Below are 109589 nucleotides of genomic sequence, written 5' to 3'. Positions count from 1 at the left end.
CTGTTTGCTGAGGCTGTCCTCAAACCTACAATCTTCCTGTCTCACTCTCCCTAGTACCGGGATTACAAGTGTGCTCCACCATGCCTGGCTCCAAATTTCTAATGCCCCTTCTAGGGTGATTCCCAGGGGTTCTGGGGGGCCAATGGTAGTTTTAAGTAGCTGTGGCCTGCTGCAAGCCCGCCATCTGGTGGACAGTTTTGAAGCTGTCAGTTGGAAATTCTGCAAGCTCCTCAAAGATCAATATTGCTCAAACTTTGGGGCTCTGGTAAAAAATGCATTCTGGGATTCAGTGAGACTGAAGGGGGTCCGAGATCAACATCATTGACAAGTACTCATTTGAGGCCCATTTACTCTTTAGGCCAAACTTAGAGAACCATGGGAGAGAAGTGTGGAAGTCTCCCAGTCTCCCACTGTGTGCCAAGCCCCCAGGCCTCAGCAAATCACCCAGCTTGACAAATGCCCTCAAAATGCTTTTAGATCTCTAGATTCCAGGTTTCACTTAGTTCTGGGCCTTTGGGTATTCCTTACTTTCTAGGAAATCCATCCACACGTCTTTCAAAGATGGTCTGCGTTTTATTCAGCATATATAATTGCAGGTATTGTTGAGATGATAAAACTTCTGACAGAAACTTCAGAGAGGTTAAGGGAGAAATCATGACTATCAGCTGGTCCTCTGTTTCTCCCGAGTGAAGATGTTCTAGAAGCTGTGAGGCCAGGGAGACCGGCCTGCAACAGAGCACCACCATGGAGGCTCCGCAGCCCCCGCAGCGTAGAAAAGTGGTCCAGGGCTGGGAATGGAGCTCAGGGGTAGAGCGCTCTCCTAGCACGCCCAAGGCCCTGGCTCCGACCCCCAGAAATGCAATCAATAAATAAAGATGGAGCATCCAGAATTCCTGAGCCCCTTTGTAGAGATACAGGAGTGGATGGATATATTTTGTAATATTTATCCTTAAGTCACCATGGTGAGCAAGGAAAGGATACCATATTTCATGGCTATCATATGGAACAGCCAAGATTTGGAACAAGTGAGAATCTTAGCTTATCTTCAGGGAAGGTCAAAGCAGGTTCAGACCAGCTGGGGAGGGATAGTTCTGGAACAACTAGATATCCATACAAGGACCAAAAAAATATTAACCTTCTCCTTTTATACATCACACAAAATGTCACTTGAAATGGATCATTGATTGAAATTCTTAAGCTAGAACTATGAGAACTATAACATAAGAAATAGAAAAATAATATTGTGACCTTAGAACAGGGAACTTTCCTAAAATGCAAAAAAGAATATTAAATTGGATTTAATATTCAATATTTAAAAGTTTGGCTTCCCAGAAAACACCATTAAGAAGATGAATGGACAAGCATCAGACTGGGAGAAAATGCTCATAATGCCTATCTCTGATAAAAAAAAATTTGTCCCTATAATATAGAAAGAGCTCTATAATGCCATAAGAAGTAGTTTCCCAAAATGGAGGATTTTAACAGATCTTTTACAAAAGCGTTTTGCAAAAGATTTACAAACGACCAACAGCCACATGAAAAATGTTCATTGTTAGTCATTATGGAAATTCACAATAAAACCGCAGTGAGACTCTACTACCTACTCATTAGAGTGTCTGAAACTTAAAACACTGAAAATACCAAGTATTAGGGAAGGTGGGCAGCAACTAGAACTCTCCTGCATCCTTGACGGGACTGTAAGCTGATACAACCCTTTGGAAAACAGTGGCTAGTTTCTTATAAACACATGCTTCTTTATGACTCAGTAATTCCCTTTCTGGGTTGTTTTCTTTTCTTAGATTCTGGGTTTGTCTATTTGGCATCCATTAATTACAGGGCCAAACTAATAGCCAAAGTTGTTTATATCTCCCCTGAGATCTAGAGCCCACGCTGGACAATCTCCTTATCTAACTCTCACATACCAAGCCAAGATTTCCCTTGCCCGCAGTCACCCGCCCTAGATCCCACAGCCCACCAACATTCACTAACCAATCCCAGTGCGTTATTCCGCCTGCCTTGCCTTCCCGCGAAAACCCTAATGAAGGCTCCAGCCTAGCCGTCCCCTCCCTCCCGCTTCTGCCTCCTGAGCAAACCTTCGTGCTTCCCCAGGTGGCTTCCTAGATGGTTTCTCCTCTTGAGAAACGTAAGTAATGACTTTTTTTTTTCTTTCAATGGCATTGGCCCTTGTATGTTGTTAGTCAGTTATCTCCATAAATTAAAATTGCCCAGGTAGGCCAGTGAGGTGGTACACACCTGTAATCTCAGTACTAGGGAGGCTGAGCTAAGAGGATTGCAGGTTTAAGACCAGCCTCAGCAACTTAGCAAGACTCTCAACAACCTAGCGAGACCCTGCTTCAAAACCAAAATAAAAGGGGCTGGGGGTGTAGCTTGGAGGTAGAGTGCCCCTGGGTTCAATCCCTAGTGCCACAAAACAAAACAAAATTTAAAAGCCTCAAGTACATTTTGAGGTGTGTTTACCCAATGAAAACGAAAATATATATACTCACAAAGATATGTATACAAGCCAGGAGTGGTGGTGCACGCTTGTTACCCCAGTACTTGGGAGGCTGAGACAGAAGGATCACATGTTCGTGGCCAGTCTTTGCTACTTAGTGAGGCCCTCCGAAACTTAGTGAGACCCTATTTCAAAATAAAATTTAGAGCTGGGGTTATAGCTCAGAGGTAGAATACTCCTGGGTTCAATCCTCAGTACCTAAGGAAATAAAAGAGATGTATACAAATATTCAAAGAATCTTTATTTATAATAGCCACAAACTGAAAATAACTCAAATGTCCATCATTAAAAGATACACAATTTGTGGTATATACATATAATGGAACACTATCCAGCAATATAACAAGCTACCAAAAAATGCTATAATATGAGATTCCCTCAAAAACATGCTAAGTGAAAGATGTCAGACACCAAAGAGAGCACGGTACATGGATGGAGTTCTAGAAAACAAAAGTTAGTATACAGCAATAGAAGCATATCAGCTGTTGCCTAGAACCAGGGGGGGATATGGGGTTGGTTGCAGGGGAACAAGGAAGCTTTGGGGTATAGTGGAAAAGTTTTATATCTTGATTTTGTAATGTAATGATACAAGTATACACATTTCTTGAGTCTCATAGAATTATACTTTAGAGTAGGTATATTTTATTGCATGTAAATTACATCTCAAAGTTTATTTAAAATAAATAAGCAACTGTCTTTTCTTTCTTCTTTCTTTCTTTCTTTTTTTTTTTTTTTTTTTTTTTGAGACAGGTTCTCACTATGTCTATGCTGGTCTCAAACTTGAAGGCTCAAGTAATATTACTGCCTCAGCTTCCCAAATAGCTGGGATGGCAGACACATACCCCCACACCCAGTTTCTCATTTCTTACCTGAATTTTATGTCTAAAAATTTATCTGACAAAACTAGTTAATTTCCTTTAAAAACTAAGTTTGACCCTGCTCCTATCCCAATTCGCATCTCGAATACTTAAAAACTGCAGCTAAGTGCAAATAGATATTAAAATATAGTTGAATGCAAATGTGGCATAAATATACCAAAGAAAGAAATACATGCCAATTTTGTAGAAAACACAATTATGATATTTCAGAAAACTAATATGAAGCCAGAAGTGGTGGTTCATGCCTGTAATCCTAGTACTTGGGAAGCTGAGACAGGAGGAGCTCAGGTTTGAGGACAGCCTCAGCAAGTAATGAGACTCTCATCAACCTAGCAAGACTCTATTTCAAAATAAAAATAGAGTGGGTGTGTCATTTGAAGGTAGAATGCCTTTGAGTTCAGTCCCCAGTACAAAAAGAAAGGAAGAAAGGAAGGAAGGAAGGAAGGAGGGAGGGAAGGAGGGAAAGAGGGAGGGAGGGAGGGAAAAAAGGAAGAAAGGAAAAGAAAACTAATATAAGCTTAGAAATGTAGGAAAAGTTGGAAGATAAAAAAAAAGCTCCCCCAAAATCAATTGCATGCACAGACATGACATATTGAGTTAAGAGAAAAGTCATTTTTAGACTGTTATAGGAGCATAAAGGAAGGCAGTTATTGGCCAAGGGTTTGGGAGGAGAAAAGTACAGTAAAAATGACCCTAATTCCTAAAAGGAAATGCTCTAAACTGTAATAAGCAAAAGAACTTCTTAACTATGCATATTTCTGGGCTGCATCCCCAAATATTTGAATTCCACTGTCTTAACTAGGACTGGTAGAAAATCTGGGCTTATAAACATAGTTATGTGACTTTTTTTTTTTTCTTGGGTGGTACTGGGGGTGAAACCCAGAAGTTTTCTACCTCCGGGATACACTCCCAGACCTATCTTTTTATATTTTTTATTTGGAAACAGGGTCTCACTAAGTTGCTGAGAGCCTCACTAAGTAGCTGAGGCTGGCCTCGAACCCCTGCAATCCTCCTGTGTCAGCCTCCCAAGCGCGGGGATTACAAGCGTGCGCCACCACGCCCGGCCATTATGTGGCATTTAAAATCACCCAAAAGACTACTGAACTACATAAATGGCTAGTGAAGAATAATTTGACAACACAAGGATCTTGTGAAGGCAACAATGTTAGATTCTTCCCACTAAATTTGAATTTTATTTCCAGAGCCGCGATTACTGAAGCATTGGTATTCAAGTTTTATACAATCAATAGTATCAGTGATACTAGAAAATAAATTCAAACTGTAAGAATTTAACACATATATAGAATATAAAAATTAATAGCATGAAGAGAAATCACTTTTGAATAAACAGTAGAATGGTGACAACGTTCCATTGATTGAAGGCTCGCCTTTGATCCACACAGCACAGCACATGCTGCCATAAACTTCAGATGACTTAGAGCTAACCGTAAAATGCCACGTGATTACAAAACGCGGAGGCAAAAACACGACATATTTATGCCAGCTGTGGGAGATAGTGTGATTCATTGTTTTGGATGAGAAAGAGGATATCAGAATTAAATAGATAGGTTCAAGCACACTTTGTACAAAGCGCTTATATAACATGGTCTAATTTAGATAAGAATCAATCCTTTCCCAAATGGAAGTTTGTCAGGTTCCAGTAGTATTCCATTGTATTTGTATATGTGTGTGTGTGTGTGTGTGTGTGTGTGTCTATATATATACATTCGCATATATGTATTTATACACTTATATCCTAAATAATATTTAGTATCTATTAAGATAATGGACATATGCAAACTTTTTACATTCTGGATTTCACCATCACACAAGCAGGTGTGCTATCAAATTGACTGACTTTTAGAGGAAACTTGGAATAAAACTTTTCCTGTCAACTTTGGGGATTTCTTTTATCTTTGATGTGTTTTTTTATTAGAAAAACCCAGCCTACCTGGGTGTAGTGGTGCGCACCTACAATCCCAGTACTTGAGAGGCTGAGACGAGAATTGCAGGTTCAAGGCCAGCCTCAGAAACTTAGTGAAACCCTCAGCAACTTAGCAAGACCCTGATTCAAAATTTAAAAAAGAAAGAAAAAGGGCTGGGGTGTAACTCACAGATAGAATAAGTTAAATTCGAAAATGAGAGAGCGAGAGCAAGAAAGATAGTCCAAGCCTATGCACATCACACACACAAAATTATGCAGGGGAGCACACACGTGTGCTGTTATCAATTAAGTGTTGCGTAAGGCTCAGAATCATGTGCTCCGTGCATATTCTCCTTATGCTGTCAGAGCCGATTGCACAACAAATGAACATGTCACTGGTTGCATAGAAATAATATCACATTATAAATAGTATCAGATGAACCATAAGTCTTGATTGCTACTTCTCTTATTTTATATCTATGATTTTAAATCCTGATAAGGAATTTGTGGTAGTTATCAAATCTTATTACTGCATCAGGATTTTTTTTTCTCATTTTAATGCTTAACTGATTTCTTTTAAGAACTGCAATTCTTTTTATTAAAAAAATTAATAAACTTTATTTTTAGGGAAGTTTTAGGTTTACAGCAAAATTGAGCAGAAAGTTTGGAGAGTTTCCATACATCCCACGTCCCACATATGTGAAACCTCCCCACGATCGGCAGCCTATATCAGAGCTGTACATTTGTTACAGCTGAGGAGCCACAGTGACACATCACTAACACCCAGAGCCCATAGTTTACAGTCGGGTTTACTGTTGTATACGCTGGAGGCCTTGACAAATGTATACTAATAATTACCTGCATCCGCCATTGTAGAATCCTACAGAACAGTTTCACTACCCTAAAAATCCTCCTCTGGGCTGTGCCCACATATCCACCCCTTTCTCTCAGGGCTGGGGGTATAGCTCAGAGGTAGAATGCCCCTGAGTTTAATTCCTAGTACAAAAAAAAAAAAAAAAAGAAGAAGCAGAAGAGGGAAAACGACTAAAAAAAATAGACTCAACGACCAATATAACTACATCTAACTGGGATCCTAGAAGAAGAGATCAGGGGAGAGAGAAGAAAAATTATCAAAATTAATAGCCAGAAGTTTTCCAAATATAGTGAGGATACAAACAGCAAGCCCTAGGATATCAACAAACCCAAGTAGAATGGGCCAAAAAGAATGAAAGAAAGAAAAGAAAAAAGTCACACCGGAGCACAGAGCAAGTTGCGAAAAGCAAGTGGTTTACAAACAGTAACAAACTTTAAAGTAGACAGAGGAAAAACTAAACTCAAACATACTACCAGAAGCCGGGAGTGGTGGCGCATGCTTGTAATCCCAGCATTCGGGAGGCTAAGACACGGAGGATCGTGGTTCGCGGACAGCCTCAGCTACTTAGTGAGGCCCTCTGCAACTCAGTGAGACCCTGTTTCAAAATAAAGAATAAAAAATTGGGCAGAGGGTATAGCTTGGAGGTCGAATGCCTCTGGGTTCCATCTCCAGACCCGAAAAAAAAAAAATACTACCAGAAGAGTGAAGAGGAGAATGGCAGAAAGCTTTTTGTCTGATATTATGAAAGCCAGATGACAAATGAATGACATATTTAAGCTGAAAGGGGAAAAGATGTCAAACTCTATTTTATATTTTAATCTTAGAGCTGGGGATGTGGCTCGGTGATTGAGTGCTTCCCTAGTTCAAATCCCTAGCACTGAAAGAAAAAAAAAAAACTTTTAAAAGTGAGGATGAAACAAAGGCTTTCTCAGACAAAATCTGAGATAACTTATTGCCAGTATACGTGCCTTGTAATAAAGAAAGGCTTCAGTCAGCAGAAACCCATACCAGACAGAAAACGGAATCTACGCAGAAGAATGAAGAGTACTAGAAATGGTTAACATGTGGTACGTATAACATAAATTATTTCTCATTTTATTATCTCTCTATATATTTTATTTGTTTATTTGTTTATTATTTATTTTGCAGTACTGGGGATTGAACCCAGGGGAATTCTACCTCCAATCTACACCCCCTGCCCTATTTTATTCTTTATTTTGAAACAGGGTCTCACTAAGTTGTGAGAACCTCACTAGGTAGCTGAGGCTGTCCTCAAACCTGTGATCCTCCTGTCTCAGCCTCCCAGGTACTGGGATTACAAGTGTGTGCCAACGCCATGTCCAGTTTTATTATCTATTCAAAAATAATTGGTTGTTTAGCTGGATGCAGTGTGCATGACTATGATACCAGTATTTGAGAGCCTGGGTCAGGAGGATTGCAGGTTTGAGGCCAGTCTTAGCAATGCAGGCAGACCCTCAGCAATTTAGTGAGACCCTGTTTTAAAATTAAGAAACTGGGCATGATGGTGTATGCCTGTAATACCAGTACTTGGGAGGCTGAGATAGGAGGCTCACAGGTTCAAGGCTAGTCTCAGCAAGCAGTGAGACTCTTATCAACCTAGCAAGATCCTGTTTCAAAAAAAAAGCTCCTGTAGTTCAGAGGTTGAATGTTGTAGGTTAAATCCCCAGTGTCACAAAGAAGGAGGAGGAGGAGGAAGAGGAGGAGGAGGAGGAAGAGGAGGAGGAGGAGGAGGAAGAGGAGGAGGAGGAGGAGGGAGAGGAGGAGGAGGAGGAGAAGGAGGAGGAGGAGGAAGAGGAGGAGGAGGAGGAGGAGAAGGAAGAGGAGAAGGAGGAGGAGGAGGAGGAGGAGGAGGAGGGAGAGGAGGAGGAGGAGGAGGAGAAGGAGGAGGAGGAGGAGGAGGAGGAGGAGGAAGAGGAGGAGGAGGAGGAGGAGAAGGAAGAGGAGAAGGAGGAGGAGGAGGAGGAGGAGGAGGAAGAGGAGGAGGAGGAGGAGGAAGAGGAGGAGGAGGAGGAGGAGGAGGAGGAGGAGGAAGAGGAGGAGGAGAAGGAGGAGGAGGAGGAGGAGGAGGAGGAAGAGGAGGAAGAGGAGGAAGAGGAGGAGGAGGAGGAGGAGGAGGAGGAGGAGGAAGAGGAGGAGGAGGAAGAGGAGGAGGAGGAAGAGGAGGAGGAGGAGGAGGAGGAGGAGGAGGAAGAGGAAGAGGAAGAGGAGGAGGAAGAGGAGGAGGAGGAGGAGGAGGAGAAGGAGGAGGAGGAGGAGGAGGAGGAGGAGGAAGAGGAGGAGGAGGAGGAGGAGGAAGAGGAGGAGGAAGAGGAGGAGGAGGAGGAGGAGGAGAAGCCAGGAGTGGTGGCACACACTTGTAATCCCAGCATTTGGGAGGCTGAGACAGGAGGATTTCGGTTTGCGGCCAGCCTCAGCTACAGCCCTTTTGCAACTCAGTGAGACCCTGTTTCAAAATAAAGAATAATAAAATAAATAAAGAATAAAGAATAAAAAATAAAAAATGGGGCTGGGGTTGTAGCTCAGCGGTAGAATGCCTCTGGGTTCCATCCCCAGTACCACACACACCAAAAAATAGTAATAAATACAAAATAAAAATGGCAAAGGTAAAGCCAGGCATGGTGGCGCACGCTTGTAATCTCAGCATTCGGGAGGCTGAGACCGGAGGATCGTGGTTTGCAGACAATCTCAGCTACTTAGTGAGGCCCTCTGCAACTCAGTGAGACCCGGTTTCAAAATAAAGAATAAAAAATAGTGCAGGGGGTGTAGCTCAGAGGTCGAATGTCCCTGGGTTCCATGCCCAGACCCGAAAAGAAAAAAAAAAAAAATGGCAAAGGTAGAATACCCTGTAGGTCATTCCACACTACCACACACACAGAAGTAATTGACTGATTAAAGCCAAACACTAATATGTGGAAGCAAAATGTATGACTACATTAGCACTAAAGCTGGGGAAGGGGAAATGGAATTATAGTGTTGCCATGTGCTTACATTTTTTTCATAAAATGATCATTATTATTGGAAGGTAGACTGATATAAAATATATATTACAAATTGTAGAACAACTACTAAAAAATAAAGAGGGAGAGCTAATATGCCAATAGTGGAGATAAAATGAAATTGTAAAAGCAATGTTATGCCAAGAGAAGGCAGGAAAGTGAAAAAATTGGGAAAAATAAACCCAAAAGAAAAACAGGAAAAAAAAAACCTGGCAAGATAATAGTTTCAAGCCCAATCATATCAATAATCACATTAAATCCTAATGGCCTAAATACTCCAATTAAAAGATTACAATTATCTGACTAAATTAAAAAGAAAAATAAGACCAAATTATGTGTTTTTTTAATTAGGAATCCACTTTAAAACACAAGTTAATAGGAAAATCATGGGGAAATATATCACATAACCAATCTTAAAAAAAGATTTAATAAGCCATTTAATGAGTTTGATTTATCTAAAATACACAGATTATTTGAGGGCTCAGAACAAAATCATTTTTAAAGTGCCATAGTGATCTCTAAACATTAATCTTTTTAAAAAATGAAAGCAATTCTATGAACATCATAGAATAAAAATATGTGAGCCACCAAAGAAATCACAGATAAAACTTTGTTTTCTAAAAGTTGCATTCAAAGAAAGTTAAAAGGAATAATGGTAGATGCATATCATTATACATTGGTCAAAGTCCACAGAATGTTTGACACCAGGAGTGAATCTGACATGCACATAGCCTTTGCTTGACGACGTGTTGGTGTAGCCTCAGGGGTTACAACAGATGCACTTCTCTGGTGCAGGATATTGATCAGTCAGGAGACTATGCATTTGAGGGACGGAATAAATGCCTTCTCTACTTTCTATCCAATCTTTCTGTGAACCTAAAACTTCTAAAATTTTTAAGTAAAAATAATTTTTAATGTTGTTTAATGTAGTTTACATTTTTGTTTCCATACTAAGCCTTTAAAATCTGGTCTCAGCACGTTTCCATTTGGATTAACTACATTCCAAGTCCTCGAGAGCAGCACATCACCACCAGCTAGCAGACTAACGGTCGGGACTCTTGGACTCTTCTCTGGAGGAGGAATGGGGAGCAACGAGTCCAGCCGGTTGGTCTCATGGCCTAAGTGGGAGATCTCTCATTACAGACTGAAAGTGTTGGTCTTAATCATTCTGTCCAGTGCTGTGTTAGACTGGGGGTAGGGGGGTTGAACCCCAGGAGTTCTATCTTTGGGCTACACCCCTGACCATGTTTTAGTTTTTAAACAGAGACTCACTAGATTTCCATGTGCTGGCTTCTAATCTGTGATCCTCTTGTCTCAGCCTCCCAAATACTGGGATTATAGGCATGCACTACTACACCAGCCTAAAATATTTTAATACATGTTCTTTTAATCTTCTCAAAAGGCCCCCCAAAAAGTAAGGAAAGGAACCAAGACTCAAAGAAGTTTAATTGCTTTGCCTGTGGTTATAGAGATAGTTGGGGGCAGGTGCAATTTGAAGTCGGGAATGGATTAAACTCCCACTCTTTCTGCTATATTACATTGCTGCTCTCCTTCCCATGGGAAACTGCTTCTAGTGGTCTCAATAGAGGGAAACTGGAAAAAAACTTTTGGCCTCATCTATGAAAAGCAAGGTGATTCCAGAATGGATGCGATATTTGTTCAGAGTGGAGGTGGGGAGAGACCTATGCAATGATTGTGTGTGTGTGTGTGTGTGTGTGTGTGTGTGTGTGTGTGTGTGTTTGAATAGGGATTGAACCCAAGGGCATTCTACCTTTGAGCTACACTCTCAGTCCTTTTTTTTTTTTTTTTTTTTTTCGGGTCTGGGGATGGAACCCGGGAGCATTTGACCTCGGAGCTACACCCTCTGCCCTAGTTTTTTTATTCTTTAATTTGAAACCGGGTCTCACTAAGTTGCGGAGGTCCTCACTAAGTAGCTGAGGCTGTAGGTGAACCGCGATTCTCCAATCTCAGCCTCCCGAATGCGGGGATTACAAGCGTGCGCCACCACGCCTGGACAGTCCTATTTTTAAATTCATTTTGAAATAGGTTCTCACTAAATTGCAGAGGGTCTCACTAAATAGCCGTGGCTGGCCATGAACCTGTGATCCTCCTTTCTCAGCCTCCCAAGTGCTGGATTACAAGCATGCACCACCACACCCGGCTCCAGCGAATTAATTTTGATAACTCTCGAACATTCTCCACGGTAGCTGCTGAGGTAAGGAGTGCAGCATCTTCAAGTTGTCTCTTTCCTTCCTCCCCTCCACCTTTACCATCCCTCGGGTGCCAGCATGCTCGGCACGCTCTCTACCACCGACCTACACGGAGCCCGAGCAAATGGTCTCTTGATCAATGTCTGAACGTCTCAGCATGACATTCAAGGCACTCCATGTCTAGTTGCACAAGTATCAACCCCCACCCCGCCCATTCATCCCCACGCCCATTCTTTCTAGAGCAATAGGTGTTCGTAGTAGACGAAAGGTGCATTGAAGCCACAGGTGCCAAAGGGCCTTGGTGATGGATCTGTGCCGGGCCGTGTCAGCAAGCTGAGCTTTGGGAACGGCTCGGGTGACACGCCTTCTTTGGGCTTGAGGCCACACTTTGGCAGAAAGGAAACCGGGAGCACCACAGAGGGTACTAGAAGGGGAGACGCCCCCGTGGTTCAGCCTGACTTGGCCCTTGGTCCTCAGGCGAGCTTGCAGTGTGGTCCTGGCAGGCCAGTCTCCCCTCTGGCCTCAGTGGCCCCACGTGCAAACCTCGGGAGAGTCACCCAAGGACCCCTCGAGCTCTGACAGCTCCCGATCGCTCTGGGCGAACCCTGTCTGGTTGGCTGCGACTGAAGCCGACGCACAGCTGGGCCTTAACAAAGAGCCGGGGTCCCGGCGCGTGGCCGCCCCCTGGAGGTTTGGGAAGCCCGGCCGGGCCGGGGCGGGGCTGGCGCGCGCCACAGCCAATCAGCGAGAGCCGGGCGGCGGGGGCGGGGCCTGGGCGGGTGCGGCGGCCAGGCTGGGTCCGAGCATCCCGCGGCTCGGGACCGTCCGGCCCGGACATGGCGACCGGCCGGGCCTCGCTGCGCGGTGCGCCGCTGCCGCTGCTGCTGCTGCTGCTGGCCGCGGCGGGGGTCGCGGAGGTGGCGGGCGGCCTGGCCCCGGGCAGCGCGGGTGAGTAGCGCTGGAGCCGCGGTTCGGGGCGGTCCCGAGCGGCTGCCGCAGCCCGGCTCCAAGATGGCGCGGGCGGGGGGCGGGGGTGAGGCGACCCCAGACCCGCCGGCAGCCCCCAGGCGGCGCCGAGGCGGGCGGGCGAGGCCCTCCGCGCTGGCGCCCTCTGCGCCCTGGAGGGCTCCCCACTGGCGCGGGGACCGGGGTTCGAGGCCTTGCTCAGTCACCCCCTCCCCGGACACGGTCCCGGCTCGGCCCAGACCCCCTGGCCTGGCTCCGGCCGCTGTCACCGAACCGTGGAAAGCTTTCGCTGTGGATCCGGGCGAGGGTTGGGTGGGACTTGAGGTGTGCAGCCGGCCCCCATACCGCGCCCCCGCCCGGGCCAGTTATTGTTTCTTGTTACTTGACCCGCAATTGGTTCCGAGGGGCCGGAGCGGAGGCGTCTGCCTGGAGGGTGTCAGCAAGGCGCCGGGCGGGGGTCCTTCAGAGTCCGGCTGGAGGAGAGTCGTGTTCTTGCTCTGGAAGAATTAAACCAAAGGATGGAGAGGAAACTGTTCAGTGCTTAAAATTGTCTCCTACTCTTTGGACTTTTCGGATTCGATGCTTGACTTGTGCCTTCACGTTAGGACGTGAGATAGGCAGGAGCCTGAAGTAGCTCGAATTCGAGGGAGGAGTGTGCAGAGCAGACGCAGAGCTGTGGGCGCTCGGAGGGAGAGGTGACCATCACCCGGGAGGAGAGCAAATTTGAGTGAAAGCCTTCTCACTGTACTACCCATCAAAAGTTGGCTGGGATTTGCACTACAAGCGTGGTGAAGGAGTGCACTGCTTACAGGAGGAGATACGTAGAAAAGTTAATCCCAGCAAGGTTTTAAGGGGGTCTGCAGTGCTAAAAATAAAGATTTTTTAAGGCATTTAAAGAAGAGAGAGAATTGTGTTAGGACCTTGGGATTAGTCACTTTCAATTAGGTTCTAAATTTAGTTGCAGATTAGCCCAGAAACCAAGGGGGGAAAAGAGAGAATGCTGTGTTTTCTTTGCAAACGCAGTTTATCTTTCTCACTAAGTTAAAAGAGATTGAACTAGCCGGATGTGATGGTGCAAGCCTGTAATCCCAGTCACTGGGAGTCTAAGACAGAAGGATCACAGGTTTAAAGACAGCTTCAGCAAGTAGTGAGACTCATCAGTTTAGCAATACTCTGTTTCAAAATAAAAATAACATAGGGCTGGGGATGTAGAGCAGAAGTAGGATGTCTCTGCGTTCAATCCCTAATATAAAGAGAGAGATGATTGAACTAAGTCACTTACAAAGACATGATCCATAAAATAATTTTTTGTCCATTCTTATCCCACAAGTAGCCAATCCTGTGGGAAATAGTAGAGTGGAGCAGTTAAGAACACTTGAACAAGTTACTTAGCCTTAATATTTTTGTGCTTTAATATCCACATTTATTATTTATGGTGTATTCTAGGTTTTATTATGAGATTGAGGAAATGAACCTCTACATTTAGTATAGTAAAACACTGAAATGTTAGCTACTAGATTCATTTGGGAAGCACTTCACATGGTACCCCATCTTATAAATTTGCATATTTGATTCATGATAAAGGATCCAAAGATTCCTATGGTAAAGACACTTGTTTGATGAGGGAATAGAGAATGACTGCTAAGAAATGTGGGGTTTCTCTTGGTTTCTTTTGGAGTGGTGACAGTTTTTTAAAATTAATAGTGGCAGTGGTTGTGCAACTCTAAATATATTGAAACAACTGAATTATATACTTTAAAAAGGAAAACTGCATGCTATATAAATTATACCTCTGTAAAATTGTTATAGAAAGAAAAAACTGCCCCATATGGCGATACACACCTATAATCCTAGTCCTTGAGAGGCTGAGTTAGGAGGATTGCAGGTTTGCGGCTAGCTCAGAGGTAAGAATGCCCCTGGATTCAATCCTTAGTACAAATAAAAAAGTGAAAGACCTTGTTTGCTCACAAACTCTTTTTTTCTTAATAACACATAAAATACACATTAGAAAATGCTGAGCTAGTTGATTGCTAACAGCCCTTACAGCTCTAAAAGTCTATGACCTCATATAGTTTGTGTTGTTTGATTAAGAAAAAAATTCCAAGTTTGATCTTAAAGTAAGCCTGTTCCTTCTACTAAATTCTAGGAAGCACATATTGTCTGGTTCCTACATAAAGGACATTGAGTAATATAGTAGACAAAGGCTTCTACTGTGCATGTGTAGAAAGTGCAGAAAATGTTCTTTAATTCTAAACAGAAATTGAGAACACAATTATTAAATTGTATTTCAGTGAAGGCCTGGCTTGTATTCCTGTTCAGCCTTCTTTCCTCTCTCATTACCGGCACCCAATGCTATGCACTTCTGTACTCTTTCCTGTAAAGCTTTAAAGTCACTCACCCTCTCTGCTATATCTGCACTGACTATTCCTATATTTGAGGAATGAATGGAGGCAAGGGGTTGATACAAATTGTTCATTGCTTATCTTTTTGAAGAATGCAATAGGGCCCTGTGCTGCAGTCTGGAAATCTGAGTCTCTGGGTACCTGAGAATAGCTCTGTTTCTATTTAAGTTGTTTTTGTAAGAGAAAGATGTAACACTCAGGGCAGAATTGCAACAAGTTGACATTTAAGGAATTATGTAATAGCCCAGAATCCTGAAAAGGAATGTGATGGATTTTAAATTAGTAAAAGAAAATGCCTATCTGGTTGAAAGTAATAAGAAGCAGATTCTTTTCCCACTGAAGTGTCTTGGATCACACTTTAGAAAGATTGAGGACTAGCGATATACCAGATATGACAGTTTATTATCGTATATTGCTGAAAGTTCCTATCTTGCATCCAAGATTTAAGCAATAGTACTTTTTTTCCCCCCTCCTGTGGTTCTGGGAAATGGAACTATACCCCCAGCCCTATTTAATCTTTTATTCTGAAACAAGGTCTCACTAAGTTGCTAATGGGCTCACTAAGTTGCTGAGGCTGGCTGCAAACCTGTAATCTTGTTATAGCCTCCCCAACTACTGGGATTACAGGCGTGAGTCACCATGCCAGGCTGTTAACCATACATTTTATTGTATGACACTCAAGAAAGTGGGAAGACATCAAGGAGGTGGCTTTTAAAAAAGCAAAGAAGATATGAGGTTTGTTTATCAAAAAACTGATTATTGTATGCCAAGCACTATTCTTTTTGCAGAGCTGCTCCCCTCAAAGAGTTTACATCCTAGGTGAGGGGAAATAGGTAATAAGTAGATAAATAAAGTTGTTTCTGGGTGTGATGAGTAGGCTATGGAGAAACTAAACCAAATGGTAGTGGAGGAAGAACGGTTCTTTTCAGAGTTGACAGGAGCAGGCCCTTTGAAAAGATGAAATCTAAGTTAAGATTGGGCCGGGCGTGGTGACGCACGCTTGTAATCCCAGCAGTCGGGAGGCTGAGACCGGAGGATCGCGGTTTGCGGACAGCCTCAGCTACTACTTGGTGAGGCCCTCTGCAACTCAGTGAGATCCTGTTTCAAAATAAGGAATAAAAAAATAGGGCAGGGGGTATAGCTCAGAGGTCAAATGCCACTGGATTCCATCCCCAGACCTGCAAAACAAAATAAAAATAAAAATAAGTTAAGATTGGAAGGCTGAGAAGATGCTATCTTCATGAAAGATAGAGGCCTTAAAGGCCTAAGGACCAGAAGGTCTACATTATTGGAACTAGTGGTCAAGAAGCACCCTAAGGGCTAGATGGCAGTGAGCTTTGCAAGAAGCCACACCAGGATGATGGATTTTATTCTGAGTGTAGATAGAAGATATGATTTGATCTATATTTTAGATCAGCCTTGCTGCCACATGGATGAAATTATTATTGCAGTGGGGTGAGAGTAAAAAGAACAGCGACTAGAAGGCCATTGCAGTAGTCCAAGCAAAAGATAATGAGTGGTGACTCAGAGGAAAGTAATGGTGGAGGTGGGAGAGATTCAAGGGACTGTTGATGAGCTGGACATGGGAAGCAAGGGAAGGAAGGATTAGGGTTACTCAGGGTTGTTTTGTTTATCTAATACAGATGAGTAAGAGTTGATATTGTTTACCAAGGTAGGAATACAAAAAGGAGAAGGTTGGAGAATTGGCAGATGAGGCAGGAATAGAATAAAAACTCCCAATTTGGCGGGGGCGGGGGGCGTTGAAGAATATAGCTCAAGGGTGGGGCACTTGTTCAAGGCCCCGGATTCAATCCCCAGTACCACAACAATCTTCTTTTTATGTTTAAGGTGGGTATTAGCAATAATTGCCCTATGTCCATTGCTTATTAAGCTAAATTTCATACCTGTCAGGAATCTATTCAGTAAATATTTGTTAACCTGTTAATAGTGCCAGATACTGTGATAGGCACAAGGTATAAAGTGGTAAGCAAGAACAGACATGGTCCCTGCTTTCATGGGGCTTACATTTTAGTGGGAAATTTAGACATTAACCATCACCAAAAATGTATATATCCACATCATTAATATGTACTTTATATTAGCACATACGTATTTATAGTCTAAGTATGAAGAATATATTTGAGGAAAATCTTGTGTTTTCATTATTAGAGTACACTATATGAGGGATGCTGTAAAGCACATGAGACACACAAATACTACAAGAAAAGTATAGTACTAAGAAACACATCCTGACCAAGGGACCATTCCGACCTTTGGAGCTGGATTCTGTACTTTTAGATCCATTGTTTCCGAGTGGAATCCCTGCGGCGCAGACTGAGGAGGGGATTATCTAAAAGAGCTGGCTATTAGCACATGTGAGAGGACTTCAGAAGAATCCTTTGCTTTAGTTGTTTCCTGAGGATGAATGTCAGGGTTTAGGCCATTTTGATTCCAGCGAGCAGAATCAAGGTAGCTCAGGTAAAGGAGTTGGTTATGCAATCTCTAACAGAAACCTCCTAAGAAACCCAGGGTGGGAAAGTCAGCACACCTCTCCCTAACTGCTGAAACAGGAAAGTTGCCAGGAGGCAGGCCTGCTGTTTGACAGCGTCTCTCCCACTGCCTCCTCTGCATACCTTGCACTTCCCCTCCACGAACCAGCTTCCTCTTTTTGACTCATGGTTTCTGTACTCCCAGAAAACTTCAGCTTCCCCATTTCCAACTCTTCTTGACCTTATATGGATGGCCTGAGTACTTGATTGACTCTAACTCATGTTTTCACCTGAGCCTAAAGAACAGTAATCATGTTTGCTAAATAACAAGTGGACCACTATATGACATGTGGCACTGAGATGGTACAATGAGAGAAAACATCCTGTGCTTTTTTTTTTTTTTCTGTTAAAAAGGTATTCTGTAAGTCGGGCACAGTGGTTAACAGTTGTAATCCCAGTTCTTGAGAGGCTGAGACAGGAGGATTGCAGATTCTAAGACAGCCTTTGCAACTTAGCAAGGCTCTCAGCAATCTATTGAGACTCTGTTTCTGAATAAGAAATAAAATCAGGCTGGGTGGGTAGCTTAGAGAAGAACGCCCTAAGTTCTATCTTTAGTGCCCCGTCTCAAAAAAAGGTATTCTGTAGCAAGGGTAGTATTACTTTTTTTTTCTTTTTTTTTTTTTTAACCCAGGGGCATTCTACCTCCTAGCTACACCCCCAGCCCTATTTTTTTATTTTTTGTTTTGAAACACGGTTTCATTAACGTGTGGAGGGCCTCACAAAGTAGGTCAGTCTGGCCACAAACCTGCGATCCTCCTGTCTCACCCTCCCAAGGACTAGAATTACTAGTGTGGGCCACTAAGCCCAGCTTTATTTTGTAATCACTGAATAAAATACATTTGAGCTGAGCACCATGCTCATTACCAAGAAGCTCACAGTCAATTTGTGGGTTACAGAAGAGCCCAAGTGAAATGATTAGAGAAGAGTCAAATGTTAAAGGTGCCAGTTCTATCTAGAATAATAGGATCTTGCAGGGCATGGTGGCACATACCCCATTATTCCAGAAAGAACTGGTGCCTTTAACATTGAGGAAGATCTCAAGTCCTTCTGAGCAACTGGTCAACATAAGGAGACTTCATCTTAAATATAAAAAGGGCTGAGGATATAGCACCGTGGTATAATGTCCTCGGATCAATCCCTAATATTCAAAACCAAAACAAAAGTAGAATCTTAACCAAAAAAAAATCAGTGTGTGCTGAAGTTATTGAACAAAAGCTAAGAACTGAGATCAGATTTAAGTCTTGAAAGGTGTTTCAAATTTAGATCAGCAGGAAAGGACACCAAATATTTTAATCAGAAGGCTGTATTGCAGGTAACTGTAGATTTTCCTCATTAAGAAGTAATTGAAGTTTGGGAAGGGAAGGCTAAAAAAAAGACTTGGAAGACCGGGCGGGGCCTGGTGGAGCACCTTGTAATCCCAGCGTTTGGAAGGCAGCAGAGACTGGAGGATGAATGGCGGTTCACGGACAGCCTCAGCTATTTAGCAAGGCCCTTTGCAACTCCGTGAGACCCTGTTTCACAAAATAAAGATACTAAAAATCTAGGGCTGAAGGTGTAGCTCGGAGGTACAATGCCCCTAGGTTCCATCCCCAGTACCAGGAAAAAAAAAAAAAAAAGAAAAAGAAAAGAAAGACTTGGAAACATTATAGTTGGAATAGAAGGAAACCATTAGGCCCTTAAGAGTAGCATCACAAAGGTCTGTTAAAAATGAACCTGGCAGTCATATTGGCACTACAACAAAATGAATACAATTGGTGCTTCAGAGCATTGCAGTGTGAGACACAATAGAGAAGGATATCTGTAACTTATAAGTGATTTTAAAAAACACACCAAGCCGGGCGTGGTGGCGCACGTTTGTAATCCCCCCGCTTGGGAGGCGGAGACAGGAGGATGGCGCTGGTTCGAAGCCAGCCTTGCTGGCTTAAGAGACCCTGTCTCCAAAAAAAAAAAAAAAAAAAATATATATATATATATATATATATATATATATATATATATATATATATATATAAAATAGGTCTGGAAGTGTAACCCAGAGGTAGAAGGGTTTCCAGGAACCCCAGTACCACCAGAAAAGAAGAAGAAGGAGGAGGAGAAGGAGGAGAAAACAATTGGGCAGAAGGTGTAGTTCGGAGGTCGAATGCCTCTGGGTTCCATCCTCAGACCCGCAAAAATAAATAAATAAATAAATAAAATAAAAAACACACCAAAATAGGTATCTGTTTATACCTATATACATACGTGTGTGTGTGTGTGTGTGTGTGTGTGTGTGTGTGTGTGTGTGTACAGAGAGAGAGGTAGACAGACAAATGAAGCTGTATGACAAGATGTTAGCAATGCTGAATGTTTGGTAGAAATATAGTTATTCATTTTGCTTTGATTATTAGCTGACAGTATATCTTATATAGATATATACACATCTATTTTTTAAGGAATGTGACAATTACATGAACATATTTATAGATGAAAGTTGCAATTGCTATTTAAACATTCTTAGAGGGATTGCCATTTTCCAAATTGTTTTGAAAATAGAAATTTGATCAAAAATAAGATTTCAGCTGGGCATGGTGGTGCATGCCTGTAATCCCAGTACTTGGGAGACTGAGACAGGAGGATCACAGCTCAGCGACTTAGTGAGATTGTTTCAGAATAAAAAATAAAATGTCATCAGGCTTAGTGGTGCATGCCTGTAATCTCAGCCACTCGTTCATGAGGCTAAGGCAGGAAGGTTGCAGGTTTGAATCCATCCTAGGCAATGTAGGGAGGTTCTATCTCAAAATAAGATTTTAAAAGGGCTAGATTGTAGCTCAGTGATAAATTGCTTATTTAGCAAGCACAAAGCCCTGGGTTCAATCCCTAGTACAATAAATAAATAAATAAATAATAAAATAATATCAGATTTTATTTCGAGTGATCTTTTCCCCCTTAATAATATGGGATAGACGTGTGTGTACATGTGTGTTTTTAAATATATATCTTCTTTTAGTAATTCTTTAGGAAACCATTAATTAGAGGAAATTGTTTTCTTTAGAAAGGAATATAAGAATGGCTTTGTGTTAACAAAATCAAATTATAGCTTTCGGCAGGCTTCTATGACAAATCCCTTTTAACCTACAAAAGTCCTCTAATTCTCTGGGTAGTCTTTATTTTAGATTAGGGTGTGTATTTGTTTTTAAATGCTGGTTGGTATTAGAAGCTGCGTTTTAACATGTGGCTGGAGCATGGGCTTCCTGCTTATTTGCTTCTCTGTAGTATTCATGTGGTCTAAACCAGCAGTCAGGCCTTGATGTTTCAAATTATTGGATAATTCTACTTGCATATATCTAGACTACACTGATTCCTTCTTAAAGCCAAAACACATGGTCTTTAGAAATCAGTTTTTATATTTATAATTTTATAATCACAGACTCTTGGAATGAGGAATACACAGCATGGTATTTGTGTATCTTAAATGAGGATAACACCTGTGCTTTTTATTTTCATACGTCAGTTAATCAGGTTTTATGTTGGACTGTTTTTTACCTTTGTTCAGTTCCATTTTATGAGAATAAGCAGAGTTTTAAACTATTTTTTCTTGAAGAACAAATTAGAATCAAATTATAAGAACAAAACTTTTCTAGAACTCATTGCCTTAGGCATTAGACCTTGGAGATTTTCTCTCTGTTCTTTTTCTCAGTAATAGTTGAATGACCCAGTTAATCCGCTTTAATTGCTCTAAAAAGATAAAGACCTTTAATTGCCACATTAATTGCATTTGAATTCCTCCCCCAGTCTTTAATGAAAGCATATCAATCGGTGTCTTTTGTGGGCATTTATTTCTTGAAAAATATGCAGTGTTAAAGACTCTAGTAAGTTTTCATTATTTCAAAGAAAGAAAAGTGTGTACTAATACAGAAATGGCTAAGGTTAAGGGTACATTTTGGAAAATGTGATGGAGCAGAGGCTCCCCAGCCTGTTCGTGGAGGGTGGCAGTCCTCTCCGAGGGAGGAAATGTACTATTACAGAGGAATGTTTGGTTGAAAGCGGGAGAGCACTTATTACCAGAAAACTTCAAGCTGCCCTCTTTCATCCGATTGGCAGAAGTATAAAAAAAGGCTTTTGGGAAAACCAGAAGGAAATATGCCAGAATGTCAAAAGAGGTTATGGCAGGACAGTGGGAGTATAGATCATTTTTTTTTCTCTATACTCTCCAAATTTTGTAATTTTCTAATAAACAAAGTTTTAAAAATTTAACTTCGGAGGTCATTCTACTCTAAGTTTGACCTTGACCATTAAATAGGAAAAATGCTTATATATTTTAAGTAAAACCATTGGTTGTTATTGGAGTTTTAATTATAACACACTTTGTGTTTCTGTTTTAAATAAACCTTTGCTCCAAAAAACTGTTTTTCAAAAGTCCCTAGGCCCAAATCAGACTCCTGTCTGCCTGATTGTTTACTTTTTGCTAAGCCTGTGTTTATTGGGACCATATGTTATTTTGAGTTATCTTTGCTCAAGATCAGCTGGATTTTCTGCCCTCATATGACCTTTGTGTTAGAGGATAGCAGATAGTGCCAACTTCTGGAGCACTTCAAAAGAGCACACCAGCATCACGCAGGGCAGCCTCTTTTCCTGCCCCCTCTCATTCTTCTGCAGCAGGAGGCCTACCAGTCTTTAAAGAGATGGGGTTAGCTTGGTGTGGCTTTGCAGGGGAGACGGGGCTCTTGTGAAGAAGTCTCATGAGTGCTTGGGCCATTCCTAGAATTAGAGCTTCTAAGTAAGAACTTGTTATACAAGACACTTTCCACTTAGAATCAGGGCACTTTCCCCCGCCTGAGACAGTGAAGTGTTTGTGTGTTCTTCAGAATATTGTAAGTCAAATGTTTAGAACATCACAAAACCTTTTCCCATAAAATTAGTATTAAAGTCAGCCCACAATAGGCTTTTATGAAACCTAACTACAGTGATATGCCAGTAATGTTATAGACCAGTCATTGTTTTGGGGGAAAACAATTTCCAGTTTCAAACTTAGAAGCCTTGTTTGTAAGATCTAAAGAGGCTTTTTTCATTTATTTGTTCATTCATTCATTTCTCCTCAATACCAATCCTACTTTCAGTCAAAGAGTTCTGCTTTTTTCTAGTTTGTATACTGATATTGTCTAGATTTTATTTAAATAGAGGATTATGTTATATATACACATATAGGTTTATATGTAATATGAAATATATATTTTAGCTATTGTATCAGATCTAGTTGCCTAAGATGTAGGTTGTTGTTTTTTTTTTCCAGCACTGGGGTTTGAACCTAGTGGCATTCTACCTCTGAGCTACACTCCCAGCCCTTTTTTATTTTATTTTTATTTTAAAACAGGGTTTCACTAGGTTGATGGGAATCTCACAGTTTGCTGAAGCTGTTCTCAAACCTGTGACGTCCTCCGAAATACTGGGATTACAAGCCTCCGATATACTAGGATTACTCAGCCTCCAAAATACTGGGATTACAAGCATGTGTCACCACACCTGGCTAAAATGTAGTATTTTCATTTACTTGTCTCCTTTGATTTACCAATTCTAGATAGCCCATGATCAATTATATCCTCTTTCCAGCCTTTTATACTCTAGAACAAATATGTGCCCCTTCTGATTATCTCTATAGATAATTTGTGAATTCCTCTGGGTGCATAACTTGGCAATCCTTTTTGTTCTCTCTCACTCTCTAGTTTGATGTTTCTCAAACTGGCATTCCAAGATTTAAAAAAGTATCATAAAAAATATTCTATGCTTTGACAAATCTGTGTAGTAAAGTCCTATTAGCAGAGCAATAGTGCACATTAATGTACGAAAGGTTTCATGAGGCCCTGTAGTAAAAAGTATGTTTAAGTTGTGTAATACTTTGTCTCTGAGTGTGCTTGAACATAAAACATTTTCTCTTAACGTATAGATATAAGCAACTAAAAAAATTATGTTCTTTTAAATACAAGTTTGAAAAGCATATCTATTGTATTCTCCTTTTGAAGTTCTCCAAAGTGGTTGTTTCAGACCTTGACATTTTTACCTCAAGCCCCTGACTGTACCTATCTTATATCTATTTACATTTTTGTTTAGGATTTTCATTTCAAATTTTTTTGTTTACTTTATTCCCCAGGCTGGCTTCAAACTGAGATCTTCTTACCTCCGCCTCCCAATTACAGGCATGTGCCACCATGCCCTCTCAGCTCTGTTTTCAGACGCAAGCTCTGTTTCACTGAGGAAGGAGATCTCGCCAGTGTCCCTGTTCGTTTATCAGTGCCCACAGGTCCTTTCCCCGTGTCCATGTCCTTTCTCAGTCTTGAGTCTAACTCAGCTCTGTGGCACTTGACACCAACTACTGCCCCGGTCCTGCCGATCTCGTGGCTGCTCCGTTCCAGTGTTTCCCTGTTTCTCCCTGTGTCTCACATGTTGTCGTTCTGTAGACTTCGGTATATTTACTTCTCAGAAACTCTTCCTAGGAAGTGACTTTGTGCCGATGACTCAATTTTGGATCTCCAGGCTTGGCTTTTCCTGTGCTCCAGGTTTCAGGCCTCAACTTCTGATTTCACTGGAATTTCTATCTAGATGTCCTATAGGCACCTCAAATTCAACATGTCCCTAACCAAAATTCACTATATTTTTTATCATTTGACTTTGTATTATAGCTATAACAATAGGGTCTACTCCATAGGGTAATTGTAAGAATTAAATATGATAATGCTTAAAACAAATAGTGTAGCCGGGCATGGTAGCGCATGCTTGTAATCCCAGTACTTGGGAGGCTGAAACAGGAGGATCCCACAGGTTCAGAGCCAGCCTCAGCTACTTAGTGAGGCTCTCAGCAACTTAATGAGACCTTGTTTCCAAATAAAATATAAAGTAAGTCTGGGAGTGTAGCCCAGAGGTAGAAGGGTTCCATCCCCAGTACCACCAATAAATAAACAAACACACACACACACACACACACACACACACACACACACACACACAGTAACATTCTGGTACATAGAAACCACAACTAATACTATTACTATACAACTGTCTCCCCTAATAGACTGCAAGGTTCTTGAGGGCAAGAACCATGTCCTCATACTTAGCACCATCCTTTACTTGCAGTAAGGGGTCATTAAAGATTGAGTTAAAGTAGTTGCTGGGCATGGTGGTGCACGCTTGTAATCCCCGCGCTTGGGAGGCGGAGACAGGAGGATCGCGCAGGTTCAAAGCCAGCCACACTGGCTTAAGAGACCCTGTTTCCAAAATAAAAAAGTATGAAAATAGGTCTGGGAGTGTAGCCCAGAGATAGAAGAGTTTCCAGGAGCCCCAGTACCACACACACACACACAAAAGTAGTAATAATAATCTATTGAATAATGGTCTTTGTAGCCCTCTGATGGCACACTCATCTTGTTTATTCAACAGTAGGACATTAGATGTTTATTTTTTCTCCCTAGGTGCATTATGTTGTAGTCATTCAAAGGATAACCAAATGTGCCGTGATGTATGTGAACAGGTAAGCTTGATAATAATTATAGAGACTACTCATTATGTAACTGCTTATTAAGTTTAATTGTTTGGGGGAAATCTGTTAGCACCTTAACCATGTGATCAGAGTAAGATTACCAGTAATGGAACAAATTGATTTGTGTCTGCTGATATGATGCTCTGAGAAGGAACATGGTCTCTTTTAAAGGAATCCTGTGGCTGGGCATGGTAGCACAGGCCTGTAGTCTTGGTACTCTAGAGGCTGAGACAGGAGAATTGCAGGTTTGAGACTAGCCTCGGTAAGGAGATTCTCAGCAACTTAGTGAGACCCTGTTTCAAAAAAAAAAAAAAAAAAAATAGAGCTGGGTGTGGTAGTGAACACTTGTAATCCCAGTACTTGGGAGGTTGAGACAGGAGGATCTCAGGTTTGCATTCAACCTCAGCTACTTTGTGAGGCCCTCTACAACTTAGTGAGCCCCTATTTCAAAATTAAAAATAAAAAAAATAGGGCTGTGGATGTAGCTTGGAGCTAGAATGCCCCTGGGTTCAATCCCTGGTACATAAATAAATAAATAAATAAATAAATAAATAAATAAATAAATAAATAATAGATCTGGGCATGGTAGCACATGCTTGTCATCCAAATACTTGGGAGGCTGAAACAGGAAGATTGTAGGTTCATGGCGAGTCTCAGTAACTTAGGCTCTCAGCAACTTAGACCCCGTTTTCAAATAAAAAATAAAATCCACCTGCGGTTGTAGCCCAGAGGTAGAAGGTTCCTGGGTTTCATCCCCCAGTACCACAAGAAAATTAAATAAATAAAAAATAACGGGGCTAAGAGTGTAGCTCAAAGGTAAAATGCTCCTGGGTTTAAAAAAAAAGAATGATTTCTGTTGAAACTCTATAACCTGAATCAGGAGGAAACAATCAGGCAAACATAGATTGATAGACATTCCTCAAAACAGCAGCCTATACTCTTCAGAAATATGTTATTACAAAAACAAAGAGTAGCTAAGAAACTTGTCTAGATTGAAGGAAATTAATGGGACATGACAACTGAGTGGATCCTGGAACGAAAGAAAATTGCCATAAAGGACGTCATTGAGATAAATTGGTGATATTTGAATATAGACTGGATAGTAACTAATATTGTATCAGCATTGTGATCCTGAATGTGGTCATTGTATTGTGGTTAATATGACTGTCCTTATTATTTATTTATTTATTTATTCATTCATTCATGGTGGTACTGGGGGTGGAACCCAGTGGCTCTTTTACTTCTGGGCTATATTTCCAGGCCTATTTTATACTTTATTTGGAAACAGGGTCTCACTAAGTTGCTGAGAGCCTCACTCAGTAGCTGAGACTGGCTTTGAACCTGTATGATCCTCCTGTCTCAGCCTCCCAAGTGCTAGGATTACAAGCGTGCTGCCACCATGCCTGGTTTGACTGTCCTTATTCTAAAGAGACACATGCTAGGATTTTTTTTTCCGGGTCTGGGGATGCAACCCAGGGGCAGTTGACCTCGGAACTACATCCCCTGCCCTATTTTTTATTCTTTATTTTGAAACAGGGTCTCACCAAGTTGCAGAGGACCTCACTAAGTAGCTGAGGCTGTCTGAGAACTGTGATCCTCCAGTCTCCGCCTCCCGAATGCTGGGATTACAAGCATGCGCCACCACGCCCGGCTCACATGCTAGGATCTAGGAATGAATGTTTATAATAAATTCTAAAATGTTTCATCAACCACATATGTCCAGGCGTGGTGGCGCACATTTGTAATCCCAGCATTTGGGAGGTGGAGACCAGAGGATCGTGGTTCACGAACAGCCTCAGCTACTTAGCGAGGCTCCTCGCAACTCAGTGAGACCCTGTTTCAAAAATAAAAAGACTTGCTGGGCGTGGTGGTGCATGCTTGTAATCCCTGCACTTGGGAGGCAGAGACAGGAGGATCGCGCAGTTTTGAAGCCAACTGCGCTGGCTTAAGAGACCCTGTTTCCAAATAAAAAAATATAAAATAGGTCTGGGAGTGTAGCCCGGAGGTAGAAGGGCTTCCAGGAACCCCAGTACCACCAAAAAAATAATAAATAAGCCGGGCGTGGTGGCGCACGCTTGTAATCCCCGCGCTTGGGAGGCAGAGACAGAAGGATCGCGCAGGTTCGAATCCAGCCGCCCGCGCTGGCTTAGGAGACCCTGTTTCCAAATAAAAAAATGTAAAAAATAGGTCTGGGAGTGTAGCCCGGAGGTAGAAGGGCTTCCAGGAACCCCAGTACCACCAAATAATAATAATAATAATAATAATAATAATAATAATAATAATAATAATAAATAAAATAAACAATAAAAATAAATAAAAATGACTAAGCCGGGTGCGGTGGCCATGCTTGTAATCTCAGTGCTTGGGAGGCTGGTACAGGAGGATCACGCAGGTTCAAAGCCAGCCTCAGCTACTTAGTGAGGCTCTCAACACCTTAGTGAGACCCTGTTCCCAAATAAAGTATAAAATAGGTCAGGGAGTATATAGCCCAGAGGTAGAAAAGCCCCTGGGTTCCACCACCCCTAGTACCACCAAAATAAGTAAAATAAATAAAAAATAAAAAAGACTAAAAAGTAGGGCTGGGGGTGTAGCTCAGAGATACAGTGCCCCTGGGTCCTGGGTTCCATCCCCAGTACTCGGGGATATATATATATATATATATATATATATATATATATATATATATATATATATATATTATATTTAACTCTCTCCAGATATCCAGATATATAGAAAGAATTAAAGCAAATGTTGCAGAATGTTAATAATGGATGAACCTTGGTAAATACTATGGGTGTTCATTGTATTATTCTTGTTTGTAAGTTTGAATTTTTCTGGTTGAGCCTTTTTATGCATGGTCTCTTGAAGCAATGCCTATTAATAAATCCTACCTTTCTTTCATCATTTAGCCTTACACTTGAGGAATAATGATCTCAGTCATCTTCTGAAGTTTTCTAGTAATAACCTGGATTTTGTCACTTTCTTAAACAGAAAGCTATCTTTTGTTCTCTCAAACAACATTGTGGCCTTAGATTTTGCAGGATACTCTGGTTATAAGACATGAGAATGCCTGAGCTTATTTAAAAAGCTAGTAGATTCAGTGACGTCAGGTCAAGGTTTTCGGCAATTTCAGTTCCAGAGCAGTAGCTTTTTAAAGTAAAAATGGCCCCCTGACGGCATCGCCATAAGAAGCTTTAAAGAAGCTCTGCTACCTTTGGAAGCACTGCTCTTCCGACTTTTCACTTTGTTCTTGTTCTTTTCCCCTGACATTCAGTAGGGTACATGATTCTGGAGAGGTCTTTGAATGAGATACCTGCAGCAGGCAAGGTCTGATTGCTTAAAATCTGGAATGGTAGAAATTCTGTGACTTAGCAAATTAATTAAATACTGCAGTCCCCCCAATTAAAAAAAAAAACCTCCCTGGCCAACTTCTTAATTGAGAAATAAGGCAGATAGGTCTTAAAATAAAACTTTTTGACTAGTTACACAGATGTTAAATGTGGCTTTTATCTCTCAGAACACACTAAGTGACACAGCATTAGACTTCAGAGGAAGAGGTAAGGGCTATGTTACATGTGTTTACTTTCTCCTACTACATACAGCAGTGTGCAGAGCCAGTCGTCCAGATCATGGGAGTGAAGGAAGAAAGGCAAGAGTGTAGGCAGTTACAGCTGGTAGGGAATGAAGAAAGAATGGAATCCTAATAACTCTACCTGAGATGGACAGTAATACATACCCCTGATGGCTGTGGAAGATTGGCGAAAGGATTTGATTAGGTCGGGACGGGGCAGAGCTCACCTTCCCGGTGAGTTGGTGAATTAACAGTGAAAACCACTGTGCAAAGACAGTTGGAGATTTGGAGTTAAAATTTTTGGAATTAGATTTTAGGTAAAAAGTTAGGGCTGGCGGTTTATAATAGTCAACAAAATAAGTATGATGTTTTACAGTGAGACTGTCAACAGTGTCATATGCTAAAGAGAAGTTAAGAAATATGAGATCTGAGAAAAGGTACTTAATTTTTTTTTTTTTTTTTTTTTGTGGTACTGGGGTTCCTGGAAGCCCTTCTACCTCCGGGCTACGCTCCCAGACCTATTTTATATTTTTGAAACAGGGTCTCTTACGCCAGCGCAGCTGGCTTCGAACCTGCGCGATCCTCCTGTCTCCGCCTCCCAAGCGCGGGGATTACAAGCGTGCGCCACCACGCCCGGCGTTAATTTTTTAAAAATGAAAAATGTTCACAATATAAAGTGGGGACTTTGTTTTGTGTTTGCTTTGTGTTTGTTTTGCTGAAACGAACAGTGCTTAGAGCAGTGCCCAATACTCAGCACTCTCAATAAATACTTTGATAGTGATGAAGATGGTGGAGCTAAAAGTTAGTGCAGGGTTTAAATGTTTTTAATACATTTTTAAAAATTTATTATTGTTCACAGCATTAAGACTAATATAACATTTATTTTAAATTCTTTAATGCGTTAGTTACAGCTATGTTTAAAAGCTTGGAAAAATGTTTTACATGTCATACATATGTGCAATTATGCTCAATTTCAGTGTATTGTAAGAGTTTCACATAGGTTTAGATTTAGGATTACAGTTAGTGTTAGGATTAATATAACATTTACTTTAATTTCTTAAATGCGTTAGTTACAGCTATGTTTAAAAGCTCGGAGAAGTGTTTTGCATACCATATATATGTGCAATTATGTTCAGTTTCAGTGTAGCGTAAGAGTTTCACATAGGTTTAGAATTAAGATTATAGTTAGCATTAGAACTAATATAACATTTAGTTTAATTTCTTAAATGTGTTAGTTATAACTATGTTTAAAAGCTCGGAAAACTGTTTTACATGTCATATATATGTGCAATTATGTTCAATTTCAGTGTATTGTAAGAGTTTCACATACGATTAGAATTGAGATTACAGTTAGCCTAGTTAGGACTAATATAACATTTAGTTTAATTTTTTATATGCGTTTGTTACAGCAATGTTTAAAACCTTGGACAACTGTTTTACATGTCCTATATATGTGCAATTATGTTCAATTTCAGTGTTTTGTAAGAGTTTCACATACGTTTAGAATTAGGATTACAGTTAGCGTTAGGACTAATATAATATTTAGTTCAATTTCTTTTTTTTTTTTTGCGGGTCTGGAGATGGAACCCAGGGCATTTTACCTCTGAGCTACACCCCCTGCCCTATTTTTTATTCTTTATTTTGAAACCGAGTCTCACTGAGTTGCAGAGGGCCTCACTAAGTAGCTGAGGCTGTCCGCGAACTGCGATCCTCCGGTCTCAGCCTCCCGAATGCTGGGATTACAAGCGTGCGCCACCACGGCCGGCTAGTTCAATTTCTTAAATGCGTTAGTTACAGCTATGTATAAAAGCTCGGAAAAGTGTTTTACATGTCATAGATATGTGCAATTATGTTCAATTTCAGTGTATTGTAAGAGTTTCACATAGGTTTAGAATTAGGATTACCGTTAGCATTAGGACTAATATAACATTTAGTTTAATTTCTTAAATGTGTTAGTTACAGCTTTGTTTAAAAGCTCAGAAAAGTGTTTTACATGTCATATATATGTGCAATTATGTTAAAAAAATAAAATATATATTAAAAAATTTATTATTGTAATTTCTCAAACTTACAAAAATATCTTTTTTATGCCAACTCTATTTACTTTTCAGCTTTAAATTTATTTTTTCAGATTTTTCCAAATCCTAAGTATAGTTTTATTTTTTTATTTTTTTAATTGGTGTATTATATTCATACATCCTATTGGGGTAAAAAGCTTGTGTGTACATACATGTATACATCACCAATTTAACCCCTACCCAATTCCCACCCCATTCCCTCCCCATGCCTCCATCCCTTGCTTGGCTTAGTGGTTGACTTCGATATATTTAAGTACATTGTGTGTTTTAGAGAATTTCCTTCTTCCCCCTACCCATCCCCTCATTTAGGTTGTCTTGTTTGCTCCTCTATAGGATTTCCTTTTTCATCTAGAGTTCCTCCTATGACCCAATTCTCCTTAGCTTTCACATATTAGGGAAAGCATCTGCTTTCTTGTTTTTTGTGACTGACTAATCTCACTTAGCATAATTTCCTCCAGTTCCATCCATTTCCCTGAAAATGATGTAATTGAGTATTTTTTATTGGCCGAGTAAAATTCTATTGTGTACATATCCCACAGTTTTGTAATCCATTCATCGGTTGATGGACATCTTGGCTGGTTCCGTAGTTTGGCTATGGTGAATTGTGCAGCTATGAACATAGATACACATGCATTAGTTTGGTAGTTTGGTTTCCTTTCTTTTGGGTAGATACTCAGAAGTGGTATTGCTGGATCAAATGGTAGATTTGTTCCCATTCTTCTGAGGATTCTCCATTACTGTTTTCCAAAGTGGTTGCACTAATTTGCAATCCACCAACAATGTCTTAGAGTTCCCACTTCTCCACATCCTCGCCAGCATCTGTTGTTGTTTGTGTTTTGAATGATGGCCATTCTAGTTGGAGTTAGGTGAAATCTCAGGGTAGTTTTGATTTGCATCTCTCTGATTGCCAATGATGTTGAGCATTTCTTCATGCATTTATTGACCATTAGAATTTCTTCTTTCATGAAGTGTCTATTTAGTTCGTTTGCCCATTTTGTTATTGGATGCTTTGTTTTTTTAGTGTTGAGTTTCTTGAGTTCTCTGTATATTCTAGATATTAGTCCTCTATCGGAGGAGTAGGTGGCAAAAATCTTCTCCCATGCTGTTGGCTCTCGGTTGAGGTTCTTGACAGTTTAATTTGCTAAACAGAAGCTCTTCAGTTTCCTGCAATCCCACGTATTGATTCGCCTTTTAATTTGTTGTGCCTTTGGGGTCTTGTTGAGAAAGTGTTTATCTGTGCCTATGTGTTGCAGTGTTGGACCTATGCCCTCTTCAAGGAGCTTCAAGGTCTCTGGTTTGATATCCAAGTCTTTGATCCATCTTGAATTGACTCTTGTGCAGAGCGAGAAAGTGGGATTAATTTCCAATTTTCTGCATATGGTTAACCAGTTTTGCCAACACCATTTGTTGAACAGGCTATCTTTTCTCCAGTGTATGTTTTTGGCCTCTTTGTCAAAAATCAATTGGCTGAAAGTGTGTGGACTTGTTTCTGGGTCTTTTATTCTTCTCCATTGGTCTATGTATCTGTTTTTTGTTTTGTTTTGTTTTGTTTTGTTTTGCCAGTACCATGCTGTTTTTATTACAATGGCTTTGTACTATAGTTTAAAGTCAGGTATTGTGATTCTTCCTGCATGGTTTTTGTTGCTGAGAACTACCTTGGCTATTCTGGGCTTTTTGTTATTCCAGATAAATTTAAGGATTGATTTTTCTATGTCTGTGAGGAATGATCTTGGTAGTTTAATGGGCATTGCGTTGAATCTGTAGATCACTTTAGGAAGGATGGCCATTTTAATGATATGTAATCTGCCAATCCATGAACATGGAAGATCTTTTCATCTTCTAAGATCTTCTTCAATTTCTTTTTTCAATGTTTTATAATTTTCTTTGTAGAGATCTTTTACCTCCTTGGTTAAGTTTATTCCTAAGTATTTTATTTTTTTGTGGGAGATCCTAAGTGGAAGTGTTTTCTGAATTTCTTTTTCAGTGGATTTATGGTTGGTGTACAGGAAAGATTATGATTTTTAAAGATTGATTTTGTATCCAGACACTGCTGAATTTGTTGATCAGTTCTATAAGCCTTTTGGTTGAGTTTGTTGGGTTTTCTAAATATAGTATCATGTCATCTGCAAATAGTGAAAGTTTGAGTTCTTCTTTTCCTATTTGTACTCCTTTGATTTCCTTTTCTTGCCTTATTGCTCTGGCTAGAGTCTCTAGTACTCTATTGAAGAGAAGTGGTGATATTGGACATCCTTGTCTTGTTCCTGTTCTTAGGGGAATTCTTGAAGTTTTTCCCCATTTAATACGATGTTGGCGGTGGGATTATTGTAGTTTGCCTTTATGATGTTGAGATATGTTCCTTCTATTCCAATTCTCTGCAGTGTTTTTTTTTTTGTTTTTTTTTTTGTTTTTTTTTTGGTGGTGGTACTGGGGTTCCTGGAAGCCCTTCTACCTCCGGGCTACACTCCCAGACCTATTTTTTACATTTTCATTTTGGAAACAGGGTCTCCTAAACCAGCGTGTGCGGCTGGCTTCGAACCTGCGTGATCCTCCTGTCTCTGCCTCCCAAGCGCGGGGATTACAAGCGTGCGCCACCACGCCCGGCTCTGCAGTGTTTTTATCATTAAAAGATGTTGGATTTTATCAAATGCCTTTTCAGCATCTATTGAAATGAAATGATCGTGTGACTTTTGTGTTTGATTCTGTTTATATGATGAATTGCATGGATTGATTTTCGTATGTTGAACCAGCCTTGCATCCCTAGGATGAACCCTACCTGGTCATTGTGTATGATTTTCTTGATGTGGTTTTGAATGCGTGTTGCTAGCATTTTCCATGTGGTCTAATCGATTGTTTATACTTTGAATTGAGGCCTTTACTTCAATGATTGCATCTTTTATTTCTTTTAAACTCTCTCTAAATTCTTTTCGAAGGTCCTGTATAATTTCTACAGTTATATTCCTGATTTGATCTTCTGGAGATCTCTGAATTTCTGTGTTACCAGGTTCTGATGTTATGGGGTTGTGGGCATTCATTGCTCCATTGTTATTCCTCTTTCTCATGATTTTGGAAGTTTGTGCCTTTTCTGGGTTCTTCCCTGGGTCACTACGACTTCACTTAGGGTGCTCTGGATCTCATGTCTGTAGTGATCTCAGTCACCACTACTCCTTTACTGGGTTATATTGCAAAGTGTCAGTCCCAGGGAGTTAATCGAGGCTGCGCGAGACCATGGGGGTACCAGGCTGGGTGTTTTCCCATGGAGAGCTGCGACTAGGGTGTGGTATCTCTGCCACTGCTCTGTGTATTGACCTCTGTGCCACTATCTCTTCACTGGGTTGGTCTGCAAAATCTCAGACCCAGGGGGATTATCAAAGCTGCACAAGTCCCTGGGGGTGCAGTACTCGGATTTCTCCTCTAAGGGCCGCAATTTCACTTACAGTTATTGAGTGTGCTGATCTGGAGCTGTCGCGGGGCATGGTGAACTCGCTGCAACCTCTGGCAATATGGCGCTGCTGCCACGCCCTTGGAAGTTGTGAGGCTGGCGTACTTCTTTTTTGGTTTTGAGCTCAGTTCTGAGTCCCTGGAGGGCGTGATGAGCTTGGCCACTGGGAGCTTTAGACTTTCTTTCCACTGAAAAAACTGCTGAATTACACCTGTATGATCCACAGCTGCTCACTTAAGCTCCTTGTTTACCTTTCTTCTCTGGAGCCTGGTGGGTTGTTGATGTGCTGATCTGGAGCCGTGGCTGGCACAGTGAATTCACCACTACTGCTGGTGATATGGCGCTGCTGCTGCACCCTCAACCCTGAGGCTGCCGTATTTCTTTTCTGGTTTTGAGCTCCATTCTGAGTCCCTTTCTTCTCTGGAGCCAGGAGCTCTATCTTTATTTTTACGTGCATCTTATGTTCCCAATAATATTATACATTCTTTGAATATAGGTATTATGTCTTTTTGGTTTTACTCAGGTTCTTGCTCATGGAAGCCAGTCAGTAAATGTTAGCAAATTAATGGGCGAAGAAATGAATGCAATGAAAAGAAGAATTGGACAAGTCAGTATAGAAAGTAAAGATTGGTTCTAAGATGAGAGAGGTCTTTGGTTTTTTTAAGACAAGGGAAATGGTTTATTACAAAGGGAGAAGATAAGTTTGGGTAAAAGAAACTGTCAAAATTTAGGATTGTAAGCCCTGTGATCTGACTACTTCTGCCTGGAATAGAGTATGAGTTTGGTTATAATTTTTTGCCCTGAGGTTGTTTGTATAATCATAGTTTTTATTTTAGGCATACAGTTATCTTTTTTCTTTTAAGGTTTGATTACCAATTAAGTGAGAAAAGTGTGACTGTTTATATTCAATTCTACATTATTATCTGATATTGTGTATATGCTGGCTTTTTAATGTATTCCTAAGAAGTATGTTTATTTTAATTCATTCTACTCTACAGAATCACAATTTTAAAAAGAGAAGGGACCTGATAGATTATCTGATTTTTTAATTTTGCTTGTTAGCTATTTAGCTGTGTCTGGAACCTGGAGCTAAATTTTAATTTATTTTTTTTATTAGGTGCCATGTCCTGTACTGTACTTCTTTTGTGTAGGGAGGGGGTGTGGTTCTGGGAATCAAACCCAGGGGCATTCTCCCTCCGAGCTATATCCACAGCCCTTTCTATTTGTTATTTTTGTTTGGAAACAGGGTTTTGCTGGGTTGCCGAGGCTGTCCTCAAACCTGTGATCCTCCAGTCTTAGCCTCCTTACTACTGTGATTACAGGCATGTGCTACCACATCTGGCTGCACTATACTACTACTACTACTACTACTACTACTACTACTTATTATTATTATTATTATTATTATTATTATTATTTCCTCCTCCTCCTCCTCTTCCTCCTCCTTCTCCTTCTCCTCCTTCTTCTTTTGCAGTACTGGGATTGAACCCAGGAGCATTCTACCTCCAAACTACACCCCCAGTCCCAGCCCTATTTTTATTTATTTTGAAACAGGCTCTTACTGAGGTGCAAAGGACCTCACTAAGTAACTGAGGCTGTTGGCGAAGCGTGATCCTCAGGTCTCAGCCTTCCAAATCCCAAATGCTGGGATTATAAGCATGTGCCATCACATCCGGCATTATAGTGTGTGTGTGTGTGTGTGTGTGTGTGTGTGTGTGTGTGTGTGTGTGTGTTACTGGAGATGGAACCCAGGGGCATTCTACTTCCAAACTACACCCCCAGCCCTATTTTTTAGTCTTTTTTTTTTTTTTTTTTTTCCAGTACTGGATGGAACCCAGGGGCATTCTACCTTCAAGCTACACCCTTGGTCCTATTTTTTAGTCTTATATTTTTTGAAACAGGGTCTCACTGAGTTGCGAAGTGCCTCAATCCTCAGATCTCCACCTCCCGAATTCTGGGATAACAGGTGTGTGCCACCACACCCGGCCCCCAGCCTTATACTTCTTTATGTGCATTATTTTATTTTTAAATCAAGCCCTTGAGTTAGATAATGTCATCTGCATTTTATAAGTAAGGAAATTGGAAGGCTGGGTTTATAGCTCATTGGTAAAGCACCTGCCTAGCATGTAAGAAGCCCTGGGTTCCATCCCCAGCACTGCCAAAAACAAAAAAAAAACAACAAAAAACCACAGGTTTGGTTGTGGTACATTGCTACTTTTAATCCTAGTACTTGGGAGGCTGAGACAGGAGGATCGTACATCCACAGCAGCCTCAGATGATTAGTGAGGCCCTCTGTAGCTTAGTGAGACCTTTTTTTAAAATAAAGAATATAAAATAGGGCTGGGGATGTAGCTTGGATGTAGAATGCCCCTGGGTTCAATTCCCGGTACTGAGAAGAAGGAAGGGAGGGAGGGAGGAAGGGAGGGAGGGGGGGAAAGGGAAAAGCAGGGACTCCAAGCCAATATATCTAATCACACAGTTCATACTCTTGGCCACCAGGTATGGCCACCTCCAGTAAGGCCAAGTAGGTTGTCCAGTGACTCGAAATATATTGTTTACCATCAGTTTCATGCTCTTTCCATTGCTGAAATGCCTCCAGTGGCAGTATCTTGCTTTTTCATTTGTTTTTGCTTTTGAGAAGAGAGTTGAGGGATGAGGGGAGGAATTTGAAAGCATAGCCTTCTCTCTAACGATGCCATGTACTTACTCCTTTCATTTTTATTCTCTCTTTCATTGTTGTCCTTCTTTTACCCCTTTATTTTTTATTCTTCCTTTTATCTTTTTATAATGAAAAATTTCAAGTATATACTAAGGTAGAAAAGTATAGTTAGTGAACCCCATATTTATCTCTAACATTGTTAAGTCATGGCCACTTGTGTTTCATTTGTACCTCTCTATACTGTTTTCATCCTTCCTCCCCTATTATATTGAAGCAAACCCCAGTTGTAGTATTATTAGATCCATAAATTTTCAGTTTATATCTGTAAATTATAAAGACTAATTTTTTTTTTTTTTGGTGGTGGTATTGGGGGTGGAACCCAGAGGCTTTCTACCTCCAGGCTATACTCCCAGACCTATTTTCTATTTTATTTGGAAACAGGGTCTCACTAAGTTGCTGAGAGCCTCACTAAGTAGCTGAAGCTGTCTGAGAACCTGTGCGATCCTCCTGTCTCAGCCTACCAAGCGCTGGGATTACAAGCATATGCCACCACGCCCGGCATAAGACTCATATTTTAAAAGATAGACTGGAGCTGGGCGTGGTGGTGCACGCTTGTAATCCCTGCACTTGGGAGACTGAAATAGGAGGATCACACAGGTTCGAAGCCAGCCTCAGCTACTTAGTAAGGCTCTCAGCAACTTAGTGAGACCCTGTTTCCAAATAAAATAGAAAATAAGTCTGGGAGTATAACCCGGAGGTAGAAAAGCCCCTGGGTTTCACCCCCAGTACCACCAAAAAAAAAATAATAATAATAAAATAAATGATAGACTGGGAGTTAGCTCTGTGGTAGAGAGCTTTCCTAGCATTTATGAGGCCCTAGGTTCAATCCCCAATACCACTAAATAAATAAATAAACAACCAAACTACTATTATTGCTTCTCTGAAAAATTAGTATTCTAATAATATCTAGTTATTATTTCAAATTTTTAATCCTAAGACTTTTGTATTTATTTATTTATTGTTAGTTTAGGTCAGAATCCAAGCGATATATATGAATTGCAGTTGGTTTTTTGTTTTTTTATTTATTTATTTATATTTTTTTTGGTGGTACTGGGTTCCTGGAAGCCCTTCTACCTCCGGGCTACACTCCCAGACCTATTTTTACATTTTTATTTGGAAACAAGGTCTCCTAGGCCAGCGCACATGGCTGGGTTTGAACCTGCGTAATCCTCCTGTCTCTGCCTCCCAAGTGCGGGGATTACAAGCGTGCGCCACCACACCCGGCTGGTTATATCTTTTAAATATATTTTTTTAGCCGGACATGGGAATGCACACCTATATTTCCAATACTTGGAAGGCTGAGCTAGGAAAGTTGTAAATTCAAGGCCAGCCTTGGCAACTTAATGAATCTCTGTCTCAAAAATAAAAAAATATAAAAAAGGGCTGAGTATGTAGTTCAGTGGTAGAGCACCCTTGTGTCCAATCCTCAGTACTACAAAATAAATATCTTTTGGAGGAGGGGCTGGGAATTTAACTCAAAGACATTATACCTCCAATTTTTTATTCTTTATTTTGAAACAATCTCACTAGGTTGCTAGAGCCTGAGTTGCTGAGGTTGGCTTTGAACTTAAGATCCTTCTATCTCAGCCTCCCAACTACTGGGATTACAAGTATATGCCACCACACCTGGCCTTCTTTTTTTTTTTTTCTTACAATTTGGTAATAATTTATTTCAGTGTCTTGGTACCTGGCAATAGTACTTTTAGAGTAATATGTACTAGTTATTTTTATTATTTTTAATTTTAATATACATATTAACTCATTTACATGCATATATTGTGCTTTAATTGGAAGGTATCACTCTCCTCACTTCCCTCTTAAATACCTTTTGATCTGTAGATTACACCTTATAATTTATTTGCTTAATTAATTTGGTCATTTATACTACAATCTGAACTTTGCTATTCATGTATCCATGGTGTCACTTGTCACTTACTGTATTTCTCTCTTCTCTGTGTTTTTTTTTTTTTTTTTTTTTTTTTGGTGGTACTGGGGTTCCTGGAAATCCTTCTACTTCCAAGCTATACTCCCAGACCTATTTTTATACTTTTTTATTTGGAAACAGGGTCTCTTAAGCCAACACGGCTGGCTTTGAACCTACACAATCCTCCTGTCTCCAACTCCCAAGTGCAGGGATTACAAGCGTGCGCCACCACGCCCGGCTTCTTCTCTGTATTCTTAGTGGGTAGTTAGATTTGGAGTAGAGCTGTCCAGTAGTACTTCCTACAATGATGAAAATATTCCATACCTGTATGTTATCCTCTGATTCCATGTGCCAAGTAAATACTTGGAATGTGGTCTAGGACACTGAGGAACTGAAGTTTTAATTTTATTTCATTTTAATTGATTTAAATGTAAGTTAAATACCTACACTTGACTAGCAGTTACTATAAGAGACAGAGCCAGAGGCTTGATCAGAGAGATGTAGGTTTTACTTTTGTTTTTATTCGTTTGACATCTACCCTATAAATGGTACTGTATGTAGTCTTTTTGTGATATTAGCAGTCATTGTTAAATACCTAAATGTATTCATTCAATAGAAGTTGCAAAACAGTGACATTCTCTTTTTACTTCTTAGTTACAGTTGGTAGTTTTGGAGAAAAATGTCTACTAAATAATCTAACTGGAGATAAATCCTTTTTCATTGTCCTTAGCATTCATAGATTTTACAGACTCAGCTGTTTGCAGGAAAACATGAAGATCTGTCTGATCTATGTAATGATTTACAACTTACTGAGACACCGGATTGTGACTGCATTAGTTAAATTCCTGTGTGGCAGTAGTTACTTGGCCTGGTGAGTCAGCCATGTCAGCGCCTCAGCATCCGTGGTTAAATGGTGGCTTTGTTTCTATTATGTGCTCTAATGCTACTCACAAATTTTATTTTCACCAAGTCAAGGGTATGACGTAGCTTATCTTTTAATTGTCATATATTGACTAAAAACAATTTATAGAATATTCAGAAAATTTTATCCTTTTTTTCTTCCTTTTCTGATTCTTTCTCTCTTAGGTTTCTCGACCTTCACCCTAGGGTTGATAACCTGGTTTTCTTCTCCATTTTTTGGTCAATAGAAAAGGGTGTAAGCCGGGCGTGGTGGCGCACGCTTGTAATCCCAGCATTTGGGAGGCTGAGACAAGAGGATTGCGGTTCGCGGACAACCTCAGCTACTACTTAGGCCCTTCGCAACTCAGTGAGACCCTGTTTCAAAATAAAGAATAAAAAAATAGGGCTGGAGATGTAGCTCAGAGGTAGAATGACACTGGGTTCCATGCCCAGTCTGCAAAAAAAAAAAAAGAAAGAAAGAAAGGAAGGAAGGAAGGAAGGAAGGAAGGAAGGAAGGAAGGAAGGAAGGAAGGAAGGAAGGAAAAGAAAAGGGTGAGACGCCAGGTGTGTTGTGGTGCACACTTGTAATCCCAATACTTAGGAGGCTGAGACAGAAGGATCTCAGGTTCACAGCCAGCTTCAACTACTTTGTGAGGCCCTCCGCAACTTATTGAAACCTTGTTTTAAAATAAAAAATAAAGCCGGGCCGTGGTGGCGCACACTTGTAATCCCTGCGCTTGGGAGGCTGAGACAGGAGGATCGCACAGGTTTGATGTCAGCCTCAGCTACTTAGTGAGGCTCTCAGCAACTTAGTGAGACCCTGTTTCCAAATAAAATATAAAAAAAAAATAGGTCTGGGAGTATAGCCCGGAGGTAGAAAGCCTCTGGGTTCCACCCCCGGTACCACCAAAAAAAATTTAAAAAATTAAAAAATTATAAAAAATAAAAAATAAGAGCCGGGCGTGATGGCGCACGCTTGTAACCCCATGCTTGGGAGGCTGAGACAGGAGGATCACACAGGTTCAAAGCCAACCTCAGCTACTTAGTGAGGCTCTCAGCAACTTAGTGAGACCCTGTTTCCAAATAAAATATGAAATAGGTCTGGGAGTATAGCCTGGAGGTCGAAAGCCTCTGGGTTCCACCCCTAGTACCACCAAAAAAAAAAAAAAAATTAAAAATTAAAAAATAAAAATAAAAAATAAGTTGGGTGTGGTGACGCACGCTTGTAATCCCCATGCTTGGGAGGCAGAGACATGAGGATCGCACAGGTTCGAAGCCAGCCGCACTGGCTTTAAGAGAACCTGTTTCCAAAATAAAAAATATAAAATAGGTCTGGGAGTGTAGCCCGGCAGTAGAAGGGCTTCTAGGAACCCCAGTACCACCAAAATAATAATAATAATAATAATAATAATAATAATAATAATAATAAATAATAATAATAATAAATAAAACAGAGCGTGGGAAGGGAGCTCAAAGGTAGAATACACCTGTTTCAATCCCCATTACCACAAGAAGGAAAGAAAGGGAGGGAGGGGTGTAGATTTGCTATATTTGGACTTTTTTTTTTTTTTTTTTTTTTGCTATTTACCAAACTAACCAATCTTTAAGAAATGTTCCCTGAGCTGCGAGTGGTGGTACACACTTGTAATCCCAGTATTTGGGAGGCTAACAGGAGGATTACAGGTTCAAGGACAGCCTTAGCAAATAGTAAGACTCTCATCAACCTAACAAGACCCTGTTTCAAAATAAAAATCTCAGTAGAGCTCAGAGTATAGGTTTGAGATAGCATGCCCCTGGGTTTAATCTCTAGTACAAAAAGAAAAAAAAGAAAGAAAGAAAAAATGTTACTCCAGCTTTATTTAGATCCTCCTAAAGGTTTTTCATTTAAAAAAGGAAGTTGAAAACTATTCTAGACAAATGATAAGTTTAGAGATTAATAAATTTTATCCCTTCTTAATTTTTAGAGAAAAACAAAAGCCACAACACTTTTTTTTTTTTTGTCCGATAGATTTTCTCTTCAAAAAGTGAATCCCGGCTAAAACATCTGTTACAACGAGCCCCAGATTATTGCCCAGAAACAATGGTAAGTCTTTTTTAACTATAGAAGCTTTTTTCTGAATGAAAATGTTTAATGACTACTTTTAGATTTAGAAAGTTTTTCAGTATGATTGGAATTTATGGTTAACAATGTAACTAGGTATTTTTCAAATTCTTTACACAAATGGCTAGGTAGAATATGATCTTTTGTCTTTATATTATCTATCTTAGGATGTAGGCCTAAAAACAATCTTAAATATAAATGCTTTCCAGCCTTTAAATTTCACTGTAATATTTTATCTGAAATTTGGAAATTTATTAATTACTTTATTTTGACAAATTTTATGAAAACTATAATGAAATATTAATTTTTTAAAAGTTGAATTTGGGATAAGGGAAGATATCTTTCCATTTTCTGTCATACTAGTTATATTCCATGCCCATCTGAATTAAGTAATTTAAAATGTCTCCAATGCTTAGGCTGTCCTCAATGTTTGAGATGCCATTGGGCCAGGCCAGGAAAGCCTGGGCTGCATCGAAGAACCTCAGGTTTATATGGGAGGGGAAGACACTGATTGTCAAACAGCCCTGGCTGACGTATTTTCCTTAAGTTACCCAACAGATATTTTCTTCTCTGTGCCTGGAAACATTAATTTATTTATTTATTTATTTATTTATTTATTTATTTATTTATTTTTGTGGTGGTGGTACTGGGGTTCCTGGAAGCCCTTCTACCTCTGGGCTACACTCCCAGACCTATTTTTACATTTTTATTTGGAAACAGGGTCTCCTAAGCCAGCGCGTGTGGCTGGCTTCGAACCTGCACGATCCTCCTGTCTCTGCCTCCCAAGTGCGGGGATTACAAGCGTGCGCCACCATGCCCGGCTAGAAACATTAATTTCAATAAATGTCCTGAGTTACCAGACTCATCCTTGGTACTTTTAAATGGGAAACTCAGAAAAGTGTAAGCAGAGCCGGACATGGTGGCGCACACTTGTAATCCCAGCATTTGGGAGGCTGACACTGGAGGATTGCAGTTCACAGAAAGCTCAGCTTCTTAGTGAAGCCCTTTGCAACTTAGTGAGACCCTGTTTCAAAATAAAGAATAAAAAATAGGGCAGGGGGTGTAGCTCAGAGGTCAAATTCCCCTGGGTTCCATCCCTAGACCCGCAAAAAATAAAAAATAAAAAAATAAAGAACATACTTAGACCCACACACACACAAAAAGGGTAATCAGCATTTTTTTATCTTAGCTTTTTTTTTTCTTTCCCGAATCATGTGTGTGTAGCCCTTGAACAGTGACTATATGGACCAGCCATAATCAAATTAGCTGTACATAGTATCTGTAGAAATTAAATGATATATATATATATATATATATATATATATATATATATATAAACTGGCTATCTACATAAAAAACCTTTTGGTGATTACAATTTCAGGTTGAAATCTGGAGTTGTATGAATTCATCTTTGCCAGGTAAGCATAAAATTGTAACACTTAGCATTTCAATTTTATGACTTTTTTAGCATTTCCATTTTTCTTATTTTATGAATAGAAATCTGTATCATGGTCCTAGAACCTGATTCTTAAGTATGAAGTTTTATCCTCCCCTTCCCTTTAGCATCCACATTTTCAAATATGGAGTTTATTCTCATCTGTTCAGTGCTTAACCGTGTGTTCTTACCTCCACTTCTGCCATTCTCCTGAAACTTGTCTTTGAAAGATTACCAGAATCTCTTGATTCCCAGATCTCGTGGGTTTTCTTAGTACTCACTCTGGTTTTCCCACTACACTTGGAATTATTGGTTACTACCTCCTTATGCCTAGTTGGCCTTAGAACCTTATTCTTTCTTACCACCATAGATCTGTAGTTATTCCTGTGTTTAGTGTTCTGCCTTCTCTCTCCACTCGCCCTGGTAATCTCATTTCCTCTCAGAACTGTTAACTAATCAGCTGTGGGAAGGAAACTCTCAGCTCTGATTTGTCATTTGTGACTTACCAACATCTCTACCTGGATTCTACATCAGGTGGCATATGGAGTACAAACCCAAAATCACACTTATATCTGATCCTTTTGTGAATGACACTAGACTGGAAACCCCCAGTTTATCTTTGATTCTTCTTTCTAGTTCCATTGACTCTCTTCCCTTGCAAAATCTTATCTTCTCTGTTCCTAGTTCAGTTTTGTTATTATACTCTTGGGCTAGAATGTACTGTATTCATCTTCCCCACCCTCTTCAGGAAGAGTCTCTCGGGATATCCACTTCTTTTGGAATAAAGCCTAAACTCCCTAGCTTGGCGTTCATGGTCTTCTAGAATTGAAGTTCATTATTCAGCCCTGATGCCTTCACACTGATGTCTTGGGGGAAAAGTCAACCTTATATATCTTGGAATTCTAACGGCTGCCACACTGTTTTAAGTTTGCATTTCTAGTGAATTGGACTCTTTGTCTTCCTGAAATTGCCTACCTCCTTGCATACACACACACACACACACACACACACACACACACACACACACACCACTGTTCCTACCAAACTGTAATCTATGTAATGGAATAAATCATATATTTTATCTTTTTATAATTCCGTAGTCCACATGGCATCAAAGAGTACCTTGTACATACCTTGAGTCTTACTCAGTAAATGTAAAATCTTGTTGAATTAATATCGTTCTAAACTATATGTGAGATTACAATGCACCAATAAAAGTATTAAAAATTATTTTGTAAGACTACAAGATGCATGGAAACAATTATATTGCATTATAACAGCTTGCATAATAGACCTACATGGATTCTATTCATAATTCGTTCTATCATGAGATTCTAAATAGCAAACAACAACAATTTATAGAGAATTTTACTAGGCAGTAGAGCTAGATGGGAGTCTGTTGCCCTTTATACCCTTAGGATTATACAGTATATTTAGTCAGATTTTATATTTGAAGTGGTTTATATTTAATCAATTTTGGGGACAATTTATAATTTTATTTTGAGAGCTTTATTTATAAACCATTTGTTTGCTTTTGCTTTGCCTTATTATAGTAGAATTCTATTTTTTATAGAAGGTTTTTAGTAGGTTCTATTTTTTATATTAAGTCTTCATTTCATTTAAATAATTTACCTATGCCTTTAATTCTTGACTTTTCAAAAAATATAAATAATAGCCAGGCATGGTGGCGCAGGCTTGTAATCCCAGTACTTGGGAGGCTGAAACAGGAGGATTGCAGATTCACAGTTAGCCTCAGCTACTTAGTGAGGCCCTCCGCAACAAAGTGAGACCCTATTTCAAAATAAAGAATAAAAATAATAGGGCTGCGGGTATAGCTTAGAGATGGAATGCCCCTGGGTTCATTCCCAAGTTTTGCATATATAATTTAATGCAGATATGGACCTATAGGTCTGTATATCACACAGAAGTGGCATAGAGCACTTACTAAAACAAAGAGGAATTTGTAGCATTCCTACAAACAGTAAATCCCCCCCCCCTTTCATAGTCTCTTTCTTTTTCTTTTTTAATTTTGCAGTACTGTTGATTTGACCCGAGGAACATGCTACCACTGACCTTTATCCTCAGCCCTTTTTACTTTTTTTCTGCCATACCAGGAATGGAACCCAGGGGCATTCTACCTCTGAGCTACACCCTCAGCCCTATTTTTTATTCTTTATTTTGAAACAGGGTCTCGCTGAGTTACAAAGGGCCTCATTAAATAGCCAAGGCTGTCCATGAACCGCAATCCTCCTGTCTCAGCCTCCCAAATGCTGGGATTACAAGTGTGCGCCACTGCGCCCGGGTTTATAATTTTTATTTTGAGACAGGGTCTTGCTAAGTTGCCCAAGCTGGCCTTAAACATACAGTTCTTCTGCCTCAACCTTCCAAGTAGTTGGGATTATAGGGTGCCCCACCACACTCAGCTCCATAGTTATTTTTTTTCCTCCTAATTATATGTAAGGACCCATTCATTGACAATTTATGATTGTGAAAGGGATCTAAAAGCACATTAAAAGGCTTTTTATAATTTTATTATCTTTTGATTTTAAAGTCATTTGGTTGGAGAAATCACTACTGTGCATAAATTGAACCAAAATAGTACATAGTCTTTTAGCTCTATGACTAAATGTGCCCATCAAAGCCAGACCTGACTCAGAAATTGTTTCTGCATGTTTTCTAAGAATTGTTTTTTTAAAAATTGTGGGTTTTATACTATTCTACAAATTTTATATTTTGACCACAATAAATCTTGTACTCTTTTTTTTTTTTTTTTTTTTTTTTTTTTTTGGTGGTAGTACTGGGGTTCCTGGAGACCCTTCTACCTCCGAGCTACACTCCCAGACCTATTTTTATACTTTTTTATTTGGAAACAGGGTCTCTTAAGCCAGCACACGTGGCTGGCTTCAAACCTGCACGATCCTCCTGTCTCTGCCTCCCAAGCGCGGGGATTACAAGCGTGCGCCGCCACGCCCGGCAATCTTGTACTCTTATTTGCTTGTTGGTTAAGTTAGAATCTTTTCCTCTGAGTCAATATGAAATAAGGAAGTGGCCTCTCCCCTACTTTACTCTGTATTTCCTGTGATAGAGATGCTACCTAACCAGAGTGCAAATGACCTAAAGAGATTTGGGGTTGAACATGGGGGGGGGGGGAGTACCTGATAGTCATGCTGTGTGGGACCCTAAGGAGAAGGATAGCACTGGGGGTAAGGTAAAGGGAGGGGCTTAATAATTTGAAGGCCTGCTCTCTGGGCTAGCTTATATATGGACACCCACTTTGACTTTTAGAGGTATCCAGGAAACATTTTGGTGTGATATATGTGTTTTTCAATACTTGTGACCAAAATCTTTGAACATTTTGTTTTTAAGGTGTGTTTAAGAAGTCTGATGGCTGGGTTGGCTTAGGCTGCTGTGAACTGGCTATTGCCTTGGAGTGTCGACAGGCATGCAAGCAGGTAACACCTGGCAGTCAGGCTTGTAGCATCATAGAGTGCAATTTCGGCCAGCTGTGCATATGTTTTAGGCCTTGCCTCCTTCATAGCTTTGGAGAGCTCACCCACAGAAACTGCAGATTTAGCATTTCTTGCATAGATCGTTTCCTTTTACACTTGCTTCCTATTATGACTGCTACACATAAGACCCTCAGCCTTCTCTTATTTTTCTTGCCTTTCCTTCAGACATGCAAAGAAAAAATTTTATAGGAACCAAGGCCTTTGCTCATGGTCATGTTGAGTCAATATTAAGTGACTCCGAATGGTCACAGAAATTTAGGGTTTGCTTGGGTGAGAGCAGCTGATCCAGTTGACCTCTTTCATTTCATCCTGGCTTCACTCTGGGTGTGTCCTCATGTTCCCCTCTGATCCTCAGGGGAGTGGTTTAAGGAGGCCCATGAATTCCTTCTCACTGCACCTTTTCATGGTGCCTCCTCAGAATGGGAAATCTGGCCCCTCATCTTCTCCATTCCAGGTGTTGGGAGTAGACATAACTGGAAAACTAGTTGTTTAGATGGTTGTTTAAATGGACCTGAAACCACAGCTGGAAAGCCTTCTCGTTTTCTTTGTCTATGGACTGTTCTCTGGACAGGAGTATATGAAACATGAACACTTTTCACATGGACCAATGTGCCATAGTCTGACAACACTCTGGGCCTTACATGGCCTAGCCATCCCTGTTCTCCTCTCGGGATTGAAATGAAGCTGAAATGAACAGTCTAAGCCCTTACCAGCCCAGTCTACTTCTTGCCTTCCCCATCCTCTTCAGCTGGCTTGTTCTAAATTGTATGGGCCTAAGTGAGAGGATAGGAGGAATGAACCAAGGGACCAGATCCCGTGGCTCTGGAATCATGTCTCAACATGGAGGCTGATGTCATGTAGAAGAGTAACACCTCTCAGCAAGTATATCTGTTTAACATAGAAATGGGTACCTAAGTGAGGTAAATACCAGTTTCCTCATCCGTGGAGAGGTTAATATCTTCTTCATTAACTTGTTAAGAGCATTACATAAAAGTAGCTTTTGTTAATTCCTGACATAATACCATTTCCTTCTCTAGTTGTCCTGTCCCAATTTCTAAGGAAATTGGTTCAATATAAAAGCTTTGAATATGAAGGGTTAAAAAGAAGAGAAAAGACAAGAAAAGGAAAGAAAAATTTAAGTCCCCTGGCAGAACTTCACAAGAAAATTTGCTGTGGCAGAGCTTCACAAGAAAATTTGCTAGAGTGGAATTCAACTAAAAAAAAAGTCTTCTGATTTACATTGCCTTCAAAGTCATCTAGTTTCCAAAATAACAAAAGAACCATGTTATTATGTGAGATTAAAACCATGAAAGCAAGTTAGGGTGAAGTTCTAGCACATTGAATAGGTCCTACGGTGATGTTTGTTTTAAAAACGTTGCATGAAATTTGTTGTATTTTTAAGAACTTTTAAATATTTAAGTATAAGGTTTTCCTGGAGATGGGTGTGGTGGCTCACACCTTTGATCCTAATACTTTAGAGGCTGAGACAGGAGGATCATAGGTCCAAGCGCGGCCTCCGTAAGAAGTGAGATTCATCGACCTAGTGAGACCCTGTTTCAAAATAAAAATAAAAACCAGAGCTGGGAATGCAGCTCAGAATCCCCCCCCCCAAAAAAAAAACAAAAAAAGGTTCTCCTTGATAAAATAAAAAATATTATACCAACAACTAACATATGCTTATACTAAGTTGTATCTTTTTTGTTCTATGATAAACTGTATGTATAATAAATTAATGGAGAAACTTTTTGGCATTTAGGCATCTTCAAAGAATGATATTTCCAAAGTTTGCAGAAAAGAATATGAGGTATGCATTTTATTTAACAAATAAAGTAGACTGTGTACATGTTAACAGAATTGACAAAAGCACTTAATTTTTTTTTAAAACAAATTGCCTTTTATCTTAGCAGAAAATCTAGCATTGACAGAAATGTCATTTATTTTGTTTAGAAATGTTATGACTTTGATTTTTGTTAAATTACGTATTAATTTCAAAGAAATGCCTGGATCTAACATACAAAGGATATAACTTATACTGTTTCATAACAAAGCAACTGGTTTTAACCAAGATTGTGAAATAGTTTTTCTTAGGTTCTCTACCCTCTTTTTGCCCCTTTTCCTATCCCTTGACCCACCTGGCACTCTTTTTGTAAACTCTCTCTATCATAAAGAAACAAAATCAAACTGCTAGTGTGAGTAGGTTCAAACTTTCCTAACATCTTGCATTTGGGGGAAAATTACTAAGTTATAAAGGCTGTATTAAATAAAGGCTGTATTAAATCTGAAACTCTTGTTTCCGTCATGGAATTTCAAATACTATAGTATCTAGATGGAGAACTTACTGCAGCAGGAGTCGAGGTAGTATTTTAAATCAATATATGTAGAAGATTGTCCTTTATGAAAAAGCTCCTTTTGGGGGCTAGAAAATGTTTGTCTTCTCAAGCCCCACTGTTAAATGTGACAGTTTTATTGTTAATAGTATAAGGTCATGTAATTAAGGAGACAAGCGCATATGCCTCATTCATCATTTTTATATCTAAACATTGGGGTTCCTATTGCTTTTAATACTATGTGTTCTCTTGAAGAAGAAAGAGTAACTCTTTAACTGAATCTAAATTATAGTTCTGATTTTTTTCTTTCCTCAAAGGGTATAATTATATCTCTTAACATTTTAAACTGGAAAGTCTTATTTATCTTTTGTCTCATTGTACTATTTGCTAAGTTATAGCTGTTCCTCTGGAGACTGATTTCCAAATTCAACTCTCCTCTAGAGAGGAGAGGCTTCTTATTAAAGGAGCCCTGCTACGAAGAAGTAAAAGATTCTCTCCTCTTCTCCTCTCTCTCTCTCTCTCTCTCTCTCTCTCTCTCTCTCTCTCTCTCTCTCCCTCTCTCCCCCTCTCTCCCTCTCTCCCCCTCTCCCCCTCCCTCCCCCTTCTCCTCTCTCCCCTCCCCCCCTCTCCCCCTCTCCCCCTCTCTCCCCCCCTCCCTCTCTCCCCCTCCCTCCCCCTTCCCCCTTCTCCTCTCTCCCCTCTCTTCTCTCTCTCTCTCTCCCCCCCCTCTCCCCCTCTCCCCCTCTCCCCCTCCCTCCCCCTTCTCCTCTCCCTCTCTCTCTCTCTCTCTCTCTCTCTCTCTCTCCCTCTCTCTCTCTCTCCTCCCCCCTCCCCCCCTCTCCCCCTCTCCCCCTCTCTCCCCCCCTCCCTCTCTCCCCCTCCCTCCCCCTTCCCCCTTCTCCTCTCTCCCCTCTCCTCTCTCCTCTCTCTCCCCTCTCCCCTCTCCCCTCTCTCCCCCCCTCTCCCTCTCTCCCCCTCCCTCCCCCTTCCCCCTTCTCCTCTCTCCCCTCTCTTCTCTCTCTCTCTCTCCCCCCCTCTCCCCCTCTCCCCCTCTCCCCCTCCCTCCCCCTTCTCCTCTCCCTCTCTCTCTCTCTCTCTCTCTCTCTCTCTCTCTCTCTCCCTCTCTCTCTCTCTCCTCCCCCCTCCCCCCCTCTCCCCCTCTCCCCCTCTCTCCCCCCCTCCCTCTCTCCCCCTCCCTCCCCCTTCCCCCTTCTCCTCTCTCCCCTCTCCTCTCTCCTCTCTCTCCCCTCTCCCCTCTCCCCTCTCTCCCCCCCTCTCCCTCTCTCCCCCTCCCTCCCCCTTCCCCCTTCTCCTCTCTCCCCTCTCTTCTCTCTCTCTCTCTCCCCCCCCTCTCCCCCTCTCCCCCTCTCCCCCTCCCTCCCCCTTCTCCTCTCCCTCTCTCTCTCTCTCTCTCTCTCTCTCTCTCCCTCTCTCTCTCTCTCCTCCCCCCTCTCCCCCTCTCCCCCTCTCCCCCTCTCTCCCCCCCCTCCCTCTCTCCCCCTCCCTCCCCCTTCCCCCTTCTCCTCTCTCCCCTCTCCTCTCTCCTCTCTCTCCCCTCTCCCCTCTCCCCTCTCTCCTCCCTCTCTTCTCTCTTCTTCCCTCCCCCCCCCCCTCTCTGCCTTTGAAATGACCAGTTTGGATTTCTCTCAGGCACAGAAGCTAACTATAATCATTTCTTCTTTTCTCCACATGATGTCTGACACTATCCATCTCCTATAGCCTGTCCTCCATACTATTACTGTGCTTCCTTCTCTTGTCTGGATTTCTGCATTGCCCTAGGAAGTCTGCCAGTGTGTTGATGAAGGACGGGCCAGGAAAGGTAAGGAGATAAGCACTGTCCTATGAGAGAAATAAGAACAGTTTGCTTTTCCCAGTCTGTCCTCCCTCGTTTGGCTTAGAATTAAGCAACTATTTTCTAAAAGTCTATGTGACAAGTGGATTCTTTATTCTTCTATTAAAATCTGACCCCACAAATTATTCAAGATAATTTGAGGTTCAGTTTGTTTTCTTGTCTGTTACTTGGGCCAGGTGTGGTGACACATTCCTGTACTCCCAGTACTTGGTTGGCTGAGCTGGGGAGACCTAGGTTCAGGGCCACCTCAGCAATTTAGTGAGGCTGTTCGCAACCTAGTGAGAACCTGTTTAAAAATAAAAAATTAAGTAGGGCTGGAGATGTAACTCAAGTAGAATGCCCGTAGGTTTGGCCTCCAGTACCACAAAAATAAAAAAAATTTAAGACTGAATATTTATTACATATTATTTAGAAATAAAAGTATAGGTTCTTCAGTGCAGAAAAGAGTTCTGCCTTATAAACCCCAAATAGTAGTCACTGCTAAAGTCTAGTCCAAAGATAATGACCATAAATATGAATGCCTTTTCATTTGCTGCATGATCCACTAAAGTACATGCAACAAATTTACCATCAGACTTTTGCATTTTTACTGGCTTCTTTTTTTCACAAATTAGTCTCTAGGCTTTTCTTTATATTCTTTTCAGAAATTCCATTTCTCTTTTTTATTTTCTGGCTTTCTTCAGACTAGCTATTTGATGTTATTTCAGTAAGGAAGGTGAGAAGTTATGAAGGAAAGTCAGTAGGAAGTATTTTTGCAAGGACTGACTTTGTCTAATCTTCAGGCAGTTAAGTTTCAAGCTAAATAGTTACTAATAAAACTTAAATATTGTTTTGCCATGGGCTCTGGTTCTGTGAGACTAAGATAAAATTAAGGCTCTGCGGATACTAAAAAGGGAGCTCTTCGAGCCACAAAAACCATCAGCCTTGAGAGTTCTAGGCACAGTTCTTTTAGCACAACCTGTCAACATACAGAGAAATGCATAGGGCAAGGGTGCAGGTATTTGTTAATTTTTTTTAAATTCAGATGGTTCAGAATCCAAAATAGTATATAAGCAAAAGACTCTTCCCTACCTCGTGTATCATAGCCACCATATATATTTATTTTTTCGGTACTGGGGATTGAGCCCAGGGCCATTCGGCCTCTAAGAGCCACCACATTTCTAAAGTTACCAGGGATATTTTATGTATATAAAAGTAAATATGTATATGCATTCCTCCCCCAAACCCCCGTACCACAAATGGTGGCTTACCATACAGTGTGTCTGGTAAGGACGCCAGCATACAGTGTATGTTATATATGCCTGCATGGACCTTGTAATATATCAGGAAATGTCACAATAAAATTTTCTGCTTAAAATTTTTTATATATTACTCTTTTCTCCTTTTTTCTCTCAAATTAGCCGTGGTTCTAGGTTTACAGAAACATAAAGAAAAAAGGATGAAAAGAATAGTCTGATCTAGCAATAATAGAGACAGGGGTGTCAGGACTAACAGGACTCACTGAACAGCCAGAGGCCTCGTAAGCTTTAGTGTGGCTGATATGTGTGTAGTGACTCAGAGACGAGAGGACACCATCTTGTTTAGCAAGTGACACCTTAGGCTGTGGACAGCAGTAGGCTATTTTATTTATTTATTTATTTATTTATTTATTTATTTATTTATTTGTACTGGAGATTGAACCCAGGGGCACACTATCTCCAACCTATACCTCCAGACCCTTTTTTTTTTTTTTTTTTTTTTGGTGGTGGTACTGGGGTTCCTGGAAGCCCTTCTACCTCCGGGCTACACTCCCAGACCTATTTTTACATTTTTATTTGGAAACAGGGTCTCCTAAACCAGCGCGCGCGGCTGGCTTCGAACCTGCGCGATCCTCCTGTCTCTGCCTCCCAAGCGCGAGGATTACAAGCGTGCGCCACCACGCCCGGCTGGACCCTTTTATTTTTAGTTTGAAACAGGGTCCCACTAAGTTGCCACGGCTGGTCTCAAACCTGCAGTCCTCCTGTCTCAGCCTTCTAAGTACTAGGATTACAAGTGTGTTCCACTACGTCCAGCTGAATGTTAGCCTCTTTTAACAAAAAGAATTACACAGGCTAGGGTTATGGCTCAGAGGCCCTGTGTTCAATCCTCAGCACCCAAACAAAACAAAATAAAACCAAATCATGTGATTCTTTGCCCCAGCAAAACCTTCAGGACCTAAGTATAAAGCTTGTGATAGTTCAAGCTGAGGGAAATCCAAGAATAATTGAAAACAAAAGATAGAAGACGGTGACATAAGACTTTATAAAAGGTGTGCGATGCTGTGCAGACATGCGCATCAGCGTCAGTGGAGTTGAGCCGTTACCTGCAGCTGATGAGCTCCAAAAAGAGCGAAACCCGTGAGGTCCTGCAGTACTGGCCAGAGATGGTACGAACCTCGCTTAGGGTCGGCTTGTGTGTGTGTTTCTGTCATACTTGTGCCACAGTTGGGGGATGGGCGTCACTCCTGTGAAGTATATTTCTTTTCCATCATATAATTCTCTGAAATCATCTGAATGAGATCAGCTCCAAAGGGGAATCTCATCAAGTCAGATTAGACTGTGATCTGGTCTGATCTTTTCCCCACTAGGCAATCTCATATACTTTCTTTGGGTTTTTGTTTTTGGTTGCTTTGTGTTGTGTGTTTTGTTTTGTGGTGCTTGGAATCAAACCATGGGTCTATATATGCGAGGCACATGCTCTGCCACAGAGCTACATACACCCCAGCCCAATTCCCATAGTTTTTCATTGCCCCTATATAATGACAGCTCAGTAGTCTTCTTTGCTGACACTTGTTCTGAGTTCCTGAATCACTATACACACACACACACACACACACACACACACACACACACACACATACACACACTTTTTTTTTCGATACTGGGGATAGAACCAGGGTTCTATCTCCGAGCGACACCCCCAGTCCTATTTTTTATTATTTATTTTGAAACAGGGTCCCACTGAGTTGCAAAGGGCCTCACTAAGTAGCTGGGGCTGTCCACAAACCATGATCCTCTGGTCTTAGCCTCACGAATGCTGGGATTACAAGCGTGCGCCACCACGCCCAGCTTCTAAATTGATTTATTTAAGGACTAATTTTAAAGTTTTAAGGTCCCCTCCTTAAAACTTTCCAGTGGTTCCAGTATAGGATATAGTTTCTGCTCCTTAACCTGGTACACCAATCTTTTTCTCAATCTAGCCTCTGGCTCTTTTCTCCTTTATACTTCAGCCTTGTACTACTTGTGATTTCACAGACTGGCCATGTTTTGTTTGTTAGTTGTAATTATACAACTTGTTTGCTCTAGCTGGAATTCCCTCTTCCCAAGTACATTAAATATACCCCTATCCAGTAATATATTGAAACTGGATTCTAGGAAAAACTAATCGTTAAATACCCAGAATTTTGCAAGCCAATTTGTAATTTAAAATTAGTCATGGGTGAGGATATTTATACCAAAAACATCAGCAAATATTCTCACTTCTCTGACCCACTCCATTCCCCTCAAGAAAGCTGAGAAGCACACCATTACTCCTATCCACTCGCAACCTTTGCATCAAATTTTATCTTAGATGGTACTTCTTTGAAACCTTTACTGCTCATCCCTCTTTCCTACCCACACACAAAATGTATTGCTATTTCTAAACACTTTATATGCTTCATCATAGCATTTGACATCCCATAGTGTAACTCTATTTTTACATTCCTCTCTGTCTCTCTCTCCTGTGTGTGTGCGCACACTCACATGTCTGTGTTATTGAAGCTTGAACCCAGTGGCGCTTTACCACTGAGCTACTGCCATCCCCAGCACGTCCAATCCTTTTTATTTTTTATTTTGAGACAGGATTTCACTAAGTTGCCCAGCCTGGCCTCAAACTTGCAATCCTCCTGTCTCAGACTCCCAGATACTGGGATTATAGATGTGTGCCTCCTTACCTGGCTTACATGTCTCTTTTCAATATTAAGCTTTTGAGTGCCTGGAGCAGAGTCTATACAACTGTCTTTGTATCTGCCTTTCCTTCATCCGTTCAACATCCATTAAACTGATGTACACTGAACAGATAGACCTCGTGTGTGTCAGGTACTTTTCTTAGGGTACAAAGATTCAGCCACTGTTTGCAAAAAAAGCTCAATCTATTTCATGAGAAGAAAAAAAATTAAGTAGACTATTAAAATATAGTGATAATAGTGATACAAGTATATTACTAGAAGTCTATGTAAGACACATTTGAACCTGGAGGGGGAAAAACCGTGCATAGGGCAATGGTGAGGTCTCTTCAGAGCACGTAAGGTTGCAAGGATGAGCAGAAAGTTGTTGCCTCTAAGTAGGTACTATAGTCAATACCCGTACTGGTAGAACTTTTGTACAAATATTTATGACTAGGCCTTCTTTGAGCAGAGAAAGAACTGAGTAATATAGCTGTCATCACAATCATGTATAATAAGTCATCCCAAAAATCTACGGCCTAAAAGTAACCATTTATTATTTTTTATGAATCTAATCTAGACAGTTCTGACTGACTGGGTTTCACTAATTCCAACTGGGTCACTCAAGCAAACAGCTGGCAGGTCCATCTGAGCTGACTGGGTTAAGATGCCCCTGCCTCAGGCAAAAGTTCTTCTTGTGTCTCTCTCATCTCTAGCTCAGACATGTTTCTGTAGGGTGATTGGGGCCCAAGGGAAGAAGTAAAAACATGTAAATGTGTGTTCAGGCCTCTGTTTATTTTAATAACACAGACGTGTGAGTGTGCGCACGCCCCTAGGACAAAGCAACTTGGCCCCATGGCCAAGTCTAGAGTTGGTGTGCAAGAAACAGATACCACAAGATATTAAAAATCGAGGCTGCTACTGCAGCGGGTCAAACGTACTTTGTGCTGGGCTCTTGTTTAGACCTTCATCACCCTGCAGACGTTATTTGCCAGTAAATTTGCTTGGCAGCTGGCAGGGATGTTCCGTAGTGGTAATGACAAACTTCTCCTTAGTGGTATGGACCTATTAATTTCATTTCAGTTTGGGGTATTCATTTTTATCCAACTATTGAAATGACAGTTGTCATTTGGCAGTCCAAAGAAATTTTTATTTTGTTTTGTTTAAAAACAGGGTCTCTTAAGCCAGAGAGGCTGGTTTTGAACCTGTGCGATCCTCCTGTCTCCGCCTCTCAAGCACTGGGATTACAAGCATGTGCCACCACACCTGGCCAGGCCAAAGAAATTTAAAAACCACTTGTTTAGTGATATCCAGGTCATGATACTAAACTCCTATACATATTCTAGTCACCTGTGCTTTATGACGGTCATGTGTCCACAAAAAGGGGGACGCACCCTGTATGGGGTTGAAAAACATGTCTGTTGCTGGGCGTGGTGGCACATGCCTGTAATCTTAGTACTTGGGAGGCTGAGACAGGAGGATGTCAGGCCAGCCTCAGCTGTTTAGTGAGGTTCTCAACAACTTAGTGAGACCCTGTTTCCAAATAAAAAAAATAAAATAGTGCTGGGGGCATAGCCCAGTTGTAGAAGGCCCCTGGGTGTTCCATCCCCAGTATCTATTTCTCTCTTTCTCTCTCTCTCTCTCTCTCTCTCTCTCTCTCTCTCTCTCTCTCTCTCTCTCTCTCTCTCTCTCTCATTCACACACACACACTCACACACACACACAGTTTGGTTTTAAAGGTCAATGATTTAACTTCTCCAACTTAGCATTTGATGGACTAGAGTCCTTATATGAAGTGCAGACTTCAAACTGGGAGAGATTTCAATTCACCTGTGAAAAGCAGACAGGTTTTTATCTACTGAGGCATAGGAACAAAGCAGCCCCTTTACTTTTAAATAGTAGCCTAGTTAAATAGAAAGCAATGAGAATAGAAAACATGAAATAACCGTTCATTAAGTGTTTTCTTTTTCATCTTTGTCCACAAGTGAGTAAAACATTCAAAATTCAAATCTATATTTTTCACAAGATTCGTGTGATCAGTGTTTGTTTATTTTTCACCTTCATCATGGAGGGGAATGGGAGAGGCTAGCTTGAGTGGCCAGGAATAGATAGCAGTGGACAGAAACCAAGGACAGATGGAGAGATGTTAGACAGGGCATCAGTCACTGAGATGGAGCAGTGAGTGCTGAGGCAGAAAGTTAACCTGTAGAACCAGCTGGCGGACTGGAGGAGGTTGGACCAGTAGAGTCTGCCTCCCAGGTCCACCCAGAGGCTCTTCCCCCAGAAGGAAGGTCAGGATGTGAGTTCCCTCAACTTTGATTTTTTTTTTTTCTTTTTTATTTGCCAGATGTGCCTGCCCACAGGTTACCTGCTTTCAGCAGTGGACAGAGGGCATGTTGCACTTCTCTAAAACCGGGGGGAGTAAGAAGGCGGCTACTTACTGAAAGCAGCTACCCTTGAGGAAATATTTCAGGATCAAAAAATTTTTTAAGGAAATAGCACCAACCTCAAGAAAAACATAATTCTTCTCACAATTTATAATCTTGGTATTAAAAAATAGGAAACTGGTGAAATTAACTACTCTCTGGACATAATTTGACCTTGCATTAGCTACATTTAGAAAAATGGTCCAGACTATTGTCACAGAAGACATTGTCTTGGAAGGGCGTGGTGGGGCCATGTGGAGTGTGGTCCTGGGTCTTCCTTTGCTTGCTGTGTGCGCCTCTCTCCAGCTGGATAAAGAATTGGGGATTTACATTTTCTTGGAATCCTGTCACTTCCAGTATACTGACATATTGTTTGGGTCTCAGGGGTTGAGGTATATCCTTACTTTGGTACCACTGTAGTTTTGATGTTTCTCAAGATAAATAGGGTGAGGGAGGCAATTTGGGTGTGATATTGGAAGGCAGAAAGTCAAAAGAAACGCCAAACCAGTGAATATAAATCCTCAATTGCTTCCTGCCTTTGCCACCAATGGCATTCAAATATTTGAAAGACAACCTTTGACTAGCTAAGACTCCAAGAATTGGCAATTTAAAAAGCAAAAACTCTAAGTTAATGCTGAAACTCATTATGTATATGTCTTAGGCCCTTGCAACTAATCAATAATAAGCTTAAGCAGTGAAAAGACAGTTGTCTATAGTAAATTTAGGAATCTTTCATCAAAGTGGAGAATATGATCAGTTAAGACATATCAAATCACAATGGGTATAACAGAATCGATTAATACAGCAAATATTCAGGATCAATATTATACAGCATACTAAAGTGAGGGAACATTCTTTTAAACCTTGAAATTGGTACTGATATAAAAAAAAAATAGTGGTTATCAACACTAAAGGTGCTGCCCTGTAGAAGTTTAGAAGTTTTTAGCTTCACAAATTCAGGTAAACCTGTGGTGCAGAGGTCTGTCAGTGAACACGAAGTGAGCATTGCACGAGGACACCTCTGAACTCTAGATGTGGCACCAAGGGAAGCCGCTGTGTTTGCCCTTTTTCTCCAGCAGTTGGCAAATGTCTTGCAAAGGGCCAGAGAGGAGCGATGTCAGGCTGCAGTTGTGCTCATAGTGTATGTGTTGTGACGGAGCTGTATCAAGTATATAAACAAAGGGGCGTGACTGTGTCTCAACAGCTTTATTTACAAAAACAAGTAATGGGCAACATTTGGCTTGTGTGCCGGGATTTAACAAACCCTTTTTGTGAGTGAAAGCCGGAATCCATAGATATTTACTTTTTTGGCCTCAGCATCTGGCTTTTGTTAAATAAGGAAGTTGGATTAGATGAACTCTGACAGTTCTCATGTTTTATTTCCTTTAGTACCTCTCTATTAAACTAAATGATCTACCAGCCTCGGGCTCAGATATTTCTTATTTTTAAGGTCAAAATTTTTTTTATATTCAGCTTTGTCCAGCTTTTTTAAGTCTCTGAAGAAGGGTTTCTCAGCCATGGCACCATGGATATTTTAGCCTGGCTAATCCCTTGTTTTAGTGGTAGGGACACTCTCCCGTGCTTTATAAGACGCTTAGCAGAATTCCCAGTCTCTGCCCACAAGATGCTGATCACACACACACACACACACACACACACACACATACACACACACACACCACTTGTGACAACCACAAATGTCTCTAGCTATTGCCAGATGTCCCCCGGGAGGCAGAATCACCCTTTGAGAGATGCTGCTCCAAAGACTTTAAAAATAACTTGAAGAATTCCCAAAATGGAAGTCAGACCATGCAACCCAGGTCAGCCACCAAAATAACAAACACATTCCTCCAGATACAAAGTCAAAAGTCAAAAGCAAAGAACAACCAGCTTATTAGAGAAAGAAGGGCAGTTAGAATTGCATTCATTCCAGTCAAAGGGGCTAGAGAGTTATAGCCCAGAGGTAGAATGCCCCTGGGTTCCATCCCCAATACCACACACACACAAAAAAAATGGTCAGGATGTGTTTGATTTTTATCTAACTTTAATTTATGCTCATATTATTTCTTTTAAGAATTTATTGTCAGCCAGGCATGGTGGTGCATTCTTGTAATCCCAGTACTTGGGAGGCTGAGACAGGAGGATCACAGGTTCAAGGACAGCCTCTGCAAGTAGTGAGACTCTCAGCAACCTAGTGAGACCCTGTTTTCAAATAAAAATAAAATTGTTCTGGGGTGTAGCTCAGAGGTAGAATGCCCCTTGATTCAATCTCCAGTACTACACACACACAAAAGGAACTTATTTCTTCCAATTATGAATGATATTAGAGCTGACAAGCCTTGAATATCCAGGTGGCTTTGAACAAAGGAGTTTTTCATTTTGCTTTGTTTTCCTTCGTTTTCTCTTATTTCCTGTACAGTGACTTTAATTCAGGATGATGTTTTCTGAACAGTAACCTAAGAACATTAGTTCTAGTCTCGGGCTCTGCTTCTGACTTGTCCTTTGATCTGGTACAGGTCTCTTTCCCCTGCTGACAGAATGCTTTGCTCATCAGTAAATGGTCAGAGTTTCCCAAACTCTGATCTGGAAGCCTACATAAGAACCATCTTTGAAGACTTGCTTAAGATTTAGATTTCTGTGCCCTACCCACAGATTCTGTGGTTCGGGGGAAGGCCTGAGATTCCAGCACACAGCCACGTTTGAGACCCATTGGAAATCTCTTAAGTTCCCATCAACTCTAAAATGCAGCAGTTGTATTAAATATACATTTTTAGCAGGGCGTGGTGGCGCACGCTTGTAATCCCAGCATTCAGGAGGCTGAGACAAAAGGATCGCGGTTCGCGGACAGCCTCAGCTACTTAGTGAGGCCCTTCTGCAACTCAGTGAGATCCTGTTTCAAAATAAAGAGTAAGCCGGGCGTGGTGGCGCACGCACGCTTGTAATCCCCGCGCTTGGGAGGCAGAGACAGGAGGATCGCGCAGGTTCGAAGCCAGCCGCGCGCGCTGGTTTAGGAGACCCTGTTTCCAAAATGAAAATGTAAAAAATAGGTCTGGGAGTGTAGCCCGGAGGTAGAAGGGCTTCCAGGAACCCCAGTACCACCAAAAAAAAAAAAAAAAAAAAAAAAAAAAGAGTAAAAAATAGGGCTGAGGATGTAGCTTGGAGGTAGAATGTCTCTGGGTTCCCTCCCAAGTTTTGCAAAATAAATAAATAAAATAAAATACACATTTTTCTAAGTATTTGTTTTTACTTCTGGAAAGTATTTATTTATTTATTTATTTATTTATTTGCAGTAACTGGGGATGGTATTCAGGGACATTCTACCTCCAAGCTACACCCCCAGCCCTATTTTTTATTCGTTATTTTGAAACCGGGTCTCACTGAGTTGCAAAGGGCCTAAGTAGCTGAGGCTGTCCTCGAACCATGATCCTCCTGTCTCAGCCTCCCAAACGCTGAGATTACAAGCGTGCACCACCATGCCCAGCTGGAAAGTATTTTATATCCTCCAAGAAATCATGGAGATTAATGAATTGTAGCCACGCACACACACTCACTCATTGCTGCAGCATACATAAACTTGGTTTACCGTAACGTGGCCAGCTTTTAGCTTGGGGAGATCACCTCAGTTCTCAATAGGTGTTAAAAGATGTTTTACCCTTTTTACCAGGATTTCATTTCTTAGCTTCTGTGTTTTCAACCTTCAACTTTGAGCGGAATTAAATAGCTTGATGTCATGATTTCCTTATAACCATAAAATGAAATAAAATTAGGAATTCCTGTCTGGTTGTTAATTTCTGTTCATTTGTTTTTCTTTAATTTACAGAATGCTCTTTTCAGTTGCATTAGCAGAAATGAAAGTAAGTATGTTATCAGTGATTATACAAGCAGACCAAAACACAGTTATAACATGATTAGCTATTCTAAATATTGTCAAGATCCCAACATTTAGCTGGGCGTGGTGGCGCACGCTTGTAATCCCCGCACTTGGGAGGCAGAGACAGGAGGATCGCGCTGGTTCGGAGCCAGCCTCGCTGGCTTAAGAGACTCTGTTTCCACATAAAAATGTTAAAAAATAGGTCTGGGAGTGTAGCCCGTGGCAGTGTATACCAGAGGTAGAAGGGCTTCCAGGAACCCCAGTACCACCAAAAAAAAAAAAAAAAAAAAAAAAAAACTCAACATTTTAGCTTCAGCTATTAGGAAGCCATCTGAAGGAATGTGCACAGAAGCATTCTGCTAGGCACTTTCCTTTGGAGTGTTCAAGATGTGCATGCGTTGTAACAATCCAGTCATGGTGACACACACTTGTAATCCCAGGCCTCGGGAGGCTAAGACAGAAGGGTCGCAGGTTTGAGGACAACCTCAACAACTTGTGAGATTCTCATCAACTTAGTGAGACTCTGTTTCAATAAAAAATAGGTCTGGGGTGTAGCTCAGAGGCATAATACCCCTAGGCTCAATCCCTAGTACCACACACACACACACACACACACACACACACACACACACATTCCCATATCTTAATTGCAGATTTATAGAGCTAGATGTACTAGAGCTTGATGTGCTAGTGAAGATGATAACCCAATAATAAAATCGTTCTCAGAGTCTAAACACATCCACATCATAGGCACTTGCCAAGGGCTGCCCTCCGTTCATAGAGCAGCCACTTGTTGAGGACCGCATTGATCCAAGTTGTACAGTTCAGAAAAAGCAGGAGCCACATACTGCAAGGTGCTCAGAGGTGACTTCATGGAGTTGCCAACCACTGGGCCTTGAAGAGTAGTTAGGATAGGAACTGTGGGTTGGAGGAAGCGCTCCACGTGATGGAGCAGTGAGAGCAGTTAGAGATGGGAAAGATGCCTGGGGAGCAGTTGTTTAAAGTTGCTTGCCAGGAGTTATATCAGACAGACGACAAAAAGAAGCAGGAGCTGTCTGTCCTTGATCTCCTGCCCTTCCAACTGGGTTTCCCAGATAGTCCCAGGCTCTTAGTCTTATGTCCTCCCACAGTGGTGAGGAAGCCACTCTAACAGGGGTCAGGAGACAGGCGTCTTGCCCCCGTTTGCTTGTCTCTTCTGTCCTCACCACACCCCTACCATCACTCCACTTCCATTTATTCTTGTTGAGGTTTATGGTGATAAATGTGGCCATAAATAACTTTCTTTGTAGGACAGGGGATGTAGCTCAATGATAAAGTGTTTGCTTAGCATGTACAAAGCCCTGGATTTGTTCCCCGCTACCATTCATACCAAAAGAATAATAAATAAATAAATTTTTGTGATAAAAGTAAACTATTTGGCAGTGGACACAGTACAGTTGGTAGTAATTGCAAGTCAAAAACAAGTGGCACAATAAGTATGGGATAGTTTCACAGTCTAGGAAACAGGCCTGCCCTACATCAGTTAGTTCAGTCCCAATTTAGTTAATTTGTATATAATTTTATAATTATCATTATCTTTTGTGTGTGTGTGGTACTGGGGTTTCTGGAAACCCTGCTACCTCCGGGCTACACTCCCAGACCTATTTTATATTATTTTTATTTGGAAACAGGGTCTCTCAAGCCAGCGAGGCTGACTTCAAACCTGCGCAATCCTCTTGTCTCCGCCTCCCAAGCGCAGGGATTACAAGCGTGCGCCACCACACCCAGCTATAATTATCATTATTCCTGAAAATCACCTGAATTCTCTGCTCATTAATCTGTGGAATTCACCAAAAACCCAATTCTGGTTCCTTTAAGTCCATCTCTAATTTACCTGTTTGTCTATACACACACACACACACACACACACACACACACACATACACACACCAGGGTTTAATCCAGGAGCATCTGTCTCCAAGCTACATGCCCTACCCTTTTTTAATTTTCTGTTTGAAACTAAGTTTCTGAGGCTGGCCTTGAACCTGTGGCTTTCCTGTCTCAGCTTCCCAAGTACTAGGATTACAACTACATCAACCTACCTGGTTTACTTGCCCTTCTCTAAACCTCTTCCTGCCACACATCTACCCAACTATCATGACTTGCTTCAGTCTCCCACAGACCCCCTAGACTCTGGTGAGAGTCTTATTTGGCACTATAATCCCCACATCTGACATCTCAACCACTCATCTAATGGCAACACACACAGAGAGAGAGAGAGAGAGAGAGAGAGAGAGAGAGAGAGAGAGAGAGAGAGAGTGAGTGTGTGTGTGTGTGTGTGTGTGTGTAGGGATTAAACCCATAGGCCTTTTACCTTCAAGCTATAGCCCCAGCCTGATTTTTTTTTTATTTCTTATTTGGAAACAGTCTTGCTAGGTTGATGAGAGTTTCACTACTTGCTGAGGCTGTCCTTGGACCTGCAATCCTCCTGTCTTACCCTCCCAAGTTCTAGGATTACAGGCATGCGCCACCACGCCCCGCCTGTTAATTTTTCTAATACTCATTTATTTCGATTAAATTTTACTCTTCATTATTGGGGGCAAATCACATAAATTTTGACATGAAGACTATCCCAATGTAGGAATGTTCTCTGTTTTTCTTTTTTCTTTTTTTTTTTTCTTTTTGGTGCTAGAGATTGAACACAGGGGCACTCTACCTCCAAGTTACACAACCAGCCCAATTTTTTTATTCTTTATTTTAAAACAGGGTCTCACTAAGTTGCAGAAGGCCTCACTAAGTAGCTGGAGCTGGCTTTGAACCCGGATCCTACTGTTTCAGCCTCCCAAGTACTGAGATTAAAAGTCCGTGCCACCACACCCAGCTGTAGGCATATTCTTGTAGATGTTCAAACTGTATAGAAGTTATGGGATTTTGTTTTAAGATAAACAATTGCATAATTGTCAGATGTATTAAATGATTCTGAAGTCTCTTAGTTTTTTATGATCCTGCTTTGTAATTGTGAGATATTTGGGACTTTATTTTATGTTGGTTTTATTTAACTTCGCTCCAGACACCTAAAATGGAAAGGAGCTGTTTGAGTGGTTCTCAGTAGGGGCACTCTTGGCAGTTTGGGAGACAATTTTGGTTGTCCGAGACAGTCTGTTTATTGCAGAACATTTAGCAGCTCTGACCTGCAGGCATCAAATGCCAGCAGTAGTCCCCAAGTCAGTATGACAACCAGAAATACTTCCACATGATTCCCCACCCTGGAGGCAGTGCTGCTCCCATGGAGAACCACTGGACCATAAATTGATACATGATAACTTTAGTATAAGAGTGAGCACTTACGTGTCCCCATAACTATGTGTACAGTAGTGCTAATTTTAGGTGCTTGTCCTCTATGGCATGGTCTTATTTCAGAAAAATAAACTGTTCCATCACAATTTAACATTTACAAAAAGCTGTTGCCCTTCAGTGTCATCTCTTTTTTCCCCCGTAGTGGGCTCAGTGTGCTGCAGTTACGCAGGTCATCACACGAACTGCCGAGAATACTGTCAAGCCATCTTTCGAACAGACTCTTCTCCCGGTCCATCTCAGATCAAAGCAGTAGAAAATTATTGTGCCTCCATCAGTCCACAGTTAATACACTGTGTGAACAATTACACCCAGTCTTATCCGATGAGGAACCCAACAGACAGTGAGTAAAAGGGACATACCTTTTCATTTCAATTCTTTGTGAAAAGAGTTTGTGAAAAGGAAGTGATGCATCCGTTTGGGTGGTTGCAGTCTGGGTCACTTGAGAAGCACCACACTTCCTTTGATATTTAGATTTGGCAGATTGGACATTATTTTCACAGTTAAAAGGTGCCATGAAAGATGGATTTATCCAGAGTATGAGGAAATGAAAATTCTAATCTGAGGGTAGGAGAGTTCTTTGGTATGGATATTTGGGAAGGCAGTTGGATAATAACTATTAGAATTTCAGGTTACCATATCTTCTGATCTAGCAAGTCCATTTCTCAAGATTTATCTAGCAAGAAAACTTACATAAATTTATAAAAATATTATACATAAATGCATATAAAGGATGAACAAAATTAGTGTAATAGAGGAAAATTAGAAATAATCCAAACATCCATCATGAGAATATTGATTAAGATTGATTGAGTAAATTGGATATATCTATAGAATAGCAGCACTTTACAAACAACAAAAAACAGGAATACATTTATGTAGAAAGAAATCTCAGATAATTACTTAAGCCCAAAAAGCAAGTGACAGAATCAGTGGTATAATGTAACACATATTTAATTACATGCCTCATTGTTTCACATTATGTATTTCTGTAATGCTTGAATTTTTACCAATGGACAATTTTTACTTTTGTAATACAAGATCATAAAATTGAGAAGAGATCCTGGTATTTTTTTAAATCAGGGTCTCCTAATGAACCTGTACCTTATGGGGGTCTCCGAGGTCTTAGATTTGTACCTCTTGGAATTTATTTTCTTCATCTAGAGGTAATCAGATTTTTTTTTTTTGCACTGGGTATGGAAATCAGGGACATTCTACCTCCAAGCTAACACCCCAGCCTTTTATTTAATTTTATTTTATTTACTTATTTATTTTTTAGAAACAGGGTCTTGCTAGGTTGATGAGAGTGTCACTAGTTGTTAAGACTGTCCTCGAACCTATAATCCTCCTGTCTCAGCCTCCCAAGTACTGGGATTACAAGCGTGTGCTACCATGCCCAGCTGAGGTAATCAGATTTTAAAGAATTGACTGATACTGATCAAACTGATAAAATATGAATCTATAAACCAAATGCCAGTGTTTTGATTTATACTAGGATACTGAAAGGCTTGGGGTTTGGGGAGGTTTTTTGTTTTGTTTTGTTTTGTTTTGGTGGTACTGGGGCTCCTGGAAACCCTTCTATCTCCGGGCTACCCTCCCAGACCTATTTTATATTTTTATTTGGAAACAGGGTCTCTTAAGCCAGCCAGGCTGGCTTCGAACCAGCATGATCCTCCTGTCTCCGCCTCCCAAGCGTGGGGATTACAAGCGTGTGCCACCACACCCGGCCGAAAGGCTTGTTTTTATAAACACAAAATCAGTATGCATTGTTTGGCCACAGTCAAAATCAAAAGCCATGCTATAGCTTTGTACATTCTGTGGTGTGGCTGTGTGGTGAATCCGAGGGTGAAGCATATACCCCAAGTAATCTTCATTTGTTTTAAGACTGGATATGAGTTCTCTGATGAAATTTGACTGCACAGAGGTGTAGCTGAAGCTAAGGCTTTAAAAAAGCAGGAAGGAAAAGGCTTGGGGGTAAAAGAACAAAGAGCCATCTCTAGTGTCTGCGTTAATTTAGAGGAATCTAAAGAAGAAGGCTGCAAACTGAATAGATTTCTTGAAAAGTCAGACACCTGAGAAAGGTACTTTTAAAAAAAAAAAGCTCTTCTGAAATCTATAGTTTGGTTGGCAATGTTCTTTCATTTCCTAATTCTTTTTAGAAAATTAAAAGCAGGGGGTTGGGCGAATAGCTCAGTGGAAAAGCACATGCTTACCACTGGCTCAGTCTCAGACAACAAAAAGAAAAGAAAATTAAAGACAACAGGAACAAACTGATATCTTGTCAGAGTTTACTATTATATTATTTAAATTACAACTTAGATGGATTAGATTATACATAAATTACATATATAAAGCTTTTATACTATCAGAATATGATGAAATAGTGTTTGTGTTTGTTGCTATAAAAATTATTGATCTCTCATTTCAAGAAGATAAACCCTATAGACATTATTAGAAGGAAATAAGTCCACTTTGGTCTACAGTACATTTTCTAAGAACATAAGATACCTTCTACGTGAGGACGAGGTATAGAATGACTTTTGATTTTTGTGAGGTGGTGCCAGAAAACTCATGACAGGGACAGTGGTGAATTCTGGCTCTAGACACCCTGGCTACCTTTGGCTATACTGCACAGTAATGGAGAGAGTTTTAATAGACCCTATATATTGCAGATATTGGCATAGAGTCGCAGTGGTTTTCAGTATACCATCCTGTTCTTCTGTTCTGAACGATGTATGATATGAAACAATCTAATTAAGTCACCTATATACTGGAACTATAGGTTTATATTGCTGTGACAGAGCCGAAGACCATGCTTGTCAAAATGCCTGCAAGAGAATTCTGATGTCCAAGAAAACAGAAATGGAGATCGTTGATGGGCTCATCGAGGGTTGTAAGACCCAGCCCTTGCCTCAAGATCCTCTCTGGCAGTGTTTTCTTGAAAGCTCACAGTCTGTTCACTCTGGAGTCACTATACACCCTCCTCCCTCTACAGGCCTGGATGGGGCTAAATTGCATTGTTGTTCTAAAGCAAACACCTCAACATGTAGGTCAGTATCTCATTTTCTTTTATTAAAACCAGTAAAATGTAGCATTTTAATTAGGCATTTTAAGCCTAGCAAACTTGTATTATATTCTTGCATTGTGTAGGTTGAGCATTTAGAAGATAAAAAATAATTCACTCATCTAGCAAATATTTACTGATCATTGGGTATATATAAAATATTGTTTTATATATTACATGATAAAATCACTGTTTTGGGGATGTAGAGGATTAGCATTGGCATTGATGGGACAGTAGATATTTGAAGATGACAAATATGAATCCAGCCCTCAGTGAGATCATGAAGTAAGCTAACAAGTTAGACGGTGCTTTGATTTGATATCTAAAGGATATCCTTTATTGAGTTATAAACATTTGAATTTAAGCAGCCTTCTGCTATATTGGTAAATAACCTGGGTTGGCACTTCTATGCAAAGTGAGATAGCAGTATATATTGACATTGATTTGGGTGTTACACTTAGGGATAAAAATTTAAAAGCCCTAATAATAGGATAGAAGAAACAATCTAGAGATGAGGATAAATGGAGAAACTAAGGTCATGGTTGAACACAGATAAAATAGAAGTTTGCTTTATCATAGATATTTTGGGTGAAAAGGGTCCACACATCACTAGGATATCCTGAAACAAATACCAGAAATGAAACAACCTTTCTTGTAGTTTCTAAATTGGATGGACCTTCAGCAAAAAAAATAGTACCTAGAATAATTCATCAAACTTTGCCAAACATGAAAAGTCTGACACATATCCAAGGGAAATTATTAGAAGGACTTAAAGAGGAATTAATTTGGCCCTGTAATTAAGGAAACTGAATTGCTTATAGATGTTAATAAATATATTCATGAGAGAGATTTTGAGTAGTTCTTCAAATGCCCACAGAAGAGGTTTATGCCTGCATAGAGTTGCTAGAGACTGGAATGGCTGTGTAGCCCCAGAGAAGCTTCAGGAAGAAACACTGTTTCCTCTCTTTTGCCTTGAAATAGGATTTGAGGGCTTGATGAATGCTTTGACTTCCATCAGACTTGATTTTCATGGAACCCTATGAGATAGTTGAGGAACTTTGTGAATTTCAGTTTTACACATAAGACACTGACTCTGAGGTGTTAAATAATCTATTCAAGGTAAATAGATAGTTAAGGACTAGGACTGGGTAGAGTGTTTGCCTAGCATAGGCCCAGGGTCCGATCGCCAGTACCTCAAAAAAGGAAAGGAAGGGAGGGAGGGGAGATAAAATAAGTTAAGAACTAGAGAACTGGTTTCTAGAGCAGGGTATCTGGTATAATTTAATCTCAGTTTCTTCATCCTCATAATGCATGAGCTTTGTTGAGAGCAGGAACCGTGTTTGTCTTATTCACCACTGTGCTTCAAGTATCTTGAACAAGAATTCACACAAAATAGGCAATCAGTACATACTGGAGTGAATGAACAGACTTAAAAGTAAAGAAGCCCTCTTCATATAAATATGAAATAATAGTACTTAGGAGGCTGAGACAGGAGGATTGCAGGTTTGAGGACAACTCCAGCAATTAAGTAAGGCCCTCAAAACTTAGTGAGACTCTATTTCAAAGTAGAAAATAAAATAGGGCTGGGGTATAGTTCAGAGGTAATATCCCTCTGGGTTGAATCCCCAGTATCACATAAATTGTATTTTTTTTTTAATTTTAAATACAGCCAGGCATGGTGACACACACTTTGTAATCCCAGCATTAGGGAGGCTGAGACAGGAGGATGGAAGTTCACAGACAGCCTCAGCTACTTAGTGAGGCCCTCTGCAACTTAGTGAGACCTTGTTTCAAAGTGAAGAATAAAAAATAGGGCTGGGAGCTGGATGTGGTGGTGAACGCTTGTAATCCCAGCATTTGGGAGGCAGAGACTGGAGAATCCAGGTTCGCAGACAGCCTTAGCTACTTAGTGAGGCCCTTTGCAACTCATTGAGACCCTGTTTCCAAATAAAGAATAAAAATAGGGCTGGAGGTAGAATGCTCCTGGGTTCAATCCCCAATACCGTGTTTAAAAAAAAAAAAAAAAAAAAAAGTAGGGCTGGGGTTGTAACTCGGAGGTAGAATGCCCCTGGGTTCCATCCCCAGTACTGGAAAAATAATAATAAAGTAAGTGAAAATTTTTTACTTGGAACTATGTATATTTTCTTTTCTTTTTTGGGGGGGAGGGTGCTAGGCATCAAATCTAGGGTGTTGAGCTTGCAAAAAAACAAGCACTTTGCCACTGAGATAGATCCCAGCCCTATCTCTTTTTTTTTTTTTTTTTTTTTTTTTTTTGCGGGTCTGGGGATGGAACCCAGAGGCATTTGACCTCCGAGCTACACCCCCTGCCCAGTTTTTTATTCTTTATTTTGAAACAGGGTCTCACTGACTTGCAGAGGGCCTCACTAAGTAGCTGAGGCTGGCCATGAACCACGATCCTCTAGTCTCAGCCTCCAGAATGCTGGGATTACAAGCATGCGCCACCACGCCCGGTTTATGTGTTTTACTTTAAACCCATTATGTCTGGCTGGGCGTGGTGACACACGCTTGTAATCCCCGCGCTTGGGAGGCAGAGACAGGAGGATTGGGCAGGTTCGAAGCCAGCCGCGCACGCTGGCTTAGGAGACCCTGTTTCCAAATAAAAATGTAAAAATAGGTCTGGGAGTGTAGCCCAGAGGTAGAAGGGTTTCCAGGAACCCCAGTACCACCAATAAATAAATAAATAAATAAATAAATAAATAAATAAATAAACCCATTATGTCCCAAGTTTTCGGTTTTGTGAATATTTCAACAAAATTGACACAGATGGATCAAAATAGGTTGGAAATAGTAACCTAGAGCTTATGTAAACTATTATATGAATTGATATTATAAAAAATAAGCTGCTGGGCATGGTGGTGTACGCTTGTAATCTCAGCATTTGGGAGACTGATACAGAGGATCACGGTTTGCAGACAGCCTTAGCTCCTTAGGCCCTTTGCAACTTAGTGAGACCCTGTTTCAAAATAAAGAATAAAAAAATCAGGCTGGGGGTATCGCTCGGAGGTAGAATGCCCCTGAGTTCCATCCCCAGTACCACAAAAAATAAAAATAAAAAAATAAATAAGCTAAGAACAACAACAAAAATTTTAGCCAGGCATGGTGACACATGCTTGTAATCCCAGTACTTGGGAGGCTGAGACAGGAAGATCAAAGGTTCATAGCCAATCTCAGCTACTTAGTGAGAACCTCTGCAATTTATTGAGACCCTGTTTCAAAACAAAGAATGAAAAATAGGGCTAGAGCATAGCTCAGAGGTAGAATGCCATTGTGTTCAATCCCAGTACCCCCCAAAAGTATATTATATTCACATTATTACTATATAGTTATACTATATATGCATTATATTTATATTTTTATAGGTGTTCTACATCTGGAATGATGGGACAGAATGGATTAAGTGAAGATAAGAAATAAATCAGAAAGATATAGGGAGAAATAATTGTGCCAAGAACTAAGGATGAAGTGAAGATAAGAAATAAATCAGAAAGATATAGGGAGAAATAATTGTGCCAAGAACTAAGGATATACAAATCCTGTAATTGAGCATTAAATTATTATTGAACTTTTTAGCAACCATGGCCAGACGATATCCAGGTGTGATGACATATGCCTATAATCCTAGTTACTTGGGAGGCCGAGGTAGGAGGATTTCAAGTTTAAGCCCAGCCTTGACAATTTCCTGAGATCCTATCTCAAAATAAAAGCTAAGAAGGGCTGGGGACATAGCTTAATGGTAGAGGACTTGCCTAGCATGCACGAGGCCCTGGGCTCAATCCTGAGTACTGCAAGGGATTAGGGGAGTATAAATGATTAAAAGGCCTCTTTTTCATAGAAAATATCACTTTTTCTGGCTCCAAAGTATATGAGATAATCGTTTAGTGTTTGGTACTTTAATTCTCATTTTTGTTCCAAAGTATATAGTTCCTAGAGTTCAAATATTATGCAAATCAAATTTTTATTCACTTTCCTTGTCTCTGTGTTTCTACATTTGTGCTTTTGTTTCAGGGAACTATGCACTAAAATTTACAGCATGAACTGGGGCAACACACAGAGTTGGCGAGACTTTGACCACTTCTGTGAATTTAGCCCAGCAGAAGTGTCCATGTTGACCTGTTTGGCCGATGTCCGGGAACCTTGCCAGTTGGGCTGTAGAAACCTTACTTACTGTACTAATTTTAACAACAGGTAACAAGTTTTTTATTATATTTAATTAATTAATTAATTATAGCAGTACTAGGGATGGAACCCAGAGGCATTTTACCTCTGAGCAACACCCCCAGTCATATTTTTATTCTTTATTTTGAAGCAGGGTCTCACTGTGTTGCAAAGGGCCTCACTAAGTGCTGGCCGCGAACCAAGATCCTCCTGTCTCAGCCTCCCAAATGCTGGGATTACAAGAGTGTGCCACCAGGCCCGGCTCTCATCTTTTATTTTTTTAATATACTTTTATTGAGCCAGGCACGGTGACCCATGCCTGTAATCCCAGTACTTGAGAGGCTGAGACAGGAAGATTACAGATTCAAGGGCAGCCTCAGCTACTTAGCAAGATTCTGTTTCATCCCCAGACCCGCAATAAATAAATAAATAAATAAATAAATAAATAAATAAATAAATAAATAAATATTAAAAAATAAAATAGGGCTGGGGGATAGCTCAGAGGTAGAACACCCCAGGTTAAATTCCTCATATCAAATAAATACACTCTCTGTCTCTCTCTCTCTCTCTCTCTCTTCCTCTCTCTCTCTCTCTCTGGATGGTTTCATCTTTAAATAATTTGCCTCTGGGAAAGAAAGCACTATTACAAAGTCCCTTCTAATATAGAGATACTTCAGAGAATCTCTTCTGCCCTCAGTCCTTCTTCTTTCTGCCCTTCCCAACATCAGTAGAAACAATTCATTCCAGAATAAATTATTGTACACTATTTGGTCATATAAATGTCTACCTATGGACTGTTTACTTTGAATGAACTCCAGAGCCTTTTGCTCAGTGATCCCCTGCTCCATACAGAAGTATTTCTTTATAGAAGCATTTTTTTTTTCTGGTACGGGGAAATGAAACTTTGGGGCAGTGTACCTCCAAGCTACACCCCCAGCCTATTTTTTAGTTTTTATCTTTGAAACAGAGTCTCAGTGAGTTATGAAGAGCCTCATTACGTAGCCAAGGCTGTCTGTGAACCACGAGCCTCCCGTCTCAGCCTTCCAAATGCTGGGATTACAAGTGTGGCCACCACGCCCGGCTAGAAGCAATTTAAATAGCTATTTTCCTGAGGTATAAACTATGGTAAGAAAAAGAAGAGGCCAAGAACTGGGCCTTGAAGCATAAGCATAACCATAGTTAATGGCTGAAGAAACAGCAAAGAAAACAGAAAAGTCTCATCCAGAGCACAGAATGGGAGGAGTCCATCAGAGAAGACGGGGAAGAAGGCTTTGCAAAGAAGGGGTGACTGGTTTTGTAGCTGTACCCAGAGACCTAGAGGGCAAAAGAAAGAGAATAATTCAGACGAGCCAGAAGGAAGTCCTGGATATTTTTGTCAGATGATGTTCACCTCAGGCTAATATACATTCCTTCCGTTTAAAAGTAGTCATGTTCTTACTTTGCACAAGAAAAGTAAGATATCTATACAACAAATGATGGTGGAATAATTGACTATCTGTATAAGAAACGTTAAAAACTACAACCTCTAAGATATACTATACACAAAATTACTTCAAGATGAATCATAGATTTAAACATAAAAGCTAGCCAGGCACAGTGGCACCTACCTATTCACCTAGCAACTTGGGAGGCTGGGACAGGAGGATCACTTGAGCCCAGGAGTTTGGGTCCAGTGGGGCAACTTAACAAGACCTACATACTATTGATGGAAATATAAATTATTATAGCCACTATGGGAAATACTATAGAGACTCCTCAAAAATTAAAGTTAGAGCTACCATGTGGTCCAGCAATTCTACTAGTGGGTGAGTATATATCCAAAGAAATGAAACCACTCTGCTCAAGAGATGTTTTACTTCTGTGTTTATTACAGCATTATTAATAGCCAAGGTATGAAATTAACAAAGGTTTTCATCAACAGATGAAAGGATAAGGAAAATATGTGTATATATGCACACACACACACACACACACACACACACACACACACACACACACAAACGAATACTATTAGGCCTTAAAAAGAGAAAGAAATCCTGTTATTGGCTCCTCCTGTCTCTGCCTCCTAAGTGATGGGATTACAAGTGTGCGCCACCATGCCCAGCAATGAATATGTATTTTAAAACATCTTTTTGAACACCATAAAATTTTTTAATGAAAAAAGTTTATGAGCTGAGTGTGGTAGTATACGCTTGTAATACAAGTTCTTGGGAGGCTGAGACTGGAGGATCACAGATTCAAAGTGAGCCTCAGCAATTTAGTGAGCCTTTCAGCAATTTAGTGAGACCCTGTTTCCAAATAAGAAATAAAACTGGGCTGAGGGTATAGCTTGGAGGTAGAATGCCCCTGGGTTCAATCCCTAGTATCAAAAAAAAAATATATATATATATATATATATGAAAAGCTGGACATACACCTGTAATTCCAGTACTTGGGAGGCTGAGACAGAATGATCACAAATTCTAGGCCAGCTTCAGCAACTTAGTGAGACTCTCAACAACCTAGTAAGACCTTGTTTTAAAAATAGAAAATAAAAAGGGCTACGGTATAAGCTCAGAGGTAGAATGCCCTGGTTGCAGTCCCCAGTAGAACACACAAATAAGCCAGGTATAATGGCACATACGTGTAATCCCAGTGTTCGGGAGGCTGAGACAGGAGGATCACAGTTCGCAGACAGCCTCAGCCACTTAGTAGGGCCCTTTTGCAACTCAGTGAGACCCTGTTTCAAAATAAAGAATAAAAAATAGGGCTGGGGGTATAGCTCGGAGGTCAAATGCCCCTGGGTTCCATCCCCAAACCGACAAACACACACACACACACACACACACACACACACTGCTGCTCAATGTAATTTGTCATCAGCAAAATACAAATAAAACCAATAAGAACCCCAACATGCTGACAGAATGACTACAGCTAAAAAGACTGATAGGCAGGTAAAGCAATCTAACCTTTCATATGTTGCTGATGAGAGTATAAAATGGTATTACCACTTTGGAAAACAGGTTGGCAGTTTCTTAGGAAGTTAAACCTACCCCGTGACCTAACAATGGCATTTCTAGGCATGAAAGCTGGGATTACAGGCATGTGCACTCTGTCCGGCTTGTTTGTATGTTTTACTGGGGCATGAAAACTGGAAATACCTTAATGTCTGTCAGCAGGTGGGTAGATGAACGTGCATTTCCTAAGTGTGGTCCATGGCCTCTGAAACACTTTTGGTGATCCATGAAATCAAAAGTATTTTTATAACAGCACTAGGATATAATTTTCCTTTTTCACAAGAGTGAAAAAGAGTTTTCCAGAGGCTGTGAGACATGTGATGTAACAACAGACTAAATAGAGAACCAGCTGTTCAATATCAAGCCAGACATCAGAGATGTGTGAAGTGTAAACAATCATATTCTTCCCACTGGTTTTTTGTTTTATTTGTAAAATATGGTCATTTTTCATAAACATTTCTATTAACATGTAATGGGTTTATAATTTTAAGTATAGCTACTTTTAAAATCTCATTTTAATTTATTATGTGTGTGTGGTACTGAGGGTGGAACCCAGGCACATTCTATCTTCAAGCTACACCCCTCGGTTCTATTTTTTAGTCTTTATATTTTTCTACACAGGGTCTCACTGAGTTGCAAAGGTTCTAAGTACCTGAGGCTGTCCAAGAACTGCAATCCTCTGGACTTCTCCTCTCGAATGCTGGGATTACAAGGGTGCACCACCACGCCGGGCCCTAGTCTTGATTTTTTGAAACAGTCTCACTGAGTTGCGAAGGACCTTGCTAAGTAGCTGAGGCTGTCCATGAACCCGTGATCCTCTGGTCTCAGCCTCCCAAATGCTGGGATTACAAGCATGCACTAGCACACCCTGGCTTAAACGAAAACTTTTTGAGAACTCAATAATTTTAAGAATAGCTTGGCATCATTGCGCATGCTTGTAAAACCAGTACTTGGGAGGCTGAGATAGGAGGATCGCTCAGGTTCAAAGACAGCCTTAGATACTTAGTGAGGCTCTCAGCAGCTTAGTGAGACCCTGTTTCCAAATAAAATATAAAATAGGTCTGAGAGTGTGGCCTGGAGATAGACAACCCCTCAGTTCCATCCCCAGTATCACACTCAAAAAAATTTTAAATAATAATAATAATTTAAAGAATATAAATAGGTCCTGAAATCAAAAAGTTTGAGAACCTCTAGGATAAGCACATTGGCACATATTTCTTAATAGAATACTACCCAATAATAAAAAGAAACAAAATATTTGTACACAAATAAAATAGGTCGGTCTCCAAAAGATTATGTATGGCTGAAGACTCCAGACCCAAAAGAGTAGAATCTGATTCCATTTAAATGAAATTCTAGAACAAGGCAGAATTAACCTATGGTGCTATGAGCATGAAAAGTGGTACCCTTGGGGTGACAGGGACATGAGGGGACTTCCTGCTATGATGGAAATGTTCCTTTATTAATTTTGGGGGGGGTTGTTTTTTTGTTTTTTATTTTATTTATTTATTTTATTTATTTATTTATTTGGTGGTACTGGGATTCCTGGAAGCCCTTCTAACTCCAGGGTACACTCCCAGACCTATTTTTTATATTTTTATTTCTGGAAAAAGGGTCTCCTAAGCCAGCGCGGCTGGCTTTGAACCTGCGTGATCCTCCTGTCTCTGCCTCCCAAGCGCGGGGATTACAAGCGTGCGCCACCACGCCCAGCTGATTTTTTTTTTTTTTTTTTTTTACAGTACTGGGGTTGGAAGTTGGTTCTACTTCCGAGCTATGCCCCAACCCTATTTTTTATTCTTTATTTTGAAATAGTCCCTACTGAGTTGCAAAGGGCCTCATTAAGTAGCTGACGCTGCCCGCGAACCCAGATCCTTCTATCTCAACCTCCCAAATACTGGAATTACAATCGTGCGCCACCATGCCCAGCTTCCTTTATCAATTTAGATATGCTTATATGGAAATCTACATTTGTCAAATCACATCAAACCCATAAAACCTATTTTATTTTTTAAATTATACCACAATTTAAAAAACTTGGATGCATAATATTTATTTTATGAAATGAAATAAATGGGACAGTCTGGGGATATTAGTTCTTTCTAGATCATTTTTAAGTTTTAACGACTCAAAAAAAATGTTAAGCCGGGCAGTGTGTGCACACGTGTAATCCCAGCATTTGGGAGGCTGAGACAGGAAGATCGCAATTTGCTGACAGCCCTCAGCTACTTAGTGAGGCCCTTTGCAACTCAGTGAGACTCTGTTTCCAAGTTTAAAAAAAAAGGGGGGGGGGCTGGGGGTGTAGCTCAGAGAATGCCTCTGGGTTCCATCCCCACACCCACAAAGAAAATAAAATCTGTTAAAAGAAATTATGCAGTGTCTCAGTTCAGTACTAGTGTCAACACTGAGTCTTCAGACATGCCAAATGGATAGCTTTGAAGGGTTGTATGTATGTGCCGGGGGTGGTGGCGCACGCTTGTAATCCCCGCACTTGGGAGGCGGAGACAGGAGGATCACGCAGGTTCAAAGCCAACTGCGCTGGCTTAAGAGACCCTGTTTCTAAAACTAAAAAAATAGGTCTGGGAGTGTAGCCCGGATATAGAAGGGCTTCCAGGAACCCCAGTACCACCAAAAACAAAAAACAAACAAACAAAAAAAAACTAAAGGGTTGTATGTGCTTTCTTCTTCAAAAAACAGAGGGCGAGGGGAGGGGGCATAGCTCGGTGGTGTAGTGCTTGCCTAGACAATACTTGATTCCTCCTGGCATTTTTCTTTAGGCCAACAGAACTTTTCAGGAGTTGTAATGCTCAGTCGGATCAAGGAGCCATGAATGACATGAAGCTGTGGGAGAAAGGCAGCATAGAGATGCCTTTTATCAACATACCTGTTCTTGATATTAAAAAGTGCCAGCCAGAAATGTGGAAAGCAATAGCTTGTTCACTGCAGATTAAACCCTGTCATACTAAATCTCGGGGAAGTATCATTTGCAAGTAAGTTTCTTTGATCGATCCAGTTTGGGTTCAAACCCTCTATGATCTCTACCCGGAGCCTCTCTTTAGAATTTCTCTCTTTCCCATCCCCTACCACCACCACATGTCAAATCCTTCTCCACTTTTTCCTCCTCTGTTTGAACTGCTGTTTCCTTCATCTCCACTTGCCTGCCATTCTTGGCTCCTCTCAAATACCAGACATTCCTGTGGAGCCTTCCCAGATTTCCCCAGCTAATAATTTATCCTTAGTATGAATTCCTACATCCTTAGATTCCCCAAGGTGGAGATAACACCCCGGCTGGGGTGGGGGTGGGGGTCTGCTAAAACAATGGAAGGGGAATAGTAGCCTTGGATGCAATTAGGGGACATTGAATAAAAATAAAGAGATATGGCTGCGGGGTAAAGTTACTGGGTAATTTTTTTACAAGAGGATAGAAGCCAGTAAGTTTGGGAATCTATTAATTGTATACCTTTAAGTATACTTTCTTATGGAACTTAGTTCAAGAAATGTTTACTAATAGCATCGATGCACAGTTCTGTTTTTATATTTTAATTTGTATATGTATGTTATAGACTTAGATTTTGCTCTCCTTAAGGACCTTAGTCTTTTTTGTGCCACTTTTCTTTTATCTTCTCTCCTCTTTTTCTCCCCTTCAGGTAGTACCATAATCCTGACATTCAGTAGGTGTCTCCTAAGCCTTTGATTAGTGAAAGAGCTAATGGGACCAGCTCAGCCTCCCACGTGTAATTCAGAGGTGACTGCCCCTAGCTTCAATCCCCAATGCCAAAATAAAGCAATTTTTTCCAAAACCAAATTAATATTTCATTTCTAAATTGTTGGGGGTTACTCAGTGCCAGATTATTTCAACCTTAAACAGAGTCCAGATATTGTGTGTGTGTGTGTGTGTGTGTGTGTGTGTGTGTGTGTGTGTGTGTATACACATATGTGTGTGGTACTGGGGATTCATTAACTGGCATTCTGCTTCTGAGCTACACCTCCACACTCCCAGCTCTGTTTTATTTTGTATTTTGAAACGGGGCCTCACTAATTTTCAGAGGGCCTCGCTAAACTACTGAGGCTATCCGTAAACATGTGTTCCTCCTATTTTAGCCCAGAATTCCAGGCATGCTCTGCCTCATCTGGCTTTAGGTCTACTTTCTGGTGTGACTTTGGGGTGACCTGAGGGGCAGAGATACCAAGGTCCAGCTACTGGGCGATAAGTAAAAGGAAACAAGTGAGAAATATGTAGCCTGTCAGCACAAAAAATCTTTAAGAGTCAAATCCTTATTCAAGACTCAGAAAAAAAAAATTTTGTGTGTGTATAGTACTAGGGATGGAACCCAGGGGCATTCTACCTCCAAGCTACACTCACAGCCCTAGTTTTTATTTTTATTCTTTATTTTGAAACAGGGTCTCACTGAGTTGCAAAAGGCCTCACTAAGTAGCTGAGGCTGGCTGCAAACCAAGATCCTCCTGTCTCAGCCTCCCGAATGCTGGGATTATAAGGGTGTGCCACCATGCCCAGCAAGACTCAGAAAATTTTAAAGTAGTAGACTTTCAAGTTATTATAAGCTAAACACCTTAGGGTCAATAACTATAAAAGAAAGGGGGGAAGGGAAGGAGAAAGGAGGCAATCAAATGAGCAAGCATAATGTCCTGAAAGTAAAGAGATAGGATTTTGCAAAGGTCAGATCACACTGTCTAATTTCATTTCCTTCTAAAGATGGTGAAAACCCATACTGATGGTAGGGACAGTAAGTTAAGTATAGAATTTGAGCGGGGCAGCTGGGCATGGTGGTGAAGGCCTATAATCCCAATACTTGGAAGGCTGAGACAGGAGGATCGCAGTTAAAAGACAGCCTCAGCAACTCAGTGATGCTTACTTCAACTAACACCGTTTCCAAATAAAAAATAAAATAGGGCTTGGGGTACAGCTCGGAAGTAGAACATCACTCGGTTCAATCCCCAGCAACACATACACACACACACACACACACACACACACACACACACACACACACAGAATTTGGGTAAGACCTTTGATCTCAGATAACAAAAAATTAGGGATGCTCTGTATATATTTCCTATTCAGTTGAAAGTTCACTATGACTCCCAACCAATTGTGAAACATTGTTAAGTAATGAAAACTTACTTTCTGGAAAGCTTTAGAAACTGAAGTGATTTTGACCAGACAACATGAGGTTAGTTAATAGTATAATTGCCACATTCTGTCAAGACCAACAAACTACATTCCTTAACCTTTAACCTTTGTGACCAGTATAGCCAAAAAAAGGGGGCATTAGACTAAACGTAGATCTCTGTGAGTCTGGACTGACCACTTCTTCAAACCTTGAATTACTAAACCTTGAATTACTAAACCTTGAGTACATTTTTTTTTTTCAAGATCAGATTGTGTGGAGATTCTCAAGAAATGTGGAGACCAGAACAGATTCCCTGAAGACCACACAGCTGAAAGTATTTGTGAGCTTCTGTCACCTACAGATGACTTGGAGAATTGTATACCTTTGGAAACATACCTCAGTAAATGCTGTTTTTATTTGATTTTAGATTTCAAATACTTCTCTCATGAGCTCTGTCCTTGCTGTTTTAGATGAACATTTTTCTGTTGAGAACATGTGGTTCAGTAATACTGTCTCAATCACAGATTCTTTTATCTTATTTCCTTGGCCTTTTTGGCCCAGGAAAGCTTTGTCATTTTAAGATTTATGAATAGACATTATTAGATCAGTCTGAGGAAGGCTGTTATCAATCAGGAATTCTAAGCAGCAAATCAGGGGCCAGCATTCTCTGATATTATTGCTGTCTTCTTCCTGTGATGTGACCAGAAAGTATACTTTTCAAGCCAGGAGTGGTGGCGCATGCTTGTAATCCCAGCATTCCAGTGGCTGAGACAGAAGCATCTGGGTTCAGGGCCAGCCTCAGCTACTTAGTGAGGCCCTTTGCAACTCAGTAAAACCCTGTTTCAAAATAGAGACCAAAAAATAGGGCTGAGGGTGTAGCTTGGGGGTAGAATGCGCCTGGGTCCCATACCAAGTACTGCAAAAAAAAATTTTTTTTTAATTAGGAAAGTGTACATTTCCCCCAAAGAATATTCAGCTTCTTGTCCTCAGAATACCAGTGCCCTGAGCCAGGCATGGCTTGGACATACCCACCCACTAAAGAGCAAAGAATGGTAGTCTGGGTTGGTACAGAAATGGAGCTCATCTGACTCTGCTTCAGCTTGTCTCTGCCAAACACTCCTGCCAAGAACCACAAGAGCAAGTTGGTATCTCATTGAGGGATCTAGAGTGAGCGTGGCAGCAGACCCCCTCCACCCTCAGCAGTTAGGATGAGGGACGTGGTTGGGCTGCCGCCAGGGGGCGTTTGTGCTGCAGGCTGGCTGGAAACAGGGACTGCGAAGTTGGAACCAGAGGTAGAATTAGAAGAAAGCCTGGAAACAAATAGTACAGGACATTTGGTGGCTCCAGCATGTAGAATCCAGGCCCCTTTTTTCTTTCTCGGTATCCGTAGCACATGACCTCAGTCATGAAGGTCACTGCATGCACTTTATTATCACCACATGGCTACTGGACTTCTAGCCACCAATTCTAGTTCCAAGAAGAGGAGAGCAAATTTTCTTTCTTTCTTTTTTAATTTCTTTCTTTCTTTCTATCTCCCTTTTCTGTCCTTTCCTTTTTTTGAGGGGGGTGGTACTAGGGATTGAACCCAGAGGTATTCTACCTATAACCAATAGCTCCAGCCTTTTTTTTTTTTTTTTGAAAGAGAGTTTCACTAAGTTGCTGAGGCTGTCCTTGAATCTAAAATCCTCTTGTCTCAACTTTCCAAGAATTGGGATTACAGATGTGTGCCACCATGCCCAACTTGACCAAGACTGTTTAATTATTAGAACTTTTACTCTCTAACCCAATTCTGCCTGTTTAAAGCTGAAACCCATGTCAACACCCCAAAGACAGGGTTGAGAGACTGGATCTTGATACCAAGCTCAGCTGTGATTCATGTAAAGTGAGAGTTTCCTTGGTCATGATTTTGGAAGTTAACTATAATCATACTATGGGATTCATATTACCATAGTAGATTAACATTTTGTTTTATTGGTAGTACTGAGGTTCCTGGAAACCCTTCTACCTGCAGGCTACACTCCTAGACCTATTTTATATTTTATTTGGAAACAGGGTCTCTTAGGCCAGCACGGCTGGCTTCGAACCTGCGCATTCCTCCTGTCTCTGCCTCCCAAGCGTGGGGATTACAAGCGTGCGCCACCACACCTGGCTGTAGATTAACATTTATGATAAAACATGCCAAATTATTCCTCTTAAACCTAAGCACCCATTCATCCACCCTATCCAAAATTATACCTGCCACTTTCCATCCCCTAGAACTACTTACTACTTATAATTATCTGAATTTATCTTTTATTACATATACAGACAGAGTATATACTTACTGTCTGGCTGGGGGATATAGTTCTGTGGTAGAGTGCTTGCCTAACAGGCGTGAGGCCCTGGGGTCCATCCCTAGCACCACAAAAATAAATAAAGTATATTTTTTCTACCAGATATAAACTCGTTTTATTTAGAGACGTGTCTGCTTTGTTCATCACCCCATCTCTAGTGCCCAGAATCTTACCTGGCATATGATAAGCACCCAGCGAATGGATGAATGAATCTTTATGCTAAATTCATGAATGATGAGGAATCTTAGTGTTTTAATAGCTTATTAGAATCAGGCCTTGCTTTATGCCCATGAGTTCTCCATTCAGACCATCCATAATTAGTTATGATTTTGTTATTCTTTTGTTGCTTTTTCAGTTTACTTAAATTGATCTGTTTTGGGTTTTTCAGGGCCAAGTACTTTAGATAGCATTGTAGAAGAAGTGACTCATCCCTGTAACCCAAATCCTTGCCCGGCCAGTGAGCTCTGTGAAGTGAACAGAAAAGGGTGTCCATCTGGAGATCCCTGCCTTCCTTACTCTTGTGTTCAAGGTAAGAGGTATGTAGGTGTGGATGTGGGGTGCTGCTGGTGTTTCTGTATCAAGGTTGTCTTTGGAGTGAGGTTACAAGGGACTTAATTTTTTACATTGTTTTACTTTTTTCTTTTTCTTTTTCTTCTTTTTTTTTTTTTGTGGTACTGGGGGTGGAACCTAGGGGCTTTTCTACCTCTGGGCTACACTCCCAGACCTATTTTATATTTTTTATTTGGAAACAGGGTCTAAGTTACTGAGAGCCTCACTAAGTAGCTGAGGCTGGCACGATCCTCCTGTTTCAGCCTCCCAAGTGCTGGGCTTACAAGCATGTGCCACCACACCTGGCTTTTACATTGTTTTTCCATAATGTTTACAGTTTTCCCGATAAGCATGTATTATGGATATAAATTTAAAAAAAGAGAAAGCCAGGCATGGTAGTACAAAATAGTTTTCCAAGAAAATATAAAAATAGGTCTGGGAATGTAGCCTGAAGAAGAATGCCCCTGGGTTCCTTCCCCAGTACCACAAAAAAATAAATAAGTAAATAAATAAATAAATAAATAAATAAATAACACATGTAACTTTCAATTGTCATTTAGATTGTAAACTAAAAGTACCACTCCAAAACTTGACAACAAAAGAGGAGAGAAACTTGAGTCAGCTTTTTGTGCTTTCTCATTCATATTGTAATATTTGACAAATGTACTATATATTGTTTGTTTTTCCTTCCTTTAGCATGTGGAGAAATGTCATATTCAATAAGCTGGATAAGCTGGGAGTGGTGGTACATACCTATAATCCCAGTACTTGGGAGGCTGAAACAGGAGGATCATAGGTTTGAAGCAGCCTCAGTAACTTAATGAGACTTTCTCCAGCAAGGGCTGGAGGTGTAGCTCAAGAGGTAGAATGCCAGCGCAATTACACTTGTAATCCCAGCATTCGGGAGGCTGAGACAGGAAGATCGCAGTTCATGGACGGCCTCAGCTACTTAGGCCCTTTGCAACTCAATGAGACCCTGTTTCAAAATAAGGAATAAAAAATAGAGCTGGGGTGTCGCTTGGAGGTAGAATGCCCCTGGGTTCCATCCCTAGTACCGAGAGAAAAAAAAAAAAAAGGTAGAATGCATGTTGGTTCAATCCCCAGTACCAAAAGAGAAAAAAGAAAAAGATATATAATTATTGTCATAAAGATTAACCTTGGCCAGGCGTGGTGGTGCACGCTTGTAATCCCAGCATTCGGGAGGCTGAGACCAGAGGATCGCGGTTCGCGAATAGCCTCAGCTGCTTAGTGAGGCCCTCCACAACTTAGTGAGACCCTGTTTCAAAATAAAGAATAAAAAATAGAGCAGGGGTTGTAGCTCGAAGGTCGAATGCCTCTGGGTTCCAACCACATACTCGCAAAAATAAATAAATAAATAAATAAGATTAACCTTGTATTAAAATACATGTGCTGAAATGTTTTATTTCAGAGCATTTTAATAAGTGTGTGTGTGTGTGTGTGTGTGTGTGTGTGTGTGTGTGTGTGTTTTAGTGGAAATTGAATGCAAACATTCTACCACTGAGCTACATTCCTTGCCCTTCTTATTTTTTTATTTTGAAACAGAGTCTCACTAAGTTGCTGAGGCTGGCCTTAAACCACGATTGTCCTGTCTCGGCCAAAAATTTTGATAGTCCTTATCTCTCTGTCAATCCCTATAGAATATAGCTGTGGCAATATTTTTCTTTTTATATACTTTCCAATTGAAAATGTATATTATATTGGAATCAACATTTTAAAATACCATTAAAGCATGGTGGCACTTGCTTGTAATCCCAGTGCTTGGGAGCTGAGATAGGATTACAGGTTCTCAACAGCCTCAGGAACATAGTGAGGCCCTCTACAACTTAGTGAGACCTATTTAAAGATAAAAATAAAAAATAGGTTTGGAGGCCGGGTGTGGTGGCGCACACTTGTAATCCCAGCATTCAGGAGGCTGAAACCAAAGGATCACAATTCGCAGACAGCCTCAGCTACTTAGTGAGGCCCTCCTTAACTTAGTGAGACCCTGTTTCAAAATAAAGAATTAAAAATAGGGCAGAGGGTAGAGCTCGGAAGTCAAATGTCCCCAGTTCCATCCCCAACCCTTAAGAAAAAAAAAGAAATAGGTCTGGAGGTGTAGCTCAGAGGTAGAATGCTGGGCTCAATCCCCGGTTCCAAAAGTAAAATAAAATATCTTTAAAATAAAAAGCAAAAGATTAAATAATGATGTCGCAAAGAATCATCTATATTTGTGTAATGCCATAATATACCAGCCATTGAGTCATATAAATCTTGTTAAAATTATAAATATTTACATTTCAAAGTAGTATCACTGTCCATTTCTCTTTATATTATAATTTGGTCAATTTGGGGGGGGGCACAAAAATAGGACATGGTTGTTTAAATAGTGACCTCTGTATTTCATATTATTTAAATATGGAATTTAATTCAGAATTTTATTCTGTTAAACTCGGAAGGCTCATCTTATAATAAGATAGAAATGCAGAAGATGGAAAGTAGGTTTTCCTTAAGGCTACGGAAACATTCCGTTTTTTAAAAATTTAAGGGTATGTTTGTATTGCACCACTAAAAATGTTTCCAACCAGAATTACTCTAAAAATATTATCAATTTCCATACTCCATTTAAAAAATATTTTTATTTTTGGCTAGGAGTATAGCTCAGTGGTAGAATGTGTGCTTAGCGTGCTTAAGGTCCCTAGGTTCAACCCCAGCACCAAAGAAAAAATTTTTATCTTAAAATGTCTTTGACTAGCCCAAAGAAAAAGCTATATACCTTGTATTATTTTTGTATTGAACTATAGGTAACATTGGTATTACCATCCCTCAGAACATGGAATTATCATTTAAGAGAACAGACATATGTTTTTGGCCAGTGATCCAAGCAATTCCTTAATTTGGTGAAAGCTCTGTTATATAAGTGTGTGTGTGTGTGTGTGTGTGTGTGTGTGTGTGTATTTTTACTGTGCTCGGAATTGAACCTGGGGCCCAGCATGAGATAGGCAAGTGCTCTACCACTGAGATACAGCCCCAGTCCTACCTAATCTCTGAGGCTGGCTGCGAACCCTCCTGTCTCAGCCTCCCAAGTACTGGGATTACAAGTGTGCACCACCAAGCCCAGCTCTACCTAATCTCAAATAGCTATAAATCAGCCCGGCATGGTGGCTCTCACTTTGTAATTCCAGTACTTGGAAGGCTGAGACAGGATCACAGGTTCTCAGACAGCTTCAGCAACTTAGTAAGGCCCTCTGCAACTTAGTGAGACCCTACTTCAAAATAAAGAATAAAAAATAATGTGGGGGTATAGCTCAGAGGTAGAATGCCCCTGGGTTCAATCTTTAGTACTACACACATTAAAAAAAAAGAGCCGGGCATGGTGGCGCATGCTTGTAATCCCAGCATTTGGGAGGAAACGAGATAGTGGCTCGTGGACAACCTCTACTACTTAGTGAGGCCCTTTGCAACTCAGTGAGACCTTGTTTCAAAATAAAGAATAAAAATCAGGGCTGGGGGTGTAGCTTGGAGAATGCCCCTGGGTTCCATCCCTAGTACCACAGAAAGAAAGAGAGAGGTAGGTGAGAGGGAGAGAGGGAGAGGGAGGGGGAGGGGGCTTGGGGTATATTTCAAAAGTAGAATGCCCTGGGGCTCAATCCCTAGTAACACACACATAAACACAATTTTTAGAACCTATAAGACTGTTATCATATATGTCTTATGTCATAGAACAATAACATTAGCTTTTTTTTTTTTAAATGCAGGCTGCAAACTGGGAGAAGTTTCTGATTTTATTGTTCGTCAAGGGACACTAATCCAGGTGCCATCCTCTGCGGAAGAAGTTGGTTGTTATAAAATCTGTTCATGTGGACAAAGTGGACTCTTAGAAAACTGTGTGGAGATGCATTGTATAGACCTACAGAAGTCTTGTATTGTTGGAGGAAAAAGAAAAAGTGAGTCTTAAATTATATTTGTTTTTTTTTTAATAAGAGATTAATTATCTTTGATTTGTAAGAAAAACATGGATGGATTCTCACCAAAGAATAAGGTCCACCTATCTGATATTCCAGAGCAATATTTGTTCAACTGTACAGAGCACTGGGCATCTAAGGAAGCCTCTTAGAAGCCCCTTCCAGAAAGCGCTAATGGGGCTGAGGATGTAGCTCAGTGGTAGAGCACCTCCCTAGCATGTAGGAGTCCCCAGGTTTGATCTCCAGCACAGGTACTGTGGATCTTCACTCCCCAGGTACTGGGATTATAGGTGTGCTACCACACTGGCTTATGCCTTATTTCTTGACACTTAATATGGATCAATGTTTTCTTTCTCTCAGGTCATGGAACATCCTTTAATATCGACTGCAATGTCTGTTCTTGCTTTGCTGGCAATTTGGTGTGTTCCACCCGCCTCTGCCTCAGTGAGGACAGTTCAGAAGATGACCGTCGCACCTTTACAGGTGACTGTGGGTGCCCAGAGGCTGTCCTTGGGGGCCATCATTCTTTTTACCCATTTTTCCTTCGACATAGCCTCTCTGATCTTGGTTTAACTGCAAAACAGTAAAATCAGTACAAAACCTGAGGGAAGATACTTTCCCTCTCTGGGTCTCAGGTTCATCCTTTATGAAATAAAGACATTAAACTAAATGGTTTCTCAAGATTCTTCCAACACTAAGATTCTTGGATTCCATGGGTCAAAAAGGACAGGGCCAATGGCTGGGATGTGTCATTTTCTTACCTGCTGAAATACCCTATTTATCATGAGTCTACATGTGCATGTATTTTCTAAGTTATTTCTCACCACATTCTTTTCTCAATCTACCTTAGTCAACAGATTCATTTAGGTTCCCACAGACAGTAACATCTCAACATATTACTACTTTCCCTGGAGTTAAGATTACGTATGGAGAGGCGTGGGGTTGGGGAGGAGAACAGAATAGGATATACCAACCTTGTGCCTCCAGCCTGTCAGAAACAAAGAGGAAACCAGAACTAAGAAGTGAGCAGCAGACGGACAGGGAAGTAGAAGGAGGACCAACTCACCCCAGTGAGTCCGGCCTCCCCTGCCTCATCGTCACCACCCTCTTTATTATCCTTCGTCTGCTGTGTTCTCGTGAGGAGATTCATTCTGCTCATAGAAACCATGGAGGGACAGAGAGATGAAGGAAGAGCTAAAGATTTCCAAGGAAGACTGTTATGTCTTTATTTACTTACTAATTTATTTATTTATTTAGACATCTAAATGTTTTTTAAAAAATTAACTTTATAGCTAACAAGATTCATCCTCCCTTGTAATGTGTGGCCCCTACTGTGCTGGGATAAACTAAGCCAATGACTGTTTAGCTAGCAGACTCCAAGGGAATTAATTCTACTGGCCCCAAATTGTACCACATTTCTTGTGACTCATTGTTTCAGTCTAAACATGACTCAGAGAGAGGCATTCATAAAATTTGATAAGTATCAAAACTATAATAATTTCCCAAGTTACCTTCTTGTCCTTCCCCTTCCCAGGGAGTCGAGGGCACCTACAGAGGGAGCTGGCAGCCCTGGCTTCATCTTATTTTTGATGTTGCCCTTTAACATTCAAGAAATGCCCAACTCAGACTTCAAACATCCTACTTCCAAATTTCAAATTTTATATGCCAGATCAGGAGAAGCATGCTTTGCTTTTCCTTCCTGTGGCCTTGTTTGCCTGTGCCTAGAATCAAGGTCTGCTGCCCTCGATTGACTCTCAGTAAAAGGCCTAAAGAAAGCCATCTTATAGACTAATGGCTTTTCAGAGCCTCTCTGCCTCTAAAAACCTGCCCGAGATTGCAGGGAAGTTTTGTTTCATTTTGTTGTTTGTTTGTTTTCCTGATGTAATTTCATTTCTGTTTTAATATGAGACCTCCGCGTGATTGTTAATAGCTTGTCTTCATGAGGACGTAGGAGGAGAGGAGCATACGCACACATATTTCTGAGACCATTTCCTCCCTTCAGGGCTTCCCTGTAACTGTGCAGATCAGTTTGTCCCCGTGTGTGGGCAGAATGGACGCACTTACCCCAGTGCCTGCATCGCTCGCTGTGTGGGTCTCCAAGACCATCAGTTTGAATTTGGATCGTGCATCTCAAAGGATCCATGTAATCCTAACCCCTGCTCCAAAAACCAAAGGCAAGTCCAGTGGCTGCTTGCTTGCTGCTTTCTTTCTTTCTTTCCAATCAAAAACCACTTATGGAGTGGTTTTTGTACCATGTACCATGTACCAGGCAGTGAAAATACAAAGGTGAATTAAGAAGTGGTCTTTGGCCATATGTCCACCCTGGTCTAGGTGTATAGTCCAGAAGAAAAGTAAATGAGATGGCTGTCTGGCTGGTCTATCTTAATGCTTAGCTTTGGTGGCTCTCTGACCATGGTTACAACTAACCAGCATGGTTGCAACTAACTCAGTCTTGCAGGTGCAGAAACTTGAATGTTTTAGGACAGAGTCAGCCTTTTCAATTACATGAAAATGTTTTATTTGTTACTGACTGCAAGGCCTCCAGCCTCAGACCCCACTCACTGTTGGCCTCATGTCATAGCACTTTTTTTTTTTTTTTTGCAGTACTGGGGATTTAACCCAGGGGCATTCTACCTCCAAGTGACACCCCCAGCCCTATTTTTTATTCTTTATTTGAAACAGAGTCTCACTGAGTTGCAAAGAGCCTTACTAGCTGAGGCTGTCCACAAACCGCGATTCTCCAGTCAGCCTCCCGAATGCTGGGATTATAAGCGTGCGCCACCACGCCCAGTATGTCATAGCACTTCTATCCCATGCATCCATCCATGGCTCCACCCCTTGGGGCACCTGGCATTCTCCCAGCACCACATCCATGAGCATCACCACTGTGTTGGGGGCTGCTTCCTCAGCCTGACCTGCTCTGCTTAAAGACAAATATGCTCCAGTCAGAATGCCCCTCCCCAGTGCTTTCCCCAGGCTCTCACTCAGTGACTCATTCCCTTGAGTAGATTGGTGTCACCAGCTACCTACTTCCTGCATGATTGACTCCTACTTTGCTTAAGCTCCTCGGCAACAGGACTATTTCCAGTTGTCTCTTGCTTCCTCCTCGGTGCTGGCCCCACCGTAGCCCCTCCTTATGTCCAGCTCATGTACTGCGTTCTTGCATTTCAGATGCATACACAAACCTCAGGTCTGCTTGACAACTTTTGATAAATTTGGATGTAACCAACATGAGTGTATTCCAAGACAGCTCTCCTGTGACCAGGTTCAAGATCCTGTTTGTGATACAGACCACATGGAACACAACAATCTCTGCATTTTATACCAAAGAGGAAAAAGCCTGTCTTACCGAGGCCCATGCCAGGTACATTGTTTGGCTGACAAACCTAATTGCTCTGGGCATAAATGGGTTTATGACCTTTGACACATAAGTCAGCAATAGATCACCTGAGGGCTTATATGAATCCTGTCAATCCTAGAGAACTCAGTCTTCCAGTGAAAAAGAGGACCAGCTCTTTCTTCTAACTCTAGAAGAGGCCTGGCTGGTATACAAGCAAGCCCAGTGGGTGGCTTCTTGCAGCCCTCACCTGGGAAGGAACACCAAGTTCACACCTGGCATGGCCAGCATCATGCTCACTTGCCATAGTTCTGTGGCCCCACCAGAAAACAAAGCAGGAGGAGCGTGAGTTACAATAACCAAGCCAGGCTCAGCATGGTGGCACACACCTGTAATCCTAGTACTTGGGAGGCTGAGGCAGGAGGATTACAAGTTCAAGGACAGCCTCAGCAAGTCGTGAGACTCTCAGAATCCTAGCAAGACCTTGTTTCAGAACAAAAAAATAAAAACTGAAAGAAGAGTTTCCCACTATTCCCACCACTGTGGTACTAAAAAATATATTGAAAATTTCTAAAAGTGTGTAAGTTACATTAGTTCACCGCTCAGTCACTGGGCTATGGATTCTGCATTCCTGTTAAATAAGTAACCCCAAGGACAAGCCCTTTGTGGCTTTGCCAGTTTTTCCTGGGGGATTCTCATCTTGAGCCCAGTGTGCCCTGCCCACAGACCCGTAATGCCTGACATGATTGCTCCTCCTTCCCTGGTCTTTATGGTTAGAAAATCCTTTTAGCTTATCTGCCTAGGCTTGCTTTTTCTCAAAACTCATGTTGCATTTTCATTGAAAAGCATCTACTCTTAATGTTTAATTTTCAATCTTCCTGCTTGTTCCTTCTTCCTAGCTATGATTTATTCTTCTCTGATAGATATCCTAATATGTTTCTCTGATACATACCCTGATGGGTCCTGTCTGTCTGATCTTCCCTGTCCTCCCTCTCCTTCTGCCATGCCCGGCATGGAACAATAAGGCCTCTGCATGAAGACTGATCTTGTTTTCTTCAAACTGACCTTCTGGGATACTGAGAGAATTCCGCGTGGAGGGGAGGAGATGACGAGAAGGGGATATTTTCTATCTCACATGAGTTTATATGGAATGAGCACCAAGTGTCAAAGAGACTGAGGACAGCAATCTTTTCAGTTCATCTTAAGGCAGCCACGTCGCTCCCCACTCCCGACTCCGCCCACCACCAGAGCTTGGGTCCCCACGATTCATGCCTGTGTCTCTTCCTCCCTGAAAGCAGGCTGTCCTCGTGGCTGAGACAGGCACACCATGGGTGTCCCCGCTAAGTGCGATTTCTTTGCCCGCAGCCCTTCTGCAGAGCCGCAGAGCCCGTCTGTGGGCACGACAGCGAGACCTACAGCAGCGTGTGTGCCGCCTACTCGGCCCGCGTGGCCGTGGATTACCACGGAGCCTGCCAGGCCATCGGGGTCCTCTCAGAGCACAGCGCCGTCGCCGAGTGTGCTGCCGTGAAGTGCCCCTCGCTCTCCCAAGTCGGGTGCAAGCCCATCACCCCACCTGGTAGGCTGGTGACGACTGGGGTGGGCAGGGGTGCGAGCGAGGACCGTGTCCACCCACAGGGAGCCGTTAGAAGGGATTTCACTGCTTTAAACTTTTCAGAAACTTTTGAAGAGACTCTGCTGATTGGACACAGCCACACTGGGTTGACCTTAGAAAGGAATGGACTGCCTTAGAGATCATCTGGTTCAGTGATTTCTGTTGCTGCTTGCTGCCGCGGTTATTGGTACGCGAGATTGAGCCCAGGGCCATTCTACCTCCAAGCTATGCTTCTACCCCCTTTTACTTCTGTTTGAAATAGGGCCTCACCAAGTTGCCAAGACTGGCCTTGAACTTGCAATTTTTCTGTCTCATCCTCCCAAATACTGGGATTATAGGATTGCACCAGCATGCTCGGCTTGGTCCAGTGATTTTTTTTTTTTTTTTTTACTGAGGGTGGAACCCAGGGGCTTTCTACCTCCAGGCTATACTCCCAGACCTATTTTATACTTTATTTGGAAACAGGGTCTCACTAAGTTGCTGAGAGCCTCACTCAGTAGCTGAGGCTGACTTCGAACCTGTGCGATCCTCCTGTCTCAGCCTCCCAAGTGCTGGGATTACAAGCATGCACCACCACACCTGGCTTGGTCCATTGATCTTAAAACAGTATAGCAACCAGGTGTGGTATCACACACCTATAATTTCAGTACTTGGGAGGCCGAAACTGGAGGATCACAGGTTAGAGGCCAGCCTCAGCAACTTACTTAGCAAGACCCTGTCTCAAAATAAAAAATAAAAAAGTCTAGGGGTAGAGCTTAGAAGTAGAGGGTCTCTGGATTTTTTTTTTTTTTTTTTTTTTTTTTTTTGGTGGTGGTACTGAAGGTGGAACCCAGAGGCTTTCTACCTCTGGGCTATACTCCCAGACCTATTTTATATTTTATTTGAAAACAGGGTCTCACTCAGTTGCTGAGAGCCTCACTAAGTAGCTGAGGCTGGCTTCGAACCTGTGCGATCCTCCTGTCTCAGCCTCCCAAGCGCGGGGATTACAAGCGTGCACCACCACACCTGGCGGGTCTCTGGATTTAATCCCCAGTAACAGAAAAAGAAAATAATATGGCAACCTTTTCTCAAGTAAAATCTTATGCCAAACACAAACCTATAAACAGATAAAGTAATATTTAATTATAAAATTAGGGTTAGTGTTTACTTATAAAAGTAGTGAATGGCCGAGCATGGTAGCGCACAATTGTAATCCCAGCATTCGGGAGGCTAAGACAGGAGGATCGTGGTTCATGGACAGCCTCAGCTACTTAGTGAGGCCCTTTGAACTTAATGAGACCCTGTTTTTCAAAATAAAGAATAAAAATTAGGGCTGGGGGTGTAGCTCAAAGATAGAATGCCCCTGTGTTCCATCCCCAATCTACAAAAAAATTAAAAAATATAAAGTTCGTGAACAATGAGTTAGTAATTAGTAAAGGAACATCAAAGCAGTTTTGATGTACACAAACATTGGAACAAGATGAGAGTTTTCTTAGATTGACCTCAGCATCTTAATTGGTTTAATTTCATATAATCAAGAAAGTCTTGTTTTATGCAGACTGTGAGAAGCATTGTGTTTTTAAGCCTTACACTCTCCTGCCCTTCAGTTAAACAGAAGTGGCAAGCCAGCGTGGGGGTGCACGCGCTCGCGATCCTAGTACTTGGGAGGCTGGGACAGGAGGATCCGGGTTTGCAACCAACCTCAGCTACTTATTGAGACCCTCCACAACTCAATAGACCCTGTTTCAAAATAAAGAATAAAAAACTGGGCTACGGCTGTAGCTCAGAGGTAGAATGTCCCTGGGTTCAAACCCCAATACTGCAACAAACAAACAAACAGACAGAAGTGGCAGAAGAGATTGTATCCAAGTCTGCACAGAACAGGTTAATCTGGAGTTGACTAAGTACATTTCTTCATCCATTAAGTCAGCAAATGTGCATTGAGCCGGACGCTGCTCTCAGTCCTGGGGACACAGCAGTGAGCCTTCTTCCTAGTGGAGCCCACGGGTGAGAGTGTCGCCGCGCAGCCCATGCTGTCAGGGGGCAACAGGCACAGTGAGGCAGGCGCAGGGGGGCAGTGGGAGCCCATGTGGCAGGGCGCCAATAGGCTGGCCCATCATCTCTGGTGTGTTACAAGTAGCATCATACTACATATGACTATGCCATCTCTTGCTATGATTTTTTAAATGGTTTAAGATAATTCAAAATTAAATTTGAGCCGGGCATGGTGGCACACACCTGTAATCCTAGTACTTTGGAGGCTGAGACAGGAAGATCACAAGTTCAAGGACAGCCTCAGCAAGTAGTGAGATTCTCATCAACCTAGCAAGACCCTGTTTCAAAATTAAAATAAAGCCAGGCATGGTGGCACACGCTTGTAATTCCAGCGCTTGGGAGGCTGAGACAGGAGGATTGCACAGGTTCAAAGCCAGCCTCAGCTACTTAGTGAGGCTCTCAGCAACTTAGTGAGACTCTGTTTCCAAATAAAGTATAAAATAGGTCTAAGAGTATATCTCAGAGGTAGAAAAGCCCCTGGGTTCCACCTCTAGTACCACACACACAAAAAAATTAAATTAAATAGAGCTAGAGTTGTAGCTCAGAGATAGGGGAAAAAATAAATTTGAAGTAAACATCCACAGAACCCCTAGAACACCAGCTCCCTTATACTACAGTCAGAGGCCCAGCAAAAGCATTTGTCCAGGGCCTCACAGTGAGCCTGTAGGCAGGGCAGACCCAGGCCCTGTGTCTCTTGAAGGACCACTCTCTCTGTGCTCAGTGCTCCCAGTCCTGGCGCTGGGTAGAGGAAGGGCTTTGGCAAACACACAGATCCTAAGGCCCCACGTTGGTCAGGGACCACAGCCATCGTCAGGAAGGCCCGCTGCGGCGGCAGCACCTGGGCTTCTCTGTGCTTTACTTTTGAACACATGGTACTTTCTGTTACAGGTGCTTGTTGCCCGTTGTGTGCTGGGATGTTAAGAGTTCTATTCGACAAAGAAAAACTGGACACTATTGCTAAGGTAAATTGCTTCATATATCAGGTAGTATTGAAACTTTATTTCTAAGTCTCCCAAGAATCCAGAGAACAAAATATGTTATCCCCACTTATAGATGAAGAAACTAATTCTTAGAAAAGTGACTTGCCCAGGACTATACAGCTCTTAGTCAGTACCTGGGCTGGCTAAGCCCAGCCTGTGCTCCTTCCCACCCAGCCCGATGTGCACACCAGCCATCTGGGCCTTTCCCCTTCCCAGCACAGAGGACTTAGTAAGGGGCTGCAGGCAGAGCCAGTGCCAAGACTGGTAGGTGTCCACTAGCCCCACTGGTCCTCCAAGGGTCCCCTCTAGAGCCACCACCTTCCCTGGGTAATTTTACCCTTTTTCTTTTGTGCACCATGACTTTTTGTGTGTGTGTGTGACACTGGGGATGAAACCCAGGGACGTTCTACCTCTGAGCTATACCCTCAGCCCTAGTTTTTATTCTTTATTTGGAAACAGGGTCTCACTGAGTTGCAGAGGGCTTCACTAAGTAGCTGAGGCTGTTCATGAACCTGCGATCCTCCTGGCTCAGCCTCCTAAGGACTGGGATTACAAACATACGCCACAATATCCGACTTGCACCATGGCTTCTTGTGGTTCCCTTCTGTGGAGACGGGGCTCCAGGGATGTGGAAACCAACCCTTGTCGCTGCCTAGAGAAGTCTCCTCATTTTAGTTAAAATGCCTTTACGGAAAGACTTTGTGTCCCTGGGGCCTCTAACTCAGAACAGTCGCTTTTTAACAAAGCAGTTCTGGTGAGTGTTTCTCTTGGCTACGAGCCTCACAGGCAAGCAAAACCCCTTTGTAATGGACTCTCGAGCTTTCAGATTTGGTCCAGCAGAACCATGTTGGGGCTTAGCACCGAGGGGCTCCTTGTTCAAAGAGCTCCTCAGCCAGCAGCTGAAGTATAGACAGCATGGGCAGTAATGGGATTCTTCCCAGGTAATAGAAATTTTTTCTCTTTCTAGATTACAAACAAGAAGCCAATAACTATTCTGGAGATACTTCAGAAAATCCGCATGCATGTGTCTGTCCCACAGTGCGACGTGTTTGGGTACTTCAGCATTGAGTCGGAAATTGTCATCCTGATCATTCCTGTCGATCATTATCCAAAAGCTCTGCAGGTGGGGCTCGGCGCGCGCCGCGAAGCCGTCTCGTCACTTGCACTGGAGAGCGGCATAAACCAGGACTGGGGAAGGGTGAGGGAATGGAGAAGTTTGGAAGAGCAGGGAGGGAAACCCAGGCAATCTCTAAAAAGCTAGCAGCTTCCAGGCAACTGAGTGCACGTTTGACTACACAAAGTAGAGGAGCCAGGGGACGGGAGAGAGAGGTTAAGGACAGGGACTCCAAGTGTGTAGAGACGGAGGAGATCCACGAAATCATTGGATCCAGGCACCCATTGTACAAATGAGGCAGCTGAGGCCCAGAAAGGAAGGACTGCACAGGTCGCACGGTGGCAAGCTGGAAGGGACGCCAGGCCCCTGCAGGCTGTGCTCCACGGCAGGGGCCCAGCAGAGCTGCTGCTGCCGGCCCCAGGTCTCCTTCCTCACAGTCTAGAAGGGTGAGGAACCTCATGCATGTAGGCCAAGTGTTAGCACCAGAGTGGTGAGGGTACCACTGACAGGGAACAGTGGCCGCAGTGGGCGAACTCATTAAGTCTGTTTCATCCTCGTGTTTAACCAGTGCATTCCCGATGCCCGTAGTTATCCATGTAAAGATGATGTCTAACGTGGAAAAGCAGGGAACAATATTGTGGAAAAATGAAAACAGTTGATTGATTAGGGCAGTGGCATTATGGATCATGTTCTGATTTTCATTAATGCTCATGTTTATGTAATAAACTTAGATTAAAATAAAATGTTACTTTGGCTAAGAAAAGCAGGGCAAAGAGAAGGTAAATGCCCTCTGAGGCCACATTATTTTCCCGATGTGCGTAGAATTTACCTGGCTTGCCCTTGCCCTTTTCCTGGTTTTGTATTGAAAGGATCTCATTTTCCCCTCTCAGATTGAGGCCTGCAATAAGGAAGCAGAGAAGATCGAGTCCCTGATCAACTCCGACAGCCCCACTCTGACGTCCCACGTCCCTCTCTCTGCCCTCATCATCTCCCAGGTGCAGGTCTCCAGCAGCCTGCCGTCGGCCGGCGACAGGGCCCGGCCTCCCCGCCTCTGCCGCCTCCTCCCGCTGCTCCTCAGCCTGGGCCTCGCCTCGCACGCACCCTGGACACGTCACTGACTGCCCGCCAAGGTGCAAAGTCCCTGGACCCATCTTCCTGCCTGTGAAAGGCTGCAGACTGCTGGTCAGAGGTTGAGTAATGGCCAAGCAATAGCACATGTCACCTCTTTTCACCCCACAGTATTTTTTTTTTTTTGCAACTTGCCAATATCAATAGGGGTTTTGTATTATTTTTACAAATGATAAAATGCATTCTTCCAAATACTAATGAAAGAGAATGCCTCTTCCTGGTGGATCACTGCCTCGTGATTCACACTTTGCTCAATAGATGGGTTCCCCATTCTAAAACAAATCACTGATAAACAAGATGCTAACGTTTTAGGAAGAGTTCACTTTGCTGTGGTGTTCATTTCACAGGAACTTCATCCGGAGTTCCTAAGTAGGTAGGTGGCCTTTGTGTTTGTTTTTGTTTACAGATACTTACCTACTCTATATAGAAGCTGGAGGGTCCATTGAAGAGCCACTGCCATTAGACAGTAAAGATAATGCTTCTTTGAAATAATCATGTAAGCATCGGAAATTTAATTCAGGACCTCATCTACTGTTCTAAGCAAAAGCAAGCTGACCAAATGCTGTCCATATAATTACATGTTATAAGTGATAGCCTTCGACGTCACTGATTTGTGCCTGCTACTTCTGTGAAAGAGAAGTTTCATCCCATCCAAGCATCTCACATCATGCAATTTTTTATTAACCAGAAATATATTCTTATGTATTCATAGAGTTAAATTTATAGTTTTAAAACATCAGTCTTTAAACCAATTGCTGCTACTTATAAAATTGCCAAAAAGTGAAATATTTAGTAATTCGTATAAATAATACATGATTTTTCTATTTTATTATGAAGAAGGTGAATAGCCATATTTGTAAAATGACAATCATGTGTGTTAACCCAGTACTTTCCGTTCATGAAAACACATTTGCTTTTTGTGATGTGCACAATGTAGATAAATGTTCTGTCTGACTCTCCTTTTTGATATAGAATTATAAAGAATTTTGGTTTATATATTTAAAAATGTCAGACAGTATTACAATGTTTGCATGTTGTCTAAGAAGTCGGATACTTTGAATGTGTTTCACAGTTTGAAATAAGCTATTCAATGTAATAATTCTTGTTTGTATGCACCTGAACTTAGGTTTTACATGAAGTATTTTTTCAGTATTATATATACCCTCTGAAATATATAGGGATATGCTTATTATACCAAAATGTTGTTTAAAAAGTGGGCACTTAAAGCTTTCAAAATATCTCAATACCAATGTAGAAATGTTTGTTCCAATTGCTTATTTCTGTATAAATGTCTTCAATGCAATATAATAGAAAGCTTTTCTATTTTAATAAAAATAATTTTTATATAATCATGTATACATCCAAGCAATGTAAATACTCAAAATGAAACTTCCAGGAGCCAGGCGTGATGACTCATGGGAGGCTGAGACAGGAGGTTCATAAATTCAAGGCCAGCCTCAGCAATTTAGTGAGACCCTGTCTCAATTTGTTTTTCTTTTTATTCCAGGCCCATTTTACCTTTCAGCTACACCAATTTATTTTTTATTTCAAAACAAATCTCATACCGGGCGTGGTGGCGCACGCTTGTCATCCCCGCGCTTGGGAGGCGGAGACAGGAGGATCGCGCAGGTTTTAAGCCAGCCTCACTGGCTTAAGAGACCCTGTTTCCAAATAAAAATATAAATAGGTCTGGGAGTGTAGCCCAGAGGTAGAAGGGCTTCCAGGAACCCCAGTACCACCAAAACAAAAACAAACAAAGTCTCACTGAGTTGCTGAGGGTTCCATTGAGTTGCTGAGGCTGGCTATGGTTTGCCTTTATAAAGCATGTTCAAGTCGGTAATCAAATTTTACAGGCAATGTGCCATGGGAGGCATAAAGAGGGGAAGATAAAGTCTAATGAGGGAAGATGGGAGACTTCTCCTTAAAAGAGGGTTTGATTTGAGCCGCATCTGGTAGGAATCAAGAGGCCCTGCCAGATGGCTTTGAGGAAAGGTATTTTACACAGGAGGAAGAGCTTGAACAGAGGAGAGGGGTGGGAAGCAAGAGCCCCCCGAGTAGGACACGAGGGCCTTCTCGAACTGTGTGTGTCCCCTCCGTAGGACAGCAGTGCTGACGTGTTGGGAGGTGAGGCGTAAGGCAGATCCGCTGTGCTGGGCTTGAATACCTCACCCAAGCCTCTGCCCTTGGCCTCCCGGCAGCTCTGACCAGCGCGATAGCCGGGTGTGTGCAGGACTGTGTCCGTCGGCTCGGCAGTACCGCCCTCCCCCGTGCCCGTGAGCTCCCCGGCTCTTCTGAGCAAACACTGAGAGGAGCTAAGGGCCAGGCTTCCCGCTGGACTGGTCCCACCCCGGGGCGCAGCCTGGCCTGTTTCAGCTCCACTGAAGGACGCTGACAGTCTTGACACCCATCCATGGATGAATCATTACTTTCCTTCATTTGATGCACTGCATCTTCTCCAGCCCTGGGCTCCCGCCGAGGGTGCTGGTTCTCAAAGGGCCCAGAGACCCTGCTCCATGAGTCCTCCCTCCGCCTCCTTCCCCGCTGTGAAGGGCCTGGGTGCCAGTTGTGCACGGTGCCAGATGAGGGGAAGGAAGGCAGAGGGATCAGGAGGATCTTTCCTACAGAGATTCCTTCCCCAGCCCAGCAATCTTGGAGCCAGAGCCCTGTGCACATAGAAACAGGCCCAAGAGCAGAAGTATCAGCCTAACGTCCGGACTGAGCCAGGGCAAAGCTGCAGCTGTAGGCCAGGTCTGCGCCTTCCCTGGCACAGGAGGCTTCTCAGAGATGGAGCCAGCCGTGCAGGAGAAAGCCAAGACGGTGGGCACCAAGCATGGCCTCAAGAGGCTCAGCTCAGGCCAGTCTGATGAGGTGGGTGTGGGCAGACAGGTCCAAGGAGAAAAAGGAACCTTTTGCCACCACTCCCAGCAGTTTTCTAGAACCATCCCACACAGACGGAAATGCCAGCACTTATGTGGGCCGGGGTCCCCACAGGAAAATGGAAGGCCCTCCCAAATTAGGATTCATTTGGGGCAGGTTGGACAAAGGGACTATTTACAAAAGCACAGGCACGTGTACTGAGACCGTAAGAGACAGCAGCGCGCTGGGCTCTAACAGGGCTGCAAGCTCCCCTGAGCCCGGACCGACACGCTGAGGCCAGGACAGCGCTGCTGCAGAGAAGGCTTTCCTCCCGCCCTGCACTCTGCTCCTGCAGCCCCCGTTGGGAACCCAACTGGAAACTGAGGACAAGGGAGCTGTTGTGGTAGCTCCATGGGTCAGCTTGGGGCCAGTTTTAGGAAGGAAGGGAGCAAACAGAAGACACAAACATGGCAGGCCAGGTCAAGGCCAAGGGAAGGACCAGGAGGCGCAACGCCGGCTAGACACGCGTCCCTGGTGCCGCCCGTGATGCGAGGAGGCCGCTGAGTGTCCTTCCTGACCTCGCTGTCCCCTCAATTCCTCTCCATCTTCCTCTCCTCGCCCTTCTTCAAGGCCTCACATCCCAGCGTCTCCAGCTCCCCGAGAATTCTGAGCCCTTGCCACATAAGAACGGAGTCCAGCCCTCTGCCCTCCTGAGTCATACCAACGCCTGAGCACTAGAGACTCGGGCAGAACAGCAGTCTGTGCTTCTCCAGACTATTCCAGGAACTTTCCTCTGCCCAGGCTTGACTGGCTCTGGCCCCAGGAAGAAAGGGAAGATGGTCGCTCCGGTTCCAACTCACCTTCTCGAATGTAGGAGCTGCCCCGAGCAAGCATGCTCGTCATGGTGAGACCGCTTCCTGTGCAGCAGCCCAGGCTGGTTGCTTGTGAGGAAGTGAGGAAGTAAGTCCTCAGAATAAAATGGGTCGTGTGTCTAATGAAGTAAGTCGTGTGTGTGTGTGTGTGTGTGTGTGTAATATATATTTTTTTTCTTCTAAGTTTTTCCTATATATTTTTTCCATTTCTTCTTTTGTGGTACTGGGATTGAAGTTAAAGACATTCTACCTCCAAGCTGAGCTATGCCCTCAGCCCATTTTTTTTTTTTTTTTTTTTTTTTTTTGGTACTGGGGATGGAACCCAGGGGCACTCTACCTCCGACCTACATCCCCAGCCCTATTTTTTATTCTTTATTTTGAAACAGGGTCTCACTGAGTTGCAAAGGGCCTCACTAAGTAGCTGAGGCTGTCTGTGAACCTCCTGTCTCAGTCTCCTAAATACTGGGATTACAAGCGTGTGCTACCATGCCTGGCTACCCCGGCCCTTTTTATTTATTTATTTTTATGTTTTTAGTTTTTGAAACAGGATCTCACTAGGTCTCAACCTCCCAAGTACTGGGATTACAGGCATGAGCCCCCATACCTGGCTCATCCCATGTATTTTCTAACAACAATAATAAAGAGAAACCTGGGATGATGGCACGTACCTCTAATTCCAGTATTGGGAGGCTGAGACAGGAGGATCACAGGTGTGAAAGCCAGCTTCAGTAACTTATGAGGCCATGTTTCTAAATAAAAAATAAAATAGATCTGAGGGTGTAGCTTGGAGGTAGGATGCCTAGGGTTCAATTCTCAGCACCATAACAATAAATAAATTAATTAATTAAAGAGAGCATAGCAGGATAAAATGAGATTTTCTAGCAAATTTTTTCTTTCCCTCACTTTTCTATTCACTGTTGCCTTCAATATATTGTCTATTACAGTAAATTTTCACCCAAAAAGAACCCTCTGCAGATCAGAAGGCAAAGCCCAAGGGCTTAGAGCATATTTTGCATTATAAACCATAGTTTGGCAAAGAATTCGTAATGACATAAGGGGCTGAGTCATGGACTGCAACATATTCTGGGGAAATGATCTGGGATGGAGCCCAAGACCCCCCTTGTAAGGAGAGACGCAGTAGACGGTTGGTACAGTTTGGGGCTGTGCCGCGTGTGCTTAATCTCTGTCGGAGTATAAAGGATCCTGCACCTAACTGACAGCCAGGCCAGGGACGACGTTTCCTCTGTTCCCTTCTAGAAGCCTGTGTGAGGGCAACCAGGATTCAGCCAAACAGTTGTTCCTGCCCAAGAACCCAAGTCTGGAGGAGCATGGCAAGGAGCCAGGAAAGGTTCAGGGCTGCTTGAATATTTATCCCAAAGAAATCAAAGCAGATGTAACTGAGTTTCTCTGAACATGATCCTTTAAGTTTTCCATCAGCAGAAATCTTAAGTTTCCTATATAGAAAGAAACAGTTACCTTTTTATACATCAAAATTATGACTCTAGCCGGGGCATGGTAGTGCACACCTGTAATTCCAGTTCTTGGGAAGCTGAGATAGGAGGATCACAGGTTCGAGGACAGCCTCAGAAAGTAGTGAGACTCTCATCGACCTAGCCAGACCCTGTTTCCAAATAAGAAATAAAGTCGGGCTGTGGGTGTAGCTTGAAGGTAGAATGACTCTGGGTTTAATCCCCAGTACCACGCGATAAGAAAGAGGAGATAGACATGGAACTGCTCAAGCGCCCAGCTCAGAGACAGTAAGTGGGCAGCAGAACCAGAACCCCGACCTGCCCGCTGGACAATCAAGCCCTTGCTCCACACACTTAGCCAGGACAGATCATTCCTACTGTTCTTCATTGGATAGAACCCAGGGGCCTTCTACCTCAGGGCTACACTCCAGACCTATTTTATATTTTATTTGGAAACAGGGTCTCACTAAGTTGCTGAGAGCCTCACTAAGTAGCTGAGGCTGGCTTCGAACTGCGTGATCCTCCTGTCTCAGCCTCCCAAGCACTGGGATTACAAGCGTGCACCACCACGCCCGGCTATTACTATTTTTTAACAGAGGAAGAAACTGAGTCAAGTAACTTGTCCAAATTCACACATTGGTCACATGGAGTTTATATTTTTATACTTTATAGAGCATTGAGTGACAAGGAATTTAGTATTAATGATGTTGCAATAAAACAAAGGATACATTTTTTGCCTATTGTAGAAATGTTTTCCTATACACTGCATACCACTCAAAATACTTAACCTTCAAAATACAACCAAACCAGCTGAGCATTCTGGTGCATGCCTGTAACCCCAGTACTTGGGAGGCTACAACAGGAGGATGGCAGGATCACAGCCAGCCTCTGCTACTTAGTGAGGGCCTCCAAAATTTAGCAAGACCAGCTGGGTATGGTGGTGCACGCTTGTAATCCCAGCATTTGGGAGGCTGAGACCGGAGGATCGCGGTTTGCGCACAGTCTCAGCTACTTAGGTCCTCCGCAACTTAGTGAGACCCTGTTTCCAAAATAAAGAAAAAAAAAACAGGGCAGGTTGTGTAGCTCGGAGGTCAAATGCCCCTGAGTTCCATCCCCAGACCCACAAAAATAAATAAATAAATAAAGTAAATAAATAAGTAAATAAATAAATTTTTAAAAATTAGCAAGACCTAGCCGGGCGTGGTGGCACACGCTTGTAATCCCCGCGCTTGGGAGGCAGAGACAGGAGGATCGCGCAGGTTCGAAGCCAGCCGCGCGCGCTGGCTTAAGAGACCCTGTTTCCAAATAAAAATGTAAAAATAGGTCTGGGAGTGTAGCCCGGAGGTAGAAGGGCTTCCAGAAACCCCAGGACCACCAAAAAAAAAAAAAATTAGCAAGACCTTCCTTATTTCAAAATAACTTTTTTTTTTTTCAGTACTGGGGATGGAAACCAGGGGCATTCTATCTCCAAGCTATACCCCAAGCCCTATATTTTAGTCTTTATTTTGAAACAGGGTCTCACTAAGTTGCAAAGGGCCCACTAAGTAACTGAGGCTGGTCATGAACCTGGATCCTCCTGTCTCCGCCTCCCAAATGCTGGGATTACAAGTGTACACCACCACGCCTGGCTATAAATTTATTTATTTTTTAAAAGGGCTAAGGTGAGCCAGGCGCGGTGGCACATGCTTATAATCCTAGTACTTGGGAGGCTGAGACAAGAGGATTGCAGGTCTAAGGACAGTCTCAGCAATTAGTGAGACTCTTATCAACCTAAGGAGAGCCTGTTTCCAAATAAATAAAACAGGGCTGAAGGTGTACCTCAGAGGTAGAATGTCCCTGGGTTCAATCCTCATTGCCACAAAAAAGGGAGGGGGCTGAGGTATAGCTTGGAGATATAATGCCCCCAGGTTCGATCTCCAGTACCAAAAATTTAAAATTAAAAAAGCACACCAAATCAAGTTGTATGCCAGTAAAGCTACAATTCTCCAAAACATAAAAGCAAAATTGTATGTAAAAGAATTGTCTTTGTGGAAAGAATAAAAGAAGTTAAAGGATAGAAATTAGGTAAACCTACTAATATTAACTGAAGGAAACCTACAATGGCTTTACTAATACCAAAGTACATTTAACAGGAAGGAATATTACCAGAGTCCTCATATAATAATAATAAGAGTCAGTTTACCAAGATAATGTAAAAATCATAAATGTTTATGCCCCATATAAAAAGGTTCAAAGTACATGAAGCAAACCTGATAAAAACTTAAAGAAGAAATAGACAAGTCTATGGCTGAAGAGCTCAATATTGCTCAATTATTCATTATTATTATTTGTTTATTTATTTATCGTACTGGGGATTGAACCCGGGGGTGTTCTACTATTGAGTTATACCTCCAGTCCCTTTTATTTTTTATTGGAAAATTATTTTTTATTTTGAAACATGGCCTTACTAAGTTGCTGAAGCTGGCCTAGAACCAGCAACCCTCTCTCCGCCTCCCAAGTACTGAGATTACTGGGCTGCAGCACTACACCTGTCTCACTCTCAATTTTTTTTTTTTCAACACTGGGGGTAGAACCTAAAGGCTTTCTACCTCTGGGCTATACTCCCAGACCTATTTTATATTTTATTTGGAAACAGTGTCTAAGTTGCTGCTCTAGAGCCACCGCGCCCAGCCGCTCTCTTTCAATTTTTGATAGAACAAGCAGATTAAAAAATCAGTAAGGAGTCGGGCATGGTGGCTCATGCTTGTAATCCCAGCATTTGCGAGGCTGAGACAGGAGGATCGTAGTTCGCAGACAGCCTCAGCTACTTAGTGAGACCTTTGCGACTCAGTGAGACCCTGTTTCCAAATAAAGAATAAAAAATAGGCCGGGCGTGGTGGCGCACGCTTGTAATCCCCACGCTTGGGAGGCAGACAGGAGGATCACGCAGGTTCGAAGCCAGCCTCGCGCGCTGGCTTAGGAGACCCTGTTTCCAAATAAAAATGTAGAAAGAGGTCTGGGAGTGTAGCCCGGAGGTAGAAGGGCTTGCAGGAACCCCAGTACCACCACAAAAAAAAAAAAAAAAAAATAGGGCTGAGGCTGTAGCTGGGAGGTAGAATGCCCCTGGGTTCCATCCCCAGTACCGGAAAAAAAAAAAAAATTCAGTAAGGATAGCCAGGCTTGGTGGCACATGCTTGTAATCCCAATACTTGGGAGGCTGAGACAGGAGGATCGCAGGTTCAGGTTAAAGGCCAGCCTCAGCTACTTAGTGAGGTCCTCTGCAACTTAATGAGACCCTGTTTCAAAATAAATAATTTTTAAAAATAGGGCTAGGGATGTAGCTCAGAGATAGAAAACCCCTGGGTTCAATCCCCAGCGCCACCAAAAAATAAAAGAAAAATAAAAAATAAAAGAAAATCAGTAAGGATATAAAAGGCTTGAACAAAGCTTTCAGTCAACTTTACCTTGACATTTATCCAACATTCTATCCAAGAACAACAGAACCCATAGTCTTTTCAACTGTACAGAGAATATTTGCCAAGAAAGTCCACATCCTGGCCATAAAACAATTCTCAATTAAATGTGAAACAGATGAAAGCATGCAAAGCATTTTCTGCGTCAATGACAGAATTAAAGTGACAATGACAAGAAGGTATTGGGAAAGTTACTAAGTATTTGGAAATTAAATAACATTAAAATCCGGGCGTGAGCCGGGCATGGTGGCACACGCTTGTAATCCCCGCGCTTGGGAGACTGAGACAGGAGGATCGCGCAGGTTCGAAGCCAGCCTCAGCTACTTAGTGAGGCTCTCAGCAACCTACTGAGACCCTTTTTCCAAATAAAAATATAAAAAATAGGTCTGGGAGTATAGCCCAGAGGTAGAAGACCTCTGGGTTCCACCCCCAGTACCACCAAAAAAAAAAAAAAAAAAAAAAAAAAAAATTCAGGCGTGGTGGCACACGCTTGTAATCCCAGCATTCGGGAGGCTGAGACAGGAGGATCACGGTTCGCGGACAGCCTCAGCTACTTAGTGAGGCCCTCTGCAACTCATTGAGACTCTGTTTCAAATAGAGAATAAAAATAGGGCTGGGTGGGGCTGTAGCTTGTAGGTAGAATGCCCCTGGGTTCCATCCCTGGTACCGCAAAAAGAGAAAGAAAGAAAGAAAGAAAGAAAGAAAGAAAGAAAGAAAGAAAGAAAGAAAGAAAGAAAGAAAGAAAGAAAGAAAGAAAGAAAGGAAAGAAAGAATAAGACATGGGTCTGCAGTTGTAGCTCGGAGGTAGAATGCCCTGGGTTCCACCCCCAGTACCACAAACACACAAAAAATTAAAAATAGCTAATAAATCAAAGAATAAGTCATGAGGGAAAATAGAAATTTTGAAATAGATAAAAATGAAAACAAAGCAAGTTTGGTGGCAAGCAGCTCAAGACTAGCATAGAGGGAAACTTATAGCATCTATATTAAAAAAGAAGAGCCAGGCAGGTGGCATATGCCCGTAACCCCAAACGGGAGGATCGCAGGTTCAAGCCAGCCTCAGCAACGTAGTGAGACCCTGTTTCAAGACAAATAAAATGGCTGGGGGTGTCGCTTGGAGGTAGAAGACCCCTGGGTTTAAACCCCAGGAACAACGGAAAAAAAAAAAGGAAGAAAGGCCTAAAATGAACAACCTCAGCTCCACACTTAAGAAACTGCAAAAAGACCAAATTAAACCCTAAGTCGGCAGAAGGGGGCGGGGGTAAAAAGAGAAATCAATGGAAATAAAATGTAAATGGGAAAGTGATGGGGAAAGACTGATGAAACCAAAAGCTGGTTCTTTGAAAAGATATTTATCTTTTAATAGTATAGTCAATTCTCATTCATTATAGTTAAGTTCTAAAAAGTTGTCGGCAATACTGAACTAGTAGATACTGAACCATTGCTAGGTTCCTGTGAGCCTGTGCTCACACATTTTATCTGTCAATCTGAAAATAACTTTGTTTTATGTGTTTCTGTATTTAAAGCCACATTACTTAATATCTATATTGTTGATTCATTAAAATTGGATTCACAGCCACCAGCACTGTAACTCATGCTTGAATGAAGCTTATCCAATTAAAACATTTTTCTCTGCACATCACAATCTTCTTGCACTTGGGAATACTAAATAGCACTCTATTAGGGCTATGCACAAAGCTTTTTTTTTTTTTTTGTAGTACTGGGGATTGAATTCAGGGGCATTCTAAACTCTGAGCTATACACCCAGCCCTATTTATATTTATTTATTTATTTATTTATTTATTTATTTATGCATGCATGCATGGGTCATTCTACCTCCAAGTTATGCCCCAAGACCAATTTTATTACTTACTTGGAAACAGGTCTTGCTAAGTTGTTGACAGCCTTGCAAAATTGCTAAAGCTGGCTTTAACCTGTGATCCTCCTGTCTCAGCCTCCCAAGTACTGGGTTTTCAGGCATGTGCCACCACGCTCAGCTTCATTTTTTATTTTGAAACACAATCTGGCAAGCCCTGTAATTCCAGTATTGGGAGGCTGAGGCAGGAGAATTGCAGTTTCAAAGATAGCCTCAGCAGGGCGTGGTGGCGTGCATTTGTAATCTCAGCATTGGGGAGGCTGAGACCAGAGGATGGCAGTTTGCAGACAGCCTCAGCTACTTAGTGAGGCCCTCCGTAACTTAGTGAGACCCTGTTGCAAAATAAAAAATAAAAAATAGGGCAGGGGGTGTAGCTCGGAGGTCGAATGTCGCCGGGTTCCATCCCCAGGCACACACACACACACACACACACACACACACACACACACAAAGTAGATAGCCTCAACAATTTGGTGAGGCTTTCAGCAACCCAATGAGACTGTTTCCAAACAAAAAAATAAATAAAAAAGGCTGAGACTGTAGCTTAGAGGTAGAGAATGCCCATGGGTTCAACCTCCAGTACTACACAAGGAGGAGGAGGAGAAAGAGGAGGAGGAGGAGGAGGAGGAGGAGGAGGAGGAGGAGGAGGTGGAGGGAGAGGAGGAGGAGGGAAAGGGGAGGAGGGAGAGGAAGAGGAGGAGGAGGAAGAGGAGGAGGGAGAGGAGGAGGAGGGAGAGGAGGAACCGAGGACTTTCCCCATGCTAAGCACACACTGTACCACTGAGCTATATATAGCCCTAGCCTAGGACAGACATTCTCTTTTTTTCTTTCTTTCTTCCTTTCTTTCTTTTCTCCTCTCTTCCTTTCTTTTTTACTCTCTTTCTTTCCTTCTTTCTTTCCTTTCTTTCATCTTTCCTTCTGTTACTGGGTGTTGAACCTAGGGGCTATTTACCCTGGGCTACATTTCTAGCCCTTTTACATTTTTAAAAAGTTCAAGGTCAGCCTGGGAACTTGTACTCCTCCCACCTCAGACTCCCAAGAAGCTGGGATTACCAGGTTTGGAGTTCTTAAAAATACAGCATAAATCCAAGAAAAAATGATCAATTGGGCTCATCGCTCCCCTTCATCCCTGATCTTTGTTACTGTGGTGTCCTGTCTGTCCGCTGGCCTGGGCAGTGTCTCCCTCTCCCAGCAGCCCACGGCCCTGGGGTGGGGGTCAGCTTTGACACTGCACCTGACACTGCACCTGCTGCATTCGGCACACTATTCCCAGGCCCGCTGCTGTCAGCTCCAGGAGCCCGCAGCCTCCCGCGGCGCACGCAGGCGCACAGGTACCACAGAGTTAGGAATGTGACCCTCCCTCTCACCCCGCTTCTACTCCAGCAGTGAGTACTCTCTCAGTACTCCAGGTGAGAGGTCGGGACGTCCCAGATGGGCTTTCCTCGGCTGTGCTCCCAGTGCTCAGCTCTCCTACCACGAAATTTTAGTTACCTGAAAATAGCTTTGTAGAGACTCTGGGGACATAGGGAAGTTCTTCCCGAGCTCATTCTCAGTTAGGCGGGCTCTCGGGGAGAAAGAAAAGGGAGACCCTTGGAAGATGGAGCCCAGTGGTTCCTTTTGACTCAGAGTGGACACCATTTGATATTCTGAACCCTCTTGCCTAAAAACCTGCACATTTCTTCTCAAGAAAGTCAGATGCATGGTCAGAGAGCTCAACCCTGGGTGTAGCACCTGCACTATTCCTTTGGAATATATATATATATCTTTGCTCCTTAAAGAAATCTGCACCTTGGTTTTTTGTTTTGGGCATTGGAGATTGAACCCAGGAACATTCTACCACTGAGTTACACCCCAAAACCCTATTTATTTTGAATCAGGCTCTCAAAGTTGCAGAGGGCCTCCCACTGCTGAGGCTGGCTGCAGACCTGAGGTCCTCCTATTTCAACCTCCCAAGCACATGTGCCACCAATGCCCAGTGCGCCTTGCTTTTGATGTGTCCTAGAATCCTGAGGGTCTTTTTTTAATTTTTTTCCTCGTACTGGAGATTGAACCCAGAGGATTCCTACCGCCCAGCTACGCTCTAAACATACATTTATTTATTTATTTATTTATTTATCTATTTATTTATTGTGATATTGGGGGGTTGAACCTAGGGACATTCTACCTCTGAGCTATACCCCCAGCCCTATTTTTTATTATCTATTTTTGAAACAGAGTCTGAGTAGCTGAGGCTGGCCGCAGACCTTCAATCCTCCTGTCTCGGCTGCCAAGTACTGGGATTGCAAGCATGTGCCCCCATGCCTGGCTTATTATTTTATTTTGTTTTTGAAACAAGGTCGCACTAAGTTGCTGAGGGTCTGGCTAAGTTATTGAAGAT

The 109589-nt window shown here is 41.7% G+C and overlaps 1 protein-coding gene across 1 annotated transcript; it reads left to right on the top strand.

Moving 5' to 3' along the window:
• Window positions 1–12254: 12254 nt before the first annotated feature.
• RECK (reversion inducing cysteine rich protein with kazal motifs) lies at window positions 12255–96677 on the top strand (the record flags this gene model as incomplete). Its single annotated transcript, XM_080709521.1, has 21 exons — window positions 12255–12366; window positions 24775–24833; window positions 41482–41556; window positions 42956–42992; window positions 46376–46461; window positions 48275–48322; window positions 60887–60920; window positions 64416–64613; window positions 67053–67320; window positions 71361–71540; window positions 77284–77496; window positions 79902–80038; window positions 82360–82500; window positions 86276–86464; window positions 86843–86965; window positions 88485–88665; window positions 89654–89846; window positions 91185–91395; window positions 94354–94427; window positions 95413–95568; window positions 96450–96677. The coding sequence occupies 21 exons, from the start codon at window positions 12255–12257 to the stop codon at window positions 96675–96677; spliced, it is 2943 nt and encodes a 980-aa protein (XP_080565647.1).
• Window positions 96678–109589: the final 12912 nt, after the last annotated feature.

Source organism: Muscardinus avellanarius, assembly GCF_963383645.1.
Source record: "Muscardinus avellanarius genome assembly, chromosome: 13".
Classification (NCBI taxonomy): Eukaryota; Metazoa; Chordata; class Mammalia; order Rodentia; family Gliridae; genus Muscardinus; species Muscardinus avellanarius.
Note: the sequence above shows the minus strand (reverse complement) of the source record. Positions and strands in the feature narration are given on the sequence as shown.